The sequence below is a fragment of the Gossypium arboreum genome, chromosome 2 (genome assembly GCF_025698485.1).
Source record: "Gossypium arboreum isolate Shixiya-1 chromosome 2, ASM2569848v2, whole genome shotgun sequence".
NCBI lineage: Eukaryota > Viridiplantae > Streptophyta > Magnoliopsida > Malvales > Malvaceae > Gossypium > Gossypium arboreum.
Genome location: NC_069071.1, coordinates 110,562,455 through 110,680,452, shown reverse-complemented (window position 1 = coordinate 110,680,452; position 117,998 = coordinate 110,562,455). Strand labels below are relative to the sequence as shown.

The 117,998-nt window shown below is 33.1% G+C and overlaps 7 protein-coding genes and 1 long non-coding RNA gene across 14 annotated transcripts; 2 read left to right on the top strand and 6 right to left on the bottom strand.

Annotated features, from left to right (window-relative positions):
* Window positions 1-18,885: 18,885 nt before the first annotated feature.
* On the bottom strand, window positions 18,886-19,490 carry LOC108462751 (uncharacterized). The gene has a single exon (XM_017762664.2). It carries the CDS (start codon window positions 19,430-19,432, stop codon window positions 18,992-18,994), a length of 441 nt encoding a protein of 146 aa, XP_017618153.1. The 5' UTR covers window positions 19,433-19,490; the 3' UTR covers window positions 18,886-18,991.
* A 27,779-nt stretch (window positions 19,491-47,269) lies between these two features.
* On the bottom strand, window positions 47,270-52,170 carry LOC108467200 (serine/threonine-protein phosphatase PP2A catalytic subunit-like). 2 transcript variants are annotated; one of them, XM_053025165.1, is made up of 12 exons: window positions 51,849-52,170; window positions 51,485-51,572; window positions 51,341-51,397; window positions 51,101-51,184; window positions 50,648-50,719; window positions 49,938-50,009; window positions 49,683-49,723; window positions 49,389-49,455; window positions 48,523-48,714; window positions 48,338-48,427; window positions 47,882-47,989; window positions 47,270-47,717 (listed from the first exon to the last, which is right to left on the bottom strand). In XM_053025165.1, exons 3-12 carry the CDS (start codon window positions 51,359-51,361, stop codon window positions 47,652-47,654), a joined length of 813 nt encoding a protein of 270 aa, XP_052881125.1. In that variant the 5' UTR covers window positions 51,362-51,397; window positions 51,485-51,572; window positions 51,849-52,170; the 3' UTR covers window positions 47,270-47,651. The 2 variants fall into 2 exon arrangements, with proteins under 2 accessions (XP_052881125.1, XP_017623256.1); XM_017767767.2 differs by lacking the exon at window positions 51,485-51,572 and having other exon boundaries at window positions 51,849-52,168.
* A 10,394-nt stretch (window positions 52,171-62,564) lies between these two features.
* On the top strand, window positions 62,565-66,258 carry LOC108467264 (DEAD-box ATP-dependent RNA helicase 37-like). Of its 2 annotated transcripts, none has more exons than XM_017767860.2 (7): window positions 62,565-62,849; window positions 62,994-63,883; window positions 63,964-64,047; window positions 64,548-64,790; window positions 64,950-65,117; window positions 65,319-65,432; window positions 65,685-66,258. In XM_017767860.2, the coding sequence occupies exons 2-7, from the start codon at window positions 63,125-63,127 to the stop codon at window positions 66,180-66,182; spliced, it is 1,866 nt and encodes a 621-aa protein (XP_017623349.1). In that variant the 5' UTR covers window positions 62,565-62,849; window positions 62,994-63,124; the 3' UTR covers window positions 66,183-66,258. The 2 variants fall into 2 exon arrangements, with proteins under 2 accessions (XP_017623349.1, XP_052881120.1); XM_053025160.1 differs by having other exon boundaries at window positions 62,939-63,883.
* Window positions 66,259-85,289: 19,031 nt separating this feature from the next.
* On the bottom strand, window positions 85,290-92,198 carry LOC108467209 (carbon catabolite repressor protein 4 homolog 1-like). 5 transcript variants are annotated; one of them, XM_053025161.1, is made up of 13 exons: window positions 92,015-92,189; window positions 91,361-91,745; window positions 89,261-90,014; window positions 88,804-88,890; window positions 88,636-88,719; window positions 88,473-88,559; window positions 88,294-88,380; window positions 87,247-87,300; window positions 87,062-87,153; window positions 86,762-86,876; window positions 86,435-86,579; window positions 86,189-86,343; window positions 85,290-86,057 (listed from the first exon to the last, which is right to left on the bottom strand). In XM_053025161.1, exons 2-12 carry the CDS (start codon window positions 91,516-91,518, stop codon window positions 86,198-86,200), a joined length of 1,809 nt encoding a protein of 602 aa, XP_052881121.1. In that variant the 5' UTR covers window positions 91,519-91,745; window positions 92,015-92,189; the 3' UTR covers window positions 85,290-86,057; window positions 86,189-86,197. The 5 variants fall into 5 exon arrangements, with proteins under 5 accessions (XP_052881121.1, XP_017623274.1, XP_052881124.1 ...); XM_017767785.2 differs by having other exon boundaries at window positions 91,361-92,184; XM_053025164.1 differs by lacking the exons at window positions 85,290-86,057; window positions 86,189-86,343 and having other exon boundaries at window positions 86,456-86,574; window positions 86,762-86,893; window positions 91,361-92,198.
* Window positions 92,199-93,527: 1,329 nt separating this feature from the next.
* Window positions 93,528-95,062, bottom strand: LOC108460898 (60S ribosomal protein L21-1). Its single transcript, XM_017760598.2, has 2 exons — window positions 94,671-95,062; window positions 93,528-94,038 (listed from the first exon to the last, which is right to left on the bottom strand). Exons 1-2 carry the CDS (start codon window positions 94,905-94,907, stop codon window positions 93,781-93,783), a joined length of 495 nt encoding a protein of 164 aa, XP_017616087.1. The 5' UTR covers window positions 94,908-95,062; the 3' UTR covers window positions 93,528-93,780.
* Window positions 95,063-96,291: 1,229 nt separating this feature from the next.
* LOC108466465 (uncharacterized) lies at window positions 96,292-98,538 on the bottom strand. Its single transcript, XM_017766827.2, has 8 exons — window positions 98,265-98,538; window positions 97,914-98,057; window positions 97,697-97,812; window positions 97,469-97,560; window positions 97,298-97,319; window positions 97,135-97,203; window positions 96,757-96,825; window positions 96,292-96,666 (listed from the first exon to the last, which is right to left on the bottom strand). The coding sequence occupies exons 1-8, from the start codon at window positions 98,476-98,478 to the stop codon at window positions 96,586-96,588; spliced, it is 807 nt and encodes a 268-aa protein (XP_017622316.1). The 5' UTR covers window positions 98,479-98,538; the 3' UTR covers window positions 96,292-96,585.
* A 2,960-nt stretch (window positions 98,539-101,498) lies between these two features.
* Window positions 101,499-108,029, bottom strand: LOC108466656 (tetraketide alpha-pyrone reductase 2-like). Its single transcript, XM_017767037.2, has 6 exons — window positions 107,778-108,029; window positions 107,506-107,678; window positions 103,176-103,370; window positions 102,915-103,077; window positions 101,956-102,145; window positions 101,499-101,804 (listed from the first exon to the last, which is right to left on the bottom strand). Exons 1-6 carry the CDS (start codon window positions 107,884-107,886, stop codon window positions 101,663-101,665), a joined length of 972 nt encoding a protein of 323 aa, XP_017622526.1. The 5' UTR covers window positions 107,887-108,029; the 3' UTR covers window positions 101,499-101,662.
* A 3,042-nt stretch (window positions 108,030-111,071) lies between these two features.
* On the top strand, window positions 111,072-113,761 carry LOC128285472 (uncharacterized). The gene is made up of 2 exons (XR_008275933.1): window positions 111,072-111,144; window positions 113,563-113,761. It is a non-coding gene; the product is annotated as an uncharacterized LOC128285472 (long non-coding RNA).
* The last annotated feature ends 4,237 nt before the right edge of the window (window positions 113,762-117,998 follow it).

Below are 117,998 nucleotides of genomic sequence, written 5' to 3'. Positions count from 1 at the left end.
TAAATTGTCCAAAAGAGCTCTTCCTAGTATTTTAGCCGGGTATAGTACGGTAAAAAAGGGTTATAGGATTCTGGATCCTTTAACCAACAAAGTCCAAGTAAGCAGAGATGTGGTGTTTGATGAGAAGGCTTATTGGAATTAGGAAAGAAATGAACCTGAAGTCATTTTTGAAGAACTTATGACAGATCAGTTTGAATCTGATCAAAATGATCCAGAGATGGATGTTGATGATGAACCAGTTAGGGGTACAAGGACTTTGGCTGATGTTTGTGAGAGGGCTCATGTTGCACAATAAGAACCATGCAGTTTTGAAGAAGCTGAAGCTGATGAATGATGGAAACAGGCTATGGCTAATGAAATTGCTATGATCGAGAAGAACCAGACATGGGAATTGGTTCCTAGACCAGCCAAGAGGAAGGTTATTGGAGTAAAGTGGGTCTATCGAGCCAAGAAAAATGCTGATGGGAGCTTGAACAAACTGAAGGTCAAGCTTTTAGTCAAAGGATTCAGCCAGAAATATGGCCTAGACTACTTGGAAACATTTGCACCAGTGGCTAGGCTAGACACCATCAAGTTACTGGTTGCCTTGGCAGCTCAGATGCAGTGGAATATTCACCAGCCTGATGTGAAGTCTGCATTTCTCAATGGCTTCCTTGAAGAAGAGATCTACATTGATCAGCCTCAAGGCTTCATTGTATCTGGCAAAAAACAAATGGTGTATAGGCTTAAGAAGGCATTATATGACCTGAAACAGGCTCCTAGAGCCTGGTATGCTCGAATTGACAAGTACTTGGTCAGTTTGGGATTTCAAAGAAGCCTCAGTGAGCCAATATTGTATGTTAAGAAGAAAGGAGTTGAACCACAACTCATTGTGTCTCTCTATGTTGATGATCTTTTGGTCACAGGAGGAGACCAAGCAATGTTGGCTAATTTTAAAGCCAAAATGGAGCAGGAGTTTGAAATGTCTGATTTAAGAAGGATGACTTATTTCCTTGGTATGGAAGTGACTCAAGCTCAAGGAGGAATCTTTCTAAGTCAGAGAACGTTTGCCTTGAAGGTTTTGTCCAAGTTTTCAATGCAGAATTGTAAGCCAACAAGCACTCTGATTGCTGTTGGAATGAAGCTGTCAAACCAAGAAGATCATGAACCAGTCGATGAGTCTACCTACAGGAGCCTAGTTGGTTGTTTGATATATTTAACTGCTACTAGGCCAAACATTATGTTTGTTACAGGCAAATTTTGGCCCAGACCAAATTAACCCAACAACCCAATACAATCCCACCCAATTACATCCCAACCCCAAATAACCCACTTAAATCAAACCCAAAACATTAACTAAACAAGCCCAAACCCAATCTAAACATAAACCCTAACCCAATAACAAAACAAAAGAGAAAAATTAACCCTAGCCACCTTTCCACTTGCGCCACAACCACCCCCTGACTGTCGGCCAACTACCCTCTGCACCACCAGCTCTGCAACACCGCCGTTCACCTGCAAGAAAAGACAACAAGAAATAATAATAAAATTTGTAGAATGATGGCTATAAAAAGCCAAAAATCATGTAAATCTCTATTTTTTTGGCAAATACAATATAAAAAAGAATAGATTCAAACTAAAAACAATATATAGCAGATCGGAAGAAAAAAAAAAGAGGGCTCAAAAACGCAAAGGTCTCGATCTTCTCTTTAGTTTATTTTTATTTTATTTTATTTTCTCTCTTTTCTTCGAATATATATACATTTTTTTCTTCAAAAATAATATATATAAAAAAAATAAATTTTCTTTTAAAAAAAGAGGATTTATTAGGTGTCCGATCACACCTAGGAAAAAGGATCGGTGGCGACTCCCTTTTTTAATAAAATCAAAAGACGGTTTTCAAGTTTTCAAATCATTGCCTCAATTAGCGATTGAAAGCAAAAAATCTTTACGTCGCTACAGCTGGCGACTCCACTGGGGATCTATTTTTGAGAGTCGAGTCGAATTAAACTCGTGTTGTCAAAATTTTCAAAATTCCTTGTTCAAATTAATATTTAGTCGTGATACCAAAATTGTGTTTTTGAAAAGTCATGCATTTGCATCGTATTGTATACATTCTTCTAACTTGTTTTATCTGGTTATTTTTCAGCTTTAAATTTTTATGGTTTTAGTTTTGGTTTAGTTTTTAAATAAAACGTAAAGGTTTGTGCGTTTCTCCCCACACACCGTGCACTTGCATTTTTGCATAACATGAACTCTCTACCCGGGCTCCGTCCGTTTAAGTGAAAGTAAACGCTATGCCTTCGTGAGTTAACTCGTCCCTCCGCACAGGCTAGTGAATACTTTCGGGTTACATATGACTTATGCTTTCTTGAGTTAACTTGTCCCTCCGCATAAGTATAAGTAAATGTAATCCCTTGAATTGAACTCGTGAGCTTGTGATGGGCTATAATCGAGGCTTCGTACTAGTCTTAGTAGACGATAGTACGAACAATTCGAGTACCTGTCTAGAACCGAAACCACATATAGTAAACCGTACGAGCCACCTAATTAGAGCCATGCCGAACCTCCGTCCATTTAGTAGTCACCAAAATAAGTGCACGGGAGGAACGCCTCTTACCTTCTGCATTTTCACTTTCTATACAAGGGGATTGGGTCTGTTTAATAAACTAGATCGGGTAGTTCGATTTGTTAAATTTTCCATGCTTTTCTGCCTGTATTTAATTACTAATCAAGGTTGTTTATTTTTGCCTTATGTTTTTTTATCATGCATTATAGGTATCATATTAGGAAGGTGTTGACTAGAGATCGGTTGCCAAAAAACGGGTTTTTAATGGAAGAGTCAATTATACAAACAACCGAGAAGAATGCCGTGGTTTGGGATTGGTCTCTAAAAACTCAGAAAGAAAAAGGGGATAGTCTAGTGGAGGGATGTATTATCAATCTGCCCGAGCACGTAACTGTGAATGTTCGACAGAATAACCTTGAAGATTTGGTTCGGGTTTGGAATCAGTGGGACTTGGACACTAGGGGTATCTTCACTAAGAGGTACGGAGATATAGCCCACCTGATCACTATCAACATAGACGAGCATTTGATTCAAGCTATGATCAGATTTTGGGATCTGGCCTACCAATGTTTTACTTTCAATCAGGAAGACATGACCCCAACTATAGAAGAGTACGCTGCCTTACTTCGTGTCGATAATGTACAACCCTATAAGATATATGTGAAAGAACCTAAGCCGATGACCTTCAAGAAAAAAATAGTGAAATTGACAAATATGACTGATACGTGGGCCGAAAAACAAATAAAGAAGAAGAATGAAGTCATCTGTATCCCGTGGTTTTCCCTGCGAGATTTGGTTCTAAGCCATCCCAATATATTGAAGAGAGTGGATCTTTTTGCCTTGGCCATTTACGGATTGGTCGTCTTCCCAAAAGTTCTGGGACATATAAAGGTTGCAGTAGTGGACTTCTTTGAAAATTTAAAACAAGGAATCAACCCTATCCCAACTATTTTGGCTGAGACCTTCAGATCCCTAAGCAGTTGTAGGAGGAAAGGGGAAGGACGCTTTATCGGATGCGCGCAGTTACTCAGTGTCTGGATTTTGAGCCATTTCTGGAAAGTAGAACGCACACCGTACCACATGTTTTCAAAAACCTTCACCCCGTTGGAAGTCTATCTTGAGAGAGAATGGCCAAAGGATGTCACCGAAGAGCATTGGGTTTTAGTTTTTCAGAACCTTTGAGCTGAAGATGTAACATGAAGAGCACCGTGGATTCGCCCTTCAGTTCTGTTATACAAGGTTGGAAATCAAGATTAGGTGTCACTACTCGGGTTATGGGGAGGAGTTGGATACGCTCCGTTAATGGTCCAAAGACAATTTTCTTCACGATAATTTATACCCATTACCGGAGGATTAGCACAGTTCGAGTTTTCTTTTGCGGGTGAGGGATATATGAAGAGGGTCCGAGACACTGCAAAGTCTTGGAATAAAATTTATCTGAAGGAATTGGCTCTATATGCTGATACCCTCACCCAAGATTATGACATATGGAGGAAGCATCGGGTGAACAATCAGCAAATCTCATCAACAAACTACACCGTCCAAAATCCTTTCTCGGAGGAAATGCCGTCTGAGCTAGAAATAGCAAGACAAGAATTTGAACGAGAAAAGGCCAAGATGTCTCGGTACCTTAGTACTCTTCAAGAGGAAAACTACCAACTGAAGATCGACGTTCGGATTAAAAGATCCAGAACTGAGAAAGTGCAAAAAGAAGCTGAAGTCGTAAGAAATGACTTAAGGGATCTCCATCTGGAAAATAAAAAGTTAAGAGGCACAATAAAGAACAGTGGGCTGGGCAAGTTGTCGGCGGGAATGGAAGGAAGAATTAAACAATATCAGAGAAGGGATGGAATTTTGGAAAGGAAAAGCAAAAAAAGAAGAAAAGGCTGAGCGGGCTATAATGGAGCTAAGGAAGAAGAACGCCGAATATGAAGCTGTGTCTACCGAGGTAATGACTAGTCGATCTAAACATCAAGAACTAAAAGAGAGGATACAAGATTTAGAAGACACGCTGTAAGATCGTCAACAACAGCTAGATACTCTCTTGGAGGCTTTGGAAGAAAAGAATAGTCAGTATGATAGCGACATTCGTGCTTACGAAGAGGGCCTCCAAGAAAAAGAAATGCAACTTAGCTATTTGATCAATGAAATTCGTGGGGTAGCCATGTACGTGATACAATTATCGGAAGAAGCTGAAATTCTCATTTGCCAATTCCCTCCAAGTCGAAGATCAAACATATCAGAATTCTTAGCACGAGTAAAGAAATATGGTGATGTAGCTAGGAAGTTTGTGTGATGGTTGAATCGAAAATGGAAAAATGTTTTGTAATGAACTCTTTTGATGAATGAAATGCCTAAATAGGGGCTATCTTGAAATCAACACCAATTTATTGCATTTCTTTCATGACTGGCATTCATTTGCATTTATTCATTCATTCATTGCATGTACATATCCCATAATCATTCGCTAAGGTTAGGATCATATAATTCGCAGTTGCAACACTTCAAATCTGGAACCACACCATTCGTATAGAACACGTCGACAAGCTAGAACAATAGGGGCTAAATTCAATGAAAGAATCGAAAGGATAGAAAGAGTCCAAAAGGAATTACAAGAACAACTGGCTAAATCACAGCAAGAAACGAGGGATCTGATAGTGAGATCTCGAGAGGAATCACTTGAACAGAAGGATCAAATGGCCAAGATAATGGAAATGATGTCGACTCTGGTAAAAGGAAAGGGACCTATGAACCCTGACATTGTGGAACCACAGTTAAGGGTTAACCTCGATCAGGATCCACCCCATCCTCCAGGATTTACTCCACCACACACCCATGCAACACAAAGAGGGTACGCTCAATGGGAACCTACAGGCCTGGAGCAACGACCTGTGCCACCTGCTAATCTAGGGCAAAGAATATTCGTATCAAACCCAAGGGCTAGTCTTGTTGATCCACTCGTTCCAGATTTGAAAGATCCAGCTGAAATAGCCAAGTTGAAAATCGATGATCACGAGGTTCAAGAGAAGTATAGGAGCTTAGAGGAAATACTCAAAGCGATAGAAGGCACTGAAGTCTTCTCTGCACTAGGTGCTAAAGAACTCAGTTTGGTACCCGATCTAATTCTGCCTCCGAAGTTCAAGGTGCCTGATTTTGAAAAGTACGATGGGACAAGATGTCCAAAAGCGCATCTTGTCATGTTTTGCCAGAAAATGACAGGTTATGTGAAGGAAGATAAGCTACTCATACATTGTTTTCAGGATAGTCTAGTAGGATCAGCTCTTCGGTGGTACAACCAACTTAGTAGGGAAAAGATCCAATCCTGGAAGGACTTGGCGTCAGCATTCTGTGAGCAGTACAAGCATGTATCGGATATGGTGCTTGATCGAATGACTCTACAAATGATGGAAAATAAACCAACAGAAACCTTTAGGCAATATGCTTAAAGGTGAAGAGATATCTCGGCTCAAGTGGAACCACCACTGACTAAGACTGAGATAACAGTCCTTTTCATCAACACTCTGAGAGCACCATTCTATGACAAGCTGGTGGGAAGTGCTACGAAGGATTTTTAAGATATCGTAACATCCGTAGAACTTATTGAGAATGCCATCAAAAGTGGGAGGATGGAAGGTTCAGAAAGTTCAAAAAGGGCAGTACCCATGAGGAAGAAAGAGCCAGAAGCCCACATGGTGGGAACTGGAAGCCGTTATACTCCCAATTTATACCCAAATCAACCCCGACCTCAATATCACCCATCTCCAAATGTCTATTTCCCTCCTTAAAACCCTTACTATCAAACACTATTTCCTTACTCATCCTACCCTGTATCTGCCACGAAAAACGAAAGACCAGTCACTGCGTTCCCACAAAATACTATACCCTCCCAAGGCCAGTCTAAAAACGAACAAAGGCCAGCAAGACTCAACCCTGAGAAACCACAATTTACTCCTATTCCTGTGTCATATGGGGAACTGTACCCAAAACTCTTAGAGAAGCAATTAATATCTCCCTATTACATGGCACCCCTTAAGCCTCTATACCCGAAATGGTACGATCTAAATGCTAGTTGTGCATACCATGCCGGGAACTAGGGGCACTCTACGAAAAACTGCCTTGCCTTCAAAAGGAGAGTTCAATGACTCATCGATGTGGGCATTCTGTGATTTGATGGTACTGGTGGTACGGCCGGGAACCCATTCCCAAACCACACCGAAGGGAATGTGAGCGCAGTGGAAGAGGAGGACAAACGACAAAGTAGAAGATGGGTTTCTGAAATAAGAACACTTCTGCAGAAAATCTGGGAGGTACTAGCTGAAAAGGGGTTGCTCTGTTATCTTAATAGAGTATTCGAAGGAAGAAATGCAAAAGGTCAAAGTTTTTGCGAATTCCATGGTATTGAAGGGCACGACATTCAATCCTGCGAAGAGTTCAAGAGATTACTGCAAAATATGATGGATACTAAGGAGATTAAGATTTTTTATAAAGGCGAAGAGGCCGATAGAGGAGAAATATGCGCCTCTGACAATCAATCGTCAGGTTTCCCGTATAGCACCGACTGACCGTTAATAATTTATTATGACGCAAAGATGGAGCTAGTGAAACCAAAAGTGATAATCAAAATACCATCTCCATTCCCTTACAAGGACGACAAGGCGATACCTTGGAAATACGACGTCAACATCGTCACACCTGAAGGTGAAAAGTCCGAAACTGCAATCAGAAGTGTTGGAGAAGTAGGTCATTTCACCCGCAGTAGGAGGTGTTATTCTAAAGAAGTTGAGCCGGCAAAGAAAAATAGTGACTTAAATCAGAAAGGGAAAGCACCGATACACATGATCGAAGATGAGAATGAAACTGTGCCTGAACAAGAAGTTAAAAAGCCTGTGGACAAGGAGGAAGCACAGGAATTCTTAAAATTTATCAAGCATAGTGAGTATAATGTGATGGAACAATTGAAAAAGCAACCAGCGCGAATCTCGATTTTATCTCTACTGTTAAACTTAGAGCCACACTGGAACGCTTTGCTGAAGGTGTTAAATCAAGCTTACGTAGCAAACAACATATCTATTGAGAAGCTTGATAGGTGGGTGAATAATCTGAACGCTGACAATTTCATCTCTTTTAGTGATGATGAGATACAGCCAAACGGTAGAGGCTCAGTGAAAGCACTGCATATTACGACTCGCTGCAAGGGCTACATAATACCGAACGTGCTCATTGATAATGGGTCGGCACTCAACGTCATGCCTTTGGCCACACTTTTCAGAATCCCGATGGATCTGTCCTATTTAAGGCCCTGTCATTCCACAGTAAGGACATTTGATGGGACAAGATGAGAAGTCATGGGAAAGTTTGAGATCCCTCTAGAAGTGGGCCCTTATATATACGATATTGAATTTCAAGTCATGGACATTACACCATCATACAATTGCCTCTTGGAAAGACCTTGGATCCATTCTGCTGGAGCAGTTCCGTCCTCTCTCCATCAAAAAGTGAAGTTTATCATAGATGGCTGTTTGGTCACTGTCGAGGGAGAAGAAGACATTGTCGCATCTATCTCTACCGATGCACCGTACCTGGAAGTGAGCAAAGATGCAATAGAATGTTCCTTCCGATCCTTAGAATTTGTCAATGCCACTTTTGTTGCTGAAGGAAATAGAATTCCCATGCCTAAGCTGTCAAGGAATACCAATATAGGAGTTGAGTTGACTGTGGGAAAATGAGCCCGAGCAAGGAAAGGCTTGGGAAGGTATCTGCAAGGAATAGTCAAGGCTCTAAAGCTAGTGCACCACAAGGCCCGATACGGTTTGAGGTTCTAGTCGGACATGCGTCAAAGAAGAAAACAATGGAAGAAAGATTAAAAAAGAAGGATCGCAAGAACCTTAGGCCGAGAAATAGAATGGGGGCCCATAACGTACCCTCCTTTGTCAAAAACATTTACATTTGCAGGAATGATAGACCCCGGACAAGATAATCCACGAAGCATGCTGTTATTAATTGAAAGAGGTCTTCAGAATGTCAATATAAATGTCATTGACAAAGGAAGTGATGCAATTAAAGATGTTTCAACGATACGCCGTTTTCCTCTTGGATTCATTTTGAATAATTGGACTGCTGTGGATCTCCTTGTAGTTTCTAAGTCTTCTCCAGAGTAATGCTCAATGTTAACACTCTTCTTTTTGTGTGCCCCTAAGTAATAGTAGGGATTCTTTTGTAAGAGCTTATGATTTGCTCTGTATCATTTAAATGAACATTAATGGAGATGCATTTTGTCATGGTCTTTTCATTCTCATTAAAAAACTTTTCCCTCTTCTCACAGCCTGTCATTGCATATATCTCACATCATGCCATGCTTGTTGGTCCCAATACTTTGATGCTCCTCTATAGTTTCCTTTTCCATTCAACTTTCAGGTGCTCAGATATCAATGGCATGAACAAACCCATTACGAGTCCTAAAATCGATTTTGAGAAAGCTGTTTGTTTAGGAGAATTCGAAGCCGAAGAAAATGCTGAAGACTATATCTCGTCTCCTGACCTGCTAAAAATGGTGGAACAAGAGGATAAACAGATTTTGCCTCATCAAGAATCTGTTGAAACAATAAATTTGGGAACTGAAGAAAGAAAGCAAGAAGTGAAGATTGGGACCTCTATTTCAGGGGGCACTAGGCATAATTTGATTGCTTTACTCCGCGAGTACAAGGATATATTCGCATGGTCATATCAGGACATGCTAGGATTAGATGAAGATGTAGTGGTCCATAAGCTCCCATTAAAGCCAGAATGCAAACCCATTTAACAAAGCTAAGATGGATAAGACCTGAGATGTTGTTGAAAATAAAAGAGGAAGTCAAGAAACAATTTGATACTGGCTTCCTACAAGCCTTCAAATATCCAAAATGGGTGGCTAACATAGTCCCAGTACCAAAGAAAGAGGGCAAAGTATGAATGTGCGTGGATTATCGTGACTTGAATCGAGCAAGTCCTAAAGATAATTTTTCCTTACCACACATTGATACATTGGTGGATAATACAGCAAAACATTCATTGTTTTCCTTCATGGATGGATTCTCGGGGTATAATCAGATCAAGATGGCCTTTGAGGATATGGAGAAAACTACCTTCGTAACAATGTGGGGAACATTCTGCTATAAGGTGATGCCATTTGGGTTAAAGAATACTGGGGCAACATATCAGAGGGCTATGGTGACGTTATTCCATGACGTGATGCATAAAGAAATAGAGGTCTACGTTGACAATATGATTGCTAAATCTCGAGGGGAAGAAGAGCATGTAGTGAACCTCAAAAAGTTGTTCGGAAGGCTGAGAAAGTTTCAGCTAAAGCTTAATCCAGCTCAATGTACGTTTGGAGCTACCCCGGGAAAGTTGCTAGGCTTCATTGTCAGTGAAAGAGGTATCGAGGTTGATCTAGATAAAATAAAAGCCATTCAAGAGTTACCACCCCCGCGCACGCAAAAGGAAGTCAGAGGATTTTTAGGGAGGTTAAACTACATCGCTCGATTCATCGCTCAACTTACCAACCAATGCGACCCAATCTTTTGAATTCTTCGAAAACATAACCCGGGAGAATGGAATAACGAATGCCAGGTGGCCTTTGATAAGATAAAACAATATTTGTCTAGTCCTCCAGTGCTAGTACCGCCAACTCCGGGAAGACTATTGATATTGTATTTGACTGTGTTCGAAAAGTCAATAGGTTGCGTACTGGGGCAACACGACGAGTCAGAAAAGAAAGAAAATGCGATCTACTACCTCAGCAAAAAGTTCACTGAATATGAGGAAAGTATTCGTCCATTGAAAAATACTGTTGCGCTCTGGTTTGGGTAGTACGGAGACTCAAGCAATATATGTTGTATCATACGACATGGTTAATTTGAAAGCTGGATCCAATGAAGTACATGATGGAATCACCTGCACTCTCAGGACGTATGGCACGATGGCAGATCCTACTATCAGAATACGACATTGTCTACATAAGCCAAAAGTCGATAAAAGGAAGCGTAATAGCTGACTTCTTAGCAACTCGAACAATAGATAAAAACGAGCTATTGAGATTTGATTTTTCTGATGAAGACTTGATGTGCATTACGGAAAAAGAATGTGAGTCATCCAAAGAGAAGTCATGGAAGATGAGGTTTGATGGTGCATCGAACGCATTGGGGCATGGGATTGGAGCAGTCTTAGTATCACTAGAAGGGAACCATTATCCGTTCACTGCCAGGTTGAATTTCTTCTGTACCAATAACATAGCGGAATATGAGGCCTGTATCATGGGACTTCGTGCAGCTATTGAACAAAACGTCAAAATCTTAGAGGTGTACGGAGACTCGGCGTTGGTGATATACTAAATCCGTGGAGATTGGGAAGTGAGGGATCCGAAATTGGTTAAGTACAGTGATCTAGTGGCTGAATTGATCAAAGAATTCAAAGAAATAACTTTTCATTACTTCCCACGAGAAGAAAACCAATTGGCTGATGCCCTGACCACTTTGGCTTCAATGTTCAAAGCGAACAGAGAAACAGAAATAATGCCTATTCAAATGAGCATATATGAAGTTCCTGCATATTGTTTCAGCATTGAAAAAGAACCAGATGGATGGCCATGGTTCCATGATATCTTTGAATATGTCAAGAATCAAAGGTATCCCGAACAAGCAAATGAGAACGACAAAAGAACAATCAGAAGAATGGCAGCGGGATTTGTTCTTGATGGGGACATCCTGTACAAAAGAGGAAAAGATCAGGTGCTCTTGAGATGCATGGATGCTGTTGAAGCCAGAAAAATACTTAAAGATGTCCATGAGGGAATCTGTGGAACACATGCCAATGGTTTCACTATGGCCAGGAAGATTATGAGACTCGGTTATTACTGGCTGACGATGGAAAGTGATTGCATTAGTTTTGCACGAAAATGCCACAAATGTCAGATTTATGGTGATATAATTCATGTAGCCCCTTCGCCCCTTCAAGTCATGACTTTTCCGTGGCCTTTTTTTATGTGGGGTTTGGATGTTATAGGGCCAATTTCCCCAAAAGCTTCTAATGGACACTGATTCATTTTTGTGGTTATTGATTACTTCACAAAATGGATAGAAGCCGCTTTGTTTGCAAATGTGACGAAGGCTGCAGTTTGTAGGTTTTTGAAAAAAGAAATCATTTGTAGATATGGTTTGCCTGAAAGAATCATTTCAGATAACGCCATGAATCTAAACAATAAGATGATGAAGGAGGTGTGTGAACAATTTCAAATAAAGCATCATAACTCATCACCCTATCGCCTGAAAATGAACGAAGCTGTCGAAGCGCCCAACAAGAATATTAAGAAGATTATTGGGAAAATAACCGAGACATATAAAGACTGGCACGAGAAGTTACCATTTGCTTTATATGCATATCGCACATCTGTGCGGACATCTACGAGAGCAACTCCTTTCTCTCTGGTCTATGGAATGGAAGCCGTGTTACCCATCGAAGTTGAGATCCCTTCTCTACGAGTCCTAATGGAACCGAAATTAGAGGATGTAGAATAGGTTCGAGCTCGATATGACCAGTTAAACCTCATCGAAGAAAAACGTTTAAAGGCAATTTGTCACGGACAGATGTACCAGAAGAGAATGATCGCGGCCCATTACAAGAAAGTACGGCCAAGAGAATTCCACGAAGGAGAACTCGTGCTGAGAAAGATTCTCCTAATACAAAAAGACCTGCGAGGAAAATGGGCACCGAATTGGGAAGGACCATACGTCGTAAAGAAGACATTCTCGGGTGAAGCTTTGATTCTCACTGAGATGGATGGAAAGGAGTTACCGAATCCAGTGAACTCAGATGCTGTGAAGAAATATTATGCCTAAAAAAAATAGATCAAGGTGAAAACCCGAAAAGGGCGTCTTGATTAACACAAAAGATTAGGATGAAAACTCGAAAGGGCGTTCTAATGAAGCAAGCACTGTGGGTCAAACAGCGAGACTACAGTATTTGAAGCATTTCAGCAGCTCGAAATCTTCTATGCAAGAAGCTATGCTCGAAAAGATTCTTGATTGAGGAACGTGGAAGAGTTCATGCGTTAAATATCTAGAGCGTTTGTATCCGTTGAATGCGATCCCTTTTCTCTTTATGACACTTTTTCATTATCATTGGTTAACTTTCTTTGTTTGCTACATTTGAAATAAATAAATGTGAGGTATTCCTTTTGTCCCTACCTGACCATTTTCATGTATCTCATTATGTGGCTTATTTACATGATAAATAGTAAAATGACATACTCTAAATAAAAGAAATGTTAAGCATTACCCGGATAAGTATTCGATAAGTACAAGAGCCTCAAAGCAAGGACAAAGTTCAACCAGGGGCAAAAGAGTGATATCAGAAAAACGCAGATTGTTCGTGAAGTTTGAGGACAGAAACAGGGCCTAAAAAGAAAGTCAAGAGCCGAAGTAATGAATGCAGATCATCACGAAAATCGTGACGAAAAAAGACATACGACAGACATGCCTAAGGTGCATAGCATAATCATATAGGCATAAAGGCGTTTAAGACAAACATGTGCATATCATGATAACATCATGCATGACATATACAGGTACTCTAGTAGAGCAAGAGGATGTGATGATAGCTGTACTGAATCAAAGGAAAAGACACCTGAGTTCCACTAGATGAAAAGTTTTGGTATTTTGATGTTTTTATTTCTGTTTTCAAAAATCAACTCATATTGCGAGAGGTGAGTTGAGCTTCAAGAAACATTGAGGTATTTTCAATTTCTATCTTTCAAAAAATCAACTCATATTGCGAGAGGTGAGTTGAGCCTCAGGACACGCTGAGGTATTTTCAAATTCTATTTTTCAATTTATGTTTTTCAAAAATCAATTCATATTGCTAGAGGTGAGTTGAGCCTCAAGGCAAGTTGAGGTATTTTCAATTTCTATCTTTCAAAAAAATCAACTCATATTGCGAGAGGTGAGTTGAGCCTCAGGAGACACTGAGGTAATTTCAACTTCTGTTTGTCAAAAATCAACTCATATTGCGAGAGATGAGTTGAGCCTCATGGCACGCTGAGGAATTTTCAATTTCTGCTTTTCAAAAAAAATCAACTCATATTGCGAGAGGTGAGTTGAGCCCCGGCTCACATGCTGGGGTATTTTCAGTTTCTATTTTTTCAATTTATATTTTTTTTTTAAAAATTAACTCATATTGTGAGAAGTAAGTTGAGCCTCGGGTCACATGGCGAGGTATTTTCAAAATCTGCTTTTTAGATTAAGTTTCAAAAACCAACTCATATTGCGAAAGGTGAGTTGAGCCTTGGCTCACGTGCTGAGCTATTTTCAATTTCTGTTTTTAATGTCTGTTTTTAAAGAGTCAATTCATATTGCGAAAAATGAGTTGAGCTCAGGATCACGTGTTGAGTAAAGAATAAAGATTGGAGCTGATTGAAGATACCAGATTCTGTCTCCCTGAAGTTACAGTGGAGCTGATCGAGGATATCAAATCTTACCTTTTTGAAGCGGTAGAAGAGAAGACCACAAACCTTATCTCACTGAAGCAATAGAAGAGCAGATTGAAGTTGTAGATCTTATCTTTCTGAAATTACAGTGAAGCAGATCGAAGCCACAAATTTCATATCCTCGAAATTACATTGGAGCAGATTGAAGCTACAAGGCATATGTCAAAAGATGCAGTGGATTGAACCAAAGTTACAGGATGCGGTAGACTGGAAAGGGACTACCTGAATAAGAAGAGCATCAAAGAAGTCAAGACTCGGCAAGGCCAGACAAAATTGGCCTTTCTTTGTGTCTTTACTCTATTCTCGTTACACGACAATGAGTAAAGAGGGGCAGCTGTTACAGGCCAATTTTGGCCCAGACCAAATTAACCCAACAACCCAATACAATCCCACCCAATTACATCCCAACCCCAAATAACCCACTTAAATCAAACCCAAAACATTAACTAAACAAGCCCAAACCCAATCTAAACCTAAACCCTAACCCAATTACAAAACAAAAGAGAAAAATTAACCCTAGCCACCTTCCCACTTGCGCCGCAACCACCCCCTGACGTCGGCCAACTGCCCTCTGCACCACCAGCTCTGCAACACCGCCATTCACCTGTAAGAAAAGACAGCAAGAAATAATAATAAAATTTGTAGAATTATGGCTATAAAAAGCCATTCAAAAATCATGTAAATCTCTCTTTTTTTGGCAAATACAATATAAAAAAGAATAGATTCAAACTAAAAACAATATATAGCAGATCGGAAGAAAAATAAAAAAAAAGGGGCTCAAAAACGCAAAGGCCTCGATCTTCTCTTTAGTTTATTTTTCTTTTCTTTTATTTTATTTTATTTTTCTCTCTTTTCTTCGAATATATATACATTTTTTTCTTCAAAAATAATATATATAAATATAAAAAAAATTACCTTTGGCTATTTAGGCCACTGTATGCGGTGGCGAAACACAGCAGACGGTGGCGGTTCGTCGGATTCGTAGCCGGAGTCTTCACCGGCGTGGGGGGTCCTTGCAGAGGAAGATGAGAGGGGAAGAAATTTTTTTTTAAAACAGGAGAAGAATGAAATTTTTAAAAAAATTGGATTTAAATAGCCCTTCAAAACGACGTCGTTTTGGGGGCTGCCTTTTAACCCCAAAACGACGTCGTTTTGACTTGGACCGGATCAACCCAACCCGACTCGCCTAAGATCCTCGTGTTTTTTCATTGGAGGGGCTAATTGCACTTTTAGCCCCTCCACTTTTTTATGGTTTCGCAATAAGATTTATTGTGCTTTTAATTTGGCCCTACAATTTGTTGTGCTTTCCAATTCGGTCCCCAATGCTGCTGCGCTTTTTGGTTGGAGGAGTTTATTTCGTTTTTTAGTCCCTCCACTTTTTGTGTGCGCTAAAATTGGTCCTTCCCTTGTTTATTTATTTTCAAATTGCCCCCAAACTTCCATTTTAGTTTCGATTTAGTTCTTTTTTAGATTTAATTTGTTTTTTTTCATTTTTACCATTTTTATTTTTAATATTAATATTATTTATTACTATATTTACTATTATCGTTATTTTCATTATTATTAGTATATTTCTACTATTATTAGAATTATTTTTAGTTTCAATTAATACTTATATATATATTTTATATATATATATTTATTTATAGTTGTTTTTTTCCTAATATATCTATTATGTATATATATTTAAATACTATATTATACACATATTTTAATGCTACGTTATATACATATTATTATTGTATCTACTTTTACCCATATTATATTTGTTATTAGTATTAGTATATACTTTATTATATGTGTATGTATATTCTTTATTATTTATAGTATTATTTTTATATTATTATTATATTCATTATTATACTCATTATTTTCACTACTATTACTTATTATTTTATTTTAACATTATTATGTCAAATTTGGTATATATATATATATATATATGTCTTTTGTACATACTGTCATTTTTATATATTATTGTTATCACTACCATTTTATATTATTATTATTATTATATTATATTTAGTTATATTTTAAATATCTTGTTTTTTTTACTATTGTATGCATACATATTTATTATTATTATTATTATATTTATTATTAACATTATTAGTACTAGTATTGATTTTCACTTAATATTTATATATCTATATGTATGTATTTATGTAGTGTATTAATATTTTTTTATATATATTATTATCATTTCTAATATATATATATTTATCGTATATGTTTTATATATATCATGTATATATTTTTTAGTATTATTAGTTATGTATTTTTTATATACTATGTCCCGTATATATTTTTATATTATCCTTATTATTATTATTAATATGGGTATATGTTTTATTATGTATGTATATATCTTTAATATATATGTGTATATATATTTATGTAACCTTATTAATATATGTTTTTGTTATTAGTATTTCCAATATATGTGTATATGTTCGTTTATATATATTATGGATTTATATATTTAGCATTATTATGTATACATTTTTCATTCCTATTATTACGTACATATTTTAATATATATATATATATATATTTATATAGCACTATTAGCATTTTTATTATGTTTATGTTATTTCACTATTATTATCGTATGTTTGTATATATGTTCATCTCTACTTCGCGTTTAATGTTTAATATCGCATATATTGTCATTGTTTTAAAATTATTGTTATATTTACTACTTGCCTTGATGTATTTCTAACTCTTTTATTTTTCGTTTCCCGCTTATTTTATATCATTTTGTTGTTCACTACTTTAAAGATTTTTTTTCATGTTTTTATTAATTTCAATAAATAAGGCAATGAACTGATTTAACATCAAGTCATCGGTTTCATCGCTATGTTGGGTGAAATTCGTAGGCTTGTGTTAAAAACGGGACACCCTTCTAAAAAATCGAAAATTAAAAATTCTCATTTTTTTAATTGGATAACGATTAAATGTTATATTAAACTCTCAATTTCGAAATTCAAGACAACGCATGTTTAACGAGATACCAATTTTGGGGGTCGCGAGGGTGCTAATACCTTCCTCGTGCGTAACCGACTCCCGAACCTTATTTTTTCTCTGGCTTTTGACGTAGACTTAAACCCGGCCTTCTTTTTTAAAAAAAAACAAATTTTCTTTTAAAAAAAGAGGATTTATTAGGTGTCCGATCACACCTAGAAAAAAGGATCGGTGGCGACTCCCTTTTTTAATAAAATCAAAATACGGTTTTCAAGTTTTCAAATCATCGCCTCAATTAGCGACCGAAAGCAAAAAATCTTTACGTCGCTACAATGTTTGCTGTCAGGTTGCTCTCAAGATTCATGCATTGTTGCAATGAGAAGCACTTTCAAGCTGCCAAACGAGTGCTTAGATATATCAAGGGTACTTTAAGCCATGGGATGCTATTTAACAAGGCTGAAAGTTTGAAGCTTGTTGGATACACAGATAGTGACTGGGCTGGTTCAAGTGATGATATGAAAAGCACCTCTGGATATGCTTTTACCCTTGGCTCAACCATGTTTTGTTGGAGCTCAAGGAAACAATCAATGGTGGCTCAATCAACAGCAGAAGCTGAATATGTTGCAGCTGCCAATGCTGTAAATCAAGCCATTTGGCTAAGAAAAATTCTAGCTGATCTTAACCTACATCAAAGGGAAGCAACAGAGATCTTTTGTGATAACAAGTCTGCTGTTGCAATTGCAAAGAATCCTGTCTTCCATGGTAGAACGAAGCACTTCAGCATCAAATTACATGTGATAAGGGAGATGGAACAAGCTCGAGAGGTGGAGTTGATTCATTGCAATTCAGAAGAACAGGTTGCTGATATCTTCACAAAGGCCCTTGGTGAGTCAAGATTTATAAGACTGAAAAAGCAGCTAGGAGTTACAAGCATGGAAACTAAAAAGGAGTGTTGAAGTTAGTTCCCATGCAACACATGCAGCTCATGCATATTCATGCACATAAGAATTTATGCACATATGTTGTCCGGGTAAAGTACGTGCAACTGAAGATGTTAATGCTACTATTTCATCTCAGTTTCATTTTGTTACTTTTTTAACAATGTTTTTGTAATTTAGTTCATTTTGAATGACAAATTGATGTAACTTGATGGTCAAAGAGCTGGTTACCAACTTTGTTTAAGTGTGCAAGCAAAATCACCTAGTCCCTATGTAACTAGTGGAGTTAGGTAGTATTTAGGCGGTGAATTTGTTGATTTTTTTGACCAGCTAATGTCTGGTATATGTAATGGCTTTGAGCCAAAGTTTCTTTTGAATGAAATCATCAGATTTTTACTTCCATATGCTGCACTTTTCTTTGTCTTCTAAATTCTGTTCTCTATTCCTGAAAGAAGCTCAGAGCTTGAATCTCAAGCATTTTTTCATTCATTCTTTATCCGCGTATAATACATTGCTGTTAAAGTCCAGATTGAAGTTCTTACTTCATCCGGTTAAAGAGTGCCAAATCCCCAACAATTGGTTTCAACCTAATAGGCAGACACATTCCACAACATAGTTGGCTTGATGATGATATACGGAAGTACTTCATGCAAGTTGGGACCAACCAAGATGGTGTAATTTCCTTCATGATGTTTAGCACTCAAGGTTCTAAATTATTCCAAAAGGGTAAAACCATTTTTTTTTTTTAACTTTTATCCCGAGAATGCTTAATGATGGGAATATTTTATTGCGGCCGAAGCTTGAAACACCCTGAGAAAAATCCTTGTCAACCAAGATATATTTATTTTGTTTATCCAGGATCAGGACAAAACAAACAAAACATGGGGTATCCTAAGATTCTAATCCTAACATATTTCACTCATCTACCATAAACAACAAATCCAATGAGAAAATGATTGAGAAGTAAACTTAATCTGAACAAAACAGTCCATAAAAATTGATTGAGAAACCATGCAGCGTCGATTAGGAACCACCGCCATGGTTGGCTACGAGCTTGGCAGCTTCAAGGTCAGCAGCTTTCTTTAGAAAATTACTTCGGTCATCATCCTCGAGAGCCATTTGAATAGGACAAGATCCCAAACCATCAGCAATAGCAAGCAATATCTTCTTCATCTCAGATTTGAACTCCTGTGGGTCAATCGTGTTACTGCCATCGAGATCGAACTTGTCGAAAATAGAATCGTATAGCTGATTGAGCTCTTCGGGTGTCGTTGCAACGTCGACCCCGAAGTGGGACTCGATGAGGCGAAGAGACTCAAAGGCCTTACGAAGCTCGGACCGGCAGAGGACACCGTCTTCGTTGAGATCAAGAGCTGCGAAACTCTCATCCATACTCTTATTGAAGTGTTCCTCGTCTGTCACAAAGTTCTTCACCGTTGATCCGTCAATGATTACCACTCCCATCTCTCAATCAAACAAAATATTCTTCGTTAGTTTCCTTTTTCGTCGATGAATTCTGAACCCTCAAGGTGGTATGCGTCCATATATATGTATGTATATTATTATAAGAATAGATGAGATTAAAATTGTCCATAGGTTTTTCTGCTGGGATGGGTGGTGATCCTGATCATCAGGTAGGTGGTTAAGTTATTTTAATGTGTCGGAAAATGTTTTTTTAAAATCAATATAAATGTTTTAAAACTGTGCTTAAAATTAATAATTTTAAGTAATTAACTTTGTGAATTATTTTTTAATAGAATAGCATGTAAAATGTGTCATTTAAAAAAACAATTTATGCCTAACTTTTTAATTTTGCTAATATATATGTACTAGTTTTTTACTCGTGTAATGCAGGGGTTAGTGTTGAAATTTTAATTTAGCATTAATAATTTGAAAAAATTAAGTATAATGTGAATTTTAAAACTATAAATTATCCATAACTTTGTGAATAAAAATAATTTTGAATTGAAAAAGTTTACAATTGATTCTAATAGTTAAATTATCAATGAAATAACATAAATTAAATATAAGTTTACAATTTAATCTCTAACATCATCAAAATTCATTATTTACTATAATTTCACCTTAAAATCACTTTGAAATTAATCTTTTAACACTTAACACTTCATTTAAACTCTTTATTTAAATCATAAACTTTTGTGTACTTTACAATTTAGTCCTTATAAATCATAAATTCAATGTTACTTGAAATTTTACCATACATTCACTTTTTACATCTTTACTATTTCATCACACTTCATTTATATTCTCTTTACAACATTCAATTTCCACATAACTTATTTTGTTTACTTTACAATTTGGTTTTTTTTCTATTACTTTAATGTGCTAATTTAATTTTGTAACAAAATTAAAATTTAAATGATACTTATCATTATTCACTAATAATTTTCATACCTAATATTTGCATATTCATAATTAATTCAACTATTTAGCATACTCTATACTTAGATTAAAATTAAATAAAATAAGATTCTTGAACTACTTACGTTGTCTCTTTAATCTCTTCACTTTTTTTCACAATTTTCTCCACTTCCACTTCCAATTTCTTTCTTCTAAGATGATATTCTAACTTTCTAGTGTCTCTACTTCACTTCTCCTTTTGGGTGGCTATGGAAATTTTTAATGAATTTGGGAGAAAAAATTGGGATATCATGGTAAGGGACCAAATTGTTTAATCATTAAACTCACCTCCTTATTTCTCCTTCTCTCACCTTCTTTTATCTCTCCAGAACTTAGAAGATATTATTTAATATTGGTGCGTACAACAAGTTAGTGAGTACTAGTGCATTATGAACTGAAAGATTTCTTTGAGGCTAAAAAATAATTATTCGTTTGAGCTCTGTAGCGACGTAAATTTTTTGCTTTCGGTCACTAATTGAGGCGATTTATTGAAAATTTGAAAATCGACTTTCAATTTTATTAAAAAGGGAGTCGTCACTGATCCTTTTTCCTAGGTATGACCAGAAACCTAATAAATCCTCTTTTTTAAAGAAAATTTATTTTTTTAAACAAAAAGAAGGTCGAGTTTAGGTCTACGTCAAAAGCCAGAGAAAAAAAATAGGGTTCGGGAGTCGGTTATGCACGAGGAAGGTATTAGCACCCTCGCGACGCCCAAAATTGGTATCTCGTTAAACATGTGTTGTCTTAATTTTCAAAAATACGAGTTCAATTTAAATTTTAATCGTGATCCGATCAAAACAGAGAATTTTTAAAATTTCGGTTTCTTTTAAGAAGGGCGTTCCATTTATAACACCAGCCGTTGATATTCACCCAACATAGCGATGAAATCCACGACTTAATGTTAAATCGGTACGTTACCTTATTTATTGAAATTAAAAAACATGAGTAAAAATATTTTTTAAAATAAAATTCATAAATAAATAAGCAGTGCAAACAATGATATAATGAATGAAAAATATTAACATATAATATAAGAGCATTAGGATAAAAATAAAAACAATATTTACAATAAAAAGAAAATAATAATAAAAATAATGACATGCTAATAATATAATAAGAAAAGCAAACGATACAGAATGGGTGAAAAACAAAAATAAAAGAGTTAGAAATTCATCGAAGCAAATAATAAATATGACAATAATATTAAAAACAATAACAATGCATGCGATGTTAAGCGTAATAATAGTATTAAACACGAAATAAAAATAATGAATATATATATACATATAATAATAATTAGTAAAGTGACGGAAACATGATATTAAAAACACTAATAATGTTACCTATATAAATACGTATATATATATATTAAAATATAAACATAATAATAGTATTAAAAAGTATATACATAGTATTGAAAATATATATAATATATACATATTAGAAATAATAATAATATTAAAACAACTATTAATAATACTACATAAATATACACATATATATATTAAAATATATACATAATAATGATATTAAAAGTATATACGTAATATAGTGTTAAAAATACATACATAATATAGTTTTAAAAATATATATACATAAGATAATATGTAAAAAATGTAATATAGTATTAGAAATATATACATGACATATATAAAATACAATATTAAAAAGATATATATACGTAATATATATAAAAATGTATACATAATATAGTATTGAAATATTTACATAGTATATGCATATTAGAAATAATAATAATGTTAAAAACAACTATTAATAATATTACATAAATATATACATATATATATTAAAGATATATACATATAATAAAACATATACTAATATTAATAATAATAATAAGGATAATATAAAAATATATACATGAAATAGTATAAAAGATATATAACTAATAATATTAAAATATATACATAATATATATAAAACATATACGATATATATATATTAGAAATGATAATAATATGAAAAAAACTATTAATACACTACATAAATACGCACATGTATATACACATAAATATTAAGTGAAAAATCAATACTAGTACTAATAATAGTAAGATACAATGAAGAATGGATATAATAATAATAAATAATAAAATATAATAGTATAAATAATAATAATAAAATAAATAAATAAAAAAAAGGAAAAGTGAAAAAGGACGAAAATCGAAACAAAAACGAAGTTTGGGGCTAATTTAAAAAGAAATAAAGAGAAAAGGACCAAATTGCAACATGCGCGCAACCTGAAAGTACTGAAAGCGAAATATTCCCCATCCTAAAATACGCGCTTGGCCGAGGACCAAATTAAAAAGCGCGACAAATTCCAGGGCCGAATTAAAAGTAAAATAGCTTGATTGTAAATACATGAAAAAGCGGAAAGGCTAAATGCGCAAATAGCCCTTTCGTTAAAAAAACACGCGGATTATCCTCCCAGGCAGGTAGGGTCACGGGTTCCCTCCCCAAAACGACGTCGTTTTGCATCTGGGGAGGGAACCCAAAACGCTGCCGTTTCGGTTAGCTTATAAAACCCACAAAATTTTTTATAACAGCTCATTTCATTGCTGTTTCAGAAAAAAAGAGGGAGAATTCTCCCTTTCTCTCTGGGCAACCCCAGATCCCGGCCAGGAGGGCCACCGTACACCACCACTGTCGCCGTCGCCGGCCACCGCACGAGGTGGCCGAAATCCCGAAAAGTGAGTTTTTTATTCTATTTTTTTATATGTTTATATATAAATATATATATACTGTCCTTTTTTTAAAAAAAATGGAAAAAAAAATATATGTATGTGTGTATAACAGTTTAGTGTATGGGTATTTTAAAAATAAACAAAAATGCTAATGAAAAAAGCAATACCCTATAGTGTTTGCTTTGTTTTCTCTTTTTCTTCAAAATCTTGCTGTGATCTTTGCGTTTTTTAGAGAAATCGGTTACTTCTATTGCTTTCAAAGGAAAAAAATAATCCCTGTTACATGGCTTTTTGTTCGGCTTATATAGCCATTTACACTGCTATTATTTTCCCTTACTGTCTTTTCTTGTTACTGCTTGTAGGTGATGGTGTAATATGGAGGACGGTGGGGCGGTGTTGAGGCAACGTTAGAGGCGTCAGAGAGCAGGTGTGACTGGTGGCAAAAGACAAGCTAGGGTTTCAGCTTTTCTGAAACCCTAGTTTGACTAATGGGTTTGGATTTGGGCTTGTTTAGTTTAGTTTATTGGGCTGATGTAATTGGGTGGGTAGGTTTAGTTTTTGTTTTGGGCTTGTTGGGCCCGGGCCAAGATTGGTGTATACAGCTGCCCCTCTTTGCTTGTTATCGTGTAACGAGAACAGAGCGAAAACCTTCAAGAAAGACCAATTTGGCCTGGCCACATCGAGCCTTGACTTTCTTGGTGCTTCTCTTCTTCTTGTAGCCTCGTCCTAGTCCACTGCGTCTTGTTGCTTCGATCCATTTCATGCAACTTCAGAGGTAAGATCTGCTATCTTTAGTCTGCTTCAATGCAATTTCAAGAATATCAGATCTACAACTTCAATCCGCTCTTCTACCGCTTCAGCGAGATAAGGCTTATTGTATTCTCTTCTGCAACTTCAAAAAGGTAAGATCTAATATCCTCGATCAACTCCACTGCAACTTCAGGGAGATAAGACTTGTAACTTCCACTGCTCCACTGCAACTTCAGGGAGGCAAAATCTATATCTTCAATTAGCTCCGCTGCAATTTTAGGGAGACAGAATCTGATGTCTTTGATCATCTCCAATCTTTATTCTTTACTCGGCATGTGAATTGAAGTTCAACTCATCTCTCGGATTATGAGTTAACTTTTGAAAAGGTAAAAATTGAAAATACCTAAGTGTGTGACCTAAGACTCAACTCACCTCTCGCAATATGAGTTGATTTTTTTGAAAAACAGAAATTAAAAATACCTCAGCGTGTGACCCGAGGCTCAACTCACCTCTCGCAATATGAGTTGATTTTTGAAACATAAATTGAAAATACCTCAATGTGTGACCTAAGACTCAACTCACCTCTCGCAATATGAATTGATTTTTTGAAACACAAACTGAAGAACAGAAATTAACATTACCTCAGCGTGTCCTGAGGCTCAACTCACCTCTCGCAATATGAGTTGATTTTTTTGAAAGACAGAAATTGAAAATACCTCAACATGTCTTGAGGCTCAACTCACCTCTCGCAATATGAGGTGATTTTTTTGAAAACAGAAATAAAAACATCAGAATACCAAAACATGTCATATGATGGAACTCAAGTGTCTTTTCCTTTAATTCAGTACAGCTATCATCACATCCTCTTGCTCTACTGGAGTACATGTATATGTCATGCATGATGTTATCATGATATGCACATGTTTGTCTTAAATGCCTTTATGCCTACATGATTATGCTATGCACCTTAGGCATGTTTGTTGTATGTCCATTTTCGTCACGATTTTTGTGATGATCTGCATTCATTACTTCAGCTCTTGATTTTCTCTTTAGGCCCTGTACCCGTCCTCAAGCTTCACAAACAATCTGCGTTTCTCAGATATCACTCTTTTATCCCTGGTTGAACTTTGTCCTTGCTTTGAGGCTCTTGTACTTATCAAATTCTTATCCGGTTAATGCTTAACATTTCTTTTGTTTAGAGTATGTCATTTCACTATTTATTATGTAAATAAGCCACACAATGAGATGCATGAATATGGTTAAGTAGGTACGAAAGGGATTCCTCCATTTATTTATTTCAAAGGTGACAAACAAAGAAAGTTAACCAAGAATAGTAAAGAATGTAATAAAATAAAAAGAAAGGGGATCGTATTCAATGGATACAAATGCTTAGATTTTCAATGCATGAACTCTTCCACGTTTCTTAATTAATAATCTTTTCAAGCATGACTTCTTGCGTAGAAGATCTAGAGTTTTCAGAAATGCTTCAAGTATTTTAGTTTCGTCGTTTGACCCACTGTTCAAAACGCCTTACTTTTTAAGCCCAGTGTTAATCAAGACACCCTTATCGGGTTTTCACCTTAATTTTTTTTTAGGCATAATATTTCTTCACAGCATCTGAATTCACTGGATTAGGTAACTCATTCCCATCCATCTCAGTGAGAATTAAAACTCCACCCGAGAATGCCTTCTTTACGACGTATGGTCCTTCCCAATTTGGTGTCCATTTTTCTCGCAGGTCTTTTTGTATTGGGAGAATCTTTCTCAGTACGAGTTCTCATTCATGGAATTCTCTTGGTCGTACTTTCTTATCATGGGCCGCGATCATTCTCTTCTGGTACATTTTTCCGTGACAAATTGCCTTTAAACGTTTTTCTTCGATGAGGTTTAACTGGTCATATCGAGCTCGAACCCATTCTGCTTCCTCTAATTTCGACTCCATTAAGACTCGTAGAGAAGGGATCTCAACTTCGATAGGTAACACAGCTTCCATTCCATAGACCAGAGAGAAAAGAGTTGCTCCCATAGATGTTCGGACAGATGTGCAATATGCATACAAAGCAAATGGTAGCTTCTCGTGCCAGTCTTTATATGTCTCGGTCATTTTCTCAATAATCTTCTTAATATTCTTGTTGGCCGCTTCAGCAGCTCCATTTATTTTTGGGCGATAGGGTGATGAGTTATGATGTTTTATTTGAAATTGCTCACACACTTCCTTCATCATCTTGTTGTTCAAATTCAAGGCCTTATCTGAAATGATTCTTTCAGGCAAACCATATCGACAAATGATTTCCTTTTTTAAGAACCTGCAAACTGCAGTCTCCGTCACATTAGCAAATGAAGCAGCTTCTATCCATTTCATGAAGTAATCTATCACTACAAAAATGAATCGGTGTCTATTAGAAGCTTTTGGGGAAATTGGCCCTATAACAACCATGCCCCACATAGAAAAAGGCCACGGAGAAGTCATAACATGAAGGGCGAAGGGGCTGCATGAATCCTATCGCCATAAATTTGACATTTGTGGTATTTTCTTGCATAACTAATGCAGTCACTTTCCATCGCCAGCCAGTAACAACCGAGTCTCATAATCTTCCTGGCCATAGTGAAACCATTGACATGTGTCTCACAAATTCCCTCATGGACATCTTCAAGTATTTTTCTGGCTTCAACAACATCTACGCATTTTAAGAGTACTTGATCTTTTCCTCTTTTGTATAGAATGTCTCCATCAAGAACAAATCCTACTACCATTCTTTTGATTTTTCTTTTATCGTTCTCATTTGCTTGTTCGGGATACTTTTAGTTCTTGACATATTCTAAGATATCATGGAACCATGGCCGTCCATCTGGCTCTTTTTCAATGTTGAAACAATGTGCAGGAACTTCATATATGCTCATTTGAAGAGGCATTATTTTTGTTTCTTTGTTCACTTTGAACATTGGAGCCAAAGTGGCCAGGGCATCAGCCAATTAGTTTTCTTCTCGTGGGAAGTAATTAAAAGTTACTTCTTTGAATTCTTTAATCAGTCCTGCCACTAGATCGTTGTATTTAACTAATTTCGAATCTCTCATTTCCTAATCTCCGCGGATTTGGTATATCACCAACACTGAGTCCCCGTACACCTCTAAGATTTCGACGTTTCGTTCAATAGCTGCACGAAGTCCCATGATACAGGCCTCATATTCAGCTATGTTATTGGTATAGAAGAAATTCATCCTAGCAGTGAACGGATAATGGTTCCCTTCTGGTGATACTAAGACTGCTCCAATCCCATGCCCCAATGTATTCGATGCACTATTAAAGTTAATCTTCCATGACTTCTCTTTGGATGACTCATATTCTTTTCCCGTAATACACATCAAGTCTTCATCTGGGAAATCAATTCTCAATTGCTCGTATTCTTCCATTGTTCGAGTTGCTAAGAAATCAGCTATCATACTCCTTTTTATTGACTTTTGGCTCACATAGGCGATGTCGTATTCTGATAATAGGATCTGCCACTGTGCCATTCTTCCTGAAAGTGCAGGTGATTCTATCATGTACTTTATTGGGTCCAGCTTTGAAATTAACCATGTCGTATGATACAACATATATTGTCTGAGTCTTCGAGCTACCCAAACCAATGCACAACAGAATTTTTCAATTGACGAATACTTTGCCTCATACTCCGTGAACTTTTTGCTGAGGTAGTAAATCGTCTTTTCTCTTTTCCCTGACTCATCATGTTATCCTAATACGCAACCCATTGAATTTTCGAACACAGTCAGATACAATATTAACGGTCTTCCTGGAGTTGGCGGTACTAGCACCGAGGGACTAAACAAATACTGTTTTATCTTGTCAAAAGCCACTTGGCACTCCTCGTTCCATTCTCCCGAATTATGTTTTCGAAGGAGTCAAAAAATTAGGTTACACTGGTTGGTAAGTTGAGCAATGAACCGAGCGATGTAGTTCAACCTCCCTAAAAATGCTCTGACTTCTTTTTGCATGCGCGGAGGTGGTTTTTCTTGTATGGCTTTTATCTTATCTGGATCAACTTCAATGCCTCTCTAGCTAACGATGAAGCCTAGCAATTTTCCTGAGGTAGCCCCAAACATACACTTAGCTGGATTAAGCTTCAGCTGGAACTTTCTCAGTCTTTAGAACAATTTCCTGAGGTTCCCAACATGCTCTCTTTCCCCCTTGGATTTGGCAATCATATCATCGACGTAGATTTCTATTTATTTGTGCATCATGTCATGAAACAACATCACCATGGCCCTCTGATACGTTGCCCCAGCGTTCTTTAATCCGAATGGCATCACTTTATAACAGAATGTTCCTTATATTGTTACGAAAGTAGTTTTCTCCATATCTTCAGGAGCCATCTTTATCTGATGATAACCTGATAATCCATCCATGAATGAAAACAATAAATGTTTGGCTGTATTATCCACCAATGTATCGATGTGTGGCAAAAGAAAATTATCTTTAGGACTTACTCGATTCAGATCACGATAATCCACATACATTCATACATTACTGTCTTTCTTCGGTACTGGACTATGTTAGCTACCCACTGTGGATACTTAGAGACTTGTAGGAAGCCAGCATCGAATTGTTTCTTGACTTCTTCTTTTATCTTTAACAGCATTTCAGGTCTCATTCGTCTTAACTTCTGTTGAATGGGTTTGTATTCTGGTTTCAGTGGGAGTTTATGGACCACTACAGCCTCATCTAATCCTGGCATGTCTTGATACGACCATGCAAATACATCTTTGTACTCATGAAGCAAAGCGATCAAATCATGTTTGGTGTTATCTGAAATGGAGGTCCCAAACTTCACTTCTTGCCTCTTTTCTTCATTTCCTAAGTTTACTATCTCAACAGATTCTTGATGAGGTAGAATCTGTTTATCTTCTTGTTCTACCATTCTTAGTAAGTCAGGAGACGAGACATAGTCTTCAACATTTTCCTCAGCTTCGAACTCTACTAAACAAATAGCCTTCTAGAAATCGATTTCAAGATTTGTAACGGATTTGTTGATATCGTTGATATCTGAGCATCTGAAAGTTGAGTAGAAAAGAAAACTATAGAGGAGCATCAAAGTATTAGGACCAAAAAGCATAATGGCATGATGTGAGATATATGCAATGACAGGCTGTGAGAAGAGGGAAAAAGTATGAAGTTAATGAGAATGAAAAGACTATGACAAAATTCATCTCCATTAATGTTCATTTAAATGATAAAGAGAAAATCATAAGCTCTTACAAAAGAATCCCTACTATTACTTAGAGACACAAAAAAGAAGAGTGTTAACATTGAGCATTACTCTAGAGAAGACTTAGAAACTACAAGGAGATTTACAGCAATCTAATTATTCAAAACGAATCCGGGAGGGCAGGGGCATATCATTGAAACATCTTTAATCGCATCACTTCCTTTGTCAATGACATTTATACTGATATTCTGAAGACCCCTTTCAATTAATAACAGCGTGCTTCGCGGATTATCTTGCCCGGGGTATATCATTCCTACAGATGTAAATGTTTTTGACAAATGAGGGTACGTTATAGGCTCCCATTCTAATTCTCGACCTAAAGTTCTTGCAATCTGCCTTTCTCGATCTTTCTGCCACTATTTTCTTCTCTGTTGTATATCCGGCTGGAACCTTAAATCATATCGAGCCTTATGGGGCACTGGTTTTAGAGCTCTAACTATCTCTTGCTGATATCTTCCAAAACCTTTCCTCACTCGGGCTCCATTTCCCACAGTCAGCTTAATTTCCATCTTGGTATTCCTTGATAGCTTAGGTATGGGGATTTTATTTCCTTCAGCAACGAACGTAGCATTGATGAATTCGAAAGAATGAAAAGAACATTCTACTGCTTCCTTCCTTACTTCGAGGTATGGTGTATCAGTAGAAATAGATGCGATAATATCTTTCTCACCCACGATAATGACCAAAAAACCATCCATAATAAACTTCATTTTTTGATGGAGAGATGAAGGAACTGCACTAGCAGAGTGGATCCAAGGCCTTCCTAAAAGGCAATTATACGAAGGCGTGATGTCTATGACCTGAAACTCGATGTCATATATATAGAGGCCCACTTCTAAAGGAATTTTAATTTTTCCCATGACTTCTCGTCTTATCCCATCGAATGCTCTTATTGTAGAGTGAGAAGGCCTCAGATAAGATAAATTAGTTGGAATTCTAGAAAGCGTAGCCAAAGGCATGACATTGAGTGCTGACCCGTTATCAATGAGCACATTCGGTATTATATAACCCTTGCAACTGGTTGTGATATGTAATGCTTTTACGGAGCCCCTACCATTTGACGGTATTTCATCATCACTGAAAGAAATAAAATTATCCGCGTTCAGGTTATTCACCCACCTATCAAGCTTTTCGACAGATATATTGCTTGCCACGTAAGCTTGATTTAATACTTTCAGTAAAGCATTCCGATGTGGTTCTGAATTCAACAGTAGGGATAGTACTGAGATTCATAACGGTTGTTTGCTTAACTGTTCCACGACATTATATTCACTATGTTTGATGAACTTCAAAAATTCATATGCTTCCTCTTCATTCACAGGCCTTTTAACTTCTTGTTCGGACGGAGTCTCAAGTTCTACCTAGGCCTCATACATCGGTGTCTTTCCTTCCTACTTCAAGTCATTAGTCTTCTTCATTGGTTTGACCACTTTAGAATAACACCTCCCACTGCGGGTGAAGTGTCCTACTTCGCCAACATTTCCGGTCATGACTTTGGATTTTTCACTTTTAGGTATGATAATGTTGACATCATATTTTCATGGTACTGCCTTGTCTTTGTAAGAAAAATGAGATGGTACTTCAATTATCATCTTTGGTTTCACTTGCTCCTTTTTTGTATCGTAATAAATCACCAATGGTCGATCAGTACTATAAGGGAAACCTGATGATTGATTATCAGAAGTGCATACTTTTCCTTCATCGACCTCTTTCATTTTGTTAAATATCTCGACTTCCTTGTTGTCCATCATGTCTTGAAGTAGTTTTCTGAATCCTTCACAAGACTGGATGTCATGCCCCTAGATCCCATGAAAATCACAAAAATATTGACTTTTTGTATTTCCTTCTTCGAAAATTCTGTTGGGATGATAGAACAGCCCCTTTTCAACCATTATCTTGCAAATATTTCGCAGCGGTGTCTTTATTTCAGAAACACAACTTTTGGCACGCTACCTGTCTTCTTTTGCCACCGCGCTCACGTTCCCTTTAGTGTGGTTAGAGAGCGAATTTCCAGCCGTATTGCCCGCCCATCAAATCGTAGAATGCCTGCATCGATAAGACCTTGAACCCTCCTTTTAAAGGCCAAACAATTTTCTGTAGAATGCCCCTGGTTTCCAGCATGGTACATGCAACTAGTATTAGGATCGTACCATTTCGGATATGGAGGCTTCAAGGGTGCCATATAATGTGGGGATATTAATTTTTTTTCCAAAAATTTTGGCTATAGCTCTCTGTATGACACGGGAATTGGGGTGAACTGGGGTTTTTCAGGATTGGATCTTGTCGGTCTTTGTTCATTTTGGGGTTAGCTTTGAGTAGGCATGGCAATTGGTGGGAACATGGCAAATGGTCTTTGGTTATCTGTGGCGTAGACGGGGTAAGGAGGAGGTGCTTAATAGTAAGGGTTTTGGGGTGGATAATAAAAGTTTAAAGGTGGGTGATATCGAGGTCGTGGCTGGACTGGGTAAGGATTAGAAGTGTGGTGGCTCTCAGTTCCTACCATATGGGCTTCTGTCTCTTTTTTCTTTACAGGTGCTGCCTTTTTCGAGCTCTCGGAACCTTCCATCCTTCCACTTTTGATGGCATTTTCTATAAGTTCCCCGGATATTACAATATCTGCAAAGTCTTTCGTGGCACTTCCTACCAACTTATCATAAAACGGTGCTTTCAAAGTGTTGATGAAGAGGACCGTTATCTCAGTTTTAGTCAGTGGGGGTTCTACTTGAGCTGAGATATCCCTCCACCTTTGAGCGTATTGCCTAAAAGTCTCTGTTGGCTTCTTTTCTATCATTTACAGAGTTAGTCGATCAGGCACCATGTCGAATACATGCTTGTATTATTCGCAAAATGCTGATACCAAGTCTTTCCATGATCGGATCCTTTCTCTACTAAGTTGATTATACCATAGAAGGGCCAATCCGACCAAGCTGTCCTGGAAACAGTGTATTAACAATTTATCTTCATTCACGAAACCAGTCATCTTCTGGTAAAACATGACAAGATACGCCTTTGGACATCTCGTGCCATCGTATTTTTTTAAATCTGGTACTTTAAATTTCGGAGGCAGAACCAAATCGGGCACCAAACTGAGCTCTTTGGCACTCAATGTAGAGAAGGCTTTAGTACCTTCTATTGCTTTGAGTCTTTCTTCCAAACTCCTATACTTGTCCTGAACATCATGATCATCTATTTTCAACCTGGCTATTTCTACCGGATCATCCAAATCTGGAACATTGGGACCGGCAGGATTAGCTCCGTGGCTCGATACGAATATACCTTACCCTAGATGATCAGGGGGTACGGGTTGTTGCTCCATGCTTGCAGGTTCTCCTTGAGGACGCTCTCTTTGCATTACATGTGCGTGAGGTGGAGTGAATCCTGGGGGATAGAGCGGATCCTGATCATGATTAGTTCTTGGCTGAGGCTCCATAGTGTCAGGGCTTTGCATAGGTCCCTTTCCTTTGACCAAAGCTGTCATCATCTCCATCATTTTGGCCATCTAATCTCTTTGCTTGAGCGATTCCTCTCGAGATCTTAACATCAAATCTCTTACTTCTTGTTGTGACTTGGTCAACTGCTCTTGCAATTATCTTTGGGCCATTTCCATCCTTTTAATTCTTTCATTGAACTCGGCTTCCATAATTCTAGCTTTTCGGCGCATCCTATAAGAATAGCGTGATTCCAGACTTGTAGTGTCGCAACTGTGGATTATATGGTTTTAGCCTCAGTGAATGATTATGGTGATATATATATGCAATGAATGAATGAATGAATGACAAATGAATGTTGAATAAATGACGAATGAATGTTAGTCATGGATAAATATGCAAAAATTTGGTGTTGATTTCAAGATAGCCCCATACTTAGGCATTTCATTTATCAAAAGAGTCTATTACAAAACGTTTCATCATTTTTTGATTCAACAGTTACACAAATTTCCTAGCCACATCGCCTTGTTTCTTCACTTGTTCTAAGAACTCTGACATGCTTGATCTTTGGCTCGGAGGGAATTGGCAACTGAGAGCTTCGGCTTCATCTGATAATTGCACAACTTGCATAGCTACCTTGCGAATTTCATTGATCAAAAAGCCGAGTTGTATTTCCTTTTCTTGGAGAGCTCTTTCATAAGTGTAAGTGTCTCGGTCGTACTGACTATTCTTTTCTTCCAAGGCTTTTAGGAGATTATCCAACTGTTGCTGTTGAGCTTGCAATGTATTTTCTAAATCTCGTACTCTCCCTCTTAGTTCTTGATGTTTAGACTGACTAGTCACAAATTCTGCAGACACAGTTTCATACTCAGCATTCTTCTTCTTTAACTCTATCATAGCACGCACAGCTTTTTCCTCTTTTTTCTTTGCTTTTCTTTTCCATAATTCCATCCCACCTTTGATATTGCTAATTTCTTCCTTCCATTCTGCTGACGACTTGCCCAAACCACTATTTCTTATAGTGCTTTGTAATTTCTTATTTTCTAAATGAAGGTCTCTTAAGTCATTTCTCACGATCTCAGCTTCTCTTTGGATTTTCAAGGTTTGGGATTTTTCAATTTGAACATCGATCTTTAGCTGGTAGTTTTCCTCTTGAAAAGAACTGATATCCCGTAACAACTTAGCCTTTTCACGTTCAAATTCGTGTCTTGTTACTTCCAGCTCGGATGGCATTTCTTCTGAGAAAGGATTCTGGAAAGTGTAATTCGTCGATGAGACTTGTTGACTATTCACTCGTTGTTTTCTCCATATGTCATAATCTTGAGTGATAGTATCAGCATAGAGAGCTAACTCTATTAGGCAAACTTCTTTCCAAGCCTTTGCGGTATCCCAAACTCTTTTCATGTAACCTTCACCTGTAAAGGCAAACTCTGACTGCGCCAACCCTCCTGTGGCGAGTATGAATTATCGTGAAGCAAACTGCCTTTGAACTATTAATGGAGCATATTCAACCCCTCACCATAATCCGAGTAGAGGCACCCAGTCTTGGCTTCCGCATTTATATATCAGAATTGGAGGACGAATCTATGGTGCTCTCTAGGTTATCTCTTCAGTGCGAAGGTTTTGAAAAACCGAAACCCAGTGCTGCTCGGTGACATCTTTCAGCCAATCTTTCTCAAAGTAAGCCTTTAATGGGGCGAATGTTTTTAAGAGCATGTGGAAAAGTGTGCACTTTACTTTCCAGAAATGGCTCAGAATCCAGACATTAAGCAACTGCACGCATCCGATAAAATGTCCTTCCCCTTTTCTCCTACAACTACTCAGTGATCTAAAAGTCTCAGCCAAGATGTTAGGACGGGGTTGATCCCTTACCCCATCCTTTCGAAGAAATCCACTACTGCGACTTCTACATGCCCCAAAACTTTTGGAAAGACGATCAATCCGTAAATGTCCAAAGCAAACAGATCGATTCTCTTCGCAATATCTGGATAGTTTTGAACTAAGTCTAGCAGAGAAGACCACGGAACACAACTGACTTCATTCTTTTTCTTTATCTATTTTTTAACCCATATATCGGTCATTCCGGTCAACCTCACTAGCTTTTTCTTGAAGGTCATTGGCTTAGGCTCTTTCACATATATCTTGTTGAATTGTACATTGTCAACACCAAGCAAAGCAGCATATTCTTCTATGGTTGGAGTCATATCTTCATGATTGAAAGTGAAACATCGGTACGCTGGGTCCCAGAATCGAACCATGGCTTGAATCAGCTGTTCGTCTACGTTGATGGCGATCAAGTGAGCTATATCCCCGTACTTTTCAATGAAAATCCCCTTCGTATCTGAGTCCCACTGTTTCCAAATCTGAGTCAAGTCTTCGAAGTCATTCTGACGAACATTTGTAGCTACTTGCTCGGGAAGATTGGAGATACATCCTTCCGTTAAACTACCCCCTTTCGCTTTCTGAGTCTTCAAAGACCAGTCTCGAACCACGGCATTTTTCTCTGTTACTTGTGTAATTGACTCCTCTATCAGAAACCCGTTTTTGGCAACCAATCTCTAATCAACACCTTCCTAATCAAGATGCCTATGATGCATGATGAAACATGAAAACGAAAATAAACAACCTTTGTTAGCAATCACAACAAATATAAATTGGGAAAAACTATGGAAACTTCAACAAATTAAGCTACCCGGTTCAATTCTTTTGTATAAACAGTGTAAATGTAAAGGAAATGAAAGGCAAGAGGCGTTTCTCCCGTGTACTTATTTTGGTGACTATTGACGGATGGAGGTTCGGCATGGCTCTAGTTAGGTGGCTCGTATGGTTTACTATATGCGGTTTCGGTTCTAGACAGGTACTCGAATTGTTCGTACTATCGTCTACTAAGACTAGTACGAAGCCTCGGTCGTAACCCATCACAGGCTCACGAGTTCAATTCGAGGGATTACATTTACTTATGCCTATACGGAGGGACAAGTTAACTCACGAAAGCATAAGTCGTATGTAACCCAGAAGTATTCACTAGCCTGTACGGAGGGACGAGTTAACTCACGAAGGCATAGCGTTTACTTCAACTTAAGCGGACGGAGCCCGGGTAGAGAGCTCATGTTATGCAAAAATGCAAGTGCTCGGTGTGTGGGGAGAAACTCACAAACCTTTTCGTTTTTATTTAAAACTAAAAGAAGCTAAAACTATAAAAACTTAGAGCTAAAAAGCAAAAGGAGAAAACAAGTTAGAAAAATATTTACAACATGATGCAAATGCATAATTTTTTGAAAACAAAATTTGAGGATCACGACTAAATATTAATTTGAACAAGGAAACTCGAAAATTTTGACAACAGGCGTTTAATTCGACTCGACTCTAAAAAATAAGTCTCCAGTGGAGTCGCCAGCTGTAGTAACATAAAATTTTTGCTTTCGGTCGCTAATTGAGGCAATTTATTGGAAATTTGAAAACCGACTTTCGATTTTATTAAAAAGGGAGTCGCTACCGATCCTTTTTCCTAGGTGTGACCGGACACCTAATAAATCCTCTTTTTTAAAAGAAAATTTATTTTTTTAAACAAAATTTATTTTTTTAAACAAAAAGAAGGTCGAGTTTAGGTCTACGTCAAAAGCTAGAGAAAAAAATAGGGTTTGGGAGTCGGTTACGCACGAGGAAGGTATTAGCACCCTCGCGACGCCCAAAATTGGTATCTCGTTAAACATGTGTTGTCTTAATTTTCAAAAATACGAGTTCAATTTAAATTTTAATCGTGATCCGATCAAAACACGAGAATTTTTAAAATTTCGGTTTCTTTTAAGAAGGGTGTTCCATTTTTAACACGAGCCGTTGATATTCACCCAACATAGCGATGAAATCCACGACTTAATATTAAATTGGTACGTTACCTTATTTATTGAAATTAAAAACATGAGTAAAAATATTTTTAAAATAAAAATTCATAAATAAATAAGCAGTGCAAACAATGATATAATGAATGAAAAATATTAACATATAATATAAGAGCATTAGGATAAAAATAAAAACAATATTTACAATAAAAGAAAATAATAATAATAATAATGACATGCTAATAATATAATAAGAAAAGCAAACGTCTGAATGGGTGAGAAACAAAAATAAAAGAGTTAGAAATTCATCGAAGCAAATAATAAATATGACAATAATATTAAAAATAATAACAATGCATGTGATACTAAACGTAATAACAGTATTAAACACGAAATAAAAACAATGAATATATATATATATATATATACATATAAGAATAGTTAGTGGGCTTAAGGCTGAAATTGTTAGAGTTGTATGACCCAAATTCCTGTTAAAGAAATAATACAGTGATAAAACTAAGGGATCTATAGAGGGCTTAAGGCTGAGGGCCATGCAGCACAAGAAGAATCCGTATAGAACTACACTTCCTCTATTTGACTTTGATTAGAATAAAATTTTTCAAAACTTTAAATAGATGTAGTCGCAACTCCTCTTGTATCATTCAGTTTTCAACATTAGTGGATTTATCTCCTCCTCTGCCCGTGGTTTTTTTTCCGAAAGAGTTTCTACGTAAAATATGTATGTTTTATTTTTCCTTTTCTTTTTGCTTTGCGATCGTTCTATATTGTCATTACCGACGTTAGTTTTAACACAAACAATGCCTTAGGTCCTTCACAAAAATTTCCCAAAACATAATTTCTATCATGCATACATTTATCCAAATGAACAACCATTGATTCAAACATTATTTATCTACAAATATCTATACAATCTATCTATCCTTTGGCACAAATTCTACATATTTTCATAAAGCACAATTACCTCCAATCTATTATGCAATTTAACTTTTTGAACTAACTAATCTACCTTTACGATAACTGAATTATCTAACATCAATCAAAATTTGCATGCTTAACCGTCAAAAGTACTTCATTCAATATCCACAACCAATAACCAATTGCCAATATAGTCCAAGCACTATGCAAAAACAACAAAGTCAAAGAAAAACAAGGAATCTTTTTTTGAATTTTTTTTTGAAAATAGAGAAAAAATAGAAAACATGCAATTAAACACACAAAAACACAAAGATAAAACCATGCACACACACCATTTTGAGCTATCTTTTTGTTTGAAATCCAAACGTACTAAGCCTCTGAATGTTACAAGCCTAGAAAACCTTTGCAACCTAAACGTTTCCCTTGCATAAACTTCTTAACTTGTGTATATTTGCCTTGAAGAATGCTCTTGATTCGCATTTTGTATCCATTAAGCATCTGTATAGCCTATTTTGAAGGGTAACACAATTGAATATGTATTCATTTGAATTGCCTCTAGATTTATTATTTCTTTAACTTATTGAATTGATAATGTTTACTTTCGAGTTAGATAAACATCAATCTTGAGTTGCATGTGAGATAGGTCTTGTACATATTCAATTTTTTACTATCATATTTCCTATTGCTCAATTTAGTTTAAGGGTCGTCTTTTGCATGTTTTGTGTGTTTGCTTGAGGACAAGTAAAGACTTAAGTGTGACAGAGTTTAATCTGCCGTAATTTGATACGTCAAAATAGGCTCTTCATTACACTTAAGGAGCTTATTCTTAAGCTATTTAAGTGTTTTTATTGTAGTTTTATCGAGTTTTAGCTTTTCACATTAATAAATGATTTTGTGCATTTTATTTGAAACCTGAGTTGGCCTAATGCACCATGGGGAACCTAATGATTTAATTGAGTGTAACGGCCTAATTTTCAGTGGTGTTGGAAATGGTGATTTGAGATCACTAAATTCGACAAATAAGATTGAACAAGATAGTAATTTAATATTTATGAGTCAAGTAAGAATTTAGAAGAATTTTTGAACTGGTGAAATTAGTGAATTAAAAGAATTTATTAGGTCAAACGGATCAAAAACGAGGTATCGAGACCTAAAAATTGAAAATCGAGCTATAAATATTTTTATAAATATTTATGGAGTGTCATTGAGTTAGTATTAAAGTTTCGTTAGAAAATTTTAACGTTTGGATGGCTAATTAATTAAAAAGGACTAAATTGAAAATAGCGCAAAATTTGTTAAATTTTGAGTAAATAGCTTAAGTATTTAAAAAGATGGATTTAAAGAGTAATTAGACCCAAAGGTTAATGGCTGGACGGTTTGGGTATGAAATAAGCAAGAAAACAATGTGAACAAGGGGTAAAATTGGAAATAGCATAAAAGTTAATAGTTAAATAATGATGTAATTGAAAAATCTAGACATTTCTTCATATTTTCTCAGCCAAAACGCCATAGAAGGTCTGGAGAAAGCTGTTTTTTCATATTTTTACATCATGTGAGTTTAATTCTTGCTTTTTCTTGATAATTTTTATGTTTTTATGACTTTTACAATTAGGTCCACTTATAGAATTCATTAGTTTTTGATTTTATGGGTGAAATTGGAAGTTATCCTGGATGTATAAGGGAATTTTATGATGAATTATTATGAAATTTAAGTTCTAATTTCATATTAAGGTGGTTTTATTAAGTGATTTTGATAGGAAATGATATTTAGGACCTAATTGTGAAAAAGTTGTGAATTGAAGGTTTCTGTTGAAATTCAGAATATAAAAGGTCTTTAAATAGTTTATAATGATAAAATAAAGTGTTAATTGAGAAAAATTAGCTCAATTGATGGGTGAATTGAGCAGGGACTAAATTGTGAAAACTGTAAATTTTGAGGTAAAAGTGCAATTTTGAAATTTGAACAGCATAAATTGTGAAGTGAAATAGAAATCAAATAAATGCTAATGAGTAGAAATATTTTATATTATAGATCAAGAATCCAAAGAAGAACGAGGAAAAGAAAAAGTTGCGGAATAGTCCCTAAATTTTAATATCTTCTACAAATTAGTCAGGTAAGTTCATATGGTTGAATTTAGATGTTTATTTGTGAATGATTGAAGTATATAATGTGTTAATATATACGAATTTGTTGTGGGATTGTGTAGATTTTGTTAATGAAAGAATAAATGTGGAAATGCAAATTAGGAAAAACGCAGGATTGAGTACGTTCAGTATCGTGGACGTGTGATGAATTGATGGATAAGACCATGGTTGTTCCATGGCAAAGTGTGAAATGTAGGTATGGTATCATCCATACTGAGTTGTGAAATTTAGGTATGGTATTATCCATCTTGAAATGTGAAATGTAGGTATGGTATTATCAAATCCATCTTGAGTTAAGAAATGTAGGTATGGCATTTCCCATACCGAGTTGAAAAATGTAGGTATGGTATTTCAATGAGGAAAACCATACTGAGTTGTGAATTGTGGCATTGAGTAACGACGTACTCAATTTCGTAAGCCGTTCCTAATTTGATTATAAGAAATAAAGAGAAGTGATCCAAATGAAAGAGATTGAGTAGTTATTCTTGTTGAGCTCAACTATGTGAATTATTATAACAATGGTTGTGAATCGCAGGAAAATTTAGTAAATGTTTTGATATTGTTTGGAAATATTATGTTTGGTAAGCATTACTTTTAAACCTATGAACTTACTAAGCTTCAATAAGCTTACTTGTGTGTGTTTAATATTTTATGTAGATTGACTTGAAGTGAAGTGGGTAGATCGGATCAACACAACAAAGCACACTATCCAGATCAATTCGGTAGCTTTTGTTTTATGTTTGAATATTTATATGGCATGTATAGAGTTTAAATGAAATGAAGTAAAGATGTTATAAACTAGTTAACAACATTTTGTACTAAAACAGTTTTTAGTTAGTAGCAGTAGTTTGAGTTTGAAAATTTACCATAAATCATGAAAATCTAATTAGAGGTTGAATAAAATATGAAATTAAATCTTATTGAATCTAGTTTCACATAGAAGAAACGGTGTAAGCAAAAGGCTTTCATATCGGAGATATTTGAATTTTTGTGAGACAAGGTCGAGTGATTTTGAACTCCCTATTCTGATTTGTAAAAATCATTAAAATTGTAAAAAATTAATTAGGAGTCATACTATATATGTATGGATTCCTTATTGAGTATATTTTTAAGAAAAACAAACAGCTTGGTTATTTGAATTCTGTACATGGAGAAATTTGGTTCGTAGTGCACAGGGGTCAGAGCAGACGAACCCTAAAACAGGGGAGACTTCAACTAATAAACTGTACTAATTGGCCCAACAAAAAAATCCTAGAAAAAAATTAGTAAGTAAATATATGAGCCTAGATTCAGGGAAAATTTATGGATTTGGATCTCGAGTTTTGTAACTCGAGATATGATTTTTTTTGCGTCTGTAATGCAGTTGGACAGCTTGTCTGGAAAGTGTGATATAAATTGTTTGAATTTGTTTAAGTGCTCAAATAAGTTTAGTAATGCCTCGTGCTCGACTCCGGCGACGGTCTCGGGTAAAGGGGGCGTTACATTGAGTGTTGTAGAAAGTCAATGATGACCAGAAATTGAAGAAATCACCTCTTGGAAAAAGGTATCACGATACTAAGTCATGGAAATCATGATACCCTTGACAATTCTGAAGAGAAGGAAATTGAGGCCATTTCCAATGATATCGCAATACCAAGGATGGGTATCGATTTACCAAGACCCTCCAAGACTTCCAAGTCCAATAATGCTTAGGGTATCGTGATACCAGAGCCTGGATATTATGATACCATTGCCTAACGAGGAGAAAAATGACTATAGGGGTAGTTTTTGTCCAATACCAACACTAATCAAAATACAACGTCTAAGGCGTTTTGGTTCAAAATTTTGGTTTGTAATCATATGTTAAAAGACCCTTTTGGTTGAGAACTAAAAGGGGTGCTTTATTTTTGTTCTTTCATCTTATTAGCTTAGGTTTAGAGTTGTCTTCTTCATTTTTTAGGGTTTTTTTATATATATTTAGGGTGTTAGCTGTTAGTAGCTAGGTGTTATTTACCTTTAAGTGCTTATACTTTGCATTGTATTTTCATTTTCATCCCAATATTTTAATATAGCTCAGTCCTATTTTCAGTTTAAAAATTTGATCTTTAGTGTTTTTGTGCATTATATTTGCTGCCATTGTCATCTACTTCAAGCATCTTTCAAGAAAATCCTAGCATTTCTTAACATTATCTCTTGCACTTAATTTAATGCATGCTTTAGGTGTTTATTTGATTTTTGTTTGTTGAGAAATGAGGATGAGTGGCTAAATCTTAGGTGGTTGGTTGATGGAAGTGTTGTCTAGTAAGTTTTTGGTATAGGGACTAAATCGAATAGACTTCAAAACTTAGGATTGACGACCCTAAGGAAAATTTTATATAAGTGAGACCGAGAGATAAACTGAACTAATTTGTCTAAGTTGGTAAAATGGAGACGGAGATGTAAAATTAAGCCAAATTAAGAGTTTAGCGATTTAGATCCCTAATCCAAGGGTCAATTAGCAACTTGAAATTTAACCAATCACTTCTTGTCATTTAATTGATACTTGTTTAATTTTGTCTGTTTTGCAATTTAGTCTTTTTTAGTGCTAAGTAGTTAATTAGATTAATTAACCCCAAAATTATGTATTGTTGTAATATAAAAATTAATGTGTAGCTAGCTAGACACCTTCATTACATGCTTGTCAAGTACGAACCATTAAATCGCTGACTCTCTTTGGTTTGATCCTTAAAATACTCGAAGTGTTTCATTGCACACTTATAAATATTACAACTAATCTGCCACACTTGTAGCACATCGCGCTTAGATTGTTCATTAAATCATTTGTCAAGCATAAAAAAACATGTAGCAAATCTCAAATGATTTATCAATAAAGTATGATTAACCTGTAAAGTGCATACATCCAACAAAGTATCAAGGTTTAAGAACAAAACCCAGCGCAATCATAGCCAACTTCAAGTTTGAAAATAAAAATAAATTAATATGAGCCAAATATAAAATATTATAGGTCCAAATTTGAATTTTGCAAGCAAAAAATAGGTAGTGCCAAAAGTAGGGCTAAGTAGTGCCAATTGCTTTAGGCACTAGTTATGAACAATGTAGAAAAATAATGAACACACAATATGTTTGCACAGTTTAATTTCCCTACTTCTGTAAGACCTTGCCTAGAGAGAATATCCACTATTTTAGCACCTCATACAACAAGTGATTTCAACCTCTAACACTCACCATATTAGACTCCTCACTTTTGTACCTAAAATCTATACAACTCTCCTCTAAGTTCCCCCTTCCCCCATAAAAACTTAGGACATTAACCATATCACACACTTGTTTATTTACCCAATGCACTCAAAAGAAACATTCCTCAATGAACAAGAATAAATGCTCTCAGTTCAATGCATCACCTATACAAGTTTCCTTGATTTATATGGAATTGAGACTTGCTAACATACTATATCAATTACAATCAATCTTTTCCCAAAACAAGCAAGATAATAAGTATAAAAAGTATCTTCAATTAGCTCAATATAAGTATTGAATCTTCTGGATATACATTCAAGTTTTGCCCGATTTGATTTGTCCACTAAACTTGGGAAGTAGATTTCTTTGATCCAATCCCAAACTAATCTTCAAGATATGTTGTTATGAGGAATTTGGATATCAAACATGGATTGTCTGACATCCAAAGTATTAGCAAGAATCAAAACTCAAGGATTTTTGTTGCCAAAATTTGTAACTTAAAAGTTTGTGAACAGGCAATGCCACAACTTGTTGGCATTGGTCTTACTTAGAAACCACATCATAAGAAAAAATGCATCACATCAACCAGCTAGCAAAAGCAACAACAAAATGAAACAAATCAACACAAGCATTTTGAGCATTTATTGCTACCAATAGTAACTTCCTTTTTGGCAAAGATGTCAAAGGGACTTCCCATCACCAAATTATCTTCCCAAAGTTGCAAATTATCTCAGCAAATTTTGTCTTCTTTTTTTTTAATCAACCTTTGAATTCAACATTGATCGAATTAAGTCCAACCATTAATATATTCATAACTTGAGCTTTGTGAGTAGCTACAACAGATTGTCAAGACTTTGTTGCATTATCTATTGTAAAAATAGGAGGAACGTCTACTTCCATATTTTGTTGTAAAAGATCATTCACATGCGTTGTGGGAAAAAGCTTACTAGGAATCTTAATAAACTTCAATTTAGCAGTAAGAATCTCCCTCTTCAATTTGAGGTCATGTTCCTCCGTTAAGAATTGATAAATGAGTGAGAAAAGAAAGACTTTCACGAACAACAATAGATTCAATATTTTTTACTATTTGATCAAAAATAAAAATAAAAATATTTTAAGATCTTTCTCAATAAGCTATTTTTAAGTATGCCTTTTTTTTATTCAATAAAGATGAATATTGTTTATAAAATTAAGAATTTTTTTCATAGCTTTTGTTTTGGGTCATTTAGAAATTTTGAACTTAAACTAGGATTTCAACTTTGTTTTTCCTTCTTCTTTTTTTTTTAACTCTTTGATATTGCAAAAATGATTATGTTAATGCATATTTTGAAAAATATGAAAAAATAATTAAAAACATAAAATATAATATATTAATTTTTAAAAAAATATTTTTTAATATAATGTAAGGGATTGAAACGATTTGCTTCTCAAAGGTTTTATATGTCAAGAATGGTGGCATTGGGATACCATCGAATCCTTATAAATTTACGATTGAAATAAAAAGGAAGAAAAAAAACACCATTCCACTGTTGATCATGTCATGTAAGATTTGCATTGAGAAAGGTGAGCTTATTTTTTAACTAATTCAACCAATTTCAACCTTAAAAAATGAGAGAAACTGATTTCTACACAAAAGCAACGTATTCGAGAACTAATTTAAGAGGTTCTAGATCACCAGTACAATTTTTTAATTTCTAATGTCGCTTAATCAAATCACTACAGTCTCACTAGGGATACACCAAACCATTTCAATTTTTGAATTCATTCATCATTAAGAAGTGATCACCAATCAATTCAATTTTAAATAATAATAACATTTTTAATTTTAGGTGAAGTCATATAATGTCACATATGGTACAAGTACTTTCATAAAACACGTATTTTATTTTTTTTTTAATACAATACCTACAATTATCCATGATATAATGCCTTCAACTCATATCTTTGCACTAACACAGTACTTTAAAATAGGTTTGAGCAAATTTCAGAGGATTTACAGGGTGAACAAAACATGGTTTACCCTCAAATTCATATACATGTTTCGATAAAAAAAAAAAAAAGAAGAAGAAACAACATTGTAATTTAGTGATGATCATAATCAGATTTCCATCTGGATAGGGCAAGCATCTAACATATCAGCAATATGAATCAAGAGATTCCTCATCTCAACCCTGAACTGATCAGATTTAACGCTTTCGTCGTAATGGATACTTTCGTAAAGCACAGCGATCTGTTCGGAGTTACCTTCCACTTCGTGCTTGCCTTCAAACAGCCGCATAAGTTCTCATCCATATGCCTGTTGAAAGCGACTTCAGTAATGCTGATCCGTCAATGATTACAGCTACCATCTTTTAAATCTAATTATAAAAACCCAGAAGGTGGTGAGTCGAATATGTGTGTATACATACATACATATATGCATATCAACCTCTATGATTATTATAGTTTTAGATCCTGAAGATGAGGTTTTCTGTTTTAGTTGATTTTGTGTTGCTTTGAAAAAGAATGTCTAAGCCACAATCAATATTTTATTTCTTTTGTCTTCTTGTTGCATTTTCTATAATTCAATAATCAATATAACTGTGTTAATTCCTTTGAGTTTAAATTTCCTCTCATATCATAATATAGTTCAAAATTAAAAATATATTTTGAAATACTTAGATTAAAATTTTGGATTAAAGAAATTGAATCCAACCTTGCTTTAAATTTGTCACATTTTTTGTCAAATATATAAATACAATAAATATAATTAAATATTTTAATTAAACATAAATATAAAATTTATTTTTTATGGATATTAAACAACTGTTAAAATCTTATATTATTAATTTTTATTTTATAAATATTTTTTATTTCATACAAACCATATAAATTTGCACCATATTACATTGGGATGAATCTCAAATTTATATATGAACTATAGTTTAATGTGCAAATGTATACATAAATTTTGATTTTGTGTAATTTTATACATGAAATTTTGATTTAATCAAATTCTTGTAAATTATTAACTTAATTATTTATATAACATCATTTTATGTCTATATATTGCATACGTAAAATAATTATATTTATTCATATAAAATAAATTGATATATTTATTTCTTTAAATATGCATGATTAAATTAAAATTAAAATTTCAAGTATACATTTGAACTATAATTATAGTTTCACATGTATAATTATACTAAATTAAAATTTATTCAAACAATTATATATTAAATTAAAATTCATATATAATTTTAAAATTTATTCGTTTTACATTTTCATTTAGAATTATTCATCTGTAACAAATGGGGATCTACGAGATAACGCACCTATTCAATCCCAAGACTATTGGGAATTCCTAGTCGCTACTCAAAGGTGGGATTATCATATGAAACAAATTGGACCCAGTCAAAGGTGGAATTTGTGAACACACCCATCCATAATAATTTGGGTCGAAATTAATAATCGGTTATTAGGCACAATACTACTAATCCTTATTGGCATGATAAATACATTCGAAATTATTTCCTACATATTTTAACAAGGCATTTATTCATTCTTCTCATCTCAATTGGACACATATCACACTTCCACTTATCATCTCCATGGAACGTCTAATTCTTATTGTCGGTAACGGCACTACTCCAATGTCAAATTATAGATTCCTACTTCCAAATATATTTGAACATTTAAGTATTAATTAATGCCTTGAAATTGTCTAATTTTTAAATAGAAATTGTTGGAAGCCTCAAAAAGACCATTAAACCATAAGAGTTGAGAATTTACTAATTAACCTTAAATAGGATTTTTATGTAAGCATTAAACATGGGATAAGATAGACGTTTCTCATGATTTTATATCATAGATTCATGTGTAACAATAAAATCTAGAAATTAGAAGAAATTTGGGAGCCCTTGGATATGGCACCAATCTTTGGGAGATAAAAATCATTTTGGTTCTCACTTAGGAAACTTGCACGCTAATCACCTCCAAAGAATAGCAAATGAATAGAATGGAACATGAATAAGCGGGGATAAACTAAGCTCACTAATTAATAAATTTACATTTTAATTTTTCTGCTTCCGAAAAATAACAAAATAATCAAATTATTCAAAAAATTTCATTTATTAGAATGATTAACATATCAAAAGCTCTCTTCATGAAAGAGTTCAAATTTCTTTTTTTATAAAATTGTTTTGAATGTCACAAGCCTGCAAGCTAAAATCCACCATATTAACCATCAAATTGACATTTAGAACTCACTAATCGAATTTTTGTTTAGAAAAAAACCTAATAGCCCAGTAACTTGAATAATAACTTTCAAATAATTTAAGACTTGGAATGAATACTTTTGAAAACTTTAATGATAATTTTGTAACGTTTTGAAGTTTAAAGACCTTAGGTATAATTTACCCTAAATAATATTCCCACATTGAAAATAAGACTGAAGTGGTTAACTGATGCATTTAATACAATGTTATTATTATGAATATATATTAACTAACCCTAAATCAGATAAATAGATTTAAAAGAAATATAGAATTAAACTTCAGATTAATCCAGCTGGTGTGTATGATAAAAAGAAGAAAAACAAAAGGAAACACCCACTAAATATTGAACTTATGCATCTTGATTACAGAGCCCCAGAGCTCCAAAAAGATGGGTTAAAGCCAAAAGAAAAAGAGAACAGATAATCAAAAACAAACACAAAAATTTACATTCTGATAGTGTCAGAGTTTCACCAGCTATGACAATCTCTTCAACAGAATATCCAAGTGTAAGATAAATTGATCAACTCGATGATTATAGATCATAAGTTCATAACCCCAACCCATTCCCATGTATGCTTTTGGTACCACCACCCCCCCAATCACCAAAAGAACAGCAGATGCAAAAGATTTCTGTGAAGGATCGACAACTACCTGACAATGTAAAGGGGGAGAAGAAAGGCCGAAAAGCGGAGTATCTTGAATCAGTTATGGCATGTAGCAGATTCAGAGGAAGTAATCAGGCGTTCTACGGGTAACGTCAGGTTCTCCTCTCCTTGGAGCTGGCTCAAACTGCAGCAAGATGAACTTAATAATGTTAAGCAAAAGAAAAAGCATCATACAATTCAAGTTCAAAAGTTAAGACGTTGATCTTAAACCTTTATTCTGTACAAATGGGCATGCATTGATAGTTAAAGGAAAAGGAGGAGGGGAACATAGAGGACAGAAACAGAAACCTGGATGAATGACTGATTCTTGCAATCATCAACTTCCAAGATTGATGCCATGTTCCCACAGCGATAACAATAATTTGGGGCGCTAAATATAGTAACTACCTTTTGTTCCTGTTGCAAGGAAATAATTTTGGACTTAGAAACAAAGCAACTTATAATGAGCATACAAGCAAAACTTATTACTCCTTTGTCACACTATTTGTCTACCTTTCCTTTCCTGGATGTCCCAAAACTATGTCGTTGTTCTTTTTTGAAGACTTAAATCCTCTTTCTATATCTTCCAAAACTATTTTTCATAATTTTTATTATTTTAACTTTTTGCCATTAAAAAAAAGTAAAAAATTACCATTATATAAACCAGAGTCTTCAGCCTTATTCTAAAACTTTGTGAAAGTAGACGAGAGACTAACAGTAGGGAACAGAAAGAGCAATAATTTAAAATTTTGAAATCATGATTACATGCGCCCAGTTAAATCCATCCATAACCAGTTGATGAGCTCTAGCAATCAACTTTAAGCTGTTTGTATGGTTGAACTGTTCAGATATATCCTGCAGAGAAGAATGCAACATTTTGATAATTAAAAAGACTGAAGGAAAGGCAACCACAAAACATCAAAAGAATGATTGAATTGAATATTAGTTACCTGACCAAAAGTATATCCAGCGCCACGTGGCGAGATACCCCAACCGCATCGATCATCTGGATCAGACCACAATAAATCACACATGGGCCCTTCATGAGGAACCTCTTGAACACGATCAAAGTTTCTTACATTATCCAACGTTTCAATTGATGGGGACAACCCACCATGCAGACAAAATATTTCTGACTCCACCTAAATGAGGAAAACGGTAATAGCAGTTAATGGTAACACCAAAATCTAATTTACAGATTTTGACTACAGTTCTATGTACAAAGGTAAATTGTCCAAATTATAAAGTTTGTTAATCTTTTTAACCAGCAGTAAAACAATATAGTAATAAAGTTGGTTATCCTCATTAAACAATTAATCTTCTGCAGTGAAAAGCATATTGGTGGAATTTTTTAGCAGCATCTTTAGTCTAGATGAAACAAGCACAAGAAACAGCCAATTGCTTCCGTGGACATTCTAAAAGATTTTATGCCATTTTTAAGATAGGAACTAAGAGACTTCTAGGTTCTACTTAAAATGGTCTGAATATGCTTTACAATGAAATTATAGATGGAAAGCTGCAAATCCCAAATGTTTCATGCTCAATGAATAAGGCAAAATGAGATTTATTCAATCTCCAAAACTTAAATTGGATTAAACATTTTAATAATTATATAATACACTAATACCACAACAACAAAATGCATGGAGGACAAAAATAATAGTCAACTGCAAAGCCAGATAAAATGAAGCCCACTAAACATAAAGGTCAAATATCACTAATGTCAATATGAATGTTCTCAGATCTTTCTTTCCTTGACATCCCATTGCTATTACTTAAAATCAAAAGAGTTACGCACTGCATTGGATCAACTTACCAAAGCAGTTAATGGAAAATAGTCAAAAAGGTCTGTAAAGATCTTCCAAACATTAGCACTACCATACCTGTAAGTAAACCACCAGAAGAAGCATTAATATGGATTTGCAAGAAGATGGAACAACTATACTGTTTCCACATGAGTACACCTTATTCACCTTATTTATCATACAAATTGAAGCAAATACAATACCATTTATTTTCTTAACTGGAAAATAGAGTAGTTTAGTAAAGCTAGTAGATTAGATGCTCATGATACTACATCCTGTAAAATGAAGGTTATCGCAGAACTCACTTTCTCAGACATTCGTCGTAAAACCCGTAAACTTGAGTGATCTGCCAAAATGAATGACTCAAGAATTAGCTTGAAATTGAATAAGATAGTTGGTCAAAATTTCATATCAAACTCTGAGTTAAGACTGATATGTGAAGTATAGCACCATAAAATGGCAACATTTGGATGTCTGTGTGTGTTTGTGTTTATGTCAATGTCTGCACAGATGTATTAGGACAAGGTGAGAAGGGTTGGAAGAACATGCAGACTTCGTACCTGGCGACTTTCATGATTTCCCCTGAGAATGGTAATCCGCTGGGGGTAGCGGACTTTTAAAGCCACCAACAGCTGAAAGAGCAAAAACAGATAATTGATATCATCCCAATGGAAGGCATATATGCGTAAGTTAACTTTTGATATAGAGGTCATTTTACAAAGCTTATGCTAGCAAATGCAAAACCTTCAATAAATTTAATATAATATGTATCTTTATGATCAGCAAAGTAACAGTAGGAAAACTTATTTGACTTGTTTTAAGGATCATTTAGCATGGAGAATGCTCCCATTGAAATGGAAAGTAGTGACAAAAACCACTGTACAAAAAAGTTCCCAATTACGTTCAGCATTTCATTGAATTTAACTTCCTTCCACCAGATAGAGAGCCAAAGGTACTAAATATGAGAAATGCAACAACACTGAACAAAAAAATTTGCAACCAAAAGGAATCTTCCAATAGGCAAAGGGATCTCAAAATGATAGGATCAAAGGCCACTGATGCTAAAACAAGTCAGGTGTTCTTCTCTGGTTCTGATAAGAGGATCTGGCCACATATCATTCACACAGCTAGCAGACAGAATCCTAAAAATCTTAATCCAATTTCTTTGTAATGTGATGTTTCTGCCTTTAGACCACATTTTAGCAGAAATTAAAAAAAAAAATTCATGACAAGGGTAGAAAAAGGCATTTTTCAATTCAACAGTACATACCGTAACAGTTTCAACAGAATAGTACCCACGGTCCACATAATCTCCCATAAACAGGTAGTTTGTATCCGGACACTGTTAATTAGGATAAAACCAACCGTAAGGCATAGTCTCAATATAAATACTGATATGAGCAATGTAGAAAGCAACCAAAAATTGTGTAACAGATGAGGCAACTAAGTATGATAAGTTGTAATAAATCCTATGAATAGCAATATCATTATAATTAAACAAGGTAAAAGCTTAAGTAGAAAAAATTTATGAAAACAAAACTTATGCAGGAAAGTCCCAGAGACAAAAAGCTTACTTGCCTAACACATTCAGAAGAACATAACATAAAAATACCCTCACTACAGTGGCATTTGCTAAATCAAAATACCTCTGCAAGCTCTAAATCTAATCTTCAACAGAAGAACAGAATATAGGAAAAAGAAAGGCCACAATCAAAACAAGTACCTTCCCCCCAATTCGAAAAAGTTCTTGAAGATCATGAAACTGCCCATGAATATCACCACAAATTGTAACAGGGGCTTTTACAGGCTGTGATAGAGAAAAAGAATAATAAAACAAAACAAATCAATGTTTTTTCTTGTTCAAGAATAAGGAATCTCAACATCTCCAACATACATCGGCTAATAAACACATATTGATCATGGAAGCCTGATGTTAGAGACTAAACACAGTAAAATAATAAACCTGGACATTGCTTTCTTCCATTAATATTTCCTTTGCCTTGTCGCATAATGCTCTGACCTAACCAAGATAACACGAAAACAGAGTTACAACCAATTATAACCCAGATGAATCAGGGAAGAAAAACGAGGACTTCTATTGATCAACCTGAAACAATACAAGTAAAACGTAGAAAAGTCTTGCAGCGAACACACAAAAGTTCTCGTGCAAATACACCAAGTTCTTTCAAAATCAACTACATCAAATAAATCAAAAGAATATATAAATGTTTAAAATGGAAGAGAGAAAAAAGTTACTTTTTTTTTATTAATTATAACTAAAAATTCACACGGCGATAGAAACTAGTGCTATTGGAATAATATCTTAAAACAAATTCAATTCAAAATCGTTTTGGTATTCATTTCGCAGCCAAATAAAGCCTAGTCTGTTAAAATAATTATACAATTAAATTAAGTGCTCAAAATTTCCATACTTTCTTGAGAAACAAACAGATCGTGAAAAAAAAAAGTACCTGCTGCTCCGAAAGTGGCTTACATTGCATGAGCTGCGAGATCTGTTCATCGAGATCGAGGGCTGAGTCTGTTGGTGCGCCCATATTTGATAATTAAGTAGCAAGAATAGAGCGTGTAAAAAAATCTTTATGCGGATTAGGGATAACCCTAACCCTAGTTTGGTTTGGGAAATGTTACTTTTGCTTCCCTCTACACTCTTTATGTCTAATTGCTTCTGTGACGAAGACGAAATGAAAGAGCGCGTGAATGGAGGTAACGATAGGAGCGTGTAGCGTGAGAGTGTCCGGCGCAGATCTGAGTTTCAAAAATAATTTCTTTTTTGCAAATAGTTTCAAATTGATATAATGACATATTTATCCCCGTACTTTATCAATTTTTGGGTAAATTTTTCCATTAGTCATTCTAAATAATGTTGTTTTTATTTTGCTTATCCAATTTTTTTTGTTTTGTTAATTTGCTCACTTCAAAAAAAATTTGATTGAATGTTCACTCCACTGCTAAACAGTAATAAAAAGATTAACAATATATTTTCATGTATTATTTTGAATGACCAAAATAAAAACGACACTTATTTAGAGTGATTAATGAGTAATTTACCCTAATTTTAGAGTAGCTAATAGGGAAATGCACAATCAACATTTTGTTACCATTTAACAATTGAGTGATCAATTTGATTAACTTCTTTTTTAGGAAACCAATTTAACAAAAAAATTTATCAATTTTGGAAATTTATCTCTCATATCCTTCTATTTCAGTACTCAATTCTAAGTTCCTTTTTAGGTTTTTGGGATAAATATCAAGATTATACGTGAGCTTTGATCCAATATGTAATGATATATATGAACTTTGATTTTGTGTAATTTTATACAAGACATTTTTATTTAATTCGATTTTTACAAACCACTAACACTATTGTCAAATTAGCATCATTTACGGTGATATGTTATATACAAACAATTATATTAATTCAATAGGAAAATAAATGTATGTATTTATTTCTTTAAATGTATACAATTGAATCAAAATTAAAGTTTTATGTATACATATAATCCTAATTCAAGTTTCATGTGTATAATTACACAAAATCAATATTCATGCATCAAATTCCACATCGATCAAAGTTCATTTATAAATTTGATATTTACTCCCTTTTTTCCTTTTTTTCTTTTTTACATTTCTACCTATTTTGAGGAAAAATTTCTAGATTTTTTTATTAATAAAATTTTTGATAAATTTTGATTAATAAATGGGTATCAAAGCAAGTCTTCTTATTGAACAATTTATTCCATAATCGAAATGATTCAAACATAATGAAACTTAAAGTAACAATAATAATAACTTTGTGTTACAATTTAAATTCATTAAAAATAGAGCTCCACTAAAACTAAATCAATGTGTTGGTCGTATTAAAGAGATTAAGGGTTTTTTTGGATGGGTGATACGTTTGCCTTTTATAATGTAAAAGTAACAGTAGTGATAAGATTAGATATTATAATAATATTATAACATTGGATAAAAAAAAAATTAAACTCACCGCATTAAAAATAAATACCCATCCAAAATAACCTAACACTACTCATGATAAAGAACAAGACAAGGTTTAGGAAGTTTTTTTTTTATGTTTTTGTTTTTATTTTTTAATTAATTTACTTGAGGTGTGTAAATAAAATTTTGACAAATAGTGGCATCCTAGAATTGGTCCATATGTTCCTCAAAGTCAAACTTTTACCACTAGATGGAACTACTACACTTATAGATGGCGATAAAGTGGAGGCATTTTTAAAATTGATGTACCACAACAAAAGATTTAATCAAGTAGATTAAATTTCAATTTATTTTCTTCAAAAGATTAAAATTTATAGAAGTGACAAATAATAAATTTGTTCATTTATTTTAATTTGATTTTAGTTTAATATTTAAAAATTGTTAGATTTTATTTTTGAAAAACAAAAATATTTTTGTCCTCGTTATTTTGATGGTGGCAAATGCATGCTCCAACGGCAAATAAGATTGTAACACTCTTTACCTTCATCTTCAAGGATTTTGGATAGCGATGCTACATATGATGTTATTAATTGTTAAAAAAATATTAGTTTGAAAATAGTGAAAAAAAAAATTGAAAATTAAGTCGGTTTATGATGCTTGTAATAATAATTTAAATAAAAAAAAAGTATTTGTGTTATGAGTGAGATGGATCTTAGACGTTTTCGGCTTTCAATCGAATGGCCTTCTCCGTTATTCTCGTACAACAAATCGCTTTAAGTGTAGGCTCGAGCAATTTCAAATCAAACACTGAATTAGAAATGAAATTCTTACTTTCAGTAGGAAAGTAAATCTCTCTATTATAAAAATCGATAAAATTATTATTCCAGAAAATAGAATTTAGGCTTAAAAATAAATTTTGACTATTTTCAAACAGAATAACAATATGGCAAAGTTGTGTGTTTTTAGTTCTATTAGTGACATTTATTTATAGGGAGAGATAAAATAACCCTAGTTGAATTAGTATAATACAAATAATACTTATCTATGGAAAAACAAGTCTCCTAGTTCAACAAAGAGAGAGGGGGTAGTATTGAGCCTCTCATGTATTGGGTTTCCTATATTTAATTTTCGTATTAAATGGATTCTCAAATCAATTAATTTAATTTAATTTATTAATTTTAATTATTTAATTAAACAATAATTTGAAAACCTTAAATTAACTCTCAATTCATTTATATATTTAGTGAGAAACCACATTCATTTCAGAATTTAAACATTTCTCTAACTTTATTGATTCATATTCATTTATGTTAATTTGATTTAACATGCAATTCGTTTCTGATTTCAATGAGCTAGTGCAGGGACTGATTGAACATATATAATTAGGGCTCAAATGATTTATAATTAAGTTTCGTCTTTTTACCTATTAATTATAAATTAATTTAGTCACTAAGTCATTCCACTATAGTGTCGTGAATGAGCTTTCCTCAATTACATACCATTATGAAAGCTACTCGATTAATGCTCTGTAACACCCCCTACCCTTATCCGTTCCCGGACCAGGATTACGGGGCATTACCAGTCAGTACAGTTCATTTAATAATTATTTTTTATTTGAAATAAGTGCAGTTTTCACACGGTCATGGCACATGGCAGTGGTGCATGACCGTGTCTCTCACATGGTTGAGACACACGGCCGTGTCTCTTGGCTGTGTGAAATTAGTTAGCCATGAGTAAATTAATAGAAAGCTCCACGAGCAGGGGGCAGGAGCGTATCCAGGCCGTGTGAGTGATACGGGGAGTTCACACGGGAATGTTGAAAGGGGCACACGGGCGTGTCCGCTAGACCACACCGGCGTGTGACACTGTTCATTGGAGGAAACTTTGAAATTTCACGTAAAATTTTCTAAGCTTCCAATCGAGCCACAGTTTGTTTAAATGTACTTATTAAGTACTGTGGGCCCATTAAAGGTATATTAAGATGTATTTGATGTACAGTATTGTATTTATTCCTATTTTACGTGTAAATGTACTGTAATAATCGGTAATACTCCGTAGTCCTGTTCCAGAGACGGGACGAGGTTAGGGGGTGTTACATGCTCGTCCAATGACCTCAACGTAAGTGTGTTACCCTCGTAGGATATCCTTAATATCTTTGGTATAAATTTGTTCTCAATATGATCCCGTATATCTTATAGTAATCATTACATCTTCTTTCATGAAAAGTCAATTACTATTTGATTGTAATTAAGTCATTCATCACAAAGACGAATGACATGTAGCCATGTTTACTTTTCATCTATCATGTAATGCCAATAAGAGATATCATTTACCTATGTATTGTGATATGATTTCTACTATTGTAAATGATGCTACATACTGCAGAAGTCGTATACCCAAAACACCAACTTTCAATTCCTTATCTATTTGAACTTAGGTTTTTACCTACATCAAAGTATACAAGTCATACACACATAGTCCATCATCCATTTAGAATTAAGTTATGGCATACTATGAACGTTACAAATGAATAAATTCATAAACAGATTCATGATCTATTCTACTTGGGTCCTATTTTATGTACTGTCAGTCTAGTCAGTCACATCTATGTCTCTATCTTTTAGGAGTCATTTGCTCTAATGTTTAAGACAAAGCATTTCTCAAATTGGATTTGATAAACAAGACATTAGTCTTTCAATCTGTTTGCTCATTTCCAATTAAACTAAGGACATATTTAGGTTCATCTACTAATATAAGCCGTCTTCCGTATTACGATCTGACCACGTAATATTGCTCCGTATTAGTTAAACATTAAATAACCAATGAACTAATATTTGCTTCCATTTTGCTTTGTGTACAAAAATCATTAGGGACAATGTACAAAGAGTATTAATCCAATTCATGCATAATTTTATTAAATAAATATTTTTGAAAAAATATAATTATACATAGACAAAAATACTACATTTAGGGCACCAAATCTAACATTTATTACACAATCATATTATTGGACTTTCTACTTCATATTGCTGGCTAACATTGGGAGACATGTTAACGAGAATTATTGGTGAACTTAGACCACTTACCTCTACAATGTCAAACTGGGTATATATCTTTGTTGCAATATTTCAATTGAGCAATGTGCATCATTCATCATTTCAATATCCTTGTTGTCATTCAACTCAATTGTAACATATTTGACTAAGGCTCTTTTTGTTTCACTGAGAATGACTTCCGAAAAATGATTTCTGGTGGTGTTTGGAGGAATCTTTGTAAAATATTTTCTGTTGTTCTGTAACGCCCCAATTTTCAGGAATTCTGTGAATGTTGGCATAGGTTTAATTATGTTAGTGGGCCTCTAGAAAGCCCAAACTTAAGATAGAACCCGACAATTTTAGTTAATTTTTGTTCCATAAGAAAAAGGGGGTGAAATTATGAAATAGGACTTATGTGAAAATGTTTGAAAATGCTATAGGCTAAATTGAAGTGGCCAAATAAATAGGAGTGCAAAATAGGAGGATTTGCATGACAAACCTCCCATTTTACATGAAGTGGCCAACCATCATGTTGTTGTAGACAAAATGTACACTTGATATCCATAATTTATGGTACGAATTGATACAAATTGATAATAGGTTAGGTAAATGTTCCATGATAATGGATTAGGTAAATGTTTAATGATAATGGGTTAGGTAAATGTTTCATGATAAGAATATCATGTCTTTTGTGTTAAAGAATTAAATGGATGAAATATGAAGTTTTATTAAAAGAAAAAGGGGTGAAAAGAACAAAGTTTTGTCCATCTTTGTTCATCATAGCTGAAAGTTAGAGAAGAGAAAGGAGAGGAGAAAGCTCTTGAGTATTCGGTCATTAGGAGGAGGAAAATTGAAGGTAAGTTCTTGGTACCTTGCTTTTATTTTGAGGTTCATGAGTTCTTATTGATTCTACCTTAACTCTTGAAGTATATTTTGATTTTTGGTTGTGTTGTGAGCATTTGGTCATGAGTTAAAATAAAGGAAATGGTTGTTGTTTCATGTTCTTTTGATGAAAAATGGAAGATAGGTGAAGTTGAGCCAAACAAATGAGCATGCATGTGCCTTACATGTTAAAGGGAAAAATCAGCTAACATGTTGTGCTTTAAAATGATGAAATGGAGATTATACTTAAGTAAAATCATAGATATGTGATGATTGATTGGTGATATACATGTTTAAATAACATGCATGCAAGATAGGTGTATGAAAGAGTGATTTGGTAATAAATCTGCTTGGGACAACAGCAGTAACGTGATTTTGGAAAATCACCATAAATTGTGGGAGATGAATTAGAAGCTGAATAAATTATGTAATTAAAGCTTAATGAGTCTAGTTTCAAATGGAATAAACGACAACATATTTTGAGTTCTGTACAATGAGAAATTTGATTCGTAATGAAGAGTGGTCAGATTAGTCAAACAGTGAAACATGGGAAACTTTGAGAAAAATCTGGTATTGATTGGCTAGACCAAAAATTCTGAAAATTTTATGGATAAAAGATATATGAGTCTATTTTCAGGGAAAATTAATGGAACATGATTTGGAGTTTCGTAGCTTCAGTTATAAATGATTTAGTGACTGTTGCTCAGGAAGACAGCTTGCAGTGAAATTATGATTATGTGGTAAACATTGACAAAAATTTGTTAATGAGTTGCTTATTAATTTCTTATAAGCTCACTATGATCTGTAGGTGTGGTAGGCCGAATATTGTAAGGGGTTAATACGTAGTTTGTATTTGAATAGTTAGATTAACGTGTTAGTAATCCAATTGTAGGCGGTTCGTGTGTGGATCTCAAGATATCGTCGCAAGCAGTGTGTAACTAACACCCTCTTTCTTAGTCTAGATCGGCAAAAGCGAAAAGCCAAAATGCCGAAAATCGGTATTTTGTAGATTTGTGAGTGTGCGAATGCTCGTGAGGTAAATCGATTAATGTTTTGGTAAGCTGCAATGCTTGGACCGCAAAGTGCATGATTTACATGCCTCGATATTTTTGGGCTTAATGGGCCAAAATTAGAATGATGGGCCAACGGCCCAATTCTAAGTAAGAAACCCCGAGACGTAATTCATTAGTACGTGAAAGGTAGGAATATGCATGAAAAACCCTAAAATAGATAAATTACTGAAATACCTTTAAAAGTGGAAAATTTACGCTTTACCCTAGTAGATAAATTACCAAATACCCCTAGGGTTAAATTGACCTAAATGCATGTTTGATTGTTGTTATTTATCGCATGCCATGTTGTTATTATCTAATGCATGGGATTGGGATATTGACGAGGAAATCTTGAAAGTGGCTTGTCCACGATGGAGGCTTTGCCTCAATTTATCGTTAATCGAAAGCAAGTAATACGCAAATGTGGAGTGTTAAATTTGGGTGGGTTGAGCTATTCCTACATGGAGTGTATGGCTGGTACGGTGGAGTGTAGTGGTTGGTGGGTTGAGTAGTCTCCCAAATGGGCTTGCATATGTTTATTGATGTTGCATGTATTTTGAAATGGGCCTATGGGCCATATCATTATTTGAATAAGGGCTAAGGCCCGGTTTATTGTAATTTGAAAAGGGCTCGCCTAGTACCACTATTACCGAATAGGCTTAGGCCCAATAGGCTTGAGTGACTTGGGCTTTGAAGGGTTTTCCTTACACATCGAGTTTCCCCAAACTCACCCTTTTATTTTCATCCACGCAGAAATCCCCAACCATAGTGGGCTTGGAGTTGTGAGGAATTTGAGTGGCCACCCGCTCGAAAGTTTGATTTTCTTCGGTGAATGGACATCCTTTTATTTACATTTGAAGTTTTGGGCTTTTAAATGTAATAAGGCCGCTTAATTATTTTTGATGGTTTTAATATGTATTACTAAGATAGGTAATACTTATATTTAACTGTTGAAACTGGATAGCTTTAGGCGCGTTTTCAAAAACAACAGTTGATTTCAAAATAACACGACAACAAGCAAAGCTTCCGCAATGAAAGTATTTTTCCAAAATTAATCACTTTTCCTAAAATGACTTAATCAAATCGGTTTTCCTAGAAATATCCATGACATTAAGGTGTGGCAATGGCGGTATGCATGTCTAGGATTGGATCCGAAGGAGCTTGGTACTTAAGCAATCCGATGGACTCACCACCTCTTTTAGGTTTCCTACGGTGCATAGCTTCCATTCACTTTAACCCTTAATGAATTAATTTTTGAACATCAAGTACGATTTTACGGACTTAGAAAGGAAATTTTTTTACGTTTTGATGTGGCATGCGGATCCGCCATAACTTCGGGCGGGTTTGGGGTGCTACATGTTCGTGGATTTCTTAAAATATTTCATAAAAGTTATTTTCAATTAAACAAACATACATTTGAGATTTTCTTATTTTTTCATTTTTAATTAAATTTATTTTTATCTATAATTTTATATTTTACATTGATTTTGCATATATTAAAAATATTATATCAAATTTAGATTCATTACAACGTCATTTTTAATAACATGACTACTAAGTGAGTATTTTTATTTAAAAATATGACATCAACAAAATTGACAAAAAATTTAACGATGTCAATGATTGGACTTGATTTTCAAATTTGAAAAGTAAAGGGACTAAATTCTTGAAAATAAAAGTACAAAGACTAAATTACAAATCGTGAAATGTACATAGACTTATGACATACTTTAACATTTATACCACAAAACATTTATTATTAATATATTTATAATTGTAATAAATATTTATTATTAACATTTCAATATTGAATATTTTCAATAATATGTGAATAATATTATTTAAAATTATTATTTTTAAAATTTATTATTAAAATAAAATTAAAAATTAAATAATTTATTAAAATACTAATTTATATTTATTATATTAATAATTTATTATAAGATTAAATATAAATAAATAAATGTGTATGTTTAATAATATTGAAAATATAATATTTTAAATATTTTTAAAAATAAAAATAAAATTTATTATCATTATAATAATATTAAGCTTAATTTAAGTTAATTTTTATATAAAAATAAAATTATCTATAGATGAGCTCTTTTTCAGAAAATGACTTACGCTCCTTAAAATGGTAAGTCATTTTACAAGAAAAATGGCTTATTTTACCTTGACCTGTAAGTCATTTTCCGTTGACTGAACTATTTTCTGTGAAACAAACATAAGAAAATACAAAAAAAATTCTATAAAACCTTTTACATATAAATAAACGGACTCTAAATTTAATGATGTTTCAACTTAGATAATCTCTTCTAATTTCAACCTCAAAACTTTCCTAATATAAATTCATCCAATTTTCCTACTAATATTTTATATAAATTCATCCAATTTTGTGCTTTTGTTGAAAGCTAAGCTTATTGGATGAATTGATCAAATACAACCTCGATTTCGGTATTATGGATTTGTCGGTTGTCATAAATAATATTTAAAAAAAGTGTTTTACTAAAGAAATTCAAATATTTTTTTTTCACTGCAGAATAAGACTTCTAAGATTTTAAAAAACTGATTTTAACTAAAAGCAGTTACTTGAAAATCAATTGATACCAGCTTTTGTCAAATACAAAATTTGAACTTTATCCGAAGGTCTAGGTTTAGTTATCATTGGATCAACGGTTTGAATTAAGAGGAAAAAAGAAACATTATTAAATGGACAGTTAATGGGGCAAAAGCGTGTCCTATAGAAAGTGTTATAGGGAAAAGTAAATTCTTCTTAATCAATAATTTTAGATTATTTTTTAAGATAATATTTAGAAAGTTATTTAATAATTAAATTTTAGTATAATTATTTGTAATTATACATTTTAGATATGTTTGGGCAGCCATTATAATTGAAAGATCTCAATTACACTATAATTCTTAAAGGGTTAAGAATTACAAGTAAATACCAATTATCTTATAACTTCCTAAACACCATGTACATGCTTTAAGTATAAGAATTTATTTTTTATACACATTTACAAAAGCTATTTTTATACAATAATAATATATTTTAATTTTAAACATATATTTTATTTTTAAAATATAATTATATAATAATTTTAAGATAATATATTACTTTTAAAAAATATAATTATATATTTGTTATTAGATGACTTTTTTTGTTATTGAGAAGCTCAAATATGTCACACTATTTTTGACCTAATAACAAATTAGATATATAAATACTATATTATAAATTCTATTATTTTTCCATCGACATATAATTTACATAAATGTTATAAAAACTACTGAAATTTTATAAATTTTTTAAAGTTATATTATAAAAATAAAAGTTTTTTAAACCATGTCACATAGTACGATACCATTTGAAAGAATGAAACTAGACACAAATACAAATGCAGTTTGTGAACTCTTTAATTTGAGACATGTAAATTTTCAAAATATGACTAATAGGACATTTGTTATTTTAAGAAAAGATTTCTCATATTAACACCACTAATTTAGTATAGTTTAAAAGAGAATGGATTGTACTAATGGATTGTACTAACATGTCGCATACTTTATACTTTCATTTGTAGGTGAAATTAAGATGATTTATAATTTGAAAAGTACATGGAGAAGAAGATTTTGATAATATTAATGATACAAATTAATATTCGGGTTTAGATGATGAAAAATTGGTCAAATACAAACAAATGATGATAATAAATATATATTATAACCCACCAAATATAAAATGCTAGAGCAAGTAGATAAAATTGCATACGATATTTATTTGTTATTAGTAATCATATTGTTGATTATTTTCTCGCACTAACATATTATATATGATGATTTGGACTAACGTATCACATACGGTGATTTGATTTTAACTTTTGTTATTTGTTTATTTTTCTCATTTTATAATAATTAATATTTTAAAAATTAATTTATGTAATTGTGTAATTATAAATTTTAATATCAAACAAAATTCGAAAAATAAAACAATTAAAATGTTTGATATAAATACAACTTCAAAAATTATGAAAAGAGGAGTTTTAAATTTTGTGTAATTGAAAATGTTTAAAAAAGGGTTAATGGTTATAATTATTTTAAATATTAATTAATGCGGCAGTTTAATTCTTAAATAAGATTTATATTATAATTAGAAATGAACTTAAAACACATTATTATTATTATTATTATTAATATCCCATAATTAAAAAGATAAAAAAAATATCCATAATTAAACACGAATTTAAGACGCCGTTACCCGTTGGTAGGATCTTTTAATTATGACGCAAGCCCCAAATTGTACGGTCACCAAACAACCTTCTGTAGATTTTTTCTCACACTCTCTCGTTTCTTAGATTTCTAGCTCAACGCCAACACCAAAAGCGAAAGAAAAATCAAAGAAAATAAAAGACCAGAAAAGACCAAAAAGCAGAGGTTTTAATCTGATTTTTTTCTTCTTTAAATCCATAAAGCAAACAACACTATAAAAAATCAAGGTACCCCCATTTTTCAGCTTCCTACCCCATCTTGCTAAAGAAATTTCAACAAGGTTTCTGCTCTTTCTCATCTGTTTCTTGTGGGATTTGTTTTGATTTTTCTTTTTCTTTTTGCTTGATTATTTTCATACTTTTTCTCCAGAGTTTTTTTTGTTGATTGTCATTTGTTGACTTTTGCTTGCATCCTCATTGACAAGGTCTGATCTACAAGGAGGAGGAGATAAGAAGGCTTTTATTTTGGAGGATATTGGGTTTTTTTTTTTTGTGGTTGAATTAGGTGTTTGTTAGTTTTTTTTTTTTTGTTTTTTTTCCTTAGGTTTGGGAAAATATGACAACTTCGTGGGCAGATTCTGTAGCAGACTCTGCATCTGAAACTGTAGTTTCAGACAACAATTCCTTACGTCGTCCAACTCGGTCCACTTATGTCCCGCCCCACCTTCGTAACCGTCCATCTTCCGACACACCTAACCTTTCAGGACCGGTTACTGAGAGGACAAGTTTTAGTGGTACCACCGGCGTGTCCCAATGGTCCCGGCCAAGCATTGGGGGCGGTGGCGGTGGGACTAAGCCCGAAATAGGGCGTCAGGGTCATGTATATGGCTCTTCTGGACGTGGCGGTGGTGGTTGGAACAATAGAAGTGGTGGTTGGAATAGGAGAGAAAGGGAAGTAAATCCATTTGATGATAATGATGAAGCTGATGTTAAGGACCAAGCATGGGATGAACAAGAGAATTCGGGGATCAATTTCGATGCTTACGAGGACATTCCGGTGGAAATTAGTGGTGAAAATGTGCCACCACCTGTAAATACATTTGTTGATATAGATTTAGGGGAGCTTTTGAATCAAAACATTAGGAGATGCAAGTATGTGAAACCGACTCCAGTTCAACGACACGCTATCCCTATAGTATTAGGAGGTAGAGATTTAATGGCTTGTGCTCAAACAGGGTCTGGGAAGACAGCTGCTTTCTGCTTTCCAATTATTAGTGGAATTATGCAGGAACAGTATGTACAGAGACCGCGTGTAGCACGAACTGTTTACCCTCTTGCTCTCATTTTATCTCCCACAAGGGAGCTTTCTTGTCAAGTAAGATTCTTATTCTTTAGAACATTTGATGTTTTAGAATGGTGCTATGTGTTTTTTGTTCTGATAATATTAAATTTCAGATACACGATGAGGTGAAAAAATTCTCATATCAAACTGGTGTCAAGGTTGTAGTTGCCTACGGAGGGGCACCAATTACCCAACAGGTTATTATCGCATCGAATTAAGTTTTGAATGTCAATCTTTTTGTATGTTATATTTGGTTTCAGGATTCTTTACAAAATCTATCTTTTATTTATTATCAATGCAACAAACAGAAAGGAAAGTCTATGCATTCATAGGAGAAACAATGGTGCACAGAGATTACTGATTTGACTCGATATTTCTGTCTAATTTCAAACACTATTATCCTCATTGAGGCAGAGTGTGAGAGGGGGAAGGGTCTGTTGTGTTTCATAAGCTATTAGATATATTCTCCATGGAATACATGGTTAGGTTGAATTGTGCTAATATGTATACTAGCTTGTTTAGATTAACTATTAAGGAAACTCATTTTATGCTCCGTATCAAATTCTGTTGCCTGGCATTTCTCTTTTTGTTGTTATGTGACCCTTTTTTCTCTCTCTAAATCTGTAATGATTATATGGTTTATCAGTCTCCTTGCAAAACCCTACTTCTGAATAATAATGCTTTGTTCTATACTTAGTTGCGAGAGCTGGAGAGAGGAGTTGATATTCTAGTGGCAACTCCAGGGCGATTGGTTGATTTGCTAGAGAGGGCTAGAGTATCATTGCAGATGATAAGATACTTAGCGCTCGATGAGGCAGATCGTATGCTTGATATGGGTTTCGAGCCACAAATCAGGAAGATAGTGGAACAAATGGACATGCCTAATCGGGGTGTGCGACAGACAATGTTGTTTAGTGCCACCTTTCCAAGAGAGATACAGGTTGGTTATAACTATTAAATATAGTTTCTCTGTATTATAGCCGGTTTTCTTGATGTATTTTTGTCAAGTTTTGCATTGGAATATAACTTAGTGCTGGCTTGAATTCTTTTGTTATCTCTATATATGTTTGAATTCTTTTGTTAATTGGTGATTGTGCAGAGACTTGCATCTGATTTTCTTGCAAATTACATATTCTTGGCTGTTGGGAGGGTTGGTTCTAGCACGGATTTGATTGTTCAAAGGGTTGAATTTGTTCAAGAGTCTGATAAAAGAAGTCATCTCATGGATCTTCTGCATGCACAAAGGGAAAACGGAGCTCATGGAAAGGTAATGTGAGACCATCAGGAATGGGGTTGCTTATTGAAGTTCCTTTAACGATATACATTTGGATTGGAGTTAATTACTGTATATATATGTTTTGATAAATATTTACCATTCAGGGTGCTAATTCTGGTATCTAGTCTCACTGAATCTATAGGTCCGAGATAATTGTTAGTTGTTGATCCGTGTATGTCTTTTACTTTGCAGCAAGCTTTGACATTAGTTTTTGTGGAGACAAAAAAAGGAGCTGACTCATTGGAACATTGGTTGTGCATTAATGGATTCCCAGCAACCACTATCCACGGTGATAGGACTCAACAGGTAATTGTTAGGAAATATGTTGCTTGATATGATAATTTATCATAATGCTCTTTTGCCTATATTATATGCTAGTTTCTTTTATTCTATTGAGCCTTACTATCGTCACGGTGACTTCTTGTGTCTGATTAAGTCCGGTTTTGGAAGTTGCACTACCTCCTAGTAGAGCAGGGTTTTTAGTTGAAAGCTGGTCTGAGATGTGTTGCAATGTATGTGCTGAATGCCTGTATAAATGCATGGTTTGTTTTTATGCAGGAAAGGGAACTAGCATTGAGATCTTTCAAGAGCGGAAAGACCCCAATTTTAGTGGCAACAGATGTGGCCGCTCGTGGTCTTGATATACCCCATGTAGCTCACGTGGTCAACTTTGATCTCCCTAATGACATTGATGATTACGTCCATCGGATTGGAAGGACAGGGCGTGCCGGTAAAACAGGATTGGCAACTGCTTTCTTTAACGAAGGCAATTTGTCAATGGCAAGGCCACTAGCTGAGCTAATGCAAGAAGCAAATCAAGAGGTACCTGCATGGCTTACCCGATATGCATCCCGGGCTCCTTACGGTGGTAATAAAAACCGACGATATGGAGGAGGAGGAGGAGGGCGTTTTGGTGGGCGTGATTTCAGAAGGGAGGGTTCAGTTGGTAGGAACCTAGATCACTACGGCGGAGGTAATAGTGGCACTGCATATGGATTTCCCGGGAATTATGGCGGAGGAGGATATGCTCCGGGAATGACAAGTGCTTGGGATTAGATCCCACTTTATACTGGACTATATATTTTGTATTTCGCTGAGTATATATATTTTTCGTCAGATGTTCAAGGATCAATCTCTGTTTTTCAGTATTTAGCATTTGCATCAATCTGGGTTCTAACATAGGGGGTTGTGTAGAGGGCTGTAGGCTGGTGACATAGGAAACTGACCATTTAGCCTGTCCACTGATCACTGATATATAGAAAATTAACCACTTCGGCTTGGGTCCTTTTGGCACCATATATATCCTAGCCAGAACATTTATATCTTCTTTAACATGAATATAATAATAAAACAAGCATTTTACAAAACACAAATAGTTGTTCTCTTGGATTTTGGGTGCAAACTCTGTGTTCAAAATTATTGAGTATCTTATAACAAGTAATGTAATCATATGAATTGATACTTCTGCTCTTAATTTCATACCAAGTTCCACATTTGTCTGCATTAAATGATGACATGGGGTAAGGTTAACCAAATTGAAGTTAGCCCAGTTAAAACAATTTTATTATTATTTTGTGATTGAAGGTAAACTTGTTAGTCCACCAAGAAAGATTATTTCAATTCCAAGGGAGTGATTCTTAAAAGATTTTTTAAATTTTGTTTTCAAAAAAAAAAAAAAAAACAAATTATGGACTCCCGTGGTCTAATTAAGTGAATCTGTGTGCGCTGTACAATTAGAGGTAGAATTTACACACGATAGAGGCATATATACACCATATACACACATATTACATAAAAAAGAAAGTGCAAATAAATGCTTGCTACTCGCTCACCCGGAAGCTCAAACTCAAGTGAGTTTTATGGGTGAATATCCCTTGACTGTTTAACTATTTGCGAGAGTTTCTAATTAATTAATTTTAAGATTCAAGATTTCAAGATTTGGAATTTTTAATTCAAAAAATTAAATTTTTGATAAAATGTCATGCTTGGAAGTCTTTTGTTGTTATAAAAACAAGTTTGAAGTTGGAGGGTAAAGCAACAATGAAAGTCAAGTAAAAATTAGGCAAGTTTCTTTTTTTTTTTTTTTGGGGAATGTACTTAGGACAATTTAGAGTTTAGACACGAGTTGTTTTAATTTGTCGACATTTCATTTTGTTAAAACTAACTTAAATGTCTAATATCATATTTAGAGCGAGATATCAAAATTATATTTGGCACAAATATTTCTAAATAAGTTATTTTTTTAAGAAAAAAAAATGCTTCTCTCAAGTAAAAAATTAGCCCCAAACATTTTTTTTAGAAGCTAAAAATTTCTTCCAAAAATGTATTTTTCCCAAAAACATTTTTGAGCAACATTCTTAAATTATGCTGGTAATGGGTGGGTATAAATTGGTAATATTTGAGTATATATAAAGAAATGGTTCTCATTATAAGAGTTTTTTTTTTTCCTCTTTAGAAGTCTTGTGGCCACTTTTAAAGGAATTTTCAGAGGCATTGTCGAATTAATAATCGTGCATTTATACAATTCAACATACCACTTTTAGTAAAAAGTATAACAGTTAAATGTTAAGTTCAAACTTGTATAATTAGTTTATTATTATTTTTCAGAAATTATAGCCTTCTTATACACCAAGATTCGAGTACCAACTTAAGTTGCACTTGATCAAATCCTATGCCTTTAAGTAGGTATGATCGGCCACTAGACTATACCATCTTGCTTTGATTCAATAATAACAAAATTGTTCCTTCAAAGTTCATTTGTTATCTTTAACATTTTCTTCGTATCGGTTTTATTTCAAAATTAGAGTGAAATCTTTCTATTATCAATTTTTCAAAAAATAATTCTTGATAAAATTTATTAGTCATATAATTGTTTTTGTTAATTTTTTTTCAAAGGGATTCAATTAGACATTTTTTACGCATCATCTTCGATCATCCATCTTCATGATCGATACTTATATACCAAAATTAAATAAATCAACTAAGACATCAAAATTTTCATCTTTACTAATCGAGAATATGCCTCAAAGCTTCCAAAAAATTTATTTTACTAACATAAATTAAAGCATATATAAAACTTATCAAAGCTTCTAAACTACCACAAGTTTATAATAATATTTATATGTTTATAATTTGTAATTATTACATATACTATAATTAGTTTTAAATTGTAATTATAATGTATATTATAATTAATTTTATATGTGAATTAATAATTTTAAATTATAATTATAATTATATTTAAGTGTCAAGTTAGTAATTTGATAGAAAATAAACGTGATAATTAGGCGATATGTCAGTTTTGAAACAATTTTTTCTCGGAATTTAGAGAAATAGGCCATTTGGAGGCATTTTCGTCCCAACGGTAATCATCCAATGGTCCAATATTCTCAACGGCTATTTTCTTTTTTCTTCATTCAATCCTCTTCTCTCAATTCTATCAATCCATCTATTCTTTTCATTATATTTTGTAATTTCTTTGATTTTAATTGAATTTCATAAAATAAAAAATGTCTATGCCTCTTATTCGTTTGGATCACAAACACATTTCCAACATCCGATTACAAATAATAAGAAAATATCAGTACATTTTTATGTTAATTAAGATAATTATTAAGTTGTTAATATTATTAATTTTTAAAATTTTATGTTTATATAATCAGACCGAAGATCGAATTATTGAGACGTATATACACAATTTAAGTGCAGGGGCACCGCGTGTCATTGAACAACACTTGCAAAAGGTGAGATTCTTGCATGTGTCTCGTATATTAGCACTTTGTTGGAACGATAGAGACCCGAGACACACACATTCCATCTTCCATGCGGTGAGTGTACAATTACACTCGAGGATGTAGCATTACAATTTGTTTTACCAGTTGATGCGCTGATCGTTAAGGGGTAGTGCGTGTTGGTGATTGAAGCTCAATTTACTACCAACTATTAGGCAAGGTGTCGTACAAGTTTAGTGGTAGTCGAACAGAAATGAAATGATTAAAAGACAATTTATCATATCTTGACAACTCCTCTAGTGCGGTTGAAAGACAATAATTCACATGAGCATTCATATTGAGGTTAATCGAGGGTCTTCTGATGCTAGATAAATCTCGAAGTTTGATACTTTTAAGGTGGCTCCTACAACTAATCGACTTAAATAAAGTCGGGTGACTCAGTTGGGAATTAACTGTGTTGGTGATATTGTATTGAGAGATGAGTTGAGCAACGAAAGCAAAAAAAAAAATAAAATCAATGGTTGCATACTCCTTCAGTCATGAGCATGGTACCGCCTATCATTTTTATGTCCTTGAGTAAACTTCCCTTATCAATTCCCACTCGTAATAAGGTAAGATTAATTTAATAATATAATTATCATATTTTTTCCACTATTATATTTGTGAAATAACATATTATTTGAATAGGTGGAATAATGATGCGAGTCATGTAGGGTATCGAACGAGCTCGAAGATATTCGACTATTGTTAGATCAACGATCAGAAGTCGATGTTAGTTTTTGAAATTTTCAACTATATAACATTTACGTAAGGATTTTAAATTTAATATTAGGTACGCAATAAAATTTATAATATTGTATTGTAGTTTGAATGGATGCAATACTTTGAATCGAAAATTCAAGAATGCATCCCAACCGATTTTTTTTGCGAATTGCAATATCTGGCATGTCAAAATGCCATTGATAGTGTTTGCAACGGTTGAGATGCACAAATTTTATTGAGTGATGTACTAATACTAGTTCAAGTTTATGCAAAGTATTCTGTCGTCACCTCAAGAGCTCGATGAACTTCACAAGATCGACTTGTAGAGGAGAAATGATGAAGATTGACCTACATTCCATGCCAAATATATCTACATCTAGGAACATAGGTACAATTTCACACCTATACGCGAACCAATTGTCTTACTGGATTTGACAACCTCTTCCGATTACATTACATGGTTTAAACTTCATGGTAAGCTATATCTATTGCTGGAGGAGGAAAGGAGTAAACAAATTCATCGTAGAAGGCCAACACGACCTCACATGAGGCCGTGATTGAGAGTACATGTGTTGAGTTCATCATCATCAGCTCCAACCCCAAATACTATACTAATGAGTTTACCACCTCTCAGTCAGTATGGTTCATATTTTTCTAGTGCTTTTATTAACCTTATATTTTTACACAAGCACAAAATTATGCACCATCGTACCATGCATCAACACCTTCTCCAAGAATATTTTTTGCACCACCTCCATCCCCAGAAGCATTCTATCCACTACCGTCAACAACATCAATGTATCCGCCATCGCTTACAATTCCAACATTCTATCTACAATAGGGTTATTTGACACCATATACTTCTCCATCGATAGTGTCACGAACACCCCCAACATCACTGTTCTTTAGAGGTGGGTCATCTTCGCAATCATCTATTAATTCCATTGACAATATACAATGGGAACCTAAAATGCAAAAGCATTCTAGCACGAAAAAACAAGATGAAGATGAAGACAATGTTGGAGATGAAGATTAAAATCAAGATAGAGGTGATGAAGATGATGAGTTGGAACCTCAACCACGACGAAATTCTCCTCATAATCAACACCCATCGGGTTGTGGCACACATTTGGGCCGACAGCAAAGATGATTTTTGAAATTTAAATTTTCTCATGTAAATCATCATTAAGTTTGTATTAAAATTTTCCATCTATAATATACTTTTCACATCTTATAAAAAAGTGTTTGTTTATTTTTTACATCAATAATATACTTATTTATAATTTATGAAAAATGAAAAAAATATTTTTATTGTATTTTTATATCAATAATATACTTTTTTTACAATTTAAGAAAATTGCAAAAATTGTTTGTATTGTATTTTTACATCAATAATATACATATTTACAATTTACGAAAAAAATGAAAAAAGTTTTTAATTCGATCATCTCCTCAATGTTCCCTCCAAGTGTGGACATGTTGTCCTACTATGCCCAAGGTTCCTACAATAATTGCATAACCTTGGTTGGTCTATCTTTTCTCGAATATCCATATTGTTACGTATCTGACTAGAATTCAGTTGATCTTTTGTCTTGCGATGCAATGTAATATCTGATAGCAACTCAAATGAAAGTTTGAAACAGGCGGCCACATACTTTCCTTAGGGACTGGTGGGAATTCAGATTTCCATACTTTATATATGCATTTTAGTTTGTACACTTCATCAACATAGCTCATGCAATCTGGATCTACCGAGGCACATGCAACAATTACACGTACGCATGGAATACAAAGTGCTTGAAATATCCTACAGTCATAGATCTTTTGTCTCAGGTATACACGGTACGATCCCTCGATAATACCTTTGTCAGGTCTATGGAACTGCGCAACCCAAAATATTTGATTTGGATACGAGTGACACATTGCAAACATAGAGTTCGCTCTTTTTGCATTTTCTATAATATTTTTCATCACTTCCTCGCACCAATGTAGCCGCCCTTTATCTGTCCAACATATTTTTCTACTTGCTCTGGAAACAAGGTTCATAAGTAACAATATGTTTTTTTGATGACTGAGGTTATCAACAAATGATGCATCCCGTCAATACGACATTTATGCATTCCACTAGGTTTTTTTGTCATCTGTTCAAATTATAGACATCCATCATATGATTGAGTCCACTATTGTAACAACTCTTTTTTAGTGGTACCGAGCACGGTGGTTTTGGAACCTTATTTTTCGATGATGGGTTTCATAAATATTATTATTTAATATTTATGAGTGAGATACAAGTGTAACAACCTTAAAATCAGTGGTGTCAAAAAATAAGGTATCGGAACCTCAATTCCATAAACCAAGCTCGTAAATACTTTTATTAAATATTTACGGAGTTATTATATAGGTGAATTGAATTTTGGATGGGTAGTTTTGTTGAATTAGTAACTAATTAAGGTACAATGACTAAATCGTAAAAATGGTAAAAGTTAATTGGTATAGAGTTTTTATTTGTTAAAAGGATTATTTAGTAATTAAACTAATGTTTAAGTGGTAATTAGGCCATAGTATAATATAGTGGACGGTTAGAACACATTTTTGGCATTAATTTTACTAGAATTTATAATTAAAATGTTAAAATGTGAAACAAAAAAAAAAGAAACAAAGTGGAAGGAACAAGAAGGTATTTTTTTTCTTCTTCACCACCGTTTCTCCATAGCTAAAGATCCGATAATTTCAACCAAATTTAATCCCTTGCATGGTATGTTCAGTTTAGTCAATTTCTTGTAATTTTTATGTTTTTTGTGATCGTTGTAGCTTGACTTAGCTAACTCGTAAGTCATTTTTCTAAACTGTTATAGTTTCTAAAAATTTCCAATGTTGAATTCTTGAGGTTCTTAGTGTTAAATGGTTAGATTGGAAGTTTAGAAATGAAAAAAAGAAGACTATTTTGTAAAGTGAAAATTGTTAGTTTTTAATATAGGGACTAAAGTGTAAATATTTAAAAAATGATGATAAATTTATATAACTATAGATAATAGAGGGTTTTAGAAGGATGGAATTGAGATTGGCTTCAAAATCGAGGCTCAAATTTGAAATTTATGACTATTTTGGTTTTAGGGACTAAATTGAATAAAATGCAAAAAATTAGGGGAATATAAAAAATAAAACTGAATTGATATATGTTTATAATAGGATATTATAAGATGTTTGGAATTGATAAATTGAAATAAATTATTATAGATTGGGAATTGAATTAATCGAAGGATAATTACGAAAAAAAGAATTACAGATTAGTCCTGATACCTTGTTTGTTGTTGTTTTTGCCAGGTAAGTTCACTTAGAACTTACTATGTTGTTTATGTTATGACTGATCTATATTGTAATGTCTTTTAGTAGGGTTAAATATAGTTTGATGATTTTGGCATCTATGGACTAACCCTTAAAGTATGAGAAACATTATTATGAATGAATACGATGTATTGAATGGATATGGAACGTTGATATACTCGAATGATATGTGTTTTGACTACGTTAGAGCTAAATGAATGAATTATATATGGTAAAAGTGCCTGAGTGAACGTATTAAAAGATATGATACAATTGGCATGCCATTAGGGCTATTTACGCACTGTACAACATATATGTGATGGTACATAGATATTACTGATTATACCAGAATCCAAAATTTTTTGAGGATTACTGAGTTATACTAGTGTGGTGGAGAGATGTATTGTTACTGATTATATGATGCCTACGAGGTTTACACTTCGGTGTCTAGATGTGGTGCAGTTACTACTCTGACAAGCAACTTGGTATGGTGTAATTACCCATGTATCCGAATTTATTTATTATAGTTCATTAGGCTACTAGATTAATGGAAAAGAGAAATGACAGTGAAATGATATAAGTCTCATGCTCAAATGGTTATATGATGAATAAATGATACAAATGGAATTGTATTGTTGAGTTTATGTGTATTGTAATATATTAAATGGTATATTACATTTATAATGGTATATTACTCTATTATACGTTGAACTCACCTTATTAATGTAAAATGCTATGTCATACTAAATTGTATCAAGTTATTAGATTGATATGTTTACAAAATGAGCAAAGTTGAATAACATGATATAAAATGGCATGGTCGTACTTGTATATGAATTGAATTTTATAATCTTGTTGTCTAATGGACTAACCTATTGGAGATTTTGTGAAGTTGTATATGTATGCATAATGATGCCAAACGAATTCCATGTTTTGTACAATTGTATTTCAATTACTTAAACTAGTTGAAATGTCAAGATATGTTAAGTTATTTTCATATGGACTTACTAAGCATTCGATATGCTTACCCCTTTACTTTTCTTTTCTTTGCAGATTCGGTTTGCAGAACTCGTTAGTCAGACTAACTTAAAGATTACACTATCCAGCCTTTCATTCGGTAGCCTTTGAACGTTTTACCTCTGATTACGTGACATGTATATAGGGTTAATATATGTATTTATTTTGGATGTGGTTTTGATTTGAACCTTGATGAATGCTTTATTTTAGGTTGGTAATGGTTATATGGATATATGAATAGAATAGTGGTTTGTTAAAAGTTTCATGCATCACTTTAATGGCATATTTTGGTAGTCATTTAATATGACAATGATAATAGTATGGAATGAATAAACAATTGTGATTAGTTAAGAAATTTCATCTTAGAAATGGTATGTTTAAAGTTCATATTGATGTACGGAAGTTGGTTGATTTGAAAATGGTAGAATGAAAGTGTTTTGGTTTAATGTTGAAGTATTGGTAAGAAATTTAATAGTATGGTTTGATGCATATTGCGATGAAAATATGACGATTTGTATTGGTATATGAATGTCAGGTGAATTGCAATTAAGCAATTGGTGTTGCTAAGTTTTGGTGTCAAAGTTGTGGACATGTTACATTTAGTGTTCAGACTTGATTGAATGTGATGAGATGGTATGCAATTTAGTGAGTCTAGTGCAGGTTTTTAAGTGTACCTAAGGCACCATTTGAATGCAAAAATGAAATGGGCATAAAATGAAAGATTTTGACATTTTTGGATTGAAGTATCCATACCTTAGCAAAAGTATCGATACTTAAAATTTTCAATCAGGTTTTGAAACAAATAGAATACCAATTTGATATCGATATCAAGCTAAAGTATCGATACCTTATATCAGGGTATCGATACATATGACTTTGGTTGGGATTTTACAAAATAAACAGATTCACAATTTGATATCAGTACTTATAGAAAGTATCAGTACTTATAAATATGTAGCGATACCTATTTTAAAGTTTTGAAATTTTATAGCATGGCCCTAGTTCATGTTGAATTAACATTCAAGTCCTTGTAAGCTAGATTTAACCTTGAAAAGTTTATTATGAAATGAATGATTTTATGAAATAGATGCATGTTTAATTGATTTATTTTCAATGTTTTCGTCGATAGTTTCTTTAGCAACAAATGTGGCATCTCATAGCTCGGACCCAGCGATCGGTTCAGGTAAGGAGTGTTACAACTGTTCTTTAGGTATCCCATCGAGGTAATTCTCACTGTGCAAGTTTACAGTCCGAAAGTTCTCCAAAATTTCATAGAATCGATGTTGGACGAGCTTGTACCTTATCGAAGAAACTAAAGAGTATATTCATCAATGCAAACAATGTATATATTAAAGAATGATATAAAAAATAATATTTAATATGTACACATGTTAATAACATGTTGTTGCTCAACATCCTTACGAAATTGGCCCAAGTAACTAGACGCAATATGACATATACAATACTTATGTTGTGCATGATCCTATAGGCTTCCATGTTGATCAATTGCAGCCTGTGTTTTAGGTGCCCTATCATAAATTATGCATATATAGGGTTGTGGCACAAAATGCTTTCTCCAGTTAGTCAAGAAGAAATCACAATCATTAGCGACTTCTTTTTCAACAATTGCAAAAGCTATTAGCAAGATTTTCCGATTATCATCCTATGCAACAACCAACAACAAGTGATGTTGATATCTCTTGTACATGAATGTGCCGTAAATTTGTACTAATGACTTATAGTACAAGAATGATTCAATGCATGAATATAAAAAAAAATGGAAAATTCCTTTCGCTTTGCCCATTCGATTGCCATGATACACAAGTTTCGTTTGCAGATCGACGACGGTACCTGGTACGTAATGATTTAGTACCATACATCATTTCTACAAATCATTATACAATTTATCCCATTCGTTATACATCTTTTCAATAGCATTCTATTTAGCAACCTATACCTTATAGTACGACAGAGTGTAATTATATTGACTACGAATATTGACAATCAAAACCGACACCGAAATCCTAAGACTCACTTTCACCGTAGATAAGATAATGTCAGAGATCATGTCATAATCCAAAATTGGATTATCCTGTAACATACCTGCAACAGCACAAGTATTTCAAAATATGTAAGCCAATGTCAGAAATCAGGTCAAAATCCAATTTTGGATAATCTTATGACGCATCTACAGCAACACAAGTATATGGAGCGTCATATTTCTTATTGTCTAGAACTCTGTATTCTCTCTCATAGATGTCATAATTTTCCACGCATCTACTGTCACACATTGCACACTTGGCCTCATACTTTTCGGCTTGAGATGCTTTATGCTATACTGCTTCAATACAACAACTAAAGCATCTTTGGAGGAGAACTCCATTTCAACTTGTAAATCACCAAAATTTGTAAAAAAACTCGCATGGTCTGATCTTTTATGAGGAAGTTTTGAAATTCTAACCCGCTTTCAACATCAAGGTCGACATTAAACATGTGATGAGAAGGTGCATATGTCGTAAAACCTAGATGTGTTCCTCTAGTATTGTTCGAACCTTCATTGTCGGAACCACTCCCTTCTGGTTCAGTAAGAATGACCTCTGGTTCAAAAACTAATATAATTTTCGAACCATCTGGCCCGTGACTCCTGAATTGAATCATCATCGGTTTCAGATCCCTCTTCATTCTCAACTCCCTTTCGTTCTTTGTTCCCAGCTTTCTATTCGTTATTGACCCTAGTTGCATGTTCAGGTTGTAGGGAGTACATCATTCGTTCTTGTAAACCCTACGTTAAAAGCAAAACTATTTGCCGATTGTCCACCAATGTAACTTGATGGCTTACCCTCATAAGTGTTTCCAACATAAAATATCGACATTGAAAGTTGAAATCAAAAGCACTCACAATCATGTTGGGATCTTCAAGCTCAAGTTACCAACTAACTCTAATTGTATACCAAATCTGAAACCGAGGAATGCCTTCCCATTGATGATTCCACCATTTCTTGATAGAAGCTTTGTAACAACGCTGTGAAATCATGGTACAATCGTGTTGTTGGACTTTTTGCTTCTTGTTCCTACATGACCCAACTTTGCCTCACTCACTAGCATCTGAGCAATTTTTCCTGTTGTTTTTACAAAACTTCCCTCTCGTATCATTGAACTGTGTTAGAATTAAGTGACCCAAATTCTTATTTAAATAAAATACGATGGAAAATAAAATAAAAGTAAAATCCATATAGAACTAGACTTCTTTTATTTTATTTTAGAATAAGGTTTTTAAACCTTATTAAACTCCATCTATTTTATATTGATTAGGATAAGGTGTTTCAATCCTACTAGAATATGGCTTTGCAAGCCTATAAATAGACATAGTCTATTCCTCTTGTATTTGTGTAAAAAATTTTTTCGACATAGTGAATTTTCTTCTCCTCTGCCTGTGGTTTTTTTTTCCGAAAGGGTTTCACGTAAAATTTATGTGTTCTTTATTTTTATTTATTTTATTCTATTTTATTTTTCACAAATTGGTATCGAGCTTAGGGTTATTCATCTCGATCACGGTAATGGCGTCTTTGAAGTATGAAATTCATTGTTGGATCGCAACACCGATTTGCGTTGTGGCAAATTAAGATGCAAGCGCTTCTTGCAGATGGATCTAGAGGATGCCCCGCTAGGATAGATAAGATGCCTTCGACATTAACAGATGAAGAGAAGAAGCGTAAGGATCGAAAGGCATTAACACAATTACATCTCGCATTTGTCCAACGAAATTTTGCAGGATGTGATGAAAGAGAAAACCGCCATTGCATTATGGAAGAGGCTAGAACAAATATGTATGTCGAAAACTCTAACAAGCAAGTTGCATATGAAGCGGCGTCTTTATGCTCATCGTTTGGAGGAAGGTGCGTCAGTACGAACACTTAATGGTGTTTAAAGAAATTCTCTCAAACTTGGAGGCCATGGAGGTTCAAGATGATAAGGAAGATCTAGGGTTGATTCTACTTTGTTCGTTGCCCGTCTTATTCAACCTTTAGAGACACGATTTTATATAGCCGCGAGTCTCTCACAGTTGATGAGGTTTATGATTCTTTAACCTCGTATGATAAGATGAAGCATCTTGTGGTTAAACCCAACTCTCAGGGAGAGGGTCTCATTGTTCGTGGGAGACAAGACCGGAATGTTGATGATGATCGTGGTAGAACACAGGAACGGAATCCTCGTAGTAAATCTAAGGGTAGATCGAAATCTTCAAACAGAGGTTAAACTTGCAACTTCTGCAAGAAGAAAGGACACATTAAATCTGAGTGCTATAAGCTACAAAATAATATTAAAAGGGAGGCTACGAATCAAAAGGGAAAACAGCCAGAAAATTCCGGTGAAGGCGATGTTGTAGAAGACTACGGCGATGGTGAACTTCTAGTTGCTTCATCAATGATTCTAAAGTAAGCGAGAGTGGATACTTGATTCAGTGCACCTTCCACATGAGTCCCAATCGGGATTGGTTTACAACTTATGAAACAAGATCTCAAGGTGTTGTTTTGATGGGAAATAATGCTTCATGTAAAATCGCGGTGTTGGAACAATTAAAGTTAAGATGTTTGATGGAGTTGTCGAACACTTAGTGACGCGGCATGTTCCGAATTGAAAAGAAATTTAATTTCGTTGAGTACTCTTGATTCAAAAGGGTGCAGATACACATGAAAGTGGGGTTTAAAGATTTCCAAAGGGTCCTTGTTGTGATGAAAGGGCAAAGAAAGATTGCCAAGTTATATGTTTTCTGTGGTTCTATCATTATTGGTGATGCAATTGCCGCTTCCTCTTCCTTGTCGATGATGATATTACTAAACTTTGGCATATGCGCCTAGGGCATATGAGTGAGAATGGCATGGCGAATTAAGCAAAGAGGACTTCTTAATGGGCAAGGAATTTGCAAACTGAATTTCGTGAGCACCGTGTTTTGGGAAGCAAAGAGAGTTCGATTCACTAGAGGAATCCATAACACGAAGGAAACGTTGGAGTATATCCATTCGATCTGTGGGGGGGCCCGAGTGCCTTCGAGAGGTGGAGCTAATTATATGCTAACCTTTATTGATGATTTTTCCGAAAAGTTTGGGCGTTCTTCCGAAGCGTAAAAGCGATGTGTTTTCCACATTTAAGTCTTGGAAAATTATGATTGAAAAACAGACGGAAAATAGATAAAATACCTCCGCATGCACAATGGCTTAGAGTTACGCTCGATGAGTTTAATAGATTGTGCAAGTCGGAAGGATCATGAGACACTTGACGATTCGTCATACTCCACAAAAAAGCGGCGTTGCGAAGCGAATGAACGAACGATCATGGAGAAGGTTCGATGTATGTTGTCAAATGCCAATTTATCAAGTCATTTTGGGCGAAGCGACCTCTCTGCATGTTTTTGATCAACCGATCTCCATCCGTTGCCATTGAGAAAAGACTCCACAAGAGGTATGGTCCGGTAATCCCGCTAATTATTCGATTTAAAGATTTTTGGGTGTCCTGCGATGCTCATGTTGATAATGGAAAATTGGAACCGAGATCCATTAAATGCGTTTTCTTGGTTATAAAGTGGTGTAAAAGGCTATAAGTTATGGTGTCCTGAAAATAGAAAAGTTGTGATTAGCGAGATGTTGTTTTTGATGAAACTGCTATGCTACCTAACTTATCTCTTAAAGACTCTTCCAATAAAGAAAACCAAAAGCGGTGGAGCATCAGTTAATACGAATCAACTCCTCAAGCCAAGACAAAATTGAGAATAGAGTTGCTTCTTCACCGCAATACTCTATCGCCAAAAACAGGACAAGAAGAGAAATTAAACCTCCAAAGAAGTATGCCGAGGTTGATCTAGTTGCTTATGCTTTAAATGTGGTGAAGATATAGATGCGAATCAAGAGCCATTTAATTATTCGAGGCGATTAGTGTGAAGACTCGAAAAGTGGATGTTTGCTATGCAAGAGGAGATGGAATCACTCCACAAAAGCAGAACATGGGATCTTGTAAAACTTCCTAAAGGTAAAAAAGGCGTTCGTTGTAAATGGGTGTTTAAAAGAAAGAAGGACTCAGGAGTTGAAGAACCCGGATATAAAGCAAGGCTTGTTGCAAAGGGTTACTGATCAAATTCCGAGTGGACTTCACAGATGTGTTCTCTCTAGTTGTTAAGCATAGTTCGATTCGAGCTTTGCTTGGTATTGTGGCCATGCATGATTTGGAGCTTGAGCGGTTAGATGTAAAAGCGCATTTTGCATGGAGAACTTGAGGAAGATATTTACATGCAACAACCGGAGGGTTTTATAGTCTCGAAAAAGAGGACTATGTTTGCTTCTTTGAAAAAGTCCCTTTACGGTTTGAAACAAATCACCAAGACAAGGGTACAAGAGGTTTGATTCCTTTATGACTTCTCATGATTTCAAAAGAAGTAGTTTTGACAGTTGTGTCTACTTTAAGAAAAACAGTGATGGTTCTTTGTGTATCTACTTCTTTATGTTGATGACATGTTGATAGCAACAAAAGATAAAGAGAGATAAGAAAGGTTAAAGCCCAACTAAGTGAAGAATTTGAGATGAAAGATTTAGGACCAGAAAGAAGATACTTGGTATGGAGATTCTCGAGATAGAAAAGCAAGTAAATTGTACCTAAGTCGGAAGGGGTACATTGAGAAAGTTCTTTGAGTTCAATATGCAGAGTGCTAAGCTCTGTTAGTACTCCTTTAGCACCCATTTCGGACTTTCATCGGCCTTATCTCCTCAATCGATAATGAGATTGAGTACATGTCACATGTTCCATACTCTAGTGCGAGAGGATCTCTCATGTATGCTATGGTTTGTTCACGCCCGATTTATCATATGCATCGGTGCAGGTTAGCGATACATGGCGAATCTCGGTAAAGAACACCGGAAAGCGATTCAATGGATTTTAAGATACTTACGAGGCACTACTAATGTTTGCTTACGCTTTGGAAGAACTAAAGATGGAGTTATAGGGTATGTTGATGCTGATTTTTTTGGAGACCTTGATAGAAGAAGATCTCTCACGAGTTACGTCTTTACAATCGGAGGTTGTGCAATTAGTTGGAAAGCCACTTTGCAAACTACGATCGCTTTGTCTACCACCAAGCCGAGTACATGGCGATTAATGAGGCTTGTAAAGAAGCTATTTGGTTGAAGGGACTATTTAGTGAACTCAATGAAGACCTTCAAATCAGACAAGATTTTGTGACAATGAGTGCCATCTTTCTTACAAAAGATCAAATGTTTCATGAGAGAACAAAACACATTGATATTCGGTATCATTTTGTTCGTGATATTATTGCTCGTGGTGATATTGTTGTGAGCAAAATTAGCACTCATGAAAATCCTGCAGATATGATGACTAAGTCACTTCCTATAACCAAGTTTGAGCATTGCTTAGACTTGGTTGGTGTTCATTGTTGAAGTTAAACCCTTAAGGGGTTTTTGGAAGAGGTGAAGAACTTGTTTATTGAAAGTTCACGATGAAGAACTTGTTCATTGAGAATTTGTGTCAAGGTGGAGATTGTTAGAATTAAGTGACCCAAATTCTTATTTAAATAAAATACGATGGAAAATAAAATAAAAGTAAAATCCATATAGAACTAGACTTCTTTTATTTTATTTTAGAATAAGGTTTTTAAACCTTATTAAACTCCATCTATTTTATATTGATTAGGATAAGGTGTTTCAATCCTACTAGAATATGGCTTTGCAAGCCTATAAATAGACATAGTCTATTCCTCTTGTATTTGTGTAAAAAAATTTTTTCGACATAGTGAATTTTCTTCTCCTCTGCCCGTGGTTTTTTTTCCCGAAAGGGTTTCCACGTAAAATTTATGTGTTCTTTATTTTTATTTATTTTATTCTATTTTATTTTTCACAAACTGTCACCCATTAATACGACACCAACATTCTTTGATTTCAAATTTAGGGCAATGCCTATAGTACCTGTAATAGGCCAATTTTGGCCTGGGTCCGAAAAAAATAATAACCGAATAAATAAAGCCATAGGATGCAACTGGTCGAAAACAAGCCAAAAAGGGCTAAATTGAAAGACAATCATTAAATTGGGGCCAAATCAAAAAGATGGAGAAAGCTAATGAGTTATCAGATTTTGTTGACTTGGTAAAAAGCCAAAAATAGGAAGATATTATTTTATTTTTATTTAATTTTATTATTAAATTAGTTAAGCTATTTTTAGTAAACCCCATGTATATAAATAGGGATATTTTGTTCTTTGAAAAAGGAAGGAATCTAGTGCAAAGAAAAATTTTTCGGAAAGGTGATTCTCTTTTTTTGATTAGACTCAACATCTCGTGGTTTTTTTTTCTTTTAGTTCTTCTCTTGTTTTTTTTTTGTTTTTTTTAAAAAAAAATCCATTTGCAAAGAAGAAAATAAAAACAAAGGGATAAAAGAGGGGTACCTGAACTGTTAATATGTCGTCGAAGTCTCTCATTTGTCAAAATCAAATCCGACAGAGAGCCCTTTCTTTTTGATTCTTGGTGGTTGAGAATGCCAAGCCCTTGAACAAGGCTCTTATGAGAGTAAAAAGGGGTGTTTAGTTTTTTTATTTTTGCTTTTAAATGACTAAGTGCTTTAATTTTAGGGTTTATTTTTAGTTTTATATTGTATTTGAAACGACACCGTTTAGGGCCTGTTTCAGTGGCTCCAAAACGATGCGGTATAAGGCGACTTGGTTCAACTCGACCCGGTACTCATGAGGAACCACACGTTTTGCTTAAAGGGGATATCTGCACGATTAGTCCTTTTCTTGTGCGCAGTCCTATGATTGGGCCCTACTCCAATTTTCTTATTCTTATTTTGTCACTGAAAGTTGAGTATTGTTTCAAATTAGTTCGCGTTTAAACACCGCGTTTCGGAAACTTGGGGCATTTGCATTTTTAATTCTCGTGTGTTTTCACGCACTTTATTTTAATCATTGATTTTGTTTAATAACTTTATTTGTTTGTAAATCATTCCTTTGATTTTGGTTTTTACTTCAATTGAGTCTTTCTTTTAGTTTATGTGTTTTATTCTCTATAATTTATTCATTATTTATCGTTAAAAGAATTTGTTTTAACATTTTTGTTTTTTCGTTTGATCTCGCATTGTTTTAGTGTTTTTGTTACTCACTTTTGTATATTTTTATATTGTTTTTTAATTTTACTTATTTTAGATTCTTTTTATATTTCTATGTTTTAAAATTTATGTGATATTTAATTTAAATATTTTTATACATTCTATATATTTACACATAATTTAGCTTAAAATTATTTTCTTATTCTATACATATATTATTGATGTTATATTCTTTTATGTATATATTTTCTTTAAAAATCTACTTATATATAATTTATTTCCTATAAAGACCCTATTTTATTATATATTTTTGTTTATTTCAAATACTTTTATACATTTGTATTTTCATGTATCAATTATTTATATTAAGTTTTTATTTTACGTATATTATTTATGTAGATTGACATATGTATTATTTTGTATATTACTTACCTTATAATATTCATTTTAAAATTCATTTGTATATTGCTATTTAATATATTGTTTATTTTTACCTTTTACCTATTTTAAACCTTTATATCAATTACTTGTTTTAAAATTTTTGTACTGTTTGTATAGTGATGTTTTCAAATTTTCTTTCTTTCATATTATTTATTTTATTTTATTTTAAAACTTGTTATATTTCATTTGTATAATTTACTTGAAATTTCTTTCAAATTGGCTTTTAATTCATTAGCCTTCGGTTATTAATATTAGTATTTGTATAGTACATGATGGGTTGCCACTTGCCATTGCATGTACCCTAATTTGTTCCTTTGTGTTTATTATTTTTTATCATTCATGTAATATTATTACCAGGTATTTTTATTTCATGCTCGATACTATGCTTGTATGTTTCTTATTATTACATCAGGTTTTAAATTTCAATTTTCGCCCAATATCGATTGCCTTTATCCTTAAGTAAACTAGATGAATATATTTTGAGCCAGTTCTATAATCGCTTATTAGAAAACTTCTCAAAACAAGGCAATATTTCGTGTTTGGAAATTCAAGAAATCGTTCCCTAATGAGCTAGGTTTCGATTTTCCGTTTGACCAAATAACCAAGTATCCTTTTAAAATTTCACCCGTGCTTTCTTAAATTAAAAAACAAAGCAATATTTTGTGTTTGGAAATTCAAGAAATAGTGCCCTAACGTGCTAGATGTCGATTTTCCATTTGACCAAATAACTGAATATCTTTTTTTTTTAGGCATGAGTTTTATAAACCCTGAGAGGATCTTGGTTTCGAAGGTTTAAAATGTCGTATCCTAACGTATTGGACGTGATATTTTGTTCTTTTGGAACAGGAGAATCTTAAAATCTAACTCGAGTTGTTCGCACATTTTTAAAGGGATCATATTTTAACATTTTTTTAAATTTTCAACGTTAGGACATTAATTAATCAATTGGTACCAATTTTGGGCGTTGCGAGGGTGCTAATCCTTCCTCGTACGTAACCGACTCCTAAACCCGTTTTCTATAATTTCGTAGGCCAAAATCAATATTTTAAATAAAACAAAGTGTTTTATAAGGTAATCCAATCACACCTAAATAAAATGATTAGTGGTGACTCCGTTTTCGTTTTTAAAGTTGATCCTCGTTTCTCAAAATAAAAAATAGTTTCGACGGTACCCTCTTCAAATTATATTGATTCACCTACCATTACTTCATCGAGACCATGAATATGAGCATTAAGTACAATACTAGTTTTTACAACTGTTGTCAAACCCTGACCATTTTCCTCAACATCAACAAAATTAATATATAACTCTAGTGTTTCTCACTAAGGCAATGCCTATCAAACATCGCCTTGACATCCATGTCGCCTTTGACATCAAATATATCATATGGAAACCTTTGCCACAGGATACAAAACATAGCTTCAAAATGAAGGAAAAAATTAGACATGACAAATAAAAGAACTCTTCAAAAAAACATTTTTCTGAAAAGTTTCGATGGGATGTATCAATTTTATCCTAACATTCTCGAGCTTCTAAAGTTTTGTCCCAAAATTCACAGTGTTAAGTTTAAAGTTATGGTTTAGAGTTATTTTGGGTTGCGATTTTAAAAATCGCATTGCGAGGAACACACTTGGCTGGTACAAAACTGCATCTAGCAAAAAGCGTTTTCATTTTCTCTTTCTAAAAATGGCCTATTTTCATGAATTTTGAGAAAAACGACCTAAAACCCTTAATACACTTCAAAATCTGACATATTTGCCTAATTACCCAAAAATAGAAGATATTCTCAATTTTCCTAAAAAGTCAGTGCTTTTATATATTATAGATTACATTTTTCACATATTATTGTAGCTCAGCAAAAAAAAAACCATAATAAATAATTTATTCTATATAAGAAAAATATACAAGAATCTATTTAATTTTTGAATAATTAGAACCAATAATGGTTCTTTCTTTCCATTGTTTTTTTTTTTTGTACTTCAAAAAGGGAAAAAAAGAGTAAAGACCCTGGATAGTGTAGTAGGACCTTATGTGGGGTGTTCTTCCGTTCCTTAAGTGGTCCCTCTTGGTATTCTTGTGCAAATAAGCTCAGTATTTGGATTAACATTTCCCAGAAGAAACTTGATATGGAGATTTTCTGAAACTCTTTTCCATCAAATTTTCTCACAAATAATGTAAAAAAGAGATAACATATAAAGCAATAAATAAAGAATATTATTCCTTGGAGACCAAAATGAAAATTGGAACTTAAGAAGAATGGAGAACAGCTTGCTTCTTTTTTTTTTTTTTTTTCTTTTGCAGAGATCTTTAAAGTACAGAGGACACTGAGTGGACATTTCTATTGGAAAAACAAAGAAAAAGAAACGAGAAAAAAAAGGGGCCATAATGATTTTCTCTATGAAACAGAGGTGTAATGTAACATATGATCACAGCAATGAGATCCCTTGTAGAGATACCTTAAAACACAGGGAGCATGACTATCATTTCACACAAATGTATATAACTTATCTGTGTAACCATCGGCTTCTCTCCGCCATTTTCTTGGTCATCACCGAGACCTAAACAACATGCAGCAGCTTGTTATTATGCAAACAAATCCTTTAGGAGATGTTGAAAGGCAAGAATAGAGACCAGCACAGCTGCATATTGTTGTGTCCCATTTAACAAATCAAGGGTGGTAACAGCATACCTAATAGTGTCAGTGTCTAGTCCTTGGCACACATCGAAATTCAGCTAACAAAGCTATATGATCAGAGGACCACTCCGGGGAAGGAAGGGCTGTGTCTTTCCGTAAGCTATCTTCGTCCAAGAGTTCCAATAATGACTCCACCGTTAAAGAGTCCGCTGAAAGTAGAAGCCAAATACTCATAAGCAACTGAAATTACTAACAGCAACATCAAACATCTAAGAGAAAGGCATTCAGGAATTAACTTACCAGTGTAAAATATGTAATCTAGGGTGCCGATAAAATCTCTTGTGCAATTTGTGAATAAAGGTTCATTAGTTGCTGGGTCCATCCTTCTTCTTTGTTGTTCCAAACCAAGACCAATTCCTCTTAGGAAGGCTGAGTAAGCACTAACCTATTTGAAAACCTACCTTAGTCAAACATAACCCCGGAATTATCTATCGAACCCCAGCCCCATTTCAACTAAAGACTGTCTCCACTGTTTTCTTAAAACCCCATTAAAACATTGTTAAATGGATGATAGGGTAAAAACATAAGAGACTGCTTAAAGCAGTTCATTAATGTAAGAAAGTTTACCAGTGGCAACTGATGAGTCAACTTGCTGTGAGGACGCAAAATTGCAAGTGGATCGACCAATAAATCCGGATGCAGTGGATCAACCTTTCCCATAGCAAGAAGTGAATGGGGAGCACTGGACAAAATTCAACACTACATTTAATTCAGCAAAAGTCTAATGTGAATAAGATGGATCTGATGCAGTAAACAATCTAACATTCTGAGACTGTTCTGAAGCAATAAACATCTACTGATCTAGCATTGTGTAACTGATCTGAAGCGCTAAATAATCTAATATAATGTAAAGAATAGCAGAGTTACCTTCCAGGAACAGAATTAAAATCCCCACACACCAACATTGGAATGTCTGCACTTGCAGCTATTTTCTCCAACCCCTTTAAGAGAGTATGCACCTGATTTAACATTAGAAAAACAGAGTCAGCAATTATTTGGATTATGGAAACGTGCATGCATAAATAATTATATACATGAAGAAAAATCAGAACCTGCCAGATTTTGACATCCTTTAGCTCTTGTTGAACATTTACATGTGTGTTTGCCTGTATTCCAAAACCAGGAACAGTGGGAACAGTTACATGATGCAGTTGGAAATTACAAAAATAAAAAGGTTGCAAAAAGATATAAATAAACAAGTAAATGTAGTAACTTAGATCAGTTTACTTTCATGAATGTACAGAATAGTAGCCCGACTTCCAGAAGGGATTAATATATTAAAACATTTCAATGCCACGTTTGAGAAAAATAGACGTTCAAAGGAGCATGAAGATAGGACGAAAAGAACCAAAATACAAACCAAATATGAGAGAGAGAGATCTTACAATAGTTGAATCAATCTAATTGTGTTCAGATTCAGTAATAATAAAGTATGGAAAGTTTCATAGGATACTGATACATTTAATTGTTAGAGTAACTATTATGCACAAGCCAATTATATCAATCAAGTGAAAGATCAAACATCCTATTATTCAAATAAAGATACTAATTAGCCAATTTCAGTGCATTACAACTGTTTTCGGCATCACAGCCCGCCAGCTGCAGTGCACAGAATTATTTACACCTTTATACGGTCTATATGAAGTGATGAAGTTGAACTAACCTGCTAATCAAACCAATTGACGGGATAACATGGAAACAAGTTAGGTAATTTCAGTTCTATAAAACCAGACAGGCTACTTTAGACTCAGAAAATGCTGCTCCTCTTGCAACATGTTCAACAGGCTGTGCTAAACTTGCTAATTAAATCCTTTTTAGATGATATAGGATGGAACCAGGAAACTAAATGGATTCAAAAGTACAAGGCTAAAGAACCCCAACATCCTTTATCTTAGAGCAAAATAGCTGCAACATGATTAAATCATGTTCAACTTGCCAATGGCCCGCTAAAACTGATAACAAGATAACAATCACCACTATCAATATGGTATCATGTTCTGATCATAAGTAAGGCATGAAAGTGAAATCATGCACAGTACAGACAGTACTGGAGAAAGCAAGGAAAATTTAGCATAGAAGAATAAAGTAATAATTCTTACCACACAAAGAAGCTGACGCTTCCCAGGATTGTCAGCTCCTTGATTAGTAAACTTTGCTTCTAAAACCACAATAAGTGCAACATTATCCTGTAGACAAAGAAGAATTTACAAGATATCATTAGAGGAATATACAACATATGAGAATGGATATATCCAAGTTAGCTATAAATATTTATTACCTTAACCAATCGATTTAAAGCAACTTTCTTCTGAGTAGTTTGAACTGCAACCTCAGTCAAGGATTGAGCAGCCTTATTAAATTCAACCTGCAAAAGACATCACTTGCTTTAGCACAAAAACACATGTAAAAACCTATATACCACATTACAAATACTTCCGAACCTCATATTTTTTGACATGGGAAAATCTATCTCTACGGAAAAATGTAGCACAGCCGTCAATTGTATGGATATTTCCACTGTAAACCTGCATCATAAACGATCTCAACTACAAACAGAAGAGTAATATCACTAAATTAGTGAGATGAGAATCAAGGAGTTCTTAAGCAACCTCATTTGTCTTCCTCTTGTATAAAGCTTGATATCCATGTTTGTCCAGCTCAGGAGCAAAAAATTCATCAAAATGGTCACATTGCACCTGAAAAGATGACAATAATTCATATTGAGGCACACTCTATATTCACCTGGATGCCCAAAGACTGTAGATGACTTCTTGCTAAATATGAGTGTATCTATCAATAAGAAATTCCAACATCCAGAATATTCCTTCTCATTTAACTACAATCTCCTTGTTTTTTTCTAAAAACTGTATCCTTTGTTAACAAAAATAGTTGAGTATAAAACACCATCTAAATTAAGACAATGAAACTGCACCATGTTAGATGTTTCCACCCAAAATTTAATGGTAAATATGAAACAAAGTTTTTTCCAAGCACTAAACTTCAAAGATGTGTTTCAGTTCAAAACGGTTCTGATAAAACTATCATCAAACAATACTGAAGTATCACCTCTTGAAGACAAACAATGTCTGCACGATAACCAATGATTTCCCGCAACAGGTTTTGTCTGCGATATGGCCAAGAAAGAGCCCACGAAGGGCAATAACTGTATAACTCGCTGCTGGCATATGAGTCAGACAAAATGTTGTATGAGAGAACAGTAAAAGTTCCAGAGGATGAAAGGCGACCATCTGAATCTAGTTGTCCCATCATATCAGCTCCGCCTACTGAGATCAAGCGCCGAGGACTAGGGGAAGGTGCTGGAATAACACGAGATGTCAAAAGAGTATTGGGCTGTCCCACAGGTAGTTTCATTTCTGCATCAATGACAACACACTCAAACTTGAGAACATGACCGATATCATCTGTAGTTGGGGTATATGTTTTAGAGCATCCAACTTCAAACCAGGTTTCACCACCACTCCTTTGGGTAACAGCAGTAGGATACAGAGGTGTTGAACCATTTGTCAAGCTAGTGCTTGATGCTGAACCGGTTAAACTAGCACTAATAACTCCAGACCCAGTGCTATTGAAACGGCCAAATATCTCTTCCTCTTCATTTCCATTTTCATTTACAGCACTTGCAGCACGGTCATGAAGGACTCGATGATGCTGCCATGCATCTGAAAAGCACTTTGGAGAACAATGGTAACTTTTAGCAACAGGTATCTTTGCCTTCACGCAACCTAGGCACTGCAGCGTGGCTTGCTCAGAGGGATGTACACTACAGACAGCAACTTTCCTATCACTTTGTATGCGATACCTGCAAAACATCCCCAAGAAAAGAGCAACACCTATTAGACAGATAATATATAAATTTTCAAACTATCAACATGCTACATAACTTTCAACCTAATCCCACAAACAGAACACAATCTAATGAAAGATCAACTTAAGGAACATGATACAGATAAATATCTCTTCTCCAATATGAAAATCCAGAGAAATCTAAAATAACAATGCATAGTATCTCCTATCTCAAAGTTCAGTAAAACTATAAGGCATCCAAAGCATATATTAGTCCTTCACAGAGATAGTAACCCATAGCAGTTAAAGACTTTTCTCTTTAACATGAATAGATATAAATGCCCTTCAAGGACTGAGTAATCCAACAATTCAGCTTCATATTTAGTAATCATCTTTTATTATATTGAAAAAACTAACTGATGTCAAAACCAAAGAAGAAAGTTTTAAGGTCCTTTTGTAATAAAAGAAATGATATTGAAACAACTACAACTTTCTATCACCTATTAATAAGTCTCTAATAATAACAATAATGCAAGGTGGCAGGATGGACATCCTAACTCATAGAGTCAGGTCAGCAAATAACAAAAAAGAGTTGAAAACACTTCGACTCTTGCAACTAAAGAAGCGGTGTAAACTAAATCCAAGTGAACCCAAACAAAATGTTGCAAAACTCAACAGCATAACCAGAATCAATAAACTTCTTAGGCCTTCTAAAAATTGCAAAAAAGACATCATTAAACATAATGATAAATCTAGCACATAGTGTAACAAAAGACATATTGCAACACATCAAAAGCAATCACATGATAAACCTAGCACATGGAGTAACAAAAAGCGGATGGCAATAAATCAAAAGCAATCACATAATAAACCTAGCACATAGGGTAATAACAAAAGACAATAACTCAAAATTCAAAAGGGGGAAGGAACTTATAAAACTCAATTCCACGCATCCCCTTATGTGTATGTATACTTATTTACAAAAACAATCAGATAATACCACACCCAAGAAACTAACCCAAACCCACAATCTGATAAAACACAAAACCTGAGAATTTTTCTTACTGCAAACACTTAAAACCAACAGAAAGCATCCACATATTTACTAAAAGAACAATAAAATGATATGACACCCCCCCCCCCCAAAAAAAAAGCTCAAAATTCAATTGGCCAACACGACACGTAATTGAAATACAAAAACCACAAAAAATTAAATATTAATGCCAAAAAAAAGAAAGAGAGAACTTTAACTATTAATTTCAAAAGTTCACATATTAACTAAAAATGCAAATCAAATGAGCTAAGAAATCAACAAAACAGCAAAAAAAAAAAAATTACTTTGATGGATTTAAAAACACTTACCACTTGTACCTCAAGAAGTGACCATCAAGAGGGGCGGACTCAGGCACATCATCAGTAGTAACGGTCTTGTCTGGTCGGCGTAAGAGCACGTAAGGCGAGAGCTCGCAGCCAACAATTGGTATATCAGAAGGGAGGTGCACCCGTAGCACGCTCAGCATGCTTTACTTCTCCGGCTTCCTTTGTTTGTCACAGTTCGCAACGGTCACCTCTTTGTAAACCTATCAAATCCAATCCCACACCAAAAGCAGCAGCAGAACAAGAAATGTCCTTGAAATGATTAGCAATCCTATCAGGGCAGGGTCCAGGCGGATCCGCCATTTACTTGAGCCAAAAACCCGCCAGACTTGACCTAAAATCGTCCTCTCTTTTCCAATTAAAGCAAACCCTAAAAAACCTCTAAATTTAATCTCGAAGATATAACAAGGAAAGCTAACACCAGATCTTGAAACAGAATTTAGGGTTTTGAAAAGAATGAACAAAAAAATTGGGACTTTTGAGAGAAAGAAATGAAAGGGGGAAGAAGCAATCTAATAATAATAATTAGGGTTTTACAGAGGAAGTTAGAAAGGAAAGACTATGTTTATAAAGAGAAAATTTATATAAAAAATGTTGCAGGACAAAAATTAGTAGTGGTAATCAGTTTAAAAAATATACATATAAATTGTACGGATTTTCCTTGGGGACCCGCAGCGACGGTTCGGTCGGTGCTGAAAATGATGGTTGCGACGGTGGGAGTGTGGTGGCGGAGGGACAGGGTGGCTTTGGTTGGGTTTCCCTTCCTCTTTCTAGTCGGATCTCTTTATATTAAGAAAGAGAAACAGAGTTTTTGGCATAATCTTCAATTTAACCCCTAACTTTTATTATTTTCACTTTGGCTCTAATTTCTGTTTTAAATCACTTTGGTCCTCAATTGTCAACTGAAGTAAATTTCTAGTTGAAATACTTCACTAAATTATTAAAATTTTATCGAAATTCACATCATAATTCACATCTATTTTATAAAAATTATTATAAATTTCAATAATTAAAAAAATTAAAACAGTTATGCAGGTTGAGAATGAAGTACACATAAAATGTTACGTGGGTTGTAACATTAGTGCTATTAAAATTTTAACAATTCAATTAGATTTTCTATTAAAAAAATAAATTGACTAAAAATTGAATGTCGAGAACCAGAGTGATATTATCACAATAACAAATTTAGCTATTTGGTATTTATAAAATCTATCAATTTTGATCCTAATTCTTTAAAAAATCACCAAAATCAAATCTCAATTATAGTGTTTTTAGCCTTTAAATTTACCGAAAATGAGTTTTTAGATAGAATTTTGGACCAAATCGAAATACTAGGATTATATCAATTTTTAGATTGATTTTACGGTCAAATTAAAACATTTATGATTGATTAAGGGATTAAATTGAATAATTTGTAAATTGAGTCAGGGCTGATTTTAGCTGGGTTTTAATCTTTAAATCCGAATTGGAATAAACCTCATTTTAACTGGCATAGATATAGTATGTAATTAAATATGGATATTTGTATCTTCCAATGGTCCTAGAAATGAAAAAAAGTGATTAAAAAATAATTTTGGTTGATATACTAAAAAAGCCCTTAAACTATCATACTTTATTTAAACAAACCCTAAACTATTTTTATGGTTAAATAAACCCTAACCTATAATTTTTACCCATAAAAGTTCTTGATTTTAATATTAATTTCAAACTCTTATTTTATTTTATTTTTCTTATGGAAATAGTAATAAGAATGAAAGAAGTTAAGTCTATATCATTAATCAAATAATGTGTGTATTTTAAGGAGCTGAAATAATATTGAGAAAGGTATTGAAATGCAAATGTAATGTAATGGTTATGAATTATCTAGCTTAAAAAGTGTAGAATATGCAAAGCTGAAAAATGAAAGAAGAATAAATTTGAATTGCTGAATGAGTCTTAACTCAATTAGTATCGATAAGCCAATACAAGAGGACGGGAGTTCCATTGCGCTGAAGCACATTATCCTTCTATTTAAAGGTTGAGGAAAAACTATGAATAGTTCTAAGCATTGTAATATGATAAGAACCTATAATGACATTAAAGTTCAAAACAATATAAATTATGTGATATACAAGTGTAAATAATTTTATGAAAAATTATGAAAGTAGTAAGGTTTTAAATTGGACTATGACAAAATGATAATATTAAACACAATGTATAAACAAATACTACACTTTATCATAGGCATATCCATAATCTCTAAAATGATATCATAACATTAAAATCTCTGAAGATTCAGTACCTCTTCAAAATATACTAAAGAAAACAGCACTTCCAAATGTTTAATTCAGTTCACCATTGATGTTTTGCCAAAAAAAAAAAAAAGGAAAACCAAAACAATACCGCAAACAAAAAACAGAGTGGATTTAGTAACCACCCTTGAGATCATTAACGACATCGTATGGGATGGGCGTAACAGTTTCAAGTGTAGCACCATCCACCATGAAACCAGGTCTAGGCCCTTCTGGCTGCCTCTTTGTGCTAATGACCTCACCCTTTGCTTTAGCCTCTGCCTTGAGTTGATCATTCTTCACCTTCCTGAGCTTGAATTCCTCAGCGCACCTCGAAGGCTGTACATGCTCAACACGTACATGAATCCTCTTCCTGATAATCCTGTTTCCCACCTGCAGTCCACAAATATACCAATACAAAGCACATAAATTTCCAATCTACATACAACATACAAATCATTCATATAACTGTGCCATACACATACCATATTCAACACTCATCCCCGAGTCCAGTTAATATAGGCACTAAGCATTACATCAAAGCCCATTCATTAAAACAATGATGGAAATTTGCAAGTAATCTTTATTGAAAGAGTGAATTTCGATTATATTAGCCTGACAGCTACCCTGATATATCCTGAATTTAAACAAATGCTATACTGCTACAATAAGATAGGTCAGTGCAATTATACTGATTCCTACCATATAAGCAAGGAAATCTAACCTTACAATAAAAGAACGTAAGATATTAACAATGGAAGCCACAAGTACATATAACAAAACAGTATAATACAAGTTGAGAAACAAATCTAATTGGATTTTCAGAAGCATGACTTAGATTCCATTTGAAAACAGTAAACAAAACAGAGATTCTCAGCCAGACAGAAAATAACTCAAATAATACATCAAGCAAAGTGAAGATCGAAAACCCAAGAACACCATTCACCAAAACCTCATTAAACAAAAACCCAGAACTAAAAGACCTTCATTTCTTAATGAAAAGAAAGAAATAGCCATTTTTATACCTGCTTGTTGACTTCGACACCGATGGCACGTTTTGTGACATTCCAAACTCGACCAGTACGACCATGGTAGAACTTGTGGGGCATACCCTTGTGAACGGCACCGTTTACCTTGACGTCGACGTAGTCGCCGATCTTGTAGATCCTGAGGTAAGTAGACAAGGGAATGTAACCCTTCTTTCTAAAGGGTCTGGCGAACAAATCCCTTGTTCGAGAACGTAGACCGTGACCAGCTGGCATCTTCGGCCTCTTAAGATTTTCTTCTCTCTCACCCGCTTGAAGAAAAGAGTGGCTATGAGCTTCGCAGACCAGCAAAAACCCTAAATCTGATGCTTTTATAGCCGCATCCTTATACTTCCTTTAGGGTTTCCATTTCTTTTTCTGGTTCGTGTACTTCCAAGCCCGTCTAGCATGTGGACCGGTTTAAACAAAGATTCAAAAGATGTCTGGTTCAAACAATTTTTTTTTATTCGAGGCCCAAATAAACATTTTTTAATTCAATTATGTCCAACATAATGTTGAGAATACTTTACTTTCCAGGTGATGTTATGTTTTTTTTTTTTGGTAAATTATAAAAAGAGGGTAAAATCCTTACAATAGACCACTAAAGTAATTCGAATTCAAGCCATACTTGGGGCGGTGAACGCCCTAACTAACAGGCCGAAACACACGGGATTCGATGAAATTATGGTTTCGGTCACGCTTAAATTTCAGATATAGTTCATATAGACAAAGTTTAGTTCTCAATTTTGAAATTACGTGTAATTAATTATTATTAGTAAAATGTTTAGATTTTTCTTAAAAGAATTCTTTGCAGCTCATAATTCTAACACTTTTTTGTGTATTGAAAGGGATGCTTTAAGAAAAATCCATGCTGGAGCCGATGAATTAAATTAAAATATAGGGACTAAATTTGAAATTTAAACATAGTAAAAGAACTAAATCACAGTTTGACCTATTTTATGAAACTAGTTTTCTTTTAACAGTACGATGCACAAAATAATTTTTTTTTAATACAAAGCCCATTTCTCCCTATAACCCCACCCTTAAATCAGAACGACCAATTGATTGTATACCGGAATATTTGGAATGGTTCAAATCAAGTAAAATATTTAGTTCACTTCAACTCTATGAGTTGATTGTATACCGGTTATGACTAATCCCAGTCTCTCGTCTTGACCCAAAAACCATGATTTGTGAGCCGATTAGATATGGTCGACTAAGGTCCAACCTCTCAATTTCTCTGATTCTAATCATGAATACGAGTGTGTCAATCACAAGTAAGCATTAATCTCCTCAGTCCAAGCAGGTAACAACAGACATTGTAACACCCCTTACTTAGTCCGTCTGTGATCCCAAGTGAGAAGCATCACATTCGATGCCCAAAGGCATCGATGACCATGTTTGATACTTTAACTATTCTCAATGATCATATTCTCCTTTTGTCAATTACTCAATCAATATCTCATATACCAAAACATTAACATTCTTGTAAATTATACATACCACAAGGTAAATTCTCCTTTTATACTACATAGATTCTTGTGCATGTATAACAAAATTAATCCCTAAATCATATTCTTTAATTCTTTCCAAACAAACAAAAACATAATAATACATGGGATTCAAAAGTTGTAACTCATTGCATCTTTTTAAAATTTATATGCTTAAAATACATTCAATATAGTCCATGAATTTGGACGAAAGAGTGCATGAAAAGTCATTCATGTTTGCCCCAAAAACTCATCAGCTGAACCTTATGGCAAAAGCATAAAATTTTACTTTCACCATTGAATCAATGAAAGTCGACAGTAAATGTTACCATATATATCAAGTCGAAAACTAGTTTGAACTAGGCACCTAAGCTTTCAATGCAAAGAAATTTTGTTGGATTGTATGAGCACCACAACATTGCTTCTCAGCCTTGAGTGATCTCCTTCTCCTTTGCCTTGCACAATTCATCGGCGGACTTGACGAACTTTTTAGTCAACTCATCAATCTGGAGACAATTTTCAAACATCAGTAGATTGTCAGTCTAATTAATCCACAACTTCAATCACGTTATTCAACTGCAATGAAACAAGCTCACTTCTTTCTCGAATCTCTTAGCCTCATCCTTGGGAAAACTAGAACCCGCTTTCTTTATTGTATCCAATGCCTGTAAAGCAAGCAAAATATTTACTTAGTAGCACTTGCCATGTATAACATTAAAAAATAAAATGAAAATCGATATTTTAAGCATGCTATAAAAGATCATCCACTAAAAAGTAGTGCAGGCAATACATGCAAAATCACCATAGTACGAACATCTAGACCATAGCTAGGAGAACCTTCTTCCATAAGAAGAGATTTTGCATTCAAAACTGGACATTTCATTTTTAAAAGTTTCATCCACTAGTTAGAACTCATAATTACTTTCTTTGCATTAAATTTACCGATAAAAGAAAAATCAGAGATTACTCAATACCTTTTGTCGAGCCCTTCTTATGCTTTGTTTAACATCTTCGGAAGACTTGGCAACAACTTTGCACATAGCCTGGTAGATGTAAGAATATCTTAGCAGCAAATAGCATATAGATGAAAGTACAAAATAAGTGAAAAAAAAAAGGGCATGACAATCCTAAACTCACCTGCATATGCTCTTTTGTTAATCTGGTCATGACAAAACAAAGAATGACTAAATCAGTTGAGGGACCATAAAGCAAAATGGACAACGGATATATAACAACAAATCATGAAAAAAGCATAGGAAACACTCATTGCGGATAAAACCAAATGGAAAGTATTCAGCATAAACATACGGTGGAATAGGTGCGATCAACCGTTGACCATCCACCTTTGGATTTAAGCCTAACGGAGATGAAATGATGGCACTCTCTAATGCTTTGAGAGTCTGCAAAAAAAACCCGTCAGCGTTTTCTCTAACGCGGATTGTAAATTATTGTAATTTGACATACCCTAAACCTCAAAGTGTCAAACCCTAAACCAAATTATTGTAATCCGGTATAGATGAGACTTGGGACTCTTACATTGGGATCATATGGATTCACCGATAAGGTTTTTGAATCAATAACAGAAACAACAGCTAAATGGTTCAGTTGCATCTTTACGCCATCAGTTTCAACGATAATATGATCAAGCATTCCTGTACAAACACAACAAAATTGTTTTAACTTCAAACCATTATACTACAAATACAATAAAATTTAAAAAAAAATGCACAGGAAGTCGATGAATAGTGAATACCTGCAGATGCCCTTCCTGTTCTCAATTTGGCTAGCTCCCGCGATAAGGCAACTATTGCTGCATCCATCTGTGATGCAGCACTTGCTTTAACAGAAGGCCCAATATCAGGGGCAAGTTCCATTGTACTCCCACCAGAATCATCCTCTGTGACAATGCAAAATTAAGGAAAAATCACTACGAAATAACCCATTTCTTTTAGTTTTCATAAGAATCCAATTCATTCTAATTTATATACATATATAAGCTCATTTTAGCAAAACAACAAGCAACCCATTAACACAATCCACGAAAAGATGAAAGAAAACAACGAAATCCCAGCAGAAAATCAGAAAGATGGAGATAGAAAAATACTTGATTTTTTTCCTTTGGCGAAACCACGGCGAGAATCTCTAAGAAAATCAAATGAACAGAAAGGAGTGAGGTTTTGGGAACGGGGAGTTAATTGGTTATGGGAAAGGAGAAAGTGAGAGATGTTGCGGGTTTGGGTATTTGAACTTCTAAGTATTATGGTGGTTGTTCTTATTGTGTTTGTTAATTTGATTGCTCGTCTAAGATACAAAGCCATTGTTGACCCTCCTCTCTGTTTTCCGTCTCTGTCTAAGCTTTCAGTTCTTTCAAGTTCTTTACTTTTGGCATAGGGTTTAGGGTTTTGGAAATAAAAAGAAAGGTTAAAATATTTGTTAGTCCTTGTACTTTGATAAAATATGTGATTTAGTCCATGTTCTTAAAAAATTAAGGATAAATTGCACCCAATGTTACTAAACTATTATTAAGTTTACATTTTGGCTACTCAACTTCAAAATTTTACAAAATGATCATTGAACTATTTGAAAGTTTTTAAGTCGCTGGGTTGCTAAAATTGTGTTATATGGCATTTTCTATTTGCATCGTCTGCACCAATCGCAAACTCTCATTCCCCTTCTCTTCTACAATTTAATTTTTTTCATTAAGCAACTTTAAATGTTACGAATCTATGAATCAAAATCCAAACAATTTTTTTCTCCAATCTCTTACACTAATCGTAGAATCAACTTGGATCTAAGATATGTTCTTCTACTCATTGACAAGTATTAATTGATACATTGTATACATTGTCGAATTGTTACTTGGAGCTCACTAGCCAAACTTAAAAAAAGAACTTGATAGTCTAAGGACTTGAATAAAACTTTTGAATAGTTCAGTGACTTAAATGAAAACTTTCAAATAGTTCAATGACAATTCTATAACTTTCTGAAGTTAAGTGACCAAAATGTAAAGTTACTAATAGTTTAGTAGCTTTGGGTGTAGTTTATGTATAAATTTAAAAACAGGATTCTAATTCAAAAATATCAAATCGATCATTAATATTATTAGCATTTTTTATCAAATTTTGTCATTTTGACATATTGATTAGCCTGCCTTCATATGACGTAGCATATTATTAATAAAAAATAAGCATGTTCAGTTGACAAATTTTGACCAAAATTACTAACGACGATAATAATTAGACTACAATATTTTTAAATTAGAAATATAGGAGGATTGAATTTTAATTTTTAAAGTATAGGATTAAATCTCAAATTTTAGATAACTATAAGGACTAATAACACATTTTAACCTTAAAAAAGTAAAAAGAAACAATTGGATAAACTACATAATTGATTACCCAACTATTAACATATTTTTGTTTTGGTCATCAAACTAAAAAAAAACCATAGTTCATCACTAACATTATCAACATGGAATATTTTGATCACTCCCTCCTTAAATCTTTGATGGAAGGATGGTGTAACTTTTGTAATTAGCAAATAATTAAGTTGCCAAATAGCAATTTCTTAATTGTGCCACGTTACAACGCTTTCCTTAATTGTAACTTTAAATATATATATATATATATATGTATATATTAGATGAAAGGCTCAAAATTTATACAATTTATCAAATTTATCTTACTTTAAATGAAAAACAAACCTTATACAGATTTTAGGAATTTGATGTTTATTTTAAAAGAATTTTAAAAATTGAAAAAGATATATTTTTCTTTATTTTGCAGCAAACAAATGCAAATGGATTTTTTGAAACTGGATTTTTTTTGCCACAAATTTTAATTTTAGTGTCAAACAAATTGGTGATAATAGATAAGATATTACGTTGATTTTTTTTATAGTAGTTGCTAACAATTATAACGTTAGAAAATTGAACAATTGTGAATTTTTTTTAATAATTGACACTAATAGTGGCGGAATTATTTGTGACGAGGAGTAACGAATTAAAATTTGATCACTACATCAGTGGCAGTGTCAACTTTCGGGTTGGTTATCTCCCGTCTTTTTTTTCTTCCATCAGCTATTTTTTTTCCTCATTCATTACACGCGTTTTCTCTCTTTTCAGTTTACAGATTATTTTGTGGGTATCTTTATCTTCACATGGACAACTGACGGTGCATGTCATTCACTAAAACTTTACCGACCACCAGTATTTTTTTTGAAAAGTGTGTGACTCTTCGTCAGCTTCTTAATATGTTTCTGTTTTGAAAGTATTTTAGAATAATAAATGATTTCACATGTCGATTTGGATCTGTGTTGTCTTAAGTTTTATATTTTTTTTTGTTTGTTTTTCAATTGTTTAATAAGTCTTCAGTTTTAGAAGTTTTTATCTACTCTTGTAGCACGTTTGAGTTTTGTTTATGCATGTAATCTTAGTTTTGTAAGTAATTTTAGGGATGATTTTATTGTCGTACTCTCTAATTCGGCGAATGTTCAATTCTTTTGTCGATTTTTACGTGCTGCTTTAGACCATTCGGGGTTGATTTCCTTATCGCATTAAGTGCTTGAAATCATTCCAGATATGTTGTGCTTGAGTTATGACAAAGTCAATTGTCAATGTGTCATAATGTTCTATTGGTGCTGAGGTTAAAGCCTTTGCTGGGTTGATAAAGCTTATCCTTCATCATCTATAATGAGTATTTACTATTTTTTATCTGAATTGTATGGTTCCATTCTTTAAATTAACTTATCTTTAAAAAAAATATATCATCACTACAAATTTTAGAGACTATTATTTTTCCACTAAAAATGCTTTTTCTTGAGGCCTTTATTAGGGTTTCTCCATAACCTCTCTTGATGCCTAACATATCGGCCCTTTAGGGCCTCCACCCGACTAGCTGCAACAATCCTTGGGAGTTGAGTTGCCTTCCTAAGGACCTTGAGGACCTAGAGTAGTTCGAGAAGTTCATAACTCACATTTGCCACCCTTCAAGGTAACTTCCGCTTCTCTTCTTCTCTCATTCCTAACCTAGTTCACTACCCCTCTTATTTAGAAACATCGATATCATCAATACTTAAGTCTAATCACTTATATTACTAAACTTGTCTACAGGTCAGATAACCTATCCAACCTGATTTGAGTTAAGTTTAGATAAAAAATTTTGCACTTTGAACTTATATGGTTCAGTCTGAATTCAATTTAAATAATAAAAAATTCTATTAATTAAATTTAATTATAAAAATATAAAATATTAATTAAAAATATATATTTTAATATTTTAATAATTTTTGAATTGTGAAATAGACTTGCCGACCAAATTCACTAAAAAAGGGGCCTAAATTTAAAAAAAAAAATTGAAACCTTGACCCGATCAACTCTTATTATTACTGATTTAGAAACATATCATATACTTTTGCTAGAGCAGGGGTTCATAGAAATAAGGATATCGTTAAGTAGTGCTAGTGCTCTTACATATGAACCCATTTGCACAAAACAAGTGAACTTCACAGAAATCCTTGGTCCTGAAAACTCTTTATACAATCATCAAACATTTGAGGAAGTGATTTGAATTCCGGGAATCCCAACTGTTGAATCTTACTCGTGTCCATGCCATGTGCATTGTTGTCTCCTTCTTGACTGCTACACCTACAGTGCCGATTTAGTTGATAAAGTCAGTTACTACTTTCTGCTTCATAGCATGTTGCAATGTTTCCCGATGATACTTGATAAGTGATACTAGATGGATAAAAGGGAAACATTAAACATATGAGACATTTCGAAATGGTTTGTGACTCACTTGTTTTCAAAAGGATAAGAAGGATATTTAGCTCTCAGCATCTCAATGATCTGTTCCCAATGAGCTACCGAGCCAGAACATACCAACCTGCCTGATGCTTTGCTTTCCTCCATAGCTAAAATGTGAGCTGCAATCACGTCATCTATGTGCACAAACCCTACTGTGGTGTTTGGGTATTCACCTTTTATACCTGGTAAGGATGTCGATGAGAATTTATTTCTCCAGGGAATGAGGACTAGCCATGGCACTTACAGCAAAGAGGAAAGAAACATTGCATAAATATTTTAGCACTATACTTAAAACATGTCCACAATATACATATGCTTAAGTTAAGATAGTTCATGTTCGAAGTTTGTAGTTGCATCTCCCAACAATATTGTTTCTAAGAATTAAACCTGCATTCTCTCATTGGAAGTACAATGTGTATTACCACTACATCCAACATTTGTTGATTCAAAGATTCTAATCCTCTCTACATTTATCATTATTTTCTCGTTACTTTATAATTCCATCCATCATCCTTCGTTATAATGTTTCCTTAATACTTACTCAAATACCTTTTTTATACCCCAATAGGACCATTTGTGTGAACCCCTCAAAAACTCTCCATGACAACTCTTTGTAATAGCCTCTTGTCTAACGGCTTGTACGATGAGCAAGCCCACTCATTAGTTAGTACCGCACGAGACTGCCACGTTAGAATAAGATAACCTAAGACACAAACATGATCACATGGGACATACCACAACGCCAAACAACCTATGTTGGCAGTGAATGTTTGGTCACTGACCTCTAACCCCTAACTTCTAATCTACCAATACAACCCGTCACGTGGCACTATGAGATAAAAATGATCCACTATATAAGCATGAGAGCACAAGGGAAACGGGGATCCATTCGGCCATCTCTACGTTTCTACCTTCTTCTACCTCATCATGAGCGCAAAAGAAATATCTGACCTTTAACAATGGAGAGTATCAGCAACAAAGTACTGGTCGGTTGCGGCGCAAGCAAAGGACCAACCACGAAAGATGGGTTGACAACCACCAAATCCATCCCACTTTCTTTTGCTACTCTCCATGCTTCTTGTTCACCTATTGTCTTTGCATACGCATAAAACAGCTGCATGGGGAAACCAAGATTTTCAGGGAAAAGAAAATTCATGTAAACAAATTAAGAGACGGAAGAAAAATGTTGCAGTCATCCTGCATGTTTTTTACATTGTAGCGTTTGCAATAGTTTGGATCACTCCAGTGTGATTCGTTAAGAGAAGAAGTTTGCTGGTTCTGGACATCAAAACGGTAGCGGATTGAAGAGCAAGAAGAGGTGAGAACAACCCTTTTCACGCTGCTGGCTTTTGAACAGGATCTCAGCACATTCAAGGTGCCCTTTATGCATGGATCAATCAAAGTTGCCTGCGATACAAGGAAACGAATTCTTGCAAAAGAAAAAAAAAACCCATAGTTTCTTATTGCAAAATTAGAATTAAAATTATAGTAATTTGAAATTTCCATTTATGGTCTATATAGGGACGAAGTCAGAATAATTTTTTAGAGAGACCGAATGAAAATTTAATTTTGTATAGTTTATATCTTTATAATTTTTAAAAATTAAATTGAATTTTTATAATTTTAAGAAGGTAAAGTATAATTTTATCATTTTAAAATATTTTAAAGGGTTTAAATAATAATATTTCATTTTATAGGGAGTCGAGGCCCCTGCCAGCCTCTAGATTTCGCCTTTGTTGCCACCAGACTTTTTTTTGTCAAAAGATTTGAATGATGCCATTGTCGTAGAGTGAAAAAGCATGATGACAAAGAAAAAAAAAAAAAAGTGATATATACCTGATTAAAACAGAAACTCCAATAATGAAAAGTATAAATTTAGAATGAGAGGAAGAAAACTGAAATACTGCTAAGAAAAGTATATGGGGAAATTGAAGAAAAATTGAAATAATAAAAAACGATTAAATAGCTAGATTAATTAACATTAACACTATTAATTAATGCAATTAAAATCTGTTAATGAGAGAACATTAAAAAAACACCTTTCCAATTACTGTTAATGCTAATTAAAAGTTTCCAACGTTAAAAAAGAACATTTCCAATGCAATTAAAAGCTGGATTAATTAATTTAATTAAAACTGAAAAATTTTTAACGTTTACCATTAAAAGATTTTAATTAGATTAATTAATGGTGTTAATGCATTAATAAAAACTAGAAAAACGTTAAAAAAAAAGCTGTCCAACGATTGTTAATCCTAATTAAAATTTTCCAACGGTCAAAAAAAGCATTTTCAATGCAATTAGAAGCTGGATTAATTAATGCAATTAAAAGCTCAAGTACTTAAACTTGTTTTCAATCTCTCCCATAACTTTTTACTTTTCTCTTATTTAAGATTCACCTTTCTCGCCATTGGAGTTTCTGTTTTTAGCCATGTATATATCAATTTTTCTTCTTTTTCTTTGTCCTCATATTTTTTCACTCAACGGCGAAAGTACCATTAAAATTTCCTAACAATAAAAGTTCAGTGCCGCCAATGACAATAATGACAGCAATAAGTACCCGCTTTAAAATAACCCTTTTTTTAAAATAAAAACACTGGTGCTACCAATTGCAAGAGTGACACCCATTAAAATATATATTTTTTCTTTTCCCTCAGAATAACGGTATTTTAAAGCGGATCTACAAATACACATACTAGTGCCGCCAATGACAATAATGACATCGGGGTTTACTATTCAAAACATGTCATTTACATACATAATTTTCAGGGTAGGTCATTTTATAAATAATCAAAAGTTTTAAGTCATTTTTATAAAAAGAAAAAAAAAAACCAAAATATAAAAATGCAACTCTGCATTTTGTCCTTTTGGACTCACAAAATGCCAAGCATGTGATCTCACGCCAAGTGTTTTACACTACACTTAGGCTTGGTTTGTTTCATTTAAAATGACTTTTAGAAAATAATTTTTTGAAAAGTTAATACTTTTTTAGTATTTGGATCAATCTGTATAAAATATTTTTGTTATTTGACAAATTTTCTGAAAATATTTTATAAAAGTTATTTTCAATGAAACAAGCATACATGTGAGATTTTCTTATCTTATCATTGTTTAATTGAGTTTATTTTATATCTATTAATTTATATTTTACATTGTTTTTGCATAAATTAAAAATATTTTATTAAATTCAGGTTCATTACAATGTCATTTTTAGTTCCATGACTACCAAGTGAATATTCTTTATTTAAAATGTGGCATCAACAAAATTGACAAAAAAATTTAACAATATTAACAATTGGACTTGATTTTCAAATCTAAAAAGTAGAGGACTAGATTCTTGAAAATAAAAGTGCAAGGACTAAATTCTAAATTTGTGAAGAGTATATTGAATTATGACATATTTTAACCTTTATACTACAAAACATTTATTATTAATATATTTATAATTGTAATAAATATTTATTATTGATATATATGTTTAATAATATTAAAATTATAATAATTTATATTATATTTTAAATATTTTTTAAAAATAAATTTTATTATCAATATAATAATATTAGATTTGATTTAAGTTATTTATATAAAAATAAAATTACTTATAGATGAACTTTTTTCGGAAAATGACTTACATTTTTAAAAGGGTAAGTCATTTGACAGAAAAAAGACTTATTTTTATTAACTTGTAAGTTATTTTTGTTGTTTTCTACAAAACAAACACAGAAAAATAAAAAAAAATTCACAAGTTATTTTTAGTAAAACAAATGAGCTTTAAATTTATTTATCACATGCTTGTAATTTGAATAAAAATGTATGTAATAAATATATTAATTAAAATTTATATAAAATTAATTAATTTTAATTATATTAGCAAAGTTGTTTGATTACTAAATACTAATTTATTAATTTATTATATAAAACACAAAAACATTCTTATAAAATTATAACTTAATTTGATTTCATTCTTAATTTCAAAGAGTTTTTCCCAACTTTGAAACTGGAAAAGTTTTCATTTAAAACTATTTTTAATTTATAAAATTTTAAATTAATAATAATAAAACTATATTTTAACTCTCGAAAATGATAAAAAATTAATTTAATTATTTAAAAATTATAAAGATATAAACTATTAAAAAATAAAATTACATTTTTATCATAAAATATATAATTTAATTTTAAACTCTTCAAAAAATTTCGTCCACATATATATACATATTTGATTTTGGGCGATATATAATAACAAAAAGTAGTTTTAATAATGAAAAGAATGATCAAAGTTGCTTAGAATGTGACCTACGCCAAATTTTGGAATTAAGCTGATGATCGCAATTAGGTCTCAAGAAAAGTAAGCTTTCATGGTGGGAGAAGCACCCAAGTAATTTAAAATAGTGGGACATAAAGACAAATCAATTAGACCAACTTTGCATAAAATCCGGATATCAAAACTATATGTTTTTATTTATATTTAAAATTTATTAAGGGTTAATATGTAATTTGTTCCCTAAATTTGTTTAAGAATATTTAATTGATACTTGAATTTTTTTATATCTAGTTGATATTTAAATTTAAAATCAGACACACACATAACCTCAATTTGTTAATAGCATTAATTTTTAAGTATTAATATGTAATTTGCCCTTGAACTTGTCTAAGCATATTTATTTAGTACATAAATTTGTCCAAAAATTATACATTTTCAAATTAATTTATATTTTAAAAAGTTTTTAATTTATGTTCATCACATATCATATTAAGAGGTTATCACGTGTCACCATTAAATAAATCATCAGTGTCACATCAATATAAACTAACAAGATTAATGCAGAGTTACCAATAAATTCATGAGATAAATTACATATTAATCCAATTATTAAAATATTTATTTTTTACAAAATATAAATATACTTACGAGGGTATTTTTATTTTTATATTCAACAATTATCTACAAGAAAAACTACCCATAATCAAATTTAAACACGAATAATTATAACTTTTTATATAAATTAAACTCATATTTAATTTTTATATAAATTTTTATAATATATGTAAGTTGTTTTTCACTCGGAACGATGTAATACATATACATATAAAGTTGACTATCAAAATCAAGACCATAGGATTGCTCAAATGTTGCACATGCTAGTGCTGCAATTCTGATTAATTAATTAACTAATTTAGAGCAGATAAAACTGTAATACTAATATTTGCACTATTTTTATGTTATAATTATGTTTTGGGTTCTATATATTTATACAATTTTTTATACCTCATATAATCTATTCATATTTTATAACCCTGAAATGAAAAGTTGAACAAAAATTAATTAAATTTTAATTTAATTAGTATGAGTATTATTGTTAATGTAATATATGTGGATTCAAGTGCTTCAATTTATGAGTAGGGAAGAGCTATGAATAGTTTTAGTATTGTGTAAAAAAAAAGATATGATCGGAACTAAAAAAAATTGGAAAAAAAAAAAACCTAACCAAGAGAAGGGAAGCTTTACGTTCTTAAAAAGAAAGAAAAAAAGAAGCATTAGCAGAACCTGAACGTTATCGTCATAAGGAACAAGAACCGGGCAAGCGGTGTGGAAAACACCGTCAACGCCATGAATAGCTTCGTCAAAGCTTCCTTCCTCCATTAAATCAGCTTTCATAATCTTCAACCTCTCTTTTGCTCCACTTAACTCCTTAAGAAAACTAACCTTTTCCACATTTTCTGCTCATAATGACCTTATATAATGTTAAGATTTTGATATATTCCTTAGAAAAATGTTTTAGAAGTAGAAAAAAAAAAAAAGCAAGCAAAACATGAGACCTGGATTTCGCACGGTTGTGCGCACAAAGCAACCTTTCTCCAGCAAGGATTTAATCAAATAAGCAGCAATGAATCCGGTTCCTCCTGTTACACAGTACTCCGGCGCCATCTCCCTCTCCTCTAATTTCCTCTCTTTTTGTGTGCGTGTGTTTATCAGAGTCTTATTTCTAAGATCCCTAACCACTCTCTATTTATAAATAGGATATTATTGTATGCATTATAGTGAAATTAAAAAATAAGTGAATAAACTTGATTGATTGTTAGTGTTTAATATTATACGGAATCAGTGTATAAGTCACTATCAGTGAATAATAACACTAGAGACCATCATTACGATGGATTTATTTATTTACAACTATTATAAATAAATATTAATAATTTTCGGATTTAAAATTTTAAATTTGAAAGTTTAAGTTTTCAACATTTATTTATAATTAATTTTATTTAATTATGTTTAAATAAAATTATTAATATTTATTTATAAGTTTGTTACTATTTTTGTTTTATCTAATGATGAGATATTATATTATTATTCATCGATGATGCATGAAATTTATACATAGAGAGTGCATCAAATATTTTCCTTATTATATATATGTATATATATATATAGATTATGTTATCTTTTGTCTAAAATATCTTACAAAATATAAAAAAATAGATAATATAAAATTAATTAGATTATGGGATCCACTTTGAAGTGAGGGAAAATAAAAAAAATTTGGGAGACCAAAATTAAATTGTATATTTTTACAATAGCAAAAATTAATTTTACGGTCTTTTTATCAAAATAACTCTTTAAGTTTAATTAAGTATCACAATGACTCACTTTTTTTATTAAACACCAAAATGATCTGAAATCTACAGTAAAAGTTGGTGGAGCCAAATTATTTGGCGCCACTAACTTGCCACGTCAGCAGGGAGCATAAAAAATTAATTTTTTGGTAGAGCCATGTAGAATGACACCACTTGTATAAATACCAGAGAAATACTGAAATTTTTAAAAACATGAGAGGATTTCAAAAAAATTAACCATTTTTCTGGTAGAGCCAAATTAAATGGCGCCACCACATTTGCCACTTTTTTTTTTTTACTTTTTAACTTTTTTACTTTTCTTTTGTCTTTTCTCATTATTTATTTTATTTTATTTATTATTATTAATTTTAAAATTTTGAAATATATATTTGAAATATTTTATTAATATATATTTTGAAGTTACTTTTTAAATTTTAAATATTATTTTTTAATATTTAAATATTTTAAACTTTTAAATTTATTATTAGTTTTATAATAATGTAAATATTATTTAATTTGTTTTATAATATTTTAAATTATGATTTTAAATTATTTTTAAAGATATTCAAACCATTTTTAAATTCTATTTAAAAGTTAAAAATAATATTTTATTTTAAAAGTGAAATTTGAATTAATAAAAATTAAAAATAATTTTATTTTCTAGAAATACTGTAAATTTTAGTTTTTATTATCTTTTGTCTTTTCTTTAAATTTTTTTCTTTTTTAAGTTTTATATTTTTCTTGTTTTATTTTGTTTATTTATTTATTTATTTTTTGTTATTAATTTTAAAAATTTAAACTGTATATTTGAAATGTTTTATAATATATATATTTTAAATTTTAAATATTATTTTAAATTATTTTAAAATTTTAAATATTATTTTTTAAACATTAAATATATATTTTAATAATATAAAATATTTAAATATTTTAAAAATATGACCTTTCAAATTTATTATTAGTTTGTTAATATTTTTAATATTATTTAATTTATTTTATAATATTTTAAATTATGATTTTTAAATTATTTTTAAAGATATTCGTCTTTTTAATAAAAATAACCCAACAAATTTAATTAATTATCAAAATGACCCATTTTTTAATTTGACTCCACCAACTTTTACTGTAGATTTTAGGTCACTTTTGTGTTTTATTTTGAAAATAAAAATATTTTTAATTTTTATTAATTCAAATTTCACTTTTAAAATAAAATATTATTTTTAAATTTTAAATAGAATTTAAAAATGGTTTTAATATCATTAAAAATAATGTAAAAATCATAATTTAAATATTATAAAACAAATTAAATAATATTTAAATTATTATAAAATTAATAATAAATTTGAAAGTTTAAAATATTTAAATATTAAAATAATATTTAAAATTTTAAAAATAATATTTAAAATTTTAAAAATAATTTCAAAATATATATTAATAAAATATTTCAAATATATATTTCAAAATTTTTAAAGTTAATAATAAATAAATAAGTAAAATAAATAAAGAGAAAAGACAAAAGAAAAGTAAAAAAATTAAAAAGTAAAAAAAAAAGATTAACATGGCAGAACTGGTGGCGCCATTTAATTTGGCTCCACCTGAAAATGGTTAATTTTTTTGAAGTCCTCCCATATTTTTAAAAATTTCAGTATTTCCCTGGTATTTATACAGGTGGCGCCATTCTACATGGCTCCACCAAAAAATTAATTTTTTATGCTCCCTATTGACGTGGCAAGTTGGTGGTGCCAAATAATTTGGCTCCACCAACTTTTACTGTAGATTTCAGGTCATTTTGGTGTTTAATTAAAAAAGTGGGTCATTTTGATACTTAATTAAAATTAAAGGATTATTTTGATAAAAAGGCCCATTTTTATAGTTTATATCCTTATAAATTTTAAATGACTAAATCAAATTTTTATCATTTTGTGTAACATCTCGAAATAGGGCCTAAATAGAATAGTGGTTGCGAAACCACAAATCTGAGATAGAAAAGTTTATTTCGATTAATTTTTATGATTTACCAAGTGATTAGATGCATGCGTTAGAGTATTGATAAGAAATTTTATAGATTGCATGTTTAATTTGCTTATTAGGGCTTGTTTGCAGAAGCTGCTGTAATAACCCGATTTAGGGCCTAAATGGAATGATGGTTTTAGAACCACAAATTCGAAGTCAAAAAATTTATTCCGATTAATTTTTAAGGTTTATTTATTGATTTAAATATTGTGTAAAAATATCGTTGAGTAATTTTACTGATAAAGTGCTTAATTGGACTTTTAGGACTAAATTGCAAAATTTACAAAATATGTGTTCTAATTCATAAGTACTTGATTGAAATGGGAGTTTAAAGAGGAGGTCCTTAAATGGAAATTAGACCATTATATTTCGTTTGGACAAAAATGGGCATGAATAGGACAAAATTTTAAAGAAATGCCTTAAGGGTATTTTAGTCATTTGGTAATTAAAAGAAATAAAAAGGGAAAATAAAGCCAAAATTGACTCATCTTTTTCATGGAGGCCGAAATTAGCATGAGGGAAGCCATGGCTAGGGTTTTCAAGCTTTCCAAGCTCAATAGTAAGTCCGTTCTAGCCCCGTTTTTCAAGTTCTTTACGTTTTTAGAATCTCGGTAACTTGATTAAGCTTATTCTAGTAATAATTTAAGCTAGGGTTCATATTTGGAAAAATACCCATAGGTGAAATGTGTTTATTTTGATGTTTTATGGTAGAATATAAAGGCTGAAAATATTTTAAACAACTTTTGCTAAGCGGTTTTAAGCAAAAATGAGTAAAACGGCTTAATCGGTAAAAGTTGTTATTATTTATAACTATGTGTTAGAGTGAGAATTTGATGTTTCCATAGAAGGGAAAAATGATCAGCATGTCATAAAACATAAGAATAAGGGATGAAGTTTAATTCCCGAGCCTAGGGTTCATATTTGGAAAAATACCCATAGGTGAAATATGTTTATTTTGATGTTTTATGGTAGAATATGAAGGCTGAAATTATGTTAAACAACTTTTGCTAAGCAGTTTTAAGCAAAAATGAGTAAAACGACTTAATCGGTAAAAGTTGTTATTGTTTATAACTACGTGTTAGAGTGAGAATTTGATGTTTCCATAGAAGGGAAAAATGATCAGCATGTCATAAAACATAAGAATAAGGGATGAAGTTTAATTCCGAGCCTAGGGGAAAAAGTGTAAATATGCAAAAGTTTAGGGGCAAAATTGTAAATTTTCCAAAGTTTGAGTTAAGGACTGTTTTGAATAGTAAATTAATTAAATAATTAAAATATGATGTTTTAGATCCCGGAAAATGAGATTTGAACCTAGAATGGGAGAAAAATCGAAAATCGAGAAAGTTGGTAAAATGGTGGTTTTAGTATCGAGGTAAGTTCATATGTATAATAAGCATTAATTTATGCATGTTTCAATGTAAAATTGATATATTTATTATGATTGCCGAGGTGTTGAAAGTAAGTATAATTATGATGGTTTAAATGTTCAATATTAATTCGACATGGAAATGAGAAAATATGTAAGTTTGTATGTAAATAATACATTATCTTTATTATGTTTTTATATTTCAGCATATTTTATGTATTGTAGCTGATTTTTGAATCATAATTAACTATTGGAAGTATGGAATCAAGTATTAAAAAGAGAGAAATCCACTGAACCTTCTGAAAGATTGGATGATCTGAGATGGTATGTAGCTAGGTCACATGTATGGTCTTGAGTGCACATCATGTGTACAAGAGAGCTACGAGACATTATGATGTAGCTAGGTCGCATGGGTGATACTATGTGTACACCATGTAGACAAGAGAGCTACGGGATATATGTAGCTAGGTCGCATGCGTGGTTCCAGGTGAAGGACACCATGTAGATAAAAGAGCTACGAGATAAACTGGCTAGGTCACATGGGTGGTACTAAGTGTTCACCATGTGTACAAGAGAGCCAAAATTATGTGTACAATTGAGCTAGGTCACATGAGTGGTGCTAAGTGAAGACCACTATGTGTACAAGAGAGCTTCGATTTTAAAGGTGGGCTGTGTGCGATACCATCGCGTATCTGTTATTATTCCGAAGCGTTCAATTGGGAAATTGATTAAATGAAATTGTGTATGACTTTGTGATGATAAGTGTAAGTATATATGTGTGTAACTTATGAGCAATATGCTCGATATGTGATTGGAAATTTGGAAAGATTGTTATGGGTAAGTGATGAATACAATTGAAGTGTGAAAGATCAAAATTGACAATAAAACTGTTCTGGATAGTTGCAGTGACGTGAATCTAAAAATTTACCAAAAATAGTATAAATTTAATCAGAGACTGAATGAGATATCAAATTAGAGCTTAATGAGTCTGTTTTCATATAACAGAAACAGAGCAAGCAAAGGAATTCTATATTATGAGATATTTAAGTTTTTGAGAGACTGGTTCAGAATGACTACGTGATCTCCTATTCTGACTTGAAAAAAACATTAAAAATTGTACAAAAATAATTAGGGGATATAATTTATATGCTTTAAATCGTTAATGAGTCTAGTTTCAAATGAAAAAAACAAGAACATCCTTTGAATTCTGTACAAGGAGAAAATTTATTTGTAGTGAAGAGTGGTCAGAATAGTTGAGCAGTGAAGCAGGGGTAACTTCAATGAATAAACTGTACTAATTGGCTAGACCAAAAATTCTGAAAATTTTATGGTTAGAATATACGTGAATATAGTTTCAAGTAAAATTAACATTTTGTAATTTGGAGTTCTGTAGCTCCAGAAATAAATAATTTAGCTGCTGGTACTCTGCTAGACAGCTTATTTTGAACCTGTTTATGATTGTAATAGTGAAAGTATGTGTGTTTGTGATGGTAATATTCCGGGAACATATTGTGACTTTGTTTAAAGTATGATAATGTATTGTTTATTAATATTTACGTACTTACTTACTAAGCTATAATGCTTGTTCCCTTCCTTTTCTTTTTCCTATAGTGTCGCAGATGTTAGCTCGAGTTGGAGGTCGCCGGAAGTTAAATCACACTATCAAACTATTGATCGATATATAAAGGTTTTTGTAAAACCCCTTACCCGTATTCATTGCCGGAATAGGGTACAAGGCATTACTGGAGTTTGCTGAACATTTTCAGATAATTTTGAGTCATTTATTATTCATATTTTGAAATAATCATAACGCCTCTCTATTGGGCTCTCGAAGCCCAAAACATACATTAGAAACCAACTGGAATAAAATCGAGATCATAAAAATTTTCGCAAAATCTTAAATTATATTTTCATCTAGGTACTTACCATTTCAACGCTCCTTATAATTAAACATGTTACCATTCAATCAATAGCTTGGCACTTGTCTAAGCGTCAAACAACAACATTATTAGTATACTTGCACATATTTCATATAAATTCAACATTGATATACCTATTTTCTCAACATATCACACTTGAATTTAATAATAGTCTCAACTTACATAATTTCCTTGTATCAACATATCAAAGATAATTATATATGTCCATGTCACAAAATATATTATTCTCTTACTGTTTCTTCATAAGCATATATCATTCATTTCGTTATGTCAATATTTCATGCACCATCATTTCCTTATATCTTGTATATATTTATTTCGGTAATAGTTCGTATTAAACTTAACATAAATTAAATTCCATGTACCCATACTTATTTCATTTATCTATCTTCTTAATTATTTCATACAACTATTTTGTACATATATTTCCATATGACCAATTCCTGTAAACATTTCACACAACCATTTCATATAACCATTCCATCTTATACATATTACCTGAATATCGATTGTTTAATAGATATCTTGGCGTTTCTCTTCCTCGGTCTTATTTATCTTCGACATGATGTCATAGTATCTTTCAACTATGGTTTTACTCGTTTTCTGTCATGTTGCCATGGTATCTTTCAACCATGGTCTTATTCATTTTCCCGTCATGTTGCCATGGTATCTTTCAACCATGGTCTTACTCATTTCATGTCAGGTTGCCATGGTATCTTTCAACCATGGTCTTATTCATTTCATATCACGTTGCCATGGTATCTTTCAACCATGGTCTTACACATTTCATATCACGTTGCCATGGTATCTTTCAACCATGGTCTGTCTTACACATTCTATATCAGGTTGCCATGGTATCTTTCAACCATGGTCTTACACATTCCATATCACGTTGCCATGGTATCTTTCAACCATGGTCTTACACATTTCATATCAGGTTGCCATGGTATCTTTCAACCATGGTCTTACACATTCCATATCAGAGAGCACACTCTCGCGAACCTCATCCTTACAGTGGGATTACCAGTCCAGGCTAAATCCCCTGTAATATAAACTCATAGAGTATTGTCGGGATTACTAGCCCAGGCTAAATCCCCTGCAACGACAATTACTTTAATGAGCTTGGATCTGAATTACCAGTCCAGACTAAATTCAGACCCTAATTCGGATTACCCGTCTGGGCTAAATCCATTTTCCACATATTCTTCGGGAGGGCTATATCAGGATAGGATCAACCGTCCGGGCTAGATCCTTTTTACCGTCAATTCCTTTTTAGAGATCCATCGAATTTTCCTTCCATTCAACTGTGATTTTTTTCCCTTTTTTTTTCAAATATATCAATATTTCATAAATTTCCATATAATGAACATTCAAATCATATTCATATAAAAAAAACATGCATTTCAAGCATTTAAGAATATAATTCAAGTTACACGAACTTACTTGGCGAAATTGCAGAAATATCAAGATTAATGGGCATTTTGGTAATTTACCATTTTCCCAATTTTCACTCTTAAATTTAAAATTTCATTCAATTTATTAATTTAGATAATAAAAAAATTCATTCCTTCAATTTGGTCATTTTGACATTTTACAAAATTACCCCTCAAGTTTTACTTTTATTCAATTCAGTCCTTAAACCTAAAACATGCAAATTAGCCATGCTAGCTGGATATTCATATATATTTTCCTCCTCCTCCTCTCCATTCCACATCCTTAATATATATAACACACTTGTAAGTAACATTATCTATAATCTTTATTATTTACTTTTATGAATATTCAAGCTATCTATCTGTGTCATAGTCACTAAATTATTTATATATTGAGCTATATAACTCCAAATTAAGATCCAATAATTTTCCCTGGAACTAGACTCATATATCTTCTTACCATAAAATTTTCAGAATTTTTGGTTTAGCCAATAAGTACAGTTTATTCTTTAAAGTTACCCCTGTTCTGCTGTCTAACAGTTCCGACTCTTCTTCACTAAAAATTAATTATATCCTCGTACAAGATTCAAATGATGTTTTCATTTGTTTCTATGGAAAATAGGCTCATTAAGGATTCTAAACATATAAATTTAAGCCGGTAATTATTTTTCTCCAATTTTTTATGATTTTCCAAAGTCAAAACAGGGGAACCCGAAATCATTCTGACATTGTCTAATAAAATTTATTATATCTCATGATTCACAATTCCATTGCTTACATAGTTTCTTTTATAAGAAACTAGACTCAATAAGATTTAATTTCATATTTTATTCATCCTCTAATTCGATTTATACAATTTTTGGTGATTTTTCAAAGTTACACTACTGCTGTTGTCCAAAACAGTTTTAATGAAAAATGTTGATTTCCATTTTGCCCCAAATTTCACAGTTTATACAATTCAGTCATTGCTCAATTAACCCCTCAATTGAGCTAATTTTTCTCAATTAATACTTTAGTATATCATTTTAAACTTCTTCATAACCCCTAAAAATCAGAACTTTAGCATTAGACATTAATTCCAAACTCTTTCTTAATTAGGTCCTAAAATGAATTTTCCATCAATTTTACTTGATAAAATCATCATATACCAAAAGTAAAGCTTCAATTCTATGATTATTCATCATATTATTTCAGCACTCATCTATAAAAACTTTAAAAATTAGCCATGGAATCAAAAACTAATGAAATAGTAAGTTGGACCCAATTGTAAAATTCCAAAAACATAGAAATTTCAAGGAGAAAGCAAGAATTAAACTTACATGAAGCTAGAGCATGAAAACCAGATTGAACCCCCTTCCATGGCTTTTTTTCAGCTGATGAATATGAAGAGAAATGAAGAGAATTCTAGATATTTCAATTTAGTCCCATTTTTATTTAGCAAATTTTCGCAATTTTCCAATTTTGTCCTTATTTCACCCATTTCCTGATTTTTCTCAGCTATTGCCGCCCAAAATATCTCCTTTGGGCTTATTGTCACTTTAGGTCCTTCCTCATTTGACAATTGAGCTATTTAATCCGTTTAGCAACTTTTACACATTTTCCAATTTAATCCCTTTTATTTAATTGACCACCCAAACGTCAAAATTTTCTAACGAAATTTTAATACTAACTTATTGACATTCCATAAATATTTATAAAAATATTTATGACTCGGTTTATAACATTGAGATCTCGATACCTTTTTTTCTCAATTTCTTGACCAAATAAATCTTTATAAAACATAATTTACTATTCCAAAAATCTTTTAAAAACTACATTTGGCTCGTAAATATTAAATAATATAATCTACGAGTTCATTTGTCGGATTTGATGGTCTCGAACCACTAATTTCGACATCGTTGAAATTCAGGCTATTACAGGTTTAAAGTATTTTTAAGTCTTTGGCATGTATGGAGACTCGTTTAATTGTTATTAAGTTGCTAGGAATTGGCCTAAAATGCTGACCTATGTTAATTGAAGGTCTCTATTGTATAAAGTCATTTAATGTAGATAGTCTTGATTATGTTATTAATTAAATGATGCAATTTATGAATGTGCATGTTTGCCTATGTGTGTGGTTGAATTAAAGCATGATATAAGCCTTGTAACCTCTTTTTAAGGGACAACTTGAATGTGTTTGAAAAAGTTTTAAATTAGAGTGAAATTATGAATCGATTTTTATACGATGATTAGTGATTAAGTCCAGTAATGCCTTGTACCCTGCTCCGACGTCGAACACGGGTAAGGGGTGTTACATTTTGGGGTTAAATTTTAATTTTTTATATACTAATTTAAAGTTTTATAAATTATAAAGGGGTTAAAGAGGAAATTTTTTCATTTTAATAGGTTCGGCCCCTTACCAGCCCCCATCCCCCAACACGACCCTTGGTTCCAAGACCAGATCCCCTTCACCTGTCAAAACAAGGCAAAAGGTACACCAAAATGAACATGATTCATCATTCTATAGCATATATTGCTTTGTACATACTTACAAGCACCTCAAAATCATATTTACCACAATCTTATCCTATCAAATCTTTGTTTCCATCATCTTTTTGTAAATGCATCATTGCTATTGTTGTCAATTCCTTATCACCTCTCTCACATCTCCTTTTACTCGAAGCTCCAACATTGT

Excerpts from the sequence above, each read along its gene's own strand:
- LOC108460898 (XM_017760598.2), bottom strand. The coding sequence starts at position 94,907 with ATGCCAGCTGGTCACGGTCTACGTTCTCGAACAAGGGATTTGTTCGCC. Across the intron at positions 94,039-94,670 it reads GTGTCGAAGTCAACAAGCAG|GTGGGAAACAGGATTATCAG; the intron begins GTATAAAAATGG and ends TGTGGACTGCAG.
- LOC108462751 (XM_017762664.2), bottom strand. The coding sequence starts at position 19,432 with ATGGGAGTGGTAATCATTGACGGATCAACGGTGAAGAACTTTGTGACA.
- LOC108467200 (XM_017767767.2), bottom strand. The coding sequence starts at position 51,932 with ATGGGCGCACCAACAGACTCAGCCCTCGATCTCGATGAACAGATCTCG. Across the intron at positions 50,010-50,647 it reads ATTCTGTTGAAACTGTTACG|CTGTTGGTGGCTTTAAAAGT; the intron begins GTATGTACTGTT and ends TTGCTCTTTCAG. Across the intron at positions 49,456-49,682 it reads TACGACGAATGTCTGAGAAA|GTATGGTAGTGCTAATGTTT; the intron begins GTGAGTTCTGCG and ends GTTTACTTACAG.
- LOC108466465 (XM_017766827.2), bottom strand. The coding sequence starts at position 98,478 with ATGGCTTTGTATCTTAGACGAGCAATCAAATTAACAAACACAATAAGA. Across the intron at positions 97,813-97,913 it reads AACAGGAAGGGCATCTGCAG|GAATGCTTGATCATATTATC; the intron begins GTATTCACTATT and ends GTGTTTGTACAG. Across the intron at positions 97,561-97,696 it reads TGAATCCATATGATCCCAAT|ACTCTCAAAGCATTAGAGAG; the intron begins GTAAGAGTCCCA and ends TTTTTTTTGCAG.
- LOC108466656 (XM_017767037.2), bottom strand. The coding sequence starts at position 107,886 with ATGGCGCCGGAGTACTGTGTAACAGGAGGAACCGGATTCATTGCTGCT. Across the intron at positions 102,146-102,914 it reads GATACTCTCCATTGTTAAAG|GTATAAAAGGTGAATACCCA; the intron begins GTCAGATATTTC and ends CATCCTTACCAG. Across the intron at positions 101,805-101,955 it reads TCTTATCCTTTTGAAAACAA|GTGTAGCAGTCAAGAAGGAG; the intron begins GTGAGTCACAAA and ends TCGGCACTGTAG.
- LOC108467209 (XM_053025161.1), bottom strand. The coding sequence starts at position 91,518 with ATGCTGAGCGTGCTACGGGTGCACCTCCCTTCTGATATACCAATTGTT. Across the intron at positions 87,154-87,246 it reads AGGATGTCAAAATCTGGCAG|GTGCATACTCTCTTAAAGGG; the intron begins GTTCTGATTTTT and ends ATGTTAAATCAG. Across the intron at positions 86,344-86,434 it reads AGATTACATATTTTACACTG|CGGACTCTTTAACGGTGGAG; the intron begins GTAAGTTAATTC and ends TTCTACTTTCAG.
- LOC108467264 (XM_017767860.2), top strand. The coding sequence starts at position 63,125 with ATGACAACTTCGTGGGCAGATTCTGTAGCAGACTCTGCATCTGAAACT. Across the intron at positions 64,048-64,547 it reads GGGCACCAATTACCCAACAG|TTGCGAGAGCTGGAGAGAGG; the intron begins GTTATTATCGCA and ends TTCTATACTTAG. Across the intron at positions 65,433-65,684 it reads ACGGTGATAGGACTCAACAG|GAAAGGGAACTAGCATTGAG; the intron begins GTAATTGTTAGG and ends GTTTTTATGCAG.